Source organism: Amia ocellicauda, chromosome 1 (genome assembly GCF_036373705.1).
Source record: "Amia ocellicauda isolate fAmiCal2 chromosome 1, fAmiCal2.hap1, whole genome shotgun sequence".
Classification (NCBI taxonomy): Eukaryota; Metazoa; Chordata; class Actinopteri; order Amiiformes; family Amiidae; genus Amia; species Amia ocellicauda.
The window spans coordinates 61912626-62054912 of record NC_089850.1 but is presented as its reverse complement, the minus strand read 5'-3'; the positions used below and the strand labels follow the sequence as shown (position 1 = coordinate 62054912).

General features: G+C 46.3%; 4 protein-coding genes across 4 annotated transcripts in view; all 4 read left to right on the top strand.

The window, feature by feature from the left end:
• Positions 1-26904, top strand: part of ephb6 (eph receptor B6) — a 68520-nt gene extending 41616 nt beyond the window's left edge. Inside the window, exons 6-19 of the mRNA XM_066712402.1 lie at positions 568-723; positions 1002-1258; positions 1758-1839; positions 4623-4747; positions 4897-5059; positions 5163-5277; positions 8000-8055; positions 11237-11356; positions 16837-17117; positions 17568-17786; positions 18317-18466; positions 20159-20346; positions 23651-23806; positions 25688-26904. Of these exons, the coding sequence (XP_066568499.1) occupies positions 568-723; positions 1002-1258; positions 1758-1839; positions 4623-4747; positions 4897-5059; positions 5163-5277; positions 8000-8055; positions 11237-11356; positions 16837-17117; positions 17568-17786; positions 18317-18466; positions 20159-20346; positions 23651-23806; positions 25688-25793 (2174 nt within the window). The 3' untranslated portion in view covers positions 25794-26904. The remainder of the gene's footprint in view (positions 1-567; positions 724-1001; positions 1259-1757; positions 1840-4622; positions 4748-4896; positions 5060-5162; positions 5278-7999; positions 8056-11236; positions 11357-16836; positions 17118-17567; positions 17787-18316; positions 18467-20158; positions 20347-23650; positions 23807-25687) is intronic.
• Positions 26905-35435: 8531 nt separating this feature from the next.
• Positions 35436-60196, top strand: LOC136757505 (transient receptor potential cation channel subfamily V member 6-like). The gene is made up of 16 exons (XM_066712401.1): positions 35436-35595; positions 39601-39698; positions 39858-39980; positions 40949-41089; positions 43521-43619; positions 43765-43991; positions 48452-48598; positions 48758-48976; positions 49306-49392; positions 49733-49809; positions 53025-53190; positions 55263-55329; positions 57375-57643; positions 57766-57872; positions 58155-58259; positions 58350-60196. The coding sequence occupies exons 1-16, from the start codon at positions 35465-35467 to the stop codon at positions 58471-58473; spliced, it is 2187 nt and encodes a 728-aa protein (XP_066568498.1). The 5' UTR covers positions 35436-35464; the 3' UTR covers positions 58474-60196.
• Positions 60197-62601: 2405 nt separating this feature from the next.
• On the top strand, positions 62602-107662 carry LOC136757489 (transient receptor potential cation channel subfamily V member 5). Its single transcript, XM_066712400.1, has 16 exons — positions 62602-62760; positions 64729-64902; positions 66612-66709; positions 68720-68842; positions 87851-87991; positions 88455-88553; positions 93103-93329; positions 93993-94139; positions 94232-94450; positions 94644-94730; positions 104350-104426; positions 104732-104903; positions 105391-105457; positions 105909-106177; positions 106257-106363; positions 106595-107662. Exons 2-16 carry the CDS (start codon positions 64778-64780, stop codon positions 106893-106895), a joined length of 2259 nt encoding a protein of 752 aa, XP_066568497.1. The 5' UTR covers positions 62602-62760; positions 64729-64777; the 3' UTR covers positions 106896-107662.
• Positions 107663-115765: 8103 nt separating this feature from the next.
• LOC136757473 (transient receptor potential cation channel subfamily V member 5) overlaps positions 115766-142287 on the top strand; it is a 40498-nt gene continuing 13976 nt past the window's right edge. The window contains exons 1-10 of the mRNA XM_066712398.1: positions 115766-115909; positions 117928-118101; positions 119239-119336; positions 126162-126284; positions 128691-128831; positions 129091-129189; positions 140805-141031; positions 141336-141482; positions 141567-141785; positions 141963-142049. Coding sequence (XP_066568495.1) covers positions 117977-118101; positions 119239-119336; positions 126162-126284; positions 128691-128831; positions 129091-129189; positions 140805-141031; positions 141336-141482; positions 141567-141785; positions 141963-142049 — 1266 coding nt within the window. The 5' untranslated portion in view covers positions 115766-115909; positions 117928-117976. The remainder of the gene's footprint in view (positions 115910-117927; positions 118102-119238; positions 119337-126161; positions 126285-128690; positions 128832-129090; positions 129190-140804; positions 141032-141335; positions 141483-141566; positions 141786-141962; positions 142050-142287) is intronic.

The following is a 142287-nucleotide window of genomic DNA, read 5'->3' as shown; positions in this document are numbered from 1 at the left end:
GACAAGTTTGCTAACTATCCCAGAGTCCAGATCATTAATATAGATTAGAAAAAGCACAGGCCCTAGTACTGATCCCTGTGGAACTCCACTAACAACCTCACTCCAGTTAGAAGCGACTCCTCTAATCGACACCCTCTGTTTCCTAGACAACGTTCACAAATGAAGCCTTCTTGGATGAGAAGCACACTCACACACACACACACACACACACACACACACACACACAAACTCAAGCACACACACTCATGCACACACACACACAGTGTCAGAGTCCTGCTGTATCTTTAGTGTAAAGTTCTGTTTTATGTTGCATTTGACAGCAGAACAAGCTGTGGAGGAGGAGACTAATAAATGATGGATTGAGAACTCTCTCGCTCTTTCTCTCCCTCATCTCTATCCCTCCATCTCCCTTCTCCTTCTGAACTCCCTCCCTTCCTCCTCTCTCTCTCTAAATCACTCTGCACACTTGTCCTCCCCACAGATTCTCACCTCTGGGAAACAAGTGTGTGACAGAGGAAGGCTCAGTATATGTATACCTCTCTCTCTCTCTCTCTCTCTCTCTCTCAGCGTGTCCAGTTGGTCAGTATAAGTCATCCGTGGGCTTGATCCCTTGCTCCCCGTGTCCAGCACACAGCCGGTCAGTGACCACGGGCTCCAGGCTGTGCGAGTGTGACAGTGGCTACTACAGAGCGCCCTCTGACCCCGAAATCAGTGCCTGCACAGGTTGTAGGACTACATTACCCACAAGCCCCTACTCTGCCTACTGTGTGTTATTGGGTTGGTTCCTTTCCTGGGAATTATGGGATATGTACAGTTTGCTGTGGTGATTATGCCTGTAGTGGACGGCACTTCCCAGTGCATTGTAGGATTGCTGTGATTCTCATAATGCTGTCAGAGAAATGTGTTTTCTCCTTTCTAATATATTCTTTCTCTTCCTCCCAATAACCCTCTCGCCTCTCCTTACTTCCTTCTATGCTCTCTCTCCCTGTCTCCTGCCCCAGCCCCTCCCTCTGCCCCGCTCTCTCTGTCCTGGGAGTACGAGGGCTCAGGTGTGGTTCTGCGTTGGCGACCGCCCTCGGACAGTGGGGGCCGGGGGGACGTGTGGTATGCGGTGCAGTGCCGCGTCTGCCCCCCCGCCCCCCCAGCTGTGTGCGTGCGCTGCGGCGACTCGATCTCCTACAGCCCCGCCCCCTCGCCCCTGACCGCCACCCGTGTCACACTGGGCAACCTGCTCACCAGGGTCACCTACATCATTCAGGTATGCCATTGCTACACTTCCCATGAGCCTCCGGGGCTGTCTGGGTGTGGTTTCCTGTCCAGTTGCATCATGGGATATGGATTTATTACAGTAACTGCTACTGCTGCACTACACTTCCCATGATCTCTGGGGTACTGTGTGGATATACATATGGCCCGGGCTATGTAGTTGATTTCCTACCTGTGTTTCATATAGCCTTGTTAGCTACTGCACTGGTTCATGACTGTATTTCCCATGAGCACTTGGGGCATTTCCTTTGTGTTAGTTGGTGGAGGGGTATTAAAATGCTTTCTAGAATATGAAGTTTAGTATGTAGTTTTCAATTAGTGTCTAGTTTCTACAAAGATAAGGATACAGAGAGGAATAGAGAGGTAGCGAGTGTGTGTGTGTGTGCGAGAGAGAGAGAGAGAGAGAGAGAGAGAGAGAGGGAAGGTGTACAGAGGAGGCAGTGTCCAGGAGACTGGGTTGGAGTTGATTGGTGCTGGTGCTCTATTGACAGGTGCAAGCGATGAATGGGGTGTCATCTCTGAGCTCCATCCCGCCTCAATATGCCAGCGTCAACTTCAGCACCAGCCAATCAGGTGAGAGAGTGTGTGTGTGAAGGTGTGTGTCTCTGTGTGTGTGTCTCCATGTGTGTGCGTGTGTGTATGCATGCATATCTCTGTGTGTCTGTATGTGTGTGTGTATCTGTGTGTGTGTGCCTGTGTGTGTGTACGTGTCTGTGTGTGTATGTCTGTATACGTCTCTTTCTATTCGTGTCCCTCTGTGTCTCTCTTTCTGTTTCTCTGTCTTTTTACTCCACTTCTCTCTCTCTCTCTCTCTCTCTCTCTCTTCCTCTGTTATTTAGGACACAGGTGGCTTTTGGCTATACTGTCAACTTGATCATTTTCTAAACAGAGAGGGAGAAAGAGGCAGAAAGAGAGAGAGAAAAAGGGAGGGATTACACATGAAAATAAGATAGGTAGACAGACACATTAGGACACACACACACAGCAGTAAGTGACTCAATGACTGTGTCTTGTGTCTCACTGCCTTCTGGTGTTGGGAGTGAGAAATGCAAGTGACTGTACAGTATTGTGTATAGAGCTCTATCTATGTCTTTATCCATCAACCCATCTGTCTGTCTGCCTATCTGTCTGTATTTTCACAATAGGTATACCTCTCTCTCTGTGATTTATTGCCATAACCATCGTAAGCAGTATTACCAAAGCAGTTTATATCATAGTAAATATTGGTACAAAATTGTGTGTGTGTATATATACATATACATACAGCAGGGAAACCATAAGACTGTAGGAATCACAGGAGCCACAGACAGCGAACAGGGGAGAGACTGATAGTGATAGAGGAGGAATAGTAGAAAGAAACTGATGAGTAATAATAATAACAAAACATGAATTCAATGGAAAAGTTAAAGAAAGAAACATATTTACACCAATTCATAACAATTAACTATAATATCACATTAACATTTATGTCAGCAGAATAAAGAAGCAGAAATGTGTCACAATCTGGAGTGTTAACTGTGACCCCCCAGTGCTCCCTGCCTGCCCCTCAGGCTGGGACTCGGCGCCTCACGCTGGGCTGCCGGCTGCGCTGTGTCTCCCTCGCCAGGAGGAGGTTCATTCTTTCAGAGATGTTTATATCTGGGAGATGATGGATGGGGGTTGCACATTCTTTAAAGCAGTTTGATCTTTAATTTTTATATTTATTGTATCTGTCCACCTCTTTTGTCTCAGCGACCGCAGCGCCGCTCCTCTCTGTGTCCACCTCTCTTGTCTCTCAGTGACCGCAGCGCTGCTCCTCTCTGTGTCCACCTCTCGTCTCTCAGTGACTGCAGCGCCGCTATTCTGTGTGTCCACCTCTCCTGTCTCTCAGTGGCCACAGCGCCGCTATTCTCTGTGTCCACCTCTCTCGTCTCTCATTGACCACAGTGCCACTCCTCTCTGTGTCCACCTATCCTGTCTCTCAGTGACCGCAGTGCCACTCCTCTCTGTGTCCACCTCTCCTGTCTCTCAGTGACCGCAGCGCCGCTATTCTCTGTGTCCACCTCTCCTGTCTCTCAGTGGCCACAGCGCCGGTCCTCTCTGTGTCCACCTCTCCTGTCTCTCAGTGACCGCAGTGCCACTCCTCTCTGTGTCCACCTCTCCTGTCTCTCAGTGACCACACTGTCCTCTCTGTGTCCACCTCTCCTGTCTCTCAGTGTCCACAGCGCTGCTCCTCTCAATTTCTATTTCAATTTCAATTTAAAGTGCTTTATTGGCATGACAAACAGTTCTGTAGTGTTGCCAAAGCAGTTAATATTACATGCATACATTGAAAAATAAGAAAAGAAAAATAATAAATAAGTCAGTGTTTTTCATAAAATATATTATGGTTAAAAAAAATAAAAATAAAAATGAAAAAGTACAATATAATATATAAATAAAATCTTAATAGACATATACTTTTACTCTACTTATAACTAACAAGTTTACAGCTGGTGCTCATGTATGTTTTCACAGTGAGCCCCTCAGGCTGTGGCAGGGGCTGTGTGTCCCTCCCCCAGGAGGATAGCTATTTTTTTTCATTTATCAATTCTGAGAAAGTTGTTATAATATTTATAAGTTTATTTCCCTAATTTGGCTATATTTACTGCAGTGCAGGAGGAAGTGCATCTCTGTGTCCACCTCTCCTGTTTCTCAGTGACCACACTGTCCTCTCTGTGTCCACCTCTCCTGTCTTGCAGTGACCACAGCGCCGCTCCTCTCTTTGCAGTCAGCTCTGCCTGTGTCGGCCCGTCTCTATGGCCAGGCTGTGGTCACTGAGCTGGTACTTGGTCAGGATCTATCTCTGCTTCGTGTCTCTGACAGTGGACTCTGTTTAAGGCCTGATAGTGATCCAGTTTACTTTGGGATTTAGTCTTGTTGTTCCTATGTTCCAGACATTAGGTTTTATCTTTATAATTTTGTTGACTCTGACTGGGGGCAGGTCAGCAGTGCTCACGTAAAGCTGGCCAGTGTTGGTGGTATTAGTGACGGTCAGAGCCATGAGCTTCAGGGCCAGCTGACTTGGACTCTTTTCAGGGCTGAGCTCTTGGGTTTGGAGGGCCTTGTACTGGAGTGAGTCTGACTCACTCACCCTTAGGTGCAGCCTAATTTTCAGTGCTCTTTTCTTTATGTTTATTTGCTAACAACCTAATTCTGCCCTGCATGCATGGTTGATGTGTTCCTTTGCACCTACAGTATGTCTTTATAGAGTTCAGTGTGCAGGGTTTCGATTGGGTGTATCTCTAATTTGGTGTAGTTCTGTTGATTATCTCTCTCTCTCTCTCTCTCTCTCTCTCTCTCTCTCTCTCTCTCTCTCTCTCTCTCTCTCCTCTCAGTACCATCCCCAGTTCCCATGATGCACCAGGTCAGTCGTACCCCTGTCTCGGTGACCCTGTCTTGGCCGCAGCCTGAGAGACCAAACGGAGAAATCATGGAGTATCAGATCCGCTACTACGACAAGGTGTGTGTGTGTGTGTGTGTGTGTGTGTGTGTGTGTGTGTGTGTGTGTGTGTCTGTGTCTGTGTCTGTGTCTGTGTCTGTGTGTTTGTAATATGTTCTCTATTAACACCCCTCCCTCCCTCGCTCTCTTACTCTCTTGCTGTCTCTCAGAGTTCAGATGAAGACAGCGCAGTTTCAGTGCTCAGTCAGACCAACATGGCCATAGTGGGGGGTCTGTCTCCAGGCTCCATCTACGCCTTCCAGATCCGCGCCAGGAACGCCCGCGGCTATGGCCCCTATAGTGGCACTGCGTACTTCACCACACTGGGGCAAGGTCAGTGTGTCACTCGGTGTGTCAGTGTCTCAGACTAAGTTTTAGTCAGTCAGTGTGTTTTTATACTAACTTCGCTCTCTCTCTCTCTCTCTCTCTCTCTCAGAGGAACATTCTCAGGCTGTCCACAATCGACTGCCCCTATTGGTTGGCTCTGTGATGGGCGGGGCTGCCTTCCTACTGGTCGCTGCGGCGCTCATTGTTGTGTTTGTGTTCCGAAGGTTAGAGGTCAAACAGAGACACACACACTGAAGGCTGATTTATACTTCTGCGTCTGCATGTCTGCGTGCATGCAGAGGTGTCGTACACAGACGTTCGCACAGCTGTCTGCCAACATACTTGACCGTAACGTTGACGCGTCCAGGGGGCAGTGTCACATTAACATCACAATCTACAGAAAACAAAACCTGTTCTCTATGGTGCACCTAGGGTTGTATGCATGTAAATCAACACATACTGTTAATGACATACAGGAACTACACACACACACACAAATTGCCATATTGCATCCTGTATGTACAGATCTATATTGTCTTGCTATAGTTTTTCAATTCAAAAGTAAATCTCTTGTGTGAATGTGAATTTGTCCCGCATATCCGTTCTTATACAGTGAGGGAAAAAAGTATTTGATCCCCTGCTGATTTTGTACGTTTGCCCACTGACAAAGAAATGATCAGTCTATAATTGTAATGGTAGGTGTATTTTAACAGTGAGAGACAGAATAACAGCAAAAAAATCCCAAAAAACGCATTTCAAAAAAGTTATAAATTGATTTGCATGTTAATGAGGGAAATAAGTATTTGATCCCCTATCAATCAGCAAGATTTCTGTCTCCCAGGTGTCTTTTATACAGGTAACGAGCTGAGATTAGGAGACTCTCTTAAAGGGAGTGCTCCTAATCTCAGCTCGTTACCTGTATAAAAGACACCTGTCCACAGAAGCAATCAATCAATCAGATTCCAAACTCTCCACCATGGCCAAGACCAAAGAGCTGTCCAAGGATATCAGGGACAAGATTGTAGACCTACACAAGGCTGGAATGGGCTACAAGACCATCGCCAAGCAGCTTGGTGAGAAGGTGACAACAGTTGGTGCGATTATTCGCAAATGGAAGAAACACAAAATAACTATCAGTCTCCCTCGGTCTGGGGCTCCATGCAAGATCTCACCTCGTGGAGTTTCAATGATCATGAGAACGGTGAGGAATCAGCCCAGAACTACACGGGAGGATCTTGTTAATGATCTCAAGGCAGCTGGGACCATAGTCACCAAGAAAACAATTGGTAACACACTACGCCGTGAAGGACTGAAATCCTGCAGTGCCCGCAAGGTCCCCCTGCTCAAGAAAGCACATGTACAGGCCCGTCTGAAGTTTGCCAATGAACATCTGAATGATTCAGAGGAGAACTGGGTGAAAGTGTTGTGGTCAGATGAGACCAAAATCGAGCTCTTTGGCATCAACTCAACTCGCCGTGTTTGGAGGAGGAGGAATGACCCCAAGAACACCATCCCCACTGTCAAACATGGAGGTGGAAACATTATGCTTTGGGGTGTTTTTCTGCTAAGGGGACAGGACAACTGCACCGCATCAAAGGGACGATGGACGGGGCCATGTACCGTCAAATCTTGGGTGAGAACCTCCTTCCCTCAGCCAGGGCATTGAAAATGGGTCGTGGATGGGTATTCCAGCATGACAATGACCCAAAACACACAGCCAAGGCAACAAAGGAGTGGCTCAAGAAGAAGCACATTAAGGTCCTGGAGTGGCCTAGCCAGTCTCCAGACCTTAATCCCATAGAAAATCTGTGGAGGGAGCTGAAGGTTCGAGTTGCCAAACGTCAGCCTCGAAACCTTAATGACTTGGAGAGGATCTGCAAAGAGGAGTGGGACAAAATCCCTCCTGAGATGTGTGCAAACCTGGTGGCCAATTACAAGAAACGTCTGACCTCTGTGATTGCCAACAAGGGTTTTGCCACCAAGTACTAAGTCGAAGGGGTCAAATACTTATTTCCCTCATTAACATGCAAATCAATTCATAACTTTTTTGAAATGCGTTTTTCTGGATTTTTTTGTTGTTATTCTGTCTCTCACTGTTAAAATACACCAACCATTAAAATTATAGACTGATAATTTCTTTGTCAGTGGGCAAACGTACAAAATCAGCAGGGGATCAAATACTTTTTTCCCCCACTGTACTAAATATTTGAATTAAATACATATACAGTGTTTCAGCTGTAAATTCCTCAAACTTAAGATGTAAATACTCCAACCGCCGACCTGCAATTTATTCATTAGGCTATACTGAATATTATATAGCCCACAATCTGGTCTTTGCAATACAATTAGTAATTGTGAAAGATTTACATGATTTTCATAAATCAAAGTACGTTTTACTTTTCATCCACAAAATTGCCAAGCACGGAATAAGTGGGCATTGCGAGGGACAAAACATGAATTATGTTCACGAAATGTGCATTTGAGGCACAAAATACTCATTGTGTGCATGAAATTATGAATGACACAAACGGCGCCCCATAGATTTGTGAGACCTCTGCACATGTCCAGGCTGTTAGTGCGACAAATGCGTTATGTGGGTTAGATGCATTTTAAATACTTTCATATGTCACCATGTCGTTTCTCTGCCCTGCTGCAGTGCTTACAGACAGACATTGTACACCAGTCGTCCCATCACTGCACAATTGGCCGCGGCTCTCAGAATCTCCTGCTCAACCAATCGGCGCTGGCTGACACACAGGACCGCAGAGACGCGCGTTGAGATTTCGGAGGAGTGCGCATGGGCTCTGTGGGCTACACTTCCCCAGAAACCCCTGCTCTGCGCAGAAACACATATGCATGTCTATGCAGAAGTATAAATCGGCCTTAAAACACACATTTTTACATTCATGAATATAATGCAAAATTGCCCTTCTTTTTTATTTTCAGTAAACGAAGGGAGAGTCCATACAGTGACCGACTGCAGAGGTACATTACCAACAGAGGTGAGTCAGTCTCTGTGCGTGTGGATCTGTCTGTGTCAGGAGTGTCTGTGGGGTCTGTATTAGGGTCTGTGTGTCAGGAGTGTCTGGGGTCTGTATTAGGGTCTGTGTGTCAGGAGTGTCTGTGGGGTCTGTATTAGGGTCTGTGTGTCAGGAGTGTCTGTGGGGTCTGTATTAGGGTCTCTGTGTCAGGAGTGTCTGTGGGGTCTGTATTAGGGTCTCTGTGTCAGGAGTGTCAGGAGTGTCTGTGGGGTCTGTATTAGGGTCTGTGTGTCAGGAGTGTCTGTGGGGTCTGTATTAGGGTCTGTATGTCAGGAGTGTCTGTGGGGTCTGTATTAGGGTCTGTGTGTCAGGAGTGTCTGTGGGGTCTGTATTAGGGTCTGTGTGTCTCTGTGTCAGGAGTGTCTGTGGGGTCTGTATTAGGGTCTGTGTGTCAGGAGTGTCTGTGGGGTCTGTATTAGGGTCTGTATGTCAGGAGTGTCTGTGGGGTCTGTATTAGGGTCTCTGTGTCAGGAGTGTCTGTGGGGTCTGTATTAGGGTCTGTGTGTCAGGAGTGTCTGTGGGGTCTGTATTAGGGTCTGTGTGTCAGGAGTGTCTGTGGGGTCTGTATTAGGGTCTGTGTGTCAGGAGTGTCTGTGGGGTCTGTATTAGGGTCTGTGTGTCAGGAGTGTCTGTGGGGTCTGTATTAGGGTCTCTGTGTCAGGAGTGTCTGTGGGGTCTGTATTAGGGTCTGTGTGTCAGGAGTGTCTGTGGGGTCTGTATTAGGGTCTGTGTGTCAGGAGTGTCTGTGGGGTCTGTATTAGGGTCTGTGTGTCAGGAGTGTCTGTGGGGTCTGTATTAGGGTCTGTGTGTCAGGAGTGTCTGTGGGGTCTGTATTAGGGCCTGTGTCTCTGTGTCAGGAGTGTCTTTGGGGTCTGTATTAGGGTCTGTGTGTCAGGAGTGTCTGTGGGGTCTGTATTAGGGTCTCTGTGTCAGGAGTGTCAGGAGTGTCTGTGGGGTCTGTATTAGGGTCTGTGTGTCAGGAGTGTCTGTGGGGTCTGTATTAGGGTCTGTATGTCAGGAGTGTCTGTGGGGTCTGTATTAGGGTCTGTGTGTCAGGAGTGTCTGTGGGGTCTGTATTAGGGTCTGTATGTCAGGAGTGTCTGTGGGGTCTGTATTAGGGTCTGTGTGTCAGGAGTGTCTGTGGGGTCTGTATTAGGGTCTCTGTGTCAGGAGTGTCTGTGGGGTCTGTATTAGGGTCTGTGTGTCAGGAGTGTCTGTGGGGTCTGTATTAGGGTCTGTGTGTCAGGAGTGTCTGTGGGGTCTGTATTAGGGTCTGTGTGTCTGTGTGTCAGGAGTGTCTGTGGGGTCTGTATTAGGGTCTGTGTGTCAGGAGTGTCTGTGGGGTCTGTATTAGGGTCTGTGTGTCAGGAGTGTCTGTGGGGTCTGTATTAGGGTCTGTGTGTCAGGAGTGTCTGTGGGGTCTGTATTAGGGTCTCTGTGTCAGGAGTGTCAGGAGTGTCTGTGGGGTCTGTATTAGGGTCTGTGTGTCAGGAGTGTCTGTGGGGTCTGTATTAGGGTCTGTGTGTCAGGAGTGTCTGTGGGGTCTGTATTAGGGTCTGTGTGTCAGGAGTGTCTGTGGGGTCTGTATTAGGGTCTGTGTGTCAGGAGTGTCTGTGGGGTCTGTATTAGGGTCTCTGTGTCAGGAGTGTCAGGAGTGTCTGTGGGGTCTGTATTAGGGTCTGTGTGTCAGGAGTGTCTGTGGGGTCTGTATTAGGGTCTGTGTGTCAGGAGTGTCTGTGGGGTCTGTTTTAGGGTCTGTGTGTCAGGAGTGTCTGTGGGGTCTGTATTAGGGTCTGTGTGTCAGGAGTGTCTGTGGGGTCTGTATTAGGGTCTGTGTGTCTCTGTGTCAGGAGTGTCTGTGGGGTCTGTATTAGGGTCTGTATGTCAGGAGTGTCTGTGGGGTCTGTATTAGGGTCTGTGTGTCAGGAGTGTCTGTGGGGTCTGTATTAGGGTCTGTGTGTCTCTGTGTCAGGAGTGTCTGTGGGGTCTGTATTAGGGTCTCTGTGTCAGGAGTGTCTGTGGGGTCTGTATTAGGGTCTGTGTGTCAGGAGTGTCTGTGGGGTCTGTATTAGGGTCTGTGTGTCAGGAGTGACTGTGGGGTCTGTATTAGGGTCTGTGTGTCAGGAGTGTCTGTGGGGTCTGTATTAGGGTCTCTGTGTCAGGAGTGTCTGTGGGGTCTGTATTAGGGTCTGTGTGTCAGGAGTGTCTGTGGGGTCTGTATTAGGGTCTGTGTGTCAGGAGTGTCTGTGGGGTCTGTATTAGGGTCTGTGTGTCTGTGTGTCAGGAGTGTCTGTGGGGTCTGTATTAGGGTCTGTGTGTCAGGAGTGTCTGTGGGGTCTGTATTAGGGTCTGTGTGTCAGGAGTGTCTGTGGGGTCTGTATTAGGGTCTGTGTGTCAGGAGTGTCTGTGGGGTCTGTATTAGGGTCTGTATTAGGGTCTGTGTGTCAGGAGTGTCTGTGGGGTCTGTATTAGGGTCTGTGTGTCAGGAGTGTCTGTGGGGTCTGTATTAGGGTCTGTGTGTCAGGAGTGTCTGTGGGGTCTGTATTAGGGTCTCTGTGTCAGGAGTGTCTGTGGGGTCTGTATTAGGGTCTGTGTGTCAGGAGTGTCTGTGGGGTCTGTATTAGGGTCTGTGTGTCTCTGTGTCAGGAGTGTCTGTGGGGTCTGTATTAGGGTCTGTGTGTCAGGTGTGTCTGTGGGGTCTGTATTAGGGTCTGTGTGTCTCTGTGTCAGGAGTGTCTGTGGGGTCTGTATTAGGACTAACAGTGTAGATGTCTGTCGTCAAGCTGTTATGATGGGAATGCAAGTTGTGTTATATGGAATGTCTTCATTCATAATAATAGGCTTTGCGCTCCCAATATGGTCACTGCATTCATAACACTTTTTTTGCTGGCTAGATGGCAGATATGGCGGTCTGTGCAGATGCAGTGTGAGCAGCTGTGGTACAGGAACTGCAGAGCAGACGAATCAAATATGGAGACAGTGTCATGAACATAGCTGATGTCTGGACATCATCAAAGTGCATCCTGGGAGTCTAAGTTTCTTATCAGCCCAAATGACACTCTCCCTCTTTCTGTCCCCTTCTCCATCTCCCTCCCTCACTCTCTCATCCCTCTGTCTTTCACTCTCTGCCTCTCTCTATAAGGAGCAGGGGTGAAGTACTATGTCGACCCCTCCACCTACGAGGACCCCAACGAGGCTGTCCGTGAATTTGCCCGAGAGATCGACTCCGCCCACCTGAAGGTCGAAGAGGTGATTGGCACAGGTAAGGGCACCGCTGTGCTGTGATTGGATAGTTTGCTGAATATAGAACTGCAACAATGAACAACTGTCTCTGTCAGTGTTGATGTACCTTAGTGTTCTGCTACACTAAACTCTCTCTCTCACTCTCTCTCTCTAACTCTCCACACACTCCCTCTCTCTCTCTCAAATTCAAATTCAAATTCAAAAAGAGCTTTATTGGCATGACAATGTTACACCCGTTTTGCCAAAGCAAGTACAGGGGGTTCTACTGCAAAACATAGACCAGTGCAGTGGCAATAATACTACATACATACGATACACACAAGTTTACAGACATTACATACATTAATATACATCGAACACAACATTTACAAAACTATTCTGCATGAATTGGTACTGTATATGTATACATAGTATACAGTGTCTTTTACAATGTCTCTCTCAGTTTGTGGCAGGTAAGCACATAGTCGGCAGCCAGCTCTGCTGTATGTTCATCCTCTCCTAACAGGATTTTTATTTTGCCTTCATCACTGAGCTCTTGGCAGCCTGTGACCTGGGCTGAGAGTTTCGGGAGGCGCGTGTCCCTGGCTGTGGAGTATTTGGTTCAGTGCAGCAGGAAGTGCGTCTCGTCCTCCATCTCCCCCTGCTCGCACTGTCCACACAGTCTCTTCTCTCTGGGCTTCCAGGTCTGCCTGTGTCGCCCTGTTTCTATTTCCAAGCTGTGGGCACTGAGTCTGTACTGGCTCAGGGTTTGTCTCTGTTTGGGGTCCTTCACTCTCACCAGGTACGGTGCCAGGCTGTAGTCCCTCTGTAGAGAGCGGTAACACTGCTGCTGTTCAGTTTCTGTGTGCCAGCGCTCCAGGTATTGTGCTCTTATGTTCTTGGTGATGATGTTGGTCCTGGTGCCCGCTGTCTGCCCACTGGGGCTGGTGTGGCTCTGCTCAGTGAGGGGCCTTGCCAGGGTACTAATGGCGCACTGTTTAGGGCCATGCTCCTGGCTCCGCAGTGCTGTGTGGCAGTAGGAGTGAGGGTGGCTGTTGTTGAGATGCACCCAGTACTTCAGTGCCCTCTTGTGCACAGTGAGCAGCAGGGGGAGGCGGCCCAGTTCAGCTCTGCATGCGTTGTTGGCTGCGCTCCTGTGCAGCTGGAGCAGGTGTCTGCAGAAGTCCAGGTGCAGGCTCTCACTTGGTTGTACAGTCGTTTTTTTATTGCATAAAAAGCCCTGCGTGCCTTTTCTTTCAGTGCGCTTATAGCTGCATTGAAGCTCCCTGATGCACTAATGTCCAGACGTGTGTGTGTAATTGGTTGTCTGCTGTACCGTGTTGCCATTTAGAAAGAATTGAAATTTCTGTGCCTGGTTCTTGGCTTTTTTCTGGAACACCATGATTCTGGTCTTGTCCAGGTTGGCTTCCAGGTGCCCAATCCTGGCAGGACTGCTCTAGTATGGTCAGGCTCTGCTGCAGCCCCTGCTGTGTGGGTTAGAGCAGGACCAGGTCATCAGCGTACAGCAGTAGTTTGACAGTGGAGTGGTGCAGAGTGAGACCTGTGTATTGCAGAGTGCTTTCCCATACTCTGAGAGGCTCTGCTGTGTCCACTTGTAGGAGGCAGTGAGGTTGAGGAGGCTGGAGGCCGTCTGCTGGCTGAGCTGTGGCTGGTCTGTCCTCTATGTACAGCACTGTTTGACAGTGGTCAGACAGGAAGCTTTGCTGCTTGACTGTAAATGCATTAAAAGTGTTTGGGTCCATGTCAGTAATTGCGTAGTCCACTACGCTAGTGCCAAATGCTGAGTTGTAAGTGCATCTTCCTAAGGAGTCCCCCCTGATCCAGCCATTGATGATGTACAGCCCCAGGCCTCGACACAGGCTCAGCAGCTCTTTGCCACTCTTATTGACCACGCTGTCGTAGCTGTTTCTCTGGCGGGTCACACTGCTGTGGTACCATGGGGCATTTCCAAAGCCATGGTTGTTTCCCTCTGTGGAGATGAAGTCAATCTCTCTGCCTGTTCTGGCATTGAGATCTCCACAGATCAGCACACTGCCCAGTGTCTGGAAAGTATGCTGCCTGTGACTGCAGAATGGGGAAGCTCTCAGGGTTGTAGTAGGGGGAGTCCGAGGGGGGGAGGTATGTGTCACATTGGGCTGAGAACAATGACCCTTTAATTTGTATCCACAAGTGCGTTTCTCCTCTTTTTACCGGGGTAATGAAGTGAACGAGCTCTTCTTTATACCATATGATGATCCCGCTGGAGTCTCGGCCCCGCTTCACTTCAGGGTTTTTGCGGGACGGCACTATGAGCTGCCTGTAGCCCACAGGACTGAGATTGGACTCATCTGCTCTGGTCCAGGTTTCATGCAGAATCATAATATCTACATTACTACATAACTATTTACAAAGTTTACGTTTACTATTTACGTAGCTGTGCTGCTGTGCTGGGAACTGCTGGGCGGCTCTTTCTGCCACCTGTGTCAGTGCCTTGGCCTCCACTCCCTGCAGGGTGTGCAGGTTGTTAGTTCCTGTGTGGATGAGGATGTGCTGGGGCTGGGTGGAGCTGGGCCTGTTGAGGATGTCCAGGGCTCGCTCTGTTGTAGGGCAGCGGATCTTGGTCACACGTTGCCCAGGGAACAGTCGTCTGCCATCCAGACACTTCCCATTGGAGTCAATGAGGATGACGATGTCCGCGCTGTGCTGAGCCTTGCTGGGTCACCTGGGGGCTGAAGCTGGTGGTGAAACTGTGTCCCTGTCTGTGTCAGGGCTGGTTGGCTGGTCTGCAGGCTGTGAGTTGGATTCCTCTCTTTCCAGTTCCTGAGTGGGTGTGCGCTCTCCGTCTCGCCTGTAGAGGGCTGGGTTGAGAGCTGGGTCCCTCTGTTGTGTGAGGGCTGGGCTGGGGGGCTGTGTCTCTTTCAGGCTGTCCAAGCTCTTTGCTCAGGTTCTTCACTTCACTGAGCGAGGCTCTCTTCTTCATCTCCTGTCTCAGTCTTCAGCTCTCCTTTCAGCTGCTCTCTGTCCTGCTGCAGCTCCTGTACACTCGCCCTGTGCTCATTCCTGAGCTGCACCAGCTCATCTCTCATCTGATGCTCGCTCCCCTCCTCCCTCCGGCTGCTCATTGTCAGTTCCCTGAACTCTGAAGTCCCTCTCTAGCTGGGACAGGCACGCTTTGATGGTGAGAGTGCTGGGGGAGGTTGGTGTTGTGGGGCTGTGGTGGGTCTCCCGTCTGGCTGGGGCTGTGTGAGCAGGGAGCTGCACTGATGTCATCTCATCGCTCTTCTCACTGGGAGGGGGGTCTTGGAACTTTGATTTGGCTAAAGTTTGAAGAGACTGGAAGCTCAGCTCAAATCTGTCCAGACTGCTCTCACTGCCTTGTATCAGCACAGAGCCATTGTTGTAGACACTTATACCCCGTTTCCACTAGCCACGTACAGTGATGGCGGCAGCTCTGATGCGAGAGATGCGCTAGAATCTTTTCACAAGAAGGACTATGTGTGAGTTTATCTTGGAAAGAGATTCATCTGGAGCAGTTATTATTTCACGGTGGAAAAGTGACACACAGGATGAATTGCTTGGCACAGAAAGGCATTTAAGAGTGTTTGAAGTATTAGTTTTCACAGGTAAAACAGAGACTGTGAAACAATTCACAATTGGTATTTTTTTAAATAATAGTATCTTTTAAGCCTGTATCTGCTGTGGTTAGGGAGACACATATTTTTTGCAAAGATTCCGGGAGTTTGGTTGCATATATGTGATGTTATAGATTTTCACAAATTATTCTGATGATTCACAAGTAAAACAAAGGCTGTGATAGAATTCACAATTGGTCCTCTTCATGTGAAAGTTGGTTTGAAAACGCTAGCTGTTGTGGTTTGGGAGATACAGACATTTATAGGCAATGTGCGTTGTGCTATTGATTTTCACAAATTATTCTGATGATTTACAAGTAAAACAAAGGCTGTGCAAGAATTCACAATTGGTCTTCTTTACATTGCAGTTGATTTGAAAACGCTAGCTATTATGGTTGGGGAGATACAGCCATTTTACGCATGGCTATGTGCACATGTGCGGTATGTTATTGATTTTCACAAATCACTCTTATGATTCACAGGTAAAACAAAGGTTGTGAAAGAATTCACAATTGGTCTGCTCCATGTGAAGGCGCTAGCTGTGGTGGTTGGGGAGATACAGCTCTTTTCATTCATGTCAGGTAGCGGGAGTCGAAAATCAAACTAGTATCAAATGTCAAGCTGACTTTACCATGGTGGAGAACCTCTGGATAATTAAATTAAGCTATATTGTCAGTGTTAATCGGATCATGGTACAGGGAGAAGTAACACTGTTATTTACGATGCGCTGGTAAACAAAATAAACTAGATGAAATTTTAAGTGATGTAATTTGTTTTATATATTATTTAAATGTGTCCCGGTTTCTACTTTTGAATATCTTGTATAATTTATACTATAAGACTGTGTTAGATAGCGTAAAAACATTTCAGCTCAAAGGTTACTGCACTTTAATGTTAGCGGTATTTCAGCCTCCAGTTTAAAACACTAAATCCCAGAGTGCCGAGCGTCCCAGATGTGGTTTGACTTCTGTGTCTCAGTCTCTTCCTGGGGCAGCTGGACCCACGACAGTGAGTGGAGACGCTGCGGCTGTAGTGTAGGTGCACAGATACGGCCCGGCCACGCTGAGGGGCAGTTGAACGTGGCCAGTGGAAACGGGGTATTATAGTCAGTATGATGTTGTCTGGGTCCTCCTCATCCAATACAGACAGCTTTCTCCCAGGGCCGATGCCTCTCCTGCACACGTGTGTAGTGCTGCAGGAATGCATCATGCCAGGCATCACACTGTGTGGTGTAGAAGATCAGGTTTGTCTTCACTTTGTTTTCTGTTGAGCTGAAATCAGCTACAAGAGTCTCTGGAAATTTTCTCAGCACATTTTCCTTGAAGTGTTTTCTGTCCTTTCCAGTCTTGGCCTCCTCAGGGTACAGGATTTCAAAGGTGTGTGAGCCCCAGGATGTGAGAGCTCCCTGCCATGTCTCCGTGCCGTCTGGAACACTGGTCTGACTGCATTCCTCAGCTGGGAAACTGCCGCTCTCCATTTAGTACTGTAGTTTGATTAGCCTTTTCTTTTTTTTTTTTTTTTTCCACACAGAGCTTTAACGATATAAATTGTAATTCGAATGTGTCCTGTATCAGGTTATTCTTAAGCTTTTTATATGTATATATCTATACTGTACATTTATTAAGGAAGAAGCTTCTCTGTTTGTTTTCCTTAGTTCCCTTTAATCCTTGTGTTCCAGTTACTTCCTTGTTTTTCTTTTTTCCATTTTAGAATTTCCTTTTTTTTTTTTTTTTTTAGGAATTTATCTTCATTGATGCAGCATGTCTTGTGTTCACTGCATATGTAATAATTTTTCACAAATTAGCTAATTTAGTAAGTAAAAAAGTTGAAAAATTAGGAGCTCATCTTAATAGATGTTGCTCCTCTCTCTCTCCCTCTCTCTGTACAGATCAATTTGGGGAGATACAGAGGGGCCGCCTCAGAGCTCCGGGCCGAGGTAGCGGGGCCGGGGGTACAGGGGTGGGGCCGTCGGATGTGTGTGTGTGTGTGCGGACCCTGGGGGGCGCGGCCTCAGAGGGGGCAAGGCGGGCCTTCCTGGCAGAGGCGGGGCTCCTGGGGCAGTTCGACCACCCCAACGTCCTGCGGCTGGAGGGGGTGGTCACCCGCTGCCCACCCCCCCGGATCATTACTGAAATCATGGACAACGGGCCCCTGGACGCCTTCCTCAGGGTGAGTGACTAACAGACTCATGACACTCACACAATCAGCTAGTCAGTGTGTCAGTCAGTGTGTCTGTCAGTCAGAGTTTCAGTCATTCAGTGTGTCAGTCAGTCAGTGTGTCAGTCAGTCAGTGTGTCAGTCAGTGTGTCTGTCAGTCAGTCAGTCAGAGTTTCAGTCATTCAGTGTGTCAGTCAGTCAGTGTGTCAGTCAGTGTGTCTGTCAGTCAGTCAGTCAGAGTGTCAGTCATTCAGTGTGTCCGTCAGTCAGAGTGTCAGTCAGCCATTCAGAGTGTCAGTCAGTCAGTCAGTCAGCCATTCAGAGTGTCAGTCAGTCAGTGTGTCAGTCAGTGTGTCTGTCAGTCAGAGTTTCAGTCATTCAGTATGTAAGTCAGTCAGTGTCAGTCAGTCAGTCAGTCAGTCAGATTGGTCAGTTCACCCCTCACCTCTCTCTCCCCCGCAGGAGAACGAGGGCCAGTTCAGCGTTCTGCAGCTGGTGGGTATGCTGCGGGGGGTGGGGGCGGGCATGCGCTACCTGTCCGAGCGCAACTTCGTGCACCGCGACCTGGCGGCGCGCAACGTGCAGGTCAACGCCAACCTGGTGTGCAAGATCAGCGACTTCGGCCTGTCCCGGCTGATGAGGAACCAGGAGAAGAGCATCCCCACATACACCGCGTCGCTGGTGAGCCGGAGAGGAGCTGTGCATGTGTTGTAAATGTAATGAATCTGGAAAGATGCTGATTGTCTTGAGAGGTGTGTAATTAGCGTTGCTCACTACTAAAACCAATAACAGTGTTTTCAATGGCTTAGGACCATAAACTGGAGTGTGGCTTGTTTGCCTTGTTATTAATATCTTAGGAGTTCACCTGATGCATCATGGGTAGGTCCCAGATAATATATACTTTTTTTTTCAAAACTCACGTCAGTTTTACAGGTGAAGTATAATTTTGTGTTCATTTTGTGTACACTTATTCTTGTGAGTTTGGCAGCAGTCCCTCAAGCGCCTGATTGTACGCTTTGGACATGTAGGACATCAAATCAATGCACTGATTTCATCACAGTTCAGTTCAAACTTATTCAGACACTGTACTGTGATTTACAGCCTGTAGATAAAGTGTGGGGACCGCTGTAGGTTCTGAGTCAGATTTAGTTCTGGCAAAGCAAACATCATGGGAACAGTACTCTCTCTCTCTCTCTCTCTCTCTCTCTCAGGGCACTAAGATCCCGGTGCGCTGGACGGCCCCGGAGGCCATCCAGCACAGGAAGTTCAGCTCGGCCAGCGACGTGTGGAGCTTCGGTGTAGTCATGTGGGAGGTGATGTCATACGGCGAGCGGCCATACTGGGACATGAGCAACCAGGAGGTACAGAGAGAGAGACAGAGAGGAAGGTGTTAATGTAGTATTGTGTCCAGTCAGTCAGTCAGTGTTAATGTGCTGTAGTGTCCAGTCAGTCAGTGTTAATGTACTGTAGTGTCCAGTCAGTCAGTGTTAATGTGCTGTAGTGTCCAGTGAGTCAGTGTTAATGTGCTGTAGTGTCCAGTCAGTCAGTGTTAATGTACTGTAGTGTCCAGTCAGTCAGTCAATGTTAATGTGCTGTAGTGTCCAGTCAGTCAGTGTTAATGTGCTGTAGTGTCCAGTCAGTCAGTGTTAATGTGCTGTAGTGTCCAGTCAGTCAGTCAGTGTTAATGTACTGTAGTGTCCAGTCAGTCAGTCAGTGTTAATGTGCTGTAGTGTCCAGTCAGTCAGTCAGTGTTAATGTGCTGTAGTGTCCAGTCAGTCAGTGTTAATGTGCTGTAGTGTCCAGTCAGTCAGTCAGTGTTAATGTGCTGTAGTGTCCATTCAGTCAGTCAGTGTTAATGTGCTGTAGTGTCCAGTCAGTGTTAATGTGCTGTAGTGTCCAGTCAGTCAGTCAGTGTTAATGTGCTGTAGTGTCCAATCAGTCAGTGTTAATGTGCTGTAGTGTCCAGTCAGTCGGTGTTAATGTGCTGTAGTGTCCAGTCAGTCAGTGTTAATGTGCTGTAGTGTCCAGTCAGTCGGTGTTAATGTGCTGTAGTGTCCAGTCAGTCAGTCAGTGTTAATGTGCTGTAGTGTCCAGTCAGTCAGTGTTAATGTGCTGTAGTGTCCAGTCAGTCAGTCAGTGTTAATGTACTGTAGTGTCCAGTCAGTCAGTGTTAATGTGCTGTAGTGTCCAGTGAGTCAGTCAATGTTAATGTGCTGTAGTGTCCAGTCAGTCAGTGTTAATGTGCTGTAGTGTCCAGTCAGTCAGTCAGTGTTAATGTGCTGTAGTGTCCAGTCAGTCAGTGTTAATGTACTGTAGTGTCCAGTCAGTCAGTCAGTGTTAATGTGCTGTAGTGTCCAGTCAGTCAGTCAGTGTTAATGTGCTGTAGTGTCCAGTCAGTCAGTCAGTGTTAATATGCTGTAGTGTCCAGTCAGTGTTAATGTGCTGTAGTGTCCAGTCAATCAGTCAGTGTTAATGTGCTGTAGTGTCCAGTCAGTCAGTCAGTGTTAATATGCTGTAGTGTCCAGTCAGTGTTAATGTGCTGTAGTGTCCAGTCAGTCAGTCAGTGTTAATGTGCTGTAGTGTCCAATCAGTCAGTGTTAATGTGCTGTAGTGTCCAGTCAGTCAGTCAGTGTTAATGTACTGTAGTGTCCAGTCAGTCAGTCAGTGTTAATGTGCTGTAGTGTCCAGTCAGTCAGTCAGTGTTAATGTGCTGTAGTGTCCAGTCAGTCAGTGTTAATGTGCTGTATTGTCCAGTCAGTCAGTGTTAATGTGCTGTAGTGTCCAGTCAGTCAGTCAGTGTTAATGTGCTGTAGTGTCCAGTCAGACAGTGTTAATGTGCTGTAGTGTCCAGTCAGTCAGACAGTGTTAATGTGCTGTAGTGTCCAGTCAGTCAGTCAGTGTTAATGTGCTGTAGTGTCCAGTCAGTCAGTCAGTGTTAATGTGCTGTAGTGTCCAGTCAGTCAGTCAGTGTTAATGTGCTGTAGTGTCCAGTCAGTCAGTCTGTAATGTCACTCTATCAATCAGTGATACAGCCCCCCATCTCTGTCTCTCAGGTGATGAACGCAGTGGCTGACCAGTACCGGCTGCCGGCCCCCCCCGGCTGCCCATCCCCGCTGCATGCACTCATGCTGGACTGCTGGTCTCAGGAGCGGCGGGAGCGGCCGGGGTTCGACAGCGTTGTGTCCACGCTGGACCGGCTCATCCGCCACCCGTCCACTCTGAAGACCGTCACCACCACCAGGTCAGGCAGCCGGGGGGGTGGGGGAGTACAGCTCATGTGGTACAGTGGGACAGCTGGGCCCATTAGAAACAATGGGCACCAGTGAGCCTCTATTAGCGCTTTTCCACTGACAAAGAGCCAGTGCTGGAGCCGGAAGCGGGGCTCAGCCTGGTATCCAGCTGATCTTTTTGGGAACGAACGCTGACGTCACTGGAAGTGGGCGTTCCCAAGCACGGAGTAGAAGAGAAACACAGCGATAATAATCAGCACCGAGGCGACTGCGTCTTTAAACCCTGTTTAACATCACAATCAAACTCATTCCGCGTCTACACAGCACAGATACACTGTAAAAAACTAAACAAAAAAACGCGGGATCACACATGTAGCAGAAACGAAAACTATACGAATATGCTAAGATAACTCAGCCTTTTATTTGTATTGATTTTTATTGATGCATTAAGGGATTTACACCGATTCGCTATTTCAGACACTTCTACTGTATTGAATAAAATACATGCATTCGTCACCGCGCACACAGTTCATTATGAATATACTTGTATGAGTGGATACATTTTCATTCATTTTGTGGCATATTTTTACTTTTATTCTTGTTTAATAAACAATGACTATAGGCTATCCTATTGATTATGGATGCGGCTGTTTTGGGGGTGTTTGCGGCGCAGTCGTGGCAGATCAATAACCTGTCGGATTATCTCAGGTGATGTTAATTTTTTTGATGGGAAATTGTGCTGATTGATGAAGTCTGGGATGATGGTCCAAATCACTGTTGCATTGTCCCTGTTGCCAGACACACAGCGATGCGCTTATGTGTTGAAAGTCGCCCTGGATAAGAGCGTCTGCTAACAAATACATAATAATAATAATAATAATAATAATAATAATAATAGTAATCCATTGTCAGCACTGCTGACAGCGCATGACTGTAACAGATCTTACTGTGTATTTGATCTTCTCTTACTGTACAATATGTATGTTTTGTGTAATTCGCCCTGTGCTAAGAAAATTAATTTATTCATAAATTATTAATCATGCGCAAACCAACCCGGGACACGTGACTCGTAGAGGCGCTGGATTTGGTGTCACAGCGGAGCAGTTCATTAACTAACAACATTTCTGTTCAATCTGTATCCGCATTAACTCTCCATCATTATAATAATCTCGCTGTAACACGTCTTTCCTTTCACGGAAGCTGCGCTCAGTCGTCTCTCATTGCTGCCATTTGCCAACTCCTAACTAGTTACTGACCTGTGAGACATATTGTCTCTGTAGTGTCTCTGACAGGCCGCTGTTCGCTGCTGATTTCGCTCATTTTTAATAAACTCTCCTGACTGCTCGTCTCTGCCGGCATTTTAAACATGGCGGCTGAACTCCAGCCAATCACTTTGTGTGGAGACGACTTTACCCGCCCCGGCCGTGACGTCACTGCGTCGTAGGTTCCAGAAAAAGCGGCTCCGTGCGGCCGGGAGACGCGTCTCCTGCGGGGAAAAGCAACAAATGGTTCCAAATTAGGCACCGGCTCCGAACTGGCACCGGCTCCTTGTCGGTGGAAAAGCGCTATATGATCACCGAACTGCAGTTAACATGACCGGGGGACTCTGAGAGCCACCGGCCGCTGAGACGTACCATAATCATTGTTGACAAGATGGCTGCCATTTCATTAGACTCAATACACCTGAACTATATACACTGGTCAAAGTATCAGCCCAGCATGGCGGCCAGCACATATTACACACTAATGTAATTACAGTATGAAAATAATAAAATAAACTACTACTACTGCTACTACTACTCCTCCATCTTTTACTTCCTCCTACTTACTTTGTCTCTTCCCATTCTTATTACTGTCTCCAACCTGGGAGACTGTGAAGGTACAAAATAAGTATTTTACACTAAATCTTAATATCATAACTGCTGCTACTCTCCCTTTGTCTCACAGTGTCGTGTGTTCCCAGCCTGTGCACAGTGACCTCTTAATGGTTACACATTTATTTTGATGCAAAACAATCGTTGTAATGACTTATAAGAGTGGTTTATGGAGATTGAAAGACATTTGGGTGGGTACATTTGTTTATTTTGGGGTGTTGGAACTCATCTAGGGCTATTCCCATTATTTCTTATGGATATCAATTCCCTTATTTAGTTGTTTTGAAAATTCGTTGCAATCTTCAAGAACACATCCCTGGCGGTTTTCAAGGACCCCCTGTATTTTCAAAGTATTCAGGTTTAAGAACATAAGAACATAAGAAAGTGTCCAATCAAGAGGAGCCCATTCGGCCCATCGTGCTCGTTTGGTGTCCATTAATAACTAAGTGATCAAGGATCCTATCCAGTCTGTTTTTGAATGTTCCCAAATTGTCTCTTCAGCCGCATCACTGGGGAGTTTGTTCAGATTGTGACACCTCTGTGTGAAGAAGTGTCTCCTGTTTTCTGTCTTGAATGCCTTGAAGCCCAATTTCCATTTGTGTCCCGGGTGCGTGTGTCCCTGCTGATCTGGAAAAGCTCCTCTGGTTTGATGTGGTCGATGCCTTTCATGATTTGGACTTTTAAATGTTTAAACTATTACATCATTTGAGAAATCTGCAGTTAAAAAAACAATGAGGGTAATTTTGTTTTCCGATTTGGATTATTCTTCGCAAATTGTGGATTACCCTGCTACGGTGAGTGCTACTTTTAGTCTGTGCATGATTTAGTTTGTATGATTGTGTACTTAATCATTTGTATCCTGCTTTGCAAATTTTTCAGTTTTATGTTATACTGTAGTTAGTATTTTTAAAATCCAATACCTGATAAAAAGGTCTGGACTGACTGTGACAGCTAATCAGGGTTAGCCGGTGTGGAATTAAGCATTGGCACTGATCATTTTAATGTTATTGTCCTGGGCATCATCCCCAAACACTTCTCCTCGCGAAAAGGTTCACAAAAATCTGTCATGCAGAAATATTTACGTGTAGGTGGGACTGATGCACCTCATGTCTCTAGCGCTGCGTCTGTCCAGGCTGGAGGACTCGGAATGGGTGGCCATGTCGTCTGCAGTGTTTATGTTGAGTCTCAGCAGCTCTTTCTCTCGGTGAGTCTTGTGACCCATCCAGAGGATTAACTGCAGTTCTCTGAGCGCCACCTGGTGACTTTAACCACAGTGCACTGATCACAGGGGCTCACCGGTGGATCCAAAGGTGGATGACACAACGTCCCCTTTGTGGACAACAGGATTGGAGAAGCAGTGGCTTATGGCAAATGTAGTTGTTCTGGTGATTGGTTCTTACAACTCCCCCTCTCTCTCCGCCTCCCCCCATCGCTCTCTCAGGCCCTCCCAGCCCTTGCTCAGCCACGCCCCCCCGGATTTCTCAGGCGTGACGACGGTCTATGATTGGCTGGAGGCGATCAAGATGGGCCGTTACAGGGAGGAGTTTAACAGGGCGGAGATCCACAGCCTGGAGGCTGTGGCCAGATTGACCCTGGAGTGAGTGTGTCTGTGTGTATGCATGTGTGTCAGTGTCTGTGCATATGTGTGTGTCTGTGTCTGTGTGTATCTGTGCGTGTGTGTCTGTGTGCATGTGTGTCTGTGCGTGTGCATCTCTGTGCGTGTGTCTGTGTGTGTGTGTGTGTGTGTGTGTGTCTGTGTGTGGGTCAGTTTTGTGTTTTTGTCAGTCAGTCAGTGTTAATGTGCTGTAGTGTCCAGTCAGTCAGTCAGTGTTAATGTACTGTAGTGTCCAGTCAGTCAGTCAGTGTTAATGTGCTGTAGTGTCCAGTCAGTCAGTGTTAATGTACTGTAGTGTCCAGTCAGTCAGTCAGTGTTAATGTGCTGTAGTGTCCAGTCAGTCAGTGTTAATGTACTGTAGTGTCCAGTCAGTCAGTGTTAATGTGCTGTAGTGTCCAGTCAGTCAGTGTTAATGTACTGTAGTGTCCAGTCAGTCAGTCAGTGTTAATGTACTGTAGTGTCCAGTCAGTAAGTGTTAATGTACTGTAGTGTCCAGTCAGTCAGTGTTAATGTACTGTAGTGTCCAGTCAGTCAGTGTTAATGTGCTGTAGTGTCCAGTCAGTCAGTGTTAATGTACTGTAGTGTCCAGTCAGTCAGTCAGTGTTAATGTGCTGTAGTGTCCAGTCAGTCAGTGTTAATGTACTGTAGTGTCCAGTCAGTCAGTGTTAATGTACTGTAGTGTCCAGTCAGTCAGTCAGTGTTAATGTGCTGTAGTGTCCAGTCAGTCAGTGTTAATGTACTGTAGTGTCCAGTCAGTCAGTGTTAATGTACTGTAGTGTCCAGTCAGTCAGTGTTAATGTGCTGTAGTGTCCAGTCAGTCAGTGTTAATGTACTGTAGTGTCCAGTCAGTCAGTCAGTGTTAATGTGCTGTAGTGTCCAGTCAGTCAGTGTTAATGTACTGTAGTGTCCAGTCAGTCAGTGTTAATGTACTGTAGTGTCCAGTCAGTCAGTCAGTGTTAATGTACTGTAGTGTCCAGTCAGTCAGTCAGTGTTAATGTGCTGTAGTGTCCAGTCAGTCAGTGTTAATGTACTGTAGTGTCCAGTCAGTCAGTGTTAATGTACTGTAGTGTCCAGTCAGTCAGTGTTAATGTGCTGTAGTGTCCAGTCAGTCAGTGTTAATGTACTGTAGTGTCCAGTCAGTCAGTCAGTGTTAATGTGCTGTAGTGTCCAGTCAGTCAGTGTTAATGTGCTGTAGTGTCCAGTCAGTCAGTGTTAATGTACTGTAGTGTCCAGTCAGTCAGTCAGTGTTAATGTGCTGTAGTGTCCAGTCAGTCAGTGTTAATGTACTGTAGTGTCCAGTCAGTCAGTGTTAATGTGCTGTAGTGTCCAGTCAGTCAGTGTTAATGTACTGTAGTGTCCAGTCAGTCAGTGTTAATGTGCTGTAGTGTCCAGTCAGTCAGTGTTAATGTACTGTAGTGTCCAGTCAGTCAGTCAGTGTTAATGTGCTGTAGTGTCCAGTCAGTCAGTGTTAATGTGCTGTAGTGTCCAGTCAGTCAGTGTTAATGTGCTGTAGTGTCCAGTCAGTCAGTCAGTGTTAATGTGCTGTAGTGTCCAGTCAGTCAGTGTTAATGTGCTGTAGTGTCCAGTCAGTCAGTGTTAATGTACTGTAGTGTCCAGTCAGTCAGTCAGTGTTAATGTACTGTAGTGTCCAGTCAGTCAGTGTTAATGTGCTGTAGTGTCCAGTCAGTCAGTGTTAATGTGCTGTAGTGTCCAGTCAGTCAGTGTTAATGTACTGTAGTGTCCAGTCAGTCAGTCAGTGTTAATGTACTGTAGTGTCCAGTCAGTCAGTGTTAATGTGCTGTAGTGTCCAGTCAGTGAGGTTATACTGTATTTATTACCCTCCTCTCTCTCGCTCTCTCTCAGGGAGATCCAGACAGTGGGTGTGACTCTGCTGGGTCACCAAAAGAAGATCCTGAATGGAGCCCAGCAGCTACAGCTGCACCTGAGCCAGGGACAGATAGAGGTGTAGAGAGGGAGAGCGATAGGGGAAGGAAGAGGGCAAGAGAGAGGGAAGTGTATTGGGGGGTCAGAGAGAGGATGACTAGTCCAGTGGAATAAAATATACATATTCCTGTAAAAGGCTCAGACTGTGCCGAGATGGGTGTGACTGCAGCGCGTCATCCTCTGCTCCGGCGGCATTTCGCACTGTGACTCTCTCCCTCTCTCCCTCTGTCAGGCACACACTCACTAAAAGTGCAGTGCTCATGTTTACTGTCACTTATATGGCGTCCCACTTTATTCTGTCAGTCAGCAGAAATCACATTTCCACTGCAAAGGAACCTGTTCTCAGCACAGTGGTGCATTGTGGGTAATGTATTCCATTAATGCCACACAGAAACAGGAAACAAAGACTACATTTCCCATCTCCCCTTTGGTACATCTGTGGGTCATGTAACTTGTGTTAAGCAAGTTTTTCTAAAAAAAAATCGGAGAGAGAAGGAAAACTAATGTACCATCATCCTCTCTGCCATGTAGCCTCTTCCTAACTCAGTGATGCATTGTGGATAATGTAGTTTTCCTTTGAGAGGGCTATACCAGCCAGGCTGTATAGAAATCAGGGAAGATAAAGAGTACATTTTTCATCATCCCTTGGCACACAAAAGCACTTGTTCACACAGTGATGCATTGTGGGAAATGTAGTTCTCTTTGGGGGTGCCACTGTCAGCCCCTACAACCATAATCTCCATTGGAAAAGAGACAAGGGGATAAAGACTACATTTCCCATCACGACTTGGCACACAAACGTACTTGTTAGCACAGCGATGCATTGTGGGAAATGTATTGTTTCCCCTTGACCAATATGAAGCGGAGGGGCAAGTGACAGTTACAAAACAAGTCAATTCTATTATCCGCTACAATTGTAAAGACAATCAGCTTGTTTATATTTGATTTTTATGATCAATATTATTATTATGATTATGTTTATTATTGTTATTATCGTTATTATGACTCACGTTGTAAGTTTTTGTGGGAGTGGTGGGAGACACTGTGTATCGCTGCAGGCTGTCCAACTTTGTACAAAAAATAATAAATACAAAATTTTAATAAAAAAAATAAATAAATAAAAATGTCAACAGAGATACAGCCTTGACTCAATGTCTGTGCCTCTGTGTTTTTGTATGTCTCTCTGTGTGTGTCTGTCTCCGTGTCTCTCCGTGTGTCTGTCTCTCTGTATGTCTGTCTCTGTGTCTCTCTGCATCTCTCCGTGTGTCTCGCTGTGTGTCTGTCTCCGTGTCTCTCCGTGTGTCTGTGTCTCTCTGTGTGTGTCTGTCTGTGTCTGTGTGTCTGTCTCTGTGTACGTCTGTCTGTGTCTCTCTGTATCTCTCCGTGTGTCTCGCTGTTTGTCTGTGTCTCTGTCTGTTTCTGTCTCTGTGTGTCTGTCTCTCTGTATGTCTGTCCCTGTGTCTCTCTGTATCTCTCAGTGTCTCACTGTGTGTCTATGTGTCTGTCTCTGTGTCTCTCTGTGTGTCTGTGTGTTTGTCTCAGTCTGTGTGTCTGTCTGTGTTTCTCCGTGTGTCTGTCTTTCTGTATGTCTGTCTCTGTGTCTCTCTGCATCTCTCTGTGAGTCTCGCTTTGTGTCTGTCTCCGTGTCTCTCTGTGTGTCTGTCTCTGTGTCTCTCTTTATCTCTCTGTGTCTCTATGTGTCTGTCTCCGTGTCTCTCTGTGTGTCTGTGTCTCATTCTGTGTGTCTTTTTGTGTCTCTCTGTGTGTCTGTCTCTCTGTATGTCTGTCTCTGTGTCTCTCTATCTCTCCGTGTGTCTCACTGTGTCTGTGTCTCTCTGTGTGTCCGTGTGTCTGTCTCTCTGTATGTCTGTCTCTGTGTCTCTGCATCTCTCCGTGTCTCGCTGTGTGTCTGTCTCTGTGTCTCTCTGTGTGTTTGTCTCTCTGTATCTCTGTCTCTGTGTCTCTCTTTATCTCTCCATGTGTCTCACTGTGTGTCTGTGTCTCTCTGTGTGTCTGTCTCTCTGTATGTCTGTCTCTGTGTCTCTCTGCATCTCTCCGTGTGTCTCGCTGTATATCTGTCTCCATGTCTCTCTGTGTGTCTGTCTCTCTGTATGTCTGTCTCTGTGTCTCTCTGCATCTCTCCGTGTCTCGCTGTGTGTCTGTCTCTGTGTCTTTCTGTGTGTCTGTCTCTCTGTATGTCTGTCTCTGTGTCTCTCTTTATCTCTCCGTGTGTCTCACTGTGTGTCTGTGTCTCACTGTGTCTGTGTCTCTCTGTATGTCTCTCTGTGTGTCTGTCCGTGTGTCTGTGTCTCTCTGTCTCTCTGTGTGTCTGTGTCTCTCAGTCTGTGTGTCTGTGTCTCACTGTCTGTGTCTCTCTGTGTGTCTCTGTAAGTCTGTGTCTCACTGTCTGTTTCTCTGTGTCTCTCTGTGTGTCTGTGTCTCACTGTCTGTGTGTCTCTGTGTGTCTGGGTCTCTCAGTTTGTGTGTCTGTGTCACTGTCTGTGTCTCTCTGTGTGTCTGTGTCTCTCTCACTGTCTGTGTATGTGAGTCCATATTCAAAACCGCATACTACTCTACTACATACTGCATAATACAGAAGTTGCCTCTTTAAAACTCCAATGGTGTAGCTTCAGCAAATGCAAATGTGAGGGGGGATGCATTGTGCCTTAAAATCTACAAAATGCGACAAATAGCAGATCTTGTAATACTGTACTGTAGACTTTCGTTTAGTATTAAGGAGATATTGACAATTTTAGCACATGGTCATGGTGTTATTATAAGTTACAGAATTTTGAAGAGAGTTTGAAGAAAACTTCACAGGAGAAAACAGTATTTGAACTTGGTTCATGTGATGACATTTATACAAAATGAAACCAGATGCAGGGTTATCGGTGGCTACATCTACGTGCAATTCTAAGAGTGTTTTTGTGACCCAGGATACGATAAGACAGATTGTAATTGTTCCATAGGGTGCACAACTCAGGCGAGCCCCCCGTTTACGAAGACAGCAATACCGCAGTGGAGGTCCAAATGGTATCTGGCATATTCATGAAGAACTCCAAGTAGGTCTTCTTCAACTCCCCAATCCTGGAGAAAATCAGCCATTATCACTATTAGTCATATAATTTCCCCATCATGAGCCATACATATGCAATCCACGGTATTGCTTCCTTACACTTGCCTGTCTTTCCTCTCTAGAAAGGGGCTGTGTTTATGTCGCACTATCGAGTTTTTAACTCAAAAGTTCAAGTTTATACGTCGAAATTTCAGTTTACATTTTTTTTTTTTTAACATTCTTTCTATGTATTTTTGTACATACTGCAGCTATATACTGATTTTCTGACTAGTAATTAGTACAGTATGCAGTATGAAGATTAATGATTCAGTGTACTATATATGTCATGTGACCAAAGTGAAGCATGCTGGGATGCAGTATTCATTGCAGTGAGCTCTGGTCGTATACTGCATATTTTGGCGAATGTAGCACGCCATCCAGGTACTTTTACCATACGACAAATTAATTTACTATGTCTAGTATGGATACTGCATAGTACTGAAATGTTGGAATGTAGTATGTGTAGAATGGTAGTGTGTGGTTTCGAATACACCCATTTTTATATGTGGTCCCCCAATTTTAGGGTCTCAAAAGTAATTGGACAAACTAATATAATCATGAATTAAATTGTGAGTTTCAATACTTGGTTGCAAATCCTTTGCAGTCAATGACTGCCTGAAGTCTGAACCCATAGACATCACCAGATGCTGGGTTTCTTCCCTGGTGATGCTCTGCCAGGCCTGCACTGCAGCTGTCTTTAGTTCCCACTTGTTCTTGGGGCGTTTTGCCTTAGAAATCAAATCAAACCATTCAGAGAGAGCAAAAACATTACGTGTGGCCAAATTTATTACATTCTTAAAAAGAAAGAACGCACTGGTGAGCTCAGGAACACCAAAAGGCCCGGACAACCATGGGAAACAACTGTGGTGGATGACAGAAGAATTCCTTCCCTGGTGAAGAAACACCCCTTCACAACAGCTGGCCAGATCAAGAACACCCTCCAGGAGGCAGACGTATCTGTGACAAAGTCAACGATCAAAAGAAGACGCCACCAGAGTAAATACAGAGGGTTTACCGCAAGATGGAAACCATTGGTAAGCCCCAAAAACACGAAGACCAGATTAGAGTTTGCCAAAAAATATCTAAAGAACCCTGTACAGTTCTGGACCAACATCCTATGGACAGATGAGACAAAGATCAGAATGATGTACCAGAATGATGGGAAGAGAAGAGTATGGAGAAGGGAAGGAACTGCTCATGATCTGAAGCAGACCACCTCATCTGTGAAGCATGTTATGGCATGCTTTAAAACTCATTGGACGGCGCTTCACAGTGCAGATGGACAATGACCCGAAGCATACTGCGAAAGCAACCCAATACTTTTTTAAGGTGAAGAAGTGGAATGATCTGCATAGAGCAGCATTTCACTTGCTGAAGGGAAAACTGAAGGCAAAACGCCCAAGAACCAGCAGGAACTAAAGACAGCTGCAGTGCAGGCCTGGCAGAGCATCACCAGGGAAGAAACCCAGCATCTGGTGATGTCTATGGGTTCAGACTTCAGACAGTCATTGACGGCAAAGGATTTGGAACCAAGTATTGAAACTCACAATTTAATTAATGATTATGTTAGTTTGTCCAAATACTTTTGAACCCCTAAAACTGGGGGGAACAAATATAAAAATGGGTGTAATTCCTACACCGTTCACCCAATTTGGATGTAACTGCCCTCAAATGAAAGATGACAGTCTACACTTAAAGCACTTCTTGATTGTTTCCTTTCAAATCCATTGTGGAGGCGTACAGAGCCAAAATGATGACAATTGTGTCACTGTCCAAATATTTATGGACCTAACTGTACATTCTAGCTTGATAAAGGCAGAGCGGGCAGTGGAAAGAACTGAAAAACTGCATGAGAAATGTTGGGGCTATTCAGAGCTGGGTTATTGTAACACGGGGGAAAACCAAATTTGAAACAGACATGCAAGAAAAATTATGGATCCCAGAGTGCTGTAGGCATATTCATAATACTATATACATGTTTTAACTGTCATTAAGAGTAAGTTCTGCCACGTTAGCTACAATCAGTTCGCAACAAAGCCCGCAGGCTGCGACAGTGTATTTCACCCTGCTAATACACATGGCACACAGGGCAGATGTAAGCAACACAAATGGGCACTTTTAATTACGAAACTGCAAGTTTAAATTTCCCCCAGAGAAATGACAGTGGAAAAGATCTGGGGTACTTACTTACTGTCAATGTAATCGGGATCATGAGGGAGAAGTCATACACATCTGTCATTTTTGTAAACGTTGTTAGAAAAAGGACAGAAACTAGATGTAAGGGCAGCAGATATCTGGAAATTAACACTTTTAATTTTAATATTGGAAATCCGGTCAGTCTATCAAGTGGAAATCTTCCAGACATTTTGTAGAAACTTTAACTAAAAACAAAATGGAATAATTACATAAATACATAAAAGACTAGTCATCACAAAAAAATTAATAATTATTTTTTAATTGGATGCATACAAATGATTACATCAACTATTAAATGTCTACTGTAAAATACAGTGCAGGTATTTTGCAGTTAACATGGTGTTATAATCTTTATACATCCAATTTAAAATGATTTTGTTTGTGTTTGTTATTTTTTTTACAATATTCCAACAACAATCCACGATCTCGGCCTGTGACCTGTGTGACGTATTTGTGACTGATTTAATGCTCTATCCAACTCACAAATATACGAGTGCTAACTCGCAAATATGCAATTAGTGATTTGTACCTGCATTAACAAGTACAAATAATTTTTACACATATTCATCTTTTTGACAGTGATCTCCCTCCATACTAATCACCTGTGTATCGCTCTCTTATTCTTCATTTTTGTGACATTCTGTCTTCACAGCACTCTGAAGACAAGTTTACAATATTATTATCATCATCATCATCATCATCATCATCATTATCATTATCATTATGATTCTAAGTGTGCCAGTGAGCTGCAGTTCCTCTGCTCTCTTTGTTTCTCAATTTATCATCATCATCATCATCTTTATTATTATGATTCTTGCCCTTCACATAGAATGAAGGGCTGCCCGAGCTCATGTCCTTCTATCATTCCCGTTCTTCTCCTCTTTTTCCCACAGAGAATGAATAGATTGCACACAACTCCCCAACCTCCCCACTCCACAATCCACTAAGCCCTCCCCATCAAAATGGGATGGGGGTTCCCTTTTTCTTTTTTGAGCCACTGATCCCCACATTGTCTCTGCATGTCCCTGGTCCAGTACATTACAGTCCAGTCCAGTCCAATACAGTCCAGTCTAATACAGCACAGTCCAGTACATTACAGTACTGTCTGGTACAATACAGTACAGTGTAATACAGTCCAATATTGTCCAGTACATTACAGTCCAGTCCAGTGTAATGCAGCCCAGTTCAGTGTAATACAGACCAGTTCAGTATAATACAGTCCAGTGTAATACAGTCCAACATTGTCCAGTACATTACAGTCCAGTCTAATACAGTCCAGTCCAGTCTAATACAATATTGTCCAGTATATCGAGGCCCAGTCTAATACAGTGCAGTCCAGTGACAGTAAGCAGGACAGTCACCATTATGTCATAGCTACACAGAAATAACTATGAGGTCTTTGGTAAATGATGGTGTAAGTGCCCTCCTGCCTAATCCACTAATGAGAGGGTGAGATCTGTGTCACTGACCCCAAAGACACAGAGTGACACAATACCCGTGTGTGTGGGGGTGGGGGGGGGGGAGAGAGGGAGGTGTGAGTGTCCAAAGTAGATATTTACAGATTCAATATTCAAGAAACACTAAAGGAGAGAGAGCATACACTGAGTACATTAACACTACTACACACAACAGCACATTCACACTGACTGACTGGACACTACAGCACTTTAACACTGACTGACTGACTGGACACTACAGCACATTAACACTGACTGACTGGACACTACAGCACATTAACACTGACTGACTGGACACTACAGCACATTAACACTGACTGACTGACTGGACACTACAGTACATTAACACTGACTGACTGACTGGACACTACAGCACATTATCACTGACTGACTGGACACTACAGTACATTAACACTGACTGACTGGACACTACAGCACATTAACACTGACTGACTGGACACTACAGCACATTAACACTGACTGACTGGACACTACAGCACATTAACACTGACTGACTGGACACTACAGTACATTAACACTGACTGACTGACTGGACACTACAGCACATTAACACTGACTGACTCACTGGACACTACAGCACATTAACACTGACTGACTGGACACTACAGCACATTAACACTGACTGACTGGACACTACAGCACATTAACACTGACTCGTTTACTCAGTAGTACACACACCCACAGAAGCATCATTCCAGCTCATCTCGTTGTCACGGTCGGTGTCGTGTTGAGGGGATGTTGGGTGTCCATTAAAAAGGTCGCAGTCAGAGTCAGGACAGACTTGCGGCAGCCCCGGACCCAGTGCTACACAATGACACAACGCAAATACATGCACTGCAACAAATATACACAAAATAATAAAGATTGTGTATTGTGTGTAGTAGTAGTACTTATAATAATAATAATAATAATAATAATAATAATAATAATAATAATAGTGCATTGTATTCGTATTATTATTAGAATTATTATTATTGTTTATGTATTTATTTTCGTTCAGGGAACTTTTACGAAACTTAATTAAATTGAATTCATGAAAGTCGACATTTATATACTTGTATTATTATTATTATTATTATTATTATTATTATTATTATTATTATTATTATTATTATTATCCTATTATTCTTTACAAATATATGCAATTTCAATATAATTTCTTCATCCTACCAAAACCACAGATAACTCTCCCCCGCGTCCCTGCTGCCCCTCCGTCCCGGAGCCCCTAATCCCGGAGAGCGTCAGCGCCGGCCGGGCTGTCATTATGGGCTGCGGAGCGGCGCTGCGCCGGGCGGCGGTTTTACTGCTGTTGCGCCACTTATTATTACTGTCGTGCGGTTTGTTACGAGAGAGCAGAGAGATGACTCGACACGGCAGGACACTGTCCACCTCTCTCTCTCTCTCTCTCTCTCTCTCTCTCTCTCTCTCTCCTTTCCACCCCTCCATACTGCTCTGTTTCAAATTCAAATTCAAATTCAAAACAAGCTTCATTGGAAGATATGTTTACACACAAGTATTGCCAAAGCAATTGGGAACATTGAAATTATATACAATAACATTAACAACTTTACAAATATAAAATAAAATATCACGTTAGTTTCTCTGTCTCCTTCTGTTCTGTTTTACCCATCTCTCTTTCTCCTCTTCTATCTCTCTTTCCTCCCTGTTCATCTTCTCCCTTCCTCTCTCTGCACTTTGTCTTCCCTTCCATCGCTCCCCCTCATCCTTTTTCTCCCCCTATCTCCATCTCACCTATCTCTCACTCCCTCTCTTCCTCACACTGCCCCTCCTCCCCTCCCTCTCCCTCTCTCTTGCTTTCTCTGACTATATACCTCTCTCTCTTTCTCTCTGACTGTATTTTGTTGTCACCTGCACTGCACTGATGTGCTCATACTGGTCTATGGGAAACAACTCTCATAAATGAATTAATATATCCCTGTAAATATATATATATATGTGTGTGTGTGTGTGTGTGTGTCTGTGGATACATTTTATACTGCTGCAACTGCCATCACAATTTAAGGTAAGCTTTATCTTTGTACTAATATGTATTATTATTATTATTATTACTATCATTATTATAATTCATGGTGCTGTCTTATTATAACAACTACTTTTGCTACTACTATTCCTAGGGCCGGAGTAGATCATAGCTTTGACCCAAAATACAATATTGTAGTTTTCTATCGGAAGGTTTGTCAAAGTTTTGATTTAATCCCAGACCTAGTACTACTCCTGCTCCTGCTGCTACTACTGCTAATACTGCTACTCCTGCTCCTGCTGCTACTCTTGCTGCTACTGCTGCTACTCCTGCTGCTACTATTACTGACACTACTACTACTACTGCTAAACTACTACTGCTGCTCTATCCTTCCTCTTCTGTCTCTCAGTGTCCCTCTCCCTTCATTTCTCTCTCCCCTATAGTAAATATTCATTAGTCAGCTTTAGTCAACTCTCCCCTCTCTCTCTCTCTCTCTCTCTCTCTCTCTCTCTCTCTCTCTCTCTCTCTCTCTCTCTGTGTAATGTTAATGTACCGCAGTGTCTAGGAGTGTCTCTCTCTGAGAGACTCAGGGGCCCCTGTGGCCCTCAGGCTGTGGCAGGCAGCCGGACACTGGGCTGCCGGTGATATGCAGCTGGTCTCCTCCCTCAGGAGGACTGGGACTATGTCAGACTCTCAAGGCTGGGAGACTCCTGTGGAACTTGGTCATTTTGGGGACAATATTTTCATCTTATGTTTTTATATTTTTCACATTTTGCTATGAGGTGCAGCTCTCTCTCCTTCTCTCTCTCTCTTCTCACACTCTCTCTCTCTGAGTCAGACAATGGAAATCATGACTCTCTGTCTCTCTCTGGCTCAGTCTGTCACTCAAAACAAAGGCCAGCCAATCAAGGCTCTGGGTTACCACCATGCCCCTGCCCCTCGCCCTGACAGCACCAGGGCAGCTTGGTCATTGGTGGAGCTGGCTGAGGTTCCACCTCCAAGCCAAGAAGGACTGGAGCCAAGTACTGGATGAGACTTTCCTACTGCAAGGAAAGAGGTAATGATAGCGACTGACTGGACACTACAGCACATTAACACTGACTGACTGACTGGACACTACAGTTCATTAACACTGACTGACTGGACACTACAGCACATTAACACTGACTGACTGACTGGACACTATAGTACATTAACACTGACTGACTGACTGGACACTACAGCACATTATCACTGACTGACTGACTGGACACTACAGCACATTAACACTGACTGACTGGACACTACAGCACATTAACAACGACTGACTGACTGGACACTACAGCACATTAACACTGACTGACTGGACACTACAGCACATTAACACTGACTGACTGACTGGACACAACAGCACATTAACACCGACTGACTGACTGGACACTACAGTACATTAACACTGACTGACTGGACACTACAGTACATTAACACTGACTGACTGGACACTACAGCACATTAACACTGACTGACTGACTGGACACAACAGCACATTAACACTGACTGACTGACTGGACACTACAGCACATTAACACTGACTGACTGGACACTACAGCACATTAACACTGACTGGACACTACAGTACATTAACACTGACTGACTGGACACTACAGCACATTAACACTGACTGACTGACTCGACACTACAGCACATTAACACTGACTGACTCACTGGACACTACAGTACATTAACACTGACTGACTGGACACTACAGTACATTAACACTGACTGACTGGACACTACAGTACATTAACACTGACTGACTGGACACTACAGCACATTAACACTGACTGACTGGACACTACAGTACATTAACACTGACTGACTGGACACTACAGCACATTAACACTGACTGACTGACTGGACACTACAGCACATTAACACTGACTGACTGACTGGACACAACAGCACATTAACACTGACTGACTGACTGGACACTACAGCACATTAACACTGACTGACTGACTGGACACTACAGCACATTAACACTGACTGACTCACTGGACACTACAGCACATTAACACTGACTGACTGGACACTACAGCACATTAACACTGACTGGACACTACAGTACATTAACACTGACTGACTGGACACTACAGCACATTAACACTGACTGACTGACTGGACACTACAGCACATTAACACTGACTGACTGACTGGACACTACAGCACATTAACACTGACTGACTCACTGGACACTACAGTACATTAACACTGACTGACTGGACACTACAGCACATTAACACTGAGTGACTCACTGGACACTACAGCACATTAACACTGACTGACTGGACACAACAGCACATTAACACTGACTGACTGACTGGACACTACAAAGCATTAACACTGACTGAATGACTGGACACTACAGCAAATTAACACTGACTGACTGGACACTACAGCACACTAACACTGACTGACTGGACACTACAGCACATTAACACTGACTGACTGACTGGACACTACAGTACATTAACACTGACTGACTGACTGGACACCACAGCACATTAACACTGACTGACTGACTGGACACTACAGTACATTAACACTGACTGACTGGACACTACAGTACATTAACACTGACTGACTAGACACTACAGCACATTAACACTGACTGACTGACTGGACACAACAGCACATTAACACTGACTGACTGGACACTATAGTACATTAACACTGACTGACTGACTGGACACTACAGTACATTAACACTGACTGACTGACTGGACACTACAGCACATTAACACTGACTGACTGGACACTACAGCACATTAACAACGACTGACTGACTGGACACTACAGCACATTAACACTGACTGACTGACTGGACACAACAGCACATTAACACCGACTGACTGACTGGACACTACAGTACATTAACACTGACTGACTGGACACTACAGCACATTAACACTGACTGACTGACTGGACACTACAGCACATTAACACTGACTGACTCACTGGACACTACAGCACATTAACACTGACTGGACACTACAGTACATTAACACTGACTGACTGGACACTACAGCACATTAACACTGACTGACTGACTGGACACTACAGCACATTAACACTGACTGACTGACTGGACACAACAGCACATTAACACTGACTGACTGACTGGACACTACAGCACATTAACACTGACTGACTGACTGGACACTACAGCACATTAACACTGACTGACTCACTGGACACTACAGCACATTAACACTGACTGACTGGACACTACAGCACATTAACACTGACTGACTGACTGGACACTACAGTACATTAACACTGACTGACTGACTGGACACTACAGTACATTAACACTGACTGACTGACTGGACACTACAGCACATTAACACTGACTGGACACTACAGTACATTAACACTGACTGACTGGACACTACAGCACATTAACACTGACTGACTGACTGGACACTACAGCACATTAACACTGACTGACTGACTGGACACTACAGCACATTAACACTGACTGACTCACTGGACACTACAGTACATTAACACTGACTGACTGGACACTACAGCACATTAACACTGAGTGACTCACTGGACACTACAGCACATTAACACTGACTGACTGGACACAACAGCACATTAACACTGACTGACTGACTGGACACTACAAAGCATTAACACTGACTGAATGACTGGACACTACAGCAAATTAACACTGACTGACTGGACACTACAGCACACTAACACTGACTGACTGGACACTACAGCACATTAACACTGACTGACTGGACACTACAGTACATTAACACTGACTGACTGACTGGACACTACAGTACATTAACACTGACTGACTGACTGGACACTACAGTACATTAACACTGACTGACTGGACACTACAGTACATTACCACTGACTGACTGACTGGACACTACAGTACATTAACACTGACTGACTGGACACTACAGCACATTAACACTGACTGACTGGACACTACAGTACATTAACACTGACTGACTGGACACTACAGCACATTAACACTGACTGACTGACTGGACACTACAGCACATTAACACTGACTGATTGGACACTACAGCACATTAACACTGACTGACTGACTGGACACTACAGCACATTAACACTGACTGACTGACTGGACACTACAGCACATTAACACTGACTGACTGGACACTACAGCACATTAACACTGACTGACTGACTGGACACTACAGCACATTAACACTGACTGACTGACTGGACACTACAGCACATTAACACTGACTGACTGACTGGACACTACAGCACATTAACACTGACTGACTGACTGGACACTACAGCACATTAACACTGACTGACTGACTGGACACTACAGTACATTAACACTGACTGACTGACTGGACACTACAGTACATTAACACTGACTGACTGGACACTACAGCAAATTAACACTGACTGACTGGACACTACAGCACACTAACACTGACTGACTGGACACTACAGCACATTAACACTGACTGACTGGACACTACAGTACATTAACACTGACTGACTGACTGAACACTACAGTACATTAACACTGACTGACTGAACACTACAGCATATTAACACTGACTGACTGACTGGACACTACAGCACATTAACACTGACTGACTGACTGGACACTACAGCACATTAACACAGACTGACTGGACACTACAGCACATTAACACTGACTGACTGACTGGACACTACAGCACATTAACACTGACTGACTGGACACTACAGCACATTAACACTGACTGATTGGACACTACAGCACAATAACATTTATAAAAACGTAATGTTGTTAGAACTTAGGACTAATTTTCATGTGCTCACATTATTATTTTTTGACTCAGCTGATTAACCCTTTATAATACGAAAGGCCATATTTTTTCTGTCATTTCGTATGAGATGAATGGATTTGTCACAGACAGTGAAGGAGCTACACACAAATAAATCAACAGGAACATGGCCGGAGTGTAAAGGTTTAAAGTTGACTGATTCACTCACTCCTACTTTCTGTCCCTCTCTCTCTTTTCAGGATTGATGACATCCCTCTCTTTTTCGCAGCGAAGGAGAATGACGTTCCCTCCATCCGCAAGCTACTGCAGTGTCCCTCTACTGACATGTTCCAGAGAGGTGCGTCTCTGTGTGTCTCCTCATGTGTGAATGTGTGTGTCTGTGTGTTCCTGTCCTTCACTTTCCTCTACATTTAGAAAGAACTACACCTCTGTGAGTGCAGGCGCAGTGCACCCTGGGAGATGCAGTTCTGTAACTCCTCTATTCCCTCTCTCTCAGGGGCCCTGGGGGAGACTGCCCTGCACGTGGCTGTGCTGTTTGACAATCTGGAGGCATCTGTAACCCTCATGGAGGGGGTCCCCGACCTCATCAATGAGCCCATGACCTCCGACCTCTATGAAGGTACTGTTGACAGTAAAGAGTTAATGAAGCTCTGTCCATCTGTAATGCTTTCACATCCAGTCCCTGCTGTCTGACGTGGTAATATGTTGCCACCTGGTGCTGACTTGCTGACCAGTATTGCAGTTGTGCAATAATTATGATTCAGTTTCTGCCACCTACTGGTCACACAGTGCTATCACACCTAATCTGCTTCCTATAGTGCTATTGTGATTTGCTGCCATCTAGTGGTCAGTCATTGCAGACTGCAGAGATGGCAGGTGAATGAACAGTATTGTGACTCAAATGCAACCATTCAATTCTTACTGGAGAGACAACCTCTCCAGCTCCCTCCCTCTTTCACCCTCTAAGTGTTAATTTGCTGTAGTGTCCAGTCAGTCAGTGTTAATGTACTGTAGTGTCCAGTCAGTCAGTGTTAATGTGCTGTAGTGTCCAGTCAGTCAGTGTTAATGTGCTGTAGTGTCCAGTCAGTCAGTGTTAATGTACTGTAGTGTCCAGTCAGTCAGTCAGTGTTAATGTACTGTAGTGTCCAGTCAGTCAGTGTTAATGTACTGTAGTGTCCAGTCAGTCAGTGTTAATGTGCTGAAGTGTCCAGTCAGTCAGTGTTAATGTGCTGAAGTGTCCAGTCAGTCAGTCAGTGTTAATGTGCTGTAGTGTCCAGTCAGTCAGTCAGTCAGTGTTAATGTGCTGTAGTGTCCAGTATGTCAGTGTTAATGTACTGTAGTGTCCAGTCAGTCAGTGTTAATGTGCTGTAGTGTCCAGTCAGTCAGTGTTAATGTGCTGTAGTGTCCAGTCAGTCAGTCAGTGTTAATGTACTGTAGTGTCCAGTCAGTCAGTGTTAATGTACTGTAGTGTTCAGTCAGTCAGTCAGTGTTAATGTGCTGTAGTGTCCAGTCAGTCAGCCAGTGTTAATGTGCTGTAGTGTTCAGTGTGTCTTTGCTGTGTTGAGTCTCTCTGTGTTGTGTTGGCAGGGGTCACAGCGCTGCACGTTGCTGTGTTGAACCAGAATGTGAACCTGGTCCATGAGCTGATTGTCCGAGGGTCAGACGTGTCGTTGACGAGGGCAATGGGCTGGTACTTCAAGAAGAAGAGAGGGGGACTCTTTTACTTTGGTGAGAAACTCTGTGTATATTTGTGTGTGTGCTGTGTGAAAGCGCTCATTGTTTTATTCACCGGATGCCCCACCAGTGAGCCTCTGTGATCAGTGCACTGTGGTTAAAGTCAACAAGTGTTGACCGGAAATGGTTTGGTCAGGTGGCGGTTCACAAGGACCCTGCTGCTTAGGCCGCTGTAGATGATCTTAACCCACTTCCTCAGGCCAAGAGCGAGACCCATCCCCTCCATAACAAGCTGCAGGTATTCGTGGCCCACTCTTTAGAAGGCTCTCTCCTGGTCCAGGCTGATTAGGACCAGGGGAAGCCCTCTCTCGTTCGAGTAGGCCACGACATCCCTGAGCAGCATGGTGTTGTCGGCCGCCGATCTCCCCCGGGCACCGCAGACCTGGTCGGGACCCACGACTTGAGGGAGTGGCCGCTGCAGACGGAGCGTCAGTGCTTTGGCCAGTATCTTGTAGTCGGTGCACAGGAGGCTGACCGGCCGCCAGTTCCTCAGATCCTTTGGATCTCCCTTCTTATGAAGAAGAGAGAGGATACTCCTCTTCATAGAAGGGGCCAGTCTACTTGATCCTCTAGGAAGACTATGTGGGGGGCTCGGCTCCCGCCACCCGGTAAGGCTGGCGAAACTCCACTGGGCTCAGGGCCCACGGTGCTGGAGGTTCTCCCTGGTTCTCATGTAGCCGAGGCCCGACGAGCAGATGGCAGGGCAGAGGCCTTGTGTGCAACTGAGGAGAGGACTGGATAGACCCCGCTAGTCGTTCTTTTAACTAATGGTGGGGGAGGGGGTGGTTTCTCCCTTCCCGGCTGTCTGTTGCCGCAGGCCTCCTCCCTCAGCACCAGTGACTCTGCCATTGCGGCCCTGAGGTCTTCTTGGCAGAAGACACTGGTGCTGACTCTCCTCTCCTGAGGACCTGCGGCTCTCCCACTACTGCCGGGAGGGCATACCTGTCCCCTCCCCTGAGAGAGTCTCGGTCGTGGGGCTGGAGGGATGTTACTATTATGGGGCCTGTCCTCCACCAGGCTGCCCACTGGGGGGAGTGGAGAAGGCCCACAACTCTCCGCTCCGGACTCGGAGTGGGGTGTATAAAACTGAGAGGGAGAGGTCTCTGCAGCGGGGGGGGAGCTGGTGGGGGGGGGGGAGCTAGCAGAATTAATCCTCTTGCATCCTCGTCATTGAGTCTCTTGCTTTCAGACAGGATCTCACAGAGTCTCCTCAGCCATACCTCTACATCATACTCTGCCACTGCTTCGTTATAAAACTGGATGGTAACAATTTTTATTTCTCTATCGGTCAGGGCGTCGACCACAAAGTCACTCATGGGCATACATTACTTTTTTTCTCTATAAATGTTCCAAAAACACTCCAGCACTTGAGGGTTCTTAAAACTCACCTCAAACACGTCCCTAGGTCCAGGCAGTTTTACCACGCAGTTCAGCTCAGAAGGGGCAAAGCCCAGGCCCCTCTGCAGCACGGACCTGCTGAACTCCAGCCGGGTGAGGGCCGCGGTCTCGGCTCCAGCCTCACGGCTGAAGCGCACCGCATTGTGGCGCCTCACACCGGCGGTTCGCTGGGCCATGCTGCACTTTCCTACCTGGGAAAGGGTCCAGAGGCTCTCAATCCGGAGGTCGGGGCAAGTCCACCTGGCTGGGGAGCAGCTTCCACCTCCGGGGCTCTTGCAGGGAGCGGGCCTTGCGGGGAGAAGTCCGGGCCCTGGCTGCAGGAGGCCTCCCTCAGGGACGTTCGCCGATCGGCCTGGTCGGTCCCTGGGATCCGAGGGCTCTCCTGGATCCTGGCTGGTGACGTCAGCGGGGAGCAGTCCTGGTCAGGCCGGGCTCTGGGTAAATGGTCGGCCGGGCTTCTGGGTGGGACCCACTCCGTGAGGTGTCCGCCAACTCCTCTGGCTAGGTCCCCTGTCGCTCCCGGTCCGTCCCAATCTCCACTTGCCTCGGCCTCCGGACCGCTCCAAGGACCCAGGACTCTGCAGCTCTGTCAACCGGCACCTCCCCGTCTCGTCTGGTCTGGCCTGATGGATCAGCTCCCTGCAAGGAAAAAAAAAAGACAGTTCAAATACAGTTCGATGCCCCCTGCTGGACAAAGGTTTCTCTCACAATTGGAGGGAAACCCGAGTCCAAGATAAAAGTCAGTTAAAAGTAGAAGTTAAAAACATGACTGCCATGTTATAAGGTTAGAAACTGTGACCCTTAGAGGAGAGAGACATTCTGAAGGAGTATTGAGTAGAGCCGCATTCTCAGAGGGGGTCTGTTCAGGGGTCTCAGTGAGTCTGTGTACGAGGCTCTGATGTGAGGGGTCTGTTCAGGGGTCTCAGGGAGCTCTCCTCGCCCAGTGGCCCCAGATAGGTGATTGGGCCAGTGCATCATGGGAGCCGTCGTCCGGTCCTGATCGCTGTCCCTCTTCTCTGTGTCTCAGGGGAGCACGTGCTGTCGTTCGCTGCATCCATGGGCAACGAGGAGATTGTTTCCATGGTGATCGAGGCGGGAGCTGACATCAGAGCCCAGGACAGTCTGGGTAAACCCCCCCCCCCCGTCTGTCTCTCTCAAATTCACATTGAGCTTTATTGGCATGGCCTCTTTCTTTGGCAATGACAAAGCATGTTCTTTCTCCATCTTCCTCTTCCTCCGCATCCATCTCTCTCTCCACCTCTATCTCCCAGGTAACACTGTCCTCCACATCCTGACTCTGCAACCCAGTAAGACCATCAGCTGTCAGATCTTCGACTTGCTGATGCAGCTGGCAGACAGACAGGTGGCCACGGGCCACAGACAGGTGGACAAGGGGAGGAAGGGCAGCCAGGAGCAAGTGGGCGTATCCCTGGACCTCTTGCCCAATCACCGTGGACTCACCCCCCTCAAACTGGCAGCCAAGGAGGGCAACCTTGTGGTGAGAGAGAGAAAGAGAGAGACAAATTGAGGGGATGAAAGTGCAAATCCCCTGCTCCATGCTCCCTTGCCTTCCCCTTCCAAGGGCCCTCCGTGCCCCAGGGCACCATGGGATTTAAACTGTTTATTAGGTATTTTACATTTTCATACATTTTAAAACATACATATTTGAGTGCTCATGATTAAAATATTTTAAAATTCAGTACTATCATAAACTTTTCAAACATTACAATCCTAAAACTAATCATAATCAAAACAACAAAACAAACAAAAAGAAGCAAGTGCCTTAGTAAGGCAAAACTAAGGTTGCATCATGTATGTCCCGCCTCCTAAAGGAAAATTTCCAATCAGACGGATCATATACATTGTGCCCCCGGAGCAGTTCTGTCCTAACAGAGTTGGTTTCCAAAACCTCCCTTCACTGATTGGTTAATTTACTTCTGCATGAAGGCGGGACTAAGCAGAGTGACAGTCCAGAGAGCCTTTGACAGGTTAGAATTTTTTTTTTTAAAGCTGTGAGAAAGTAAAGCTGAAGTTTGTAAATGGAAGTAGTGATCGGATGTAAGATCTTCATTGCGAAACTGTGAAATATAGGTAAAATATACAGTTTTATATATTTTAATTTTGCACAGAATAAATAATGGCATTAACAACCGTACTTATTGCATTTCCATTGTGTTTACGTTGTTCCAATGCACAACATTAATTATGAACAGTGAACATCAACACGTACAGTACAGGTTCACCGAGCATGGCTGAGGGAGTCAGTGACGTCAGAGCCGTCTCAGTGGAGTGAGCTGTGCGGAAGCCGGATTGCAGAGGATCAAGGAGTGAGTGTTGGGACAGAAAGTCAGAGAGCTGACGGTGGACCGCCCGCTCGTCTTTGAGAGGAAGGGGAGTAGGGAGACAGGGCGGTAGTTCTGAGGAGAGGTGGGGTCAAGGGTTGGTTTCTTGAGCAGTGGGATGACAGCAGTTTGTTTAAATGCAGAGTGGAAACAGCCAGAGAGGAGGGAGGCGTTGAGGAGGGAGGAGTTGAAGGGGAGAAGATCAGGAGCGGTCGCTTGGAAGAGGCGAGAAGGGAGAGGGTCCAGGGCACACGTTGTAGGTTTGTGACGTAGGAGGAGAGTGGAAACTTCAGCATCTGAGAGATGTGAGAATGAAGAAAAGAAAGCTTGATCGGTGGGAGGTTTGGATATGATGGGAGAGGAGGGGGGACTGTTGAAGAGCCTGCGGATGTCTGCAATCTTGGAGGAGAAGAAGGAGGCGAAATCATCAGCAGTGAGAGATGGGGGAGGAGGAGGGGGCAAGGAGGGAGGAGAAGGTGGAGAAGAGTTTGCGAGGGTTGTTGACAGTGGATTCGAAGAGAGATTGGAAGTAAGACTCCTTGGCTGAGGTGAGAGAGGAGGAGAATGTGGACAGTAGAGAGCGGTAGACTTCGAGGGCAGCTGGGAGTTTGATCCTTTTCCACTTCTGTTCGGAGGAAACGCAGACTAGTTCGGGTTGTGTGGAGAACAGCAGAGAGCCAAGGCCGAGGAGGGGAGGGACGGGCAGGACGAGACGTGAGAGGACAGAGAGAGTCAAGGGAGGAGGTGAGGGAGAAGAACAAAGAGAAGGTAGCACAGTTGACAGATAGATGGGAAAAACAGTCAATGCAAGGTAAGAGGGTGAGGGCAGTGGAGGCAAGGGTGGAGGGGGAGACAGAGCGGAGATTACGGCGGAAGGTGACAGAGGGAGTGGGTGGAGTGTGGAGGGAGGGGAGGGAAAGGGAGAAGGAGATTAAGTGGTGGTCCGAGATGTCCATGGGTGTCACGGAAGGTGTTGAAGGGGAGCAGCCTCTAGAGAAGATGAGGTCTAGCTGGCGGCCAGCCCTGTGAGTGAGGGGAGACAGGGAAATCCGGCACAGTGGGAGGGGTTGGAGAGGTGGATGTTGAAGTCTCCCAGGAGGATGGTAGGTGAGGACAGCGAGGGGAGGGAAGAGAGAAGAAAGTCGAGTTCATCCAGGAAGGAGGTGAGTGGACCAGGTGGACGGTAGAGAACTAGAAGGAAGAGGTGAGAGGGAGAGGTGATTTCTACTGCATGGAATTCAAAGCTGTGGGTTGAGATAGAGGAGAGAGAGGGGGGGACAGAGAAGAGGAGAGAAGGGGAGAGCAGGAGCCGTGTTCCTCCTCCCCGCCCAGTAAGACGAGTGGAGTGGGACAGGACGAACAGAGAGGATAAGGCAGCAGGGGTGGTTGAGTTGCCTGGGGAGATCCACGTCTCAGTGAGAGCGAGGAAATCCAGAGACTGGTGGGAGGCGAAGGCGGAGATGAAGTCGGCCTTGTTGGAAGCTGAGTGGCAGTTCCACAGGCCCCCAGAGAGTGGAGTAATGGGGAGGGAGGAGGAGGGGAGAGGCAGAGGCAGAGAGATGAGGTTGGAGGGATTAGGGAAGCAGTGGCTCCGAGAAGACGGAGAGAGCAGGACGGGAATTGGAGAGATCGTCATGGTTGCCTGTTGTGGCTGTGCAGCGTCTCCTCGCTGGAGTCCCACAGCTAGAGTCCCTGCCCTTTGGAGACGGGGCCCTTCGGAAGTGGGGCACTGAGGCTGCTGGCGCTGACTGCTGGCGCAGGGGTCCAGGGGGCTGTTAAATACGTCACCTGTAACTAATGAGGACAGTGCACACCTGCGTTGCGTTGAATGACACAAGGCTGGTCAGGATGGCCCTCCCTCCCACGCAGGACTGCTAATAGCACAATTGAAGGCCGCTTAATATCTGAATACAGACAAAGACAGTGCCAGATACACGCAGTTACACTGAACAATAGCGCGTAGCAATGTTAAACAAATGCTAAATAATCACAGCCTACACAGTGTAACGCTTCTGATTTACAGAAAGGGTGTGTCGAATGTGCTAAGTAAGTTGCTAAATTAACTAACAAACAGTCGCTGCTCTTACTAGAAGTTGAATAGATGGGAATAGATACAGGTACAAGATATATAATTCGTTGCTAAACAACCAACCATGTAAACAATAATGTAACTTTTAAATAAACTAGGAAACGCGAGAGAAAAAAGCGATACTTAACTGCGGTGACTTGAGCGACTTCTCAGCTGGCTTGCCCAAGTGTCCAGTGGACAGGTATTGCAGATATTCGTGACCTACTCTATTGAAGACTTTCTCCTGGTCTAAGCTGATAAGAGCCAAGGGAAGCACTCTCTCATTCGAGTAGGCCCCCGACATTCCTGAGCAGCATGGTGTTGTCGGCCGCCGATCTCCCCCAGGCACCACAGATCTGGTCACGTCCCACGATTAGAGGGAGTGGCAGCTGTAGCCAGAAAGTAAATTATTATTATTATTATTATTATTATTATTATTATTATTATTATTATTATTATTTGTATTTCTTGGCAGACGTTCTTATCCAGGGTGACTTACAACAAAGTGCAAAAATACAGTTAAGTAAAAGGCATCAATCATTACAAATTCAATTTACATAAAACATAGCAATTCAAAATATAATACATTTTACAACTTCCAATTTACAATTTACAATTTACACAGGCAAGTACAGTAAGTGAGGTCCTACATCCTGGACAGTAAAAGCTAAGTGCTGTCAAGATGTAGGGTCACAGTCAAGGGCTACGGGAAAGGGAGCAAATGCTTTTGCCAGGATCTTGTAGTCGGTGCACAGGCTGACCAGCCTCCAGTTGTTTAGATCATTTGGATTTCATTTCTTGTAAAGAAGAGTAAGAATGCTAAGAATGCTCCTCTCCATAGAAGGCACCAGCCTTCCTTCTCTGTATACTGACTCAAAGACCTGTTCCAGGTCCTCTTTTAGCACCTCCCAAAATGTTTTATAAAATTCAGCAGGGATCACGTCAGGCCCTGGCATCTTACTGGAGCTGAGACATTTCATCACCTGGGAGAGTTCCGTAGTTGTGACCTCTGGATCCTCCTCATCCCCCGCCAGGGGACAAAAAGTGGTGGGAGTTTGATCCACAACCTTCTGAACTTACAGCTCCCTGTTGAAGTCCCGCACCACTGTATTCCTGCCCTGTACCTCCTGTCCTGAGGAGTTGAGTATGGAGGACATCGTGGGCCACCATTCCTTTATCGAAGAAGTGGCTACACTTCTCATTGTCCTCCATGATGGACCCTTGAAAGGACCTTGATGTTTTTTTTGTTCCTCCCTATAGAGAAGGCTATGCTTTGTCCAGGCCACCTCATCAGCTGGGTTGAAGCCTCTGAGCTGTAGTAGGCTCAGGCATTGGATGTGGGCATTCAGATGAGCATCTTCTGTTTCCCTAGCTGCATGAATTAGCCCTTTGTTCTTTCCTTCAACATCTCCCAGCACTCATTGGGAGAATGAATTAGGTTCTTCAGGGTCCTCCACTCCTCGAATCACGTGTGGGTCTTTATAGTCCAGAAAGCAGTCCCAATCAAACCTCACCACAACCCCTCTTGCGTCTCTCTCTCTCTGCCAGATGTTCCAGCACATGGTGGGCCGGCGGCGCAGAGTGCAGTGGAGTCTGGGTCCTGTGACTTCCACCCTGTACGACCTGACAGAGATCGACTCCTGGAGCGACCGCCGCTCAGTGCTGGAGCTCATAGTGAGCAGCTCCAACAGAGAGGTGAGTGTGTGTGTGTGTGTGTGTGTCTGTCTGTACAAGGGTCTGCAATTAAGTCAGCCAGTGTGTTGGTCAGACAGTCAGTCAGTCAGTGTATCGGTCAGTGTGTCAGTCAGTCAGTCTGTGTATCAGTCAGTCACATGTGCCTCTCTGCCCTCCCAGGCTCGGCGGGTGCTAGAGGTGACCCCAGTGCGCCAGTTGGCCAGTCTGAAGTGGCAGCTGTACGGCCAGCTGTACTTCCGCTGCCTCCTGCTGCTCTACTTGCTGTACCTGGGCTGCTTCACACTGTGCTGCTTCTACCGCCCCCTGCAGCCTGTGCCCAGCAACTACACCTTGGAGTACCCAGGCTCCAGCACCATCTACATACAGAAGCCACTGCAGGTGAGGGTGGGGATGGGGGGAGAGGGAGAGGGAAGGGTGGAGGTGGGGTGAAGTAAGGGAGGCAGATATTTATTCACCAGACTGGGGTTTCAATCCCGTCAGAGCTAATTTACTTCAGACACATCGAGGAGTAAAACAACATGCCCATATTTACTCACCTCTCTCCCTCATTGTGGATGTTGTGAGTACAATGGACATCAATGGGAAAGGTGTCAGTGCATCTTGGGAAATGTAGATCTCATTGTCACTAGTGTACTATTTTATAATATTTTATAATATTTACTCTCTCTCTCTCTCTCTCTCTCTCTTTCTCTCTCTCTCTCTCTCAGGAGAGCTATATCTCCCATGAGGATCACTTGCGTCTGATAGGCGAGATCTTCAGCGTGGTGGGAGCTCTGGTCATCCTTTTGCTGGAGGTCAGGAACTTCAACTCCCTTCAGCTGTGTCTATGGCACAGCCCTCCCAGTACATCATGGGCCTTGAAGTTCTCAAGCGCCTCCCCGGGCTAGCCAGCAGTCCATTCTGTCATTGTCAGTGTTGTGACTACAATGGAAGTAAATGGGATAGGTGTCTCAGTGCATCATGGGAACTGTAATTCTCATCAACACCAGTCCCCGCCATGAATCAATCTGTGCACTGAAATTCAGTGCAACATAAGTTTCTGTAAGATATATTTAATAATAATAATAATAATAATAATAATAATAATAATAATAATAATAATAATAATAATAATTTATGTATCTTTTTCCCCAGATCCCTAACATTTTGCACGTTGGAGCAAAAAGATATTTCGGTCAGACTGTTCTTGGGGGACCATTCCATGTAATACTGTGAGTGTCACTGAGAGCACTACATTACCCATCAGCACCCTGTGTGCACAGCTGCCCTTTCTCATAATGGGGCATAATGTAGTTTTGTACTGTAGTGTCTATTGATCCCAGACTGCCTGTTATGTCCTAATTATGTCCTTAATGAATATTAGTTTCTTTACAATGGTCTTGATATTTACAAACTGAAAATATACATAGGGGTCTGTGTGTCTCTGTGTCAGGAGTGTCTGTGGGGTCTGTATTAGGGTCTGTGTGTCTCTGTGTCAGGAGTGTCTGTGGGGTCTGTATTAGGGTCTGTGTGTCAGGAGTGTCTGTGGGGTCTGTATTAGGGTCTGTGTGTCTCTGTGTCAGGAGTGTCTGTGGGGTCTGTATTAGGGTCTGTGTGTCAGGAGTGACTGTGGGGTCTGTATTAGGGTCTGTGTGTCAGGAGTGTCTGTGGGGTCTGTATTAGGGTCTTTGTGTCTCTGTGTAAGGAGTGTCTGTGGGGTCTGTATTAGGGTCTGTGTGTCAGGAGTGTCTGTGGGGGTCTGTATTAGGGTCTCTGTGTCAGGAGTGTCTGTGGGGTCTGTATTAGGGTCTTTGTGTCTCTGTGTAAGGAGTGTCTGTGGGGTCTGTATTAGGGTCTGTGTGTCAGGAGTGTCTGTGGGGTCTGTATTAGGGTCTCTGTGTCAGGAGTGTCTGTGGGGTCTGTATTAGGGTCTGTGTCAGGAGTGTCTGTGGGGTCTGTATTAGGGTCTCTGTGTCAGGAGTGTCTGTGGGGTCTGTATTAGGGTCTCTGTGTCAGGAGTGTCTGTGGGGTCTGTATTAGGGTCTCTGTGTCTCTGTGTCAGGAGTGTCTGTGGGGTCTGTATTAGGGTCTGTGTGTCTCTGGGTCAGGAGTGACTGTGGGGTCTGTATTAGGGTCTCTGTGTCAGGAGTGTCTGTGGGGTCTGTATTAGGGTCTGTGTGTCAGGAGTGTCTGTGGGGTCTGTATTAGGGTCTGTGTGTCAGGAGTGTCTGTGGGGTCTGTATTAGGGTCTGTGTGTCAGGTGTGTCTGTGGGGTCTGTATTAGGGTCTTTGTGTCTCTGTGTAAGGAGTGTCTGTGGGGTCTGTATTAGGGTCTGTGTGTCAGGAGTGTCTGTGGGGTCTGTATTAGGGTCTCTGTGTCAGGAGTGTCTGTGGGGTCTGTATTAGGGTCTGTGTCAGGAGTGTCTGTGGGGTCTGTATTAGGGTCTCTGTGTCAGGAGTGTCTGTGGGGTCTGTATTAGGGTCTGTGTGTCAGGAGTGTCTGTGGGGTCTGTATTAGGGTCTGTGTGTCAGGAGTGTCTGTGGGGTCTGTATTAGGGTCTCTGTGTCAGGAGTGTCAGGAGTGTCTGTGGGGTCTGTATTAGGGTCTGTATTAGGGTCTGTGTGTCAGGAGTGTCTGTGGGGTCTGTATTAGGGTCTGTGTGTCTCTGTGTCAGGAGTGTCTGTGGGGTCTGTATTAGGGTCTGTGTGTCAGGAGTGTCTGTGGGGTCTGTATTAGGGTCTGTGTGTCTCTGTGTCAGGAGTGTCTGTGGGGTCTGTATTAGGGTCTGTGTGTCAGGAGTGACTGTGGGGTCTGTATTAGGGTCTGTGTGTCAGGAGTGTCTGTGGGGTCTGTATTAGGGTCTTTGTGTCTCTGTGTAAGGAGTGTCTGTGGGGTCTGTATTAGGGTCTGTGTGTCAGGAGTGTCTGTGGGGGTCTGTATTAGGGTCTCTGTGTCAGGAGTGTCTGTGGGGTCTGTATTAGGGTCTTTGTGTCTCTGTGTAAGGAGTGTCTGTGGGGTCTGTATTAGGGTCTGTGTGTCAGGAGTGTCTGTGGGGTCTGTATTAGGGTCTCTGTGTCAGGAGTGTCTGTGGGGTCTGTATTAGGGTCTCTGTGTCAGGAGTGTCTGTGGGGTCTGTATTAGGGTCTGTGTGTCTCTGGGTCAGGAGTGACTGTGGGGTCTGTATTAGGGTCTCTGTGTCAGGAGTGTCTGTGGGGTCTGTATTAGGGTCTGTGTGTCAGGAGTGTCTGTGGGGTCTGTATTAGGGTCTGTGTGTCAGGAGTGTCTGTGGGGTCTGTATTAGGGTCTGTGTGTCAGGTGTGTCTGTGGGGTCTGTATTAGGGTCTTTGTGTCTCTGTGTAAGGAGTGTCTGTGGGGTCTGTATTAGGGTCTGTGTGTCAGGAGTGTCTGTGGGGTCTGTATTAGGGTCTGTGTGTCAGGAGTGTCTGTGGGGTCTGTATTAGGGTCTGTGTCAGGAGTGTCTGTGGGGTCTGTATTAGGGTCTGTGTGTCAGGAGTGTCTGTGGGGTCTGTATTAGGGTCTCTGTGTCAGGAGTGTCAGGAGTGTCTGTGGGGTCTGTATTAGGGTCTGTATTAGGGTCTGTGTGTCAGGAGTGTCTGTGGGGTCTGTATTAGGGTCTGTGTGTCTCTGTGTCAGGAGTGACTGTGGGGTCTGTATTAGGGTCTGTGTGTCTCTGTGTCAGGAGTGTCTGTGGGTTCTGTATTTGGGTCTGTGTGTCAGGAGTGTCTGTGGGGTCTGTATTAGGGTCTGTGTGTCAGGAGTGTCTGTGGGGTCTGTATTAGGGTCTGTGTGTCAGGAGTGTCTGTGGGGTCTGTATTAGGGTCTGTGTGTCTCTGTGTCAGGAGTGTCTGTGGGGTCTGTATTAGGGTCTGTGTGTCTCTGTGTCAGGAGTGTCTGTGGGGTCTGTATTAGGGTCTGTGTGTCAGGAGTGTCTGTGGGGTCTGTATTAGGGTCTGTGTGTCAGGAGTGGCTGTGGGGTCTGTATTAGGGTCTCTGTGTCAGGAGTGTCAGGAGTGTCTGTGGGGTCTGTATTAGGGTCTGTGTGTCTCTTTGTAAGGAGTGTCTGTGGGGTCTGTATTAGGGTCTGTGTGTCAGGAGTGGCTGTGGGGTCTGTATTAGGGTCTCTGTGTCAGGAGTGTCAGGAGTGTCTGTGGGGTCTGTATTAGGGTCTGTGTGTCTCTTTGTAAGGAGTGTCTGTGGGGTCTGTATTAGGGTCTGTGTGTCAGGAGTGTCTGTGGGGTCTGTATTAGGGTCTCTGTGTCAGGAGTGTCTGTGGGGTCAGTATTAGGGTCTTTGTGTCTCTGTGTCAGGAGTGTCTGTGGGGTCTGTATTAGGGTCTGTGTGTCTCTGGGTCAGGAGTGTCTGTGGGGCCTCTGTTAGGGTCCTTGTCAATCTCTCTCTGTCTCTCTTTCTCTTCCTCCCTCCCAGTATTGGCTATGCCTGCCTGGTACTGGTGATATTGGTTTTGCGGCTGACCAGTTCGGATGGGGAGATGGTCGTCATGGCCATAGCATTAGTTCTCGGTTGGTGCAACGTCATGTACTTTGCCCGTGGCTTTGAGATGCTAGGCCCCTACATGATAATGATCCAGAAGGTGAGTGAGGACTACAGTTCTCAATATTCTCTGCCCCCCCTCTCTTTGAGATTAATTCAAATTACGGTTGGCAATTCAGATATTCAGAAAGATGCTGCATTGTACAGTGTAATCAGGACTGCAAGTAGCAAGGATGTGGCTGTTATAATGGGGGATTTCAATTTCCCAAACATAGACTGGGAAAGCCCAGTTGGGACTACAGAAGAGAAATAGAAATGGTTGGGATGGTAAATGACTGCTTTCTAACTCAATTTGTCAGGGAACCAACCAGAGAGAGAGCATGCATTGACCTGATCTTTTCAAATGACCAAGACAGAGTCAGAGGGACACTAGTTAGAGAACCAATGGCAAATTGTGATCACAACATGGTTAGCTTTGAGGCATTCTTTAAAAAAACAAGGACCAAGTCTAAAACAATGGTCTACAATTTCAGAAAAGCAAACCTTGAAGGTATGAGGCGGCACTTAGAAGAGGTAGACTGGAGCACAATGGATACAGAGTCAGTTGAAAATGGATGGGTATGTTTTAAGAATATACTACTTGAGGCTCAGGATCAATTTGTACCAAAACTTAGCAAATTGAGGACCAAAAAACAGTGGCCAAATGGTTTAATAGAGGTATGCAAAAAAATATCAAGAGGAAGAAAATGTTGTATAGCGCATACAAAAAGGATGGAGACAAAACAAAATACAGAGAATATGTCGAGCTGAATCAGTCCAGTCAAACCCTAAGACAGATCAGGATAAATGAGGAGGAGGTACTAAAGGGACTAGCAGAATTAAAAACAAACAAATATTCAGAGGAGAGCAACCAGACTTATTCCAGGTCTGAAGGGAATGTCCTACCGAGAGACTGAGGAACTGAACCTTTTCACCCTGGAACAGAGGAGACTACGTGGGGACTTGATTCAAGTCCTCAAAATCATGGAAGGCATCGACCACATCAAACCAGAGGAGCTTTTCCAGATCAGCAGGGACACACGCACCCGGGGACACAAATGGAAATTGGGCTTCAAGGCATTCAAGACAGAAAACAGGAGACACTTCTTCACACAGAGAGGCGTCACAATCTGAACAAACTCCCCAGTGATGCGGCTGAAGAGACAATTTGGGATCATTCAAAAACAGACTGGATAGGATCCTTGATCACTTAGGTATTAATGGACACCAAACGAGCACGATGGGGCAAATGGGCTCCTCTCGATTGGACGCTTTCTTATATTCTTATGTTCTATTGCAGTTCAGGCATAATACATTTTACAATTTTTAGAATTTACACAAGTGTATACGAGATACAGTAAGCAATATATAAGGTCTTACATCCTAGATTGTAAAAGCTTGTAAGTGCAGACAAGAAGAGAGGGAGCATAGAAGAAATCAAAATAAACAATACAAGTGCAATTCATGACAAAACATTGTATAAGTACAATCTTACAGGAGAATAAAAGAGTGGCTCCAAAGGTTCCAAAGGAGACCCTAGTGGCAATCAAGGTGCAGAGGGCATGACTCCAGCATGTTACCTTAACTTCCCGGCAACCAACTTTTGGATGATCTAAAGTCAGGACATTTCAGATAACAGATCGCTGTAAAATGAGGTGAATTTGGAGATACTTAAAACTGGACAAAATAAAAAATTGACTGTCCTTCTTTTGCCAGTGGTTTACAAGAGATGTGCCCTGAGATTATATAATCACTTCTTGAACTGAGTGAGAAAGTGAAGGTGTCATATAATTACAATTAATATATATATATATTTTTTTAATTGTATATATACATAATATATATTGTATTATGTACTGGTAGCTGGAGTGAGAACTCATCTTATTTTATAACACACAGCAATACCTATGGAGTTACATATTTTGTTAATTCAAGAAAACTGGACATAATATCTGGGAGAGTTTAATAGAGAGGGGGTAAAGTAGGGCAGCTCTGTGACCTCAGCTATGGCTACAGGCGCTCTGATGAGCCCGAGTCCAGCTCCGCTCTGGCTCCAGGTCTTTGAGCTGCCTCCGGGCTCCCGAGCTGGTGCACAGCCAACCCTAACTCAGCTGTATGTCATTTGTTTCCCAGATTATATTTGGCGACCTGACCAAGTTCATCTGGCTGAGTATCCTGGTGTTAATGGGGTTCAGCACTGGTGAGTCACACCTCCTTACACTGTGCCATTAACAAATCAATATCAGGTTATAATTACTAATATGATGATGTTATTATTATTATTAGCAGGTATATAGAAAGAAACAACTGCAGCTCCCACAATGCTTTGGTTTCAGCCACTAGAGAAGTCAAGGCCCAGCTGCCCCAGTGCAACATGGATTTTTATTTTGTTATAGTCAGTTATAAGGAGGGTCTCGGAAAATTCATAGCATTTTGCAGTGAAATACGTAAACGGTCAATGAGAAACTCAACAAACTGCATGCAGAGTCAGAGCGACATTTATTTTAAATCAGAATGAGTAAAAACACATTTTCATGTAAGTCATATTTAGTCTCAAACATTATCACCCCAATACCAGATTCACGTTCCAAACTGAAACACTTTAACATGAAAGCCTGCTAGTTCCAGACATTGTAATTTTGGAAGTGCAATTAAAACGAAAAAGAAAAAGAAAAAGAAAGACAGCCATTACCGAATGGGAAAAGTCTTCTGACCTGTCAATCAGTGAAACTATGTACCAAAGCTGCCCAATAGGGGCCCTGCTGGCAGGAGGAAGACCCGCCCCGGCGTCTGTGAAAAGTCTCCTCCTGACGCAGCTCTCTGCCATTTCTTCATCAGGAAGGTCGTCTGGTCGAGTGACACCTGAAGAGTAATGGCTTTCTTTCTTTTTCAGGGAACCGGGGTTATGATAATAACCCATTGTTCCCTTTCAAATTGAAAGACAGCCATTACCGAATGGGAAGACTATACCAGAGCTGATGCGAGTCCGGACACCTCACTAAGTCTAAACCCACAATGACAAGGATAGCAGAGCCTCACGGCGCATGAGGGCTAGCAGTTTGAAGTACCTGGGAGCCCAGGCTTGACTGCAGCCGGTCCGCCACGTTGAGGCCGTAGAACCTTGTGAAGGTCTGTTGGCCAGACCAGGTCGCAGCATTGCACAGTTCTTCTAGTGTGGCACCGTGAAAAAGAGCCCACGATGTGGCTTGTCCCCTCGTTGAGTGCGCCAAAATGTGTTCAGGCATGGGAACATTAGCAGTCTAATAGGTGAGCCGGATCACTTCCCCACCCAGTGCGCCAGTCGCTGTTTTGAAACTGCCCACCCTCTGGTGGTGGAACCGTAACAGACAAACAGCTGGTCGGATTTGCGGCTCTGTGCAGTCCTCCGCATATAGCACCTCAAAGCCCAGACAGGGCAGAGTGTGTGTAGTCTGTGGTCCTCATCCGATTTGTGTGGAGGGGGATGGAAAGACTCCAGGACAACAGGCTGGTTTATGTGCAACGCCGACACAACCTTGGGCAGGAAGGCCGGGTTCCAAAGGAGCTTTTCCAGATCAGCAGGGACACACGCACCCGGGGACACAACTGGAAATTGGGCTTCAAGGCATTCAAAACGGAAAACAGGAGACACTTCTTCACACAGAGAGACGTCACAATCTGAACAAACTCCACAGCGATGTGGTAGAAGCTGAAAGTCTAGGAACATTCAAAAACAGACTGGATAGGATCCTTGATCACTTAGTTATTAATGGACACCAAACGAGCACGATGGGTCAAATGGCCTCCTCTGGATTGTAAACTTTCTTATGTTTTTAAATGCACAGGACGACTCCAGGAAACACTCCCTGGAAATTCCACTTCTACCCTACACCACCCACCACCCCCTAAAGTCCCTGCTAGATATAAACTACATCTCCCATGAGACATTGCTCTGAGGTGGCCATACTCATCAAAGGGGAAGCACTCCCTGGGGAACCATGGTGATTGTTGATCAAAAACAATGAAATAAACTTTGTCTCTCGGAATGAACTCCACTTTCTCTCCCATCATCCTTCACTCCCTCTCTCTCTCTTTCTCTCTCTCTCATCTTTCCCCTCACACTTGAAACATACATCTTCCATGACACCTTGCTCCTTGACTGAGGAGTCAATGGGGAACTGCTGGTGCACCATGGGAATTGTAGCCATAAGATATACAGTTACAATACAGCCTCAGAATAAACCCTCTCCCTCCCTCCCTCTCCAGCCCTGTGGATGGTGTACATGACACAGGACCCCTCCGCCATGCCCCCCTACTCCTCCTTCCCCGTCTCCCTGTTCTCCCAGTTCGAGCTCTCGGTGGGGCTGGTCGACCTGCCGGTGGACCACACCCTGCGCACCCCCGCCGTGGTGCATGTGCTGCACGTGTGCTTCTCCGTGGTGTCCTACCTGCTGCTGCTCAACCTGCTGATTGCCATGATGAGCGACACACACTGGAGAGTGGCCCAGGAGAGGGACGAGGTGTGGAGGGCCCAGGTCAGAGCGATACACCGACACACGGACTCACTGACACACTGACACATCGACACACCGACACACTGACACACTCAGACAGTCAGTGTATGATTTAGTCAATTGTTTCCCCCTCTTTCTCTCAGGTTGTGGCCACCACTATCATGCTGGAGCGACGGCTGCCCCGCTGGCTGTGGCCCCGGCTGGGGGTCAGTGGGCGGAGCTACGGCCTCGGTGACAACTGGTACCTGAGGTAAGCAGGGCCCTGCTGATGTCACAGACAGTACTGCTGCCCATACTGATTTTGATTTAGGGCCGGGGGGAGACACAGGACAGCTGAAGGGAGAGTATTTGTAAAAGTTTGAGTGACAGGTGTGTAGAGACAGTTATAGGCTGTGTTGTGTTCAGGGCTGCACAGATACACAGTATGACAACAAGGGTAACAGAAACACAATAATACAGTGCAACTACACAATAAGGCTAATTGAGAAGGTTAGACAGGTATATTCTAATTCTTGCTATTATTGTTGTTCAGGGTTGAGGAGAGGAATGACCAGGCTGTGCAGAAGATCCGTCGCTATGCCAAAGTCTTCCGCGACAAGAGGGAGGGGCTTGTCACCCAGGAGGCGGTCAAAGAGAAGCCAGACCCCACCGCCTCCAGCACCCTCACGTCTGGCCCTGGCTCTGGCCACACCCCCTCTGGAATGCCTCTCTTCCAATCCCTGTGCAGGGGGCGGGGCCAGGAGCTAGACATCACCAGGAAGTCCCTGAGGGGCTGGCAGCTGATTCGCCGGAGTGCCCTGGGGTCAGAGGTCATGGAGGGGGAGGGGCCAGAGGTGGAGTTTAGTGTTTGATTGTGAGATAGAGAGGGAGTCTATGCGTGTGTCTCCCTGTTTGTCTCTGTCTCTCTCCATCTGTGTTTCAATGTCTTTCTGTCCCAATCTCTCCCTTTCTCTCTCTGTCTACCTGTGTCTCTGTGTGTGTTTGTCTCCATCTCTCTCTGTCTCTCTCTCTCTTTCACTTTGAGTCTGACTGAATCTCTGTTATTATTATTATTATTATTATTATTATTATTTATTTCTTGGTAGATGCCCTTATCCAGGGTGACTTACAAAAGCAATACAAAGTGCACAAATACAGTACAGTTCAAAGCATAATGCAATTTACAAATTCCAATTTACACAAGTGTATAGGAAATATACAGTAAACAATACAAGTCCTACATCCTAGATAGTAAAAGCTAGTAGTACATTGTTAAGAGCGAAGGGAAAGGAGGCATAGGGGAAATCAAAATAAACAATACGAGTGCTAGTAATGTAGAGCAAGGGGTATGCCAAAACGTTACGTTGAATCAGTGCAATTTTACAGGATAATAAACGACTAGATTACAAGTAGAATCTGAGTAATCGCCGGAAGGAGGTCAGAGACTCTGCTGTTTTGACTTCAATGTTAGTCTGTGTGTGTCTATTTGTGAGAGACAGAGAGAGAGAGGAACACAGAATAAAGACACTGTATTTTAATAGTTCTAAGTGTTGGTTATGTTCAAGTTTCATGTTGAAGAAAGTCTTTTTTATTATTACTCAGGAGGAATTAAATAATGACAATGAAAATGACTTCTCTGTTTGTATTGTAGTTCAGTGAGCTGCAGTTCCCTTGCTGTGCCTGTACACAGTGAGGGGGCGCTGTCTCTCTCTCTGTCTCTCACTCTGTCTCTCTCTCTGTCTCTCTCTCTGTCTGACACCTAGCCACTAAGGGCCAGGGCTATAGCAACTCACAACCTGAGAATAATAACCTATGCGCACAAGTTCTCTGTATGTGTCATGCCCAATCCAGCCCAGACTGTCAGATAGCAGGTTGGATGTCACAATATCCCCTCAATGAAACTCAGGATGCAGGTTTTTATAGAAATGCTGTAAAGCCCAAACTCAGCCCAATAATAAGGTCACTATTCTAAATGAGAAGCAGAGTCCCATTACCAATACATAAAACTGGAATTGGCAGGCACGCAATTACAGTCCCTGCCCCCACCACAAGGATGTGGGACAATCCTTAAACTAAAGCTGTAATGAATTAGGTGGAATGTATTTTCATACTAGCATGTAATCTATATCGGTTAAAAATCTACAATATTTCATAAACTGATAACAGTTAAAAGAAAACAAAAATGTCTAATACAGTACTGCACCAAATACATCAATAATCACAGATGGTCAGGGAGGGGGGTGAGGAATCTTGATCACTCACGGGCGCATCTAAATCCTTGCTGCAGAACTTCCAGTATGTTCACGGCTCTGCAGCCAGGGTGCTGATGAGGGGGTCTCACACCGGGGGTCACATAACCCCTACACTAAAATCCCTACCCTGGTTACTGGTCAAATATCGCAATGATTATAGAGTGCTGTTGTTGGCATTCAGAGCCATTGGGGGGAATCTTTCCCACTCACATCTCTAAACACCTGATGCCAGCTTTTTATCAACCTATCAGTTTTTATTTAGTAATCTGTGAAGCTCTGTGTGTTGTTGATGAAAGGCACTATACAAAATAAAGATTATATTGGAATCACAGGGAGAGCCCTTATCTTCAGTTACACGGATCACACACCACCGACTTGGCTGCCCGCCAGATTTTCAACTAATCTCTCTGTAAAAAGGAATTTAAACAGATGGTCACACTACTGCCACCCCCCGTTTCCCTGCCAAACAAAGAGTCCAAATTCTCACTTCCTGTCCATATACTTTGATGCAGCTGCAGTCAGCCTGTCCTTGACCTCACACCCCCCCACAAATACATATTGCAATGTCTCCCCTACAACATTTATATAACAGAAACAAAACCGGGGGAAATTAGGTGCCAGTTGTCTAAATGGAGTGGAATGTACCCGTGGAAAGCATTTGTTTATGTGTCAATTAAAACACATCGCAAATTGAAAGATTGAGCCCTTGATTATTAAACGACAACGACTTCTGACTCTTCTACAAATAACGTACTGGCAGAATGGTAAAGAAAAATATCAACCATAACAAGGAACACATTCATTCCCTCTGTGGTTATTGACCTTCAGAAGTGACGTTGCCACGTTCTCCACTCTCTCCCACAGAGAACGGATAGATCAGCACTTTCCACGGCTCCTCTATCTGGGAGAGATCAGGTCTTGTCAGTGGAAACAGACTGACAGAGACAGGCCAAGAGAGTCGAGTTTCAGGAAACAACTGAGGCAAACATGGCCCGCGTCTTGGCCAGCTTTTCACATCTTGACTTTATTATGATTAATTATTTGGCAGATGCCCTTCTCCAGCTCCGACTCTACTCACTGCTTGCCAAGTTCACCCCAATAGTGTCATATAACTTGGCCTATGGGACTGATATCTTCTCTTCAGATGGCTGGGCCTTTTTGAATATCTGTGTGTGTGTGTGTGTGTGTGTGTGTGTGTGTGTGTGTGTGTGTTTGTGTGTGTGTGTATATATATACACTGCAGTATTAAAGTCATGGTTGTTTTACTATTTGAACTCTAGTACACAAGGAAGCAAGGCTGTCAATGTCAAGGCAGCTGAGAAATATCCTAATTGAAATACCAGTTTGAGACTCAGTAAGATACTTCCATTTAAACTAACAGAGAGTGTTTCCACCACTTTCATCAAAAGCAAAGCAATTCATCTTGGGACACATTCCAATGAATCTGATATAAAGCCTTGTGGACTGGAGTTGACTGGCTCTTAGTTTTCAATGGTCCCAACATCTCCACATGGCCCCAGTGTCATTGAGATCTGGGTATGAAGGAGCCCCTTCTGACAGAGTACTGTGTTGTTTGAAACATCATTGAGGATATCGAGTTTGCTACAACCACGTCCATTGGGCCTGGCTTTCCAGCACCGCCAGTGGTTGTGTTACTCTCATTGGGAGTTCAGCCTCTTTCCTTGTGGGCCTCTGACCATCCACAGCCCCTTAGAGCAAGGGCCTCCGGTCTAGTGTCTTTGTCCTAGAGCACAGTTTAGCCATTTATTCCTCCTCTTTTTATCAAATGGAGCTGTGATGCTTGATGCAATATGGAGTCCAGATTTCAAGCACTAGCGGAGCTCAGAGTACATTGTTGATGCTCACAGCACTGACATTGGATCTCCTGAACGTGTCTAAGACTTCTGTGCACAGAATATATGAAGCATGGAGTATGCGTTTCTGTGTGCACTGTTTTACTGCAGACCGCAATGGAAAAGTCCAGTGCGAACAGTTTCTCCTCATGATGAGTCAGCTGGACCAAACGAGCATGATGGGTCGAATGGCCTCCTCTCATTTGTAAACTTGTTTCTTATGGACTGTGTGATTGTCTCGTTTCCTAGCCCTCACCAACAATCTCTGCCTGTGAGTTTGAACATCAAAAGCTCTGACCCTGTGCATGTGGCCGAGGAGTCAAGTGCAGGTGTGTGGGTCTAGCAACAAAGAGAACACAAGGGCCAAACCAATAACAAGCAATCTTTGACTACTGTGACTGCGCTCCTTGCTTTTACATATATATAGCAGTATATAGGGTGAGCCCGTGTTCCTCTTGATAAGATGTGTGGACCCGCTGCCCGGTCACAGCAGCGCCACTCAGTGTGTTTAAAGCCGGTTTCTTATCGTTGTTGTTATTATCATTAGTATTGAAGTTGCTCGTGTTACTGTTGTTATTGTGTGTGTTGTTCTGGGAGAGAGAGTGCGCAAGATGAGTCGACACCACGACATGCACCGACTCTCCTGCACAACCGGGACAGCACATTCCACCCCACCCCTCTCTCTCTCACTCCACCCATCACTCCCTCGTCTGTTTTACCCTTCTCTCTCTCTGTCCTCCCCCTTTCATCTCCTCCCTCCCCCTCTCTCGACTTTCTCTTCCCTTCTATCTCTCCCCCTCCTCCCCCTATCTCCGTCTCACCTATGTCACTCCCTCTCCTTCTCACGTATCCCCTCCCCTCCTCTCCTCCCTCTCCCTCTCTCTGCTTTCTCTCACTATAAACTTCTGTCTCTCTGTGCTCTGTTGTCAGCTGCACAGCACTGCACTGCTCTATGGGACGTAACTAGATATATTGAAATACATTCAAATAACACTGTAAATATATATATTTGTGGATACATTTGATACTGTTGCAACTGCCATATAGATTTACGGTAAGTTGTATCTTTGTTATAATATGTATTATTATTATTATTATTATTATTTATGATTGTGTTGCTGTTATCATAATATTACTATTGCTGATTAGTAGTTTAAGGAGCCACAACAGGAAAGATTAGAAGTGTTTATTACTGAAGCTGAGTGGGTGACGGTCACACTGTGTGGATCTGGGCTCTGAGACGAACGCCCGTTGTCTCTGAAAAGGTGTCTGAGAGATGAGTGGGTCTCGGGTCACCTGGGTCTGTCTACTGCTGCATGCCTGTTCACTGGCGCTTCAGCTGACCTGTACACTTATACAGGGCCGGAGTGGGACCCATTTTCAGCCCGGGAGTCTAATGCCCAAGACCAGCACACCCCCCGTCCCACCGTGGTGGAACCTGGATAAATGAAGTGACAGATCTGTTCTTACTATCCTGTTATATTTATTTCTGACATGTTTCAACAAAAAATATGAATAATATAAATATGGCCATAAATATGAATAACAAATCACATACTGAGTTTTCTGCTACAAACAGTCCAGCTGTTACATTATGAAAAATGAAGTATTGCAGTAAGAAATATACTTTTTGCACTATTGTTTTTATATTATTATTATTATTATTATTATTATTATTATTATTATATCAATATCAATTTCATAAATAAAACAATTAAACAAATTATATGAAACATTTCTGCTTCAAAACATACAACTGTAACATTATGAAAAAAAATGTTTGCATTCAAAAATGAAAACTGCAAAGCCGTCATCCATAACTAAATGGAAAACCTCCTACCAGCATCTCACTACCTGTCCTTACTAAGTAACCCTCCAGAGGGGACTTCTTCAGTCTCTCCTACTGGAATGCCAAGCCAGACAGCTCAGCATGCAATGTGCCAACAGTGGCTCTGTCATCAAATTTAAGCAGACACTTGCTGATTTCTTGGAGAGCTGAGCTAGGGAGCCCATTTGCCAAAGTTTTTAGGGTCAAGACAAGCAAAATCTGATAAAAGTTCTGCATTTGCTGAAAACCTTGTATGTATGCTACCTGCCACACTCTTTTAGTACTAGCCCTGGGTCTTTTTATCCAATTCCAAAATAATATTTGTACTCCGATTATTTACCATAACAGCATTAACCCCCCCTCCCCCATTCGGGGCTTTAGCTCCCCTAAACCTGAATTTGTAATGATTGATGCCTTGTACTTCACTGTATTTTTGCACTTTGTTTGCACTGGATAAGGGCGTCTGCCAAGAAATAATAATAATAATAATAATAATAATAATAATAATAATAATAATAATTGTCAAAAGTGTAGAATTGAGCACAAGGGCAGTGATGTTCAGACTGTACAATGCACTAGTTAGAGCTCATCTGGATACTGTGGACAGTTCTGGGCTCCACACTTCAAGAAAGATATCGCTGCTCTAGAGGCAGTTCAGAGCAGAGCAACCAGACTTATTCCAGGTCTGAAGGGAATGTCCTACTGAGAGACTGAGGACCTGAACCTTTTCACCCTGGAACAGAGGAGACTACGTGGGGACTTGATCCAAGTCTTCAAAATCATGAAAGGCATCGGCCACATCAAACCAGAGGAGCTTTTCCAGATCAGCAGGGACACACGCACCCGGGACACAAATGGAAATTGGGCTTCAAGGCATTCAAGACAGAAAACAGGAGACACTTCTTCACACAGAGAGGCGTCACAATCTGAACAAACTCCCCAGCGATGTGGCTGAAGACACAATTTGGGAACATTCAACAACAGACTGGATAGGATCCTTGATCACTTAGTTATTAATGGACACCAAACGAGCACAATGGGGCGAATGGGCTCCTCTCGATTGGACACTGTCTTATGTTCTGATGTTCTTATATGTTCTTATTGCCATTACTACTACTGCTACTAACTACTACTGCTCTCTTCTCCTCCCACTGTTCCTCTCTCACTCTATCTCTTTCTCTCTCTCTGGCTCAGTCTGTGACTCTAAACAAGCACCTGTCAATCAGGGCTCTCGGTTGGCACCATGCACCCGCCCCTCGCCCTGACAGGGAAGTTCGGTCATTGGTGGAGCCAGGTGAAGTTCCGCCTCCAAAACAAGAAGGACTGGAGCCAAGTAGTGGATGAGACTTTCCTACTGCAAGGAAAGAGGTAACGATAGCGACTGACTGACTGGACACTACAGCACATTAACACTGACTGACTGACTGGACACTACAGCACATTAACACTGACTGACTGACTGGACAATACAGCACATTAACACTGACTGACTGAACACTACAGCACATTAACACTGACTGACTGACTGGACACTACAGCACATTAACACTGACTGACTGACTGGACACTACAGCACATTAACACTGACTGCCTGGACACTACAGTACATTAACACTGACTGACTGGACACTACAGCACATTAACACTGACTGACTGACTGGACACTACAGCACATTAACACTGACTGACTGACTGGACACTACAGCACATTAACACTGACTGACTGAACACTACAGCACATTAACACTGACTGACTGACTGGACACTACAGCACATTAACACTGACTGACTGACTGGACACTACAGCACATTAACACTGACTGACTGGACACTACAGCACATGAACACTGACTGACTGACTGGACACTACAGCACATTAACACTGACTGACTGGACACTACAGCACATTAACACTGACTGACTGGACACTTACAGCACATTAACACTGACTGACTGGACACTACAGCACATTAACACTGTCTTACTGACTGGACACTACAGCACATTAACACTGACTGACTGGACACTTACAGCAAATTAACACTGACTGACTGGACACTACAGCACATTAACACTGACTGCCTGGACACTACAGTACATTAACACTGACTGACTGGACACTACAGCACATTAACACTGACTGACTGGACACTACAGCACATTAACACTGTCTTACTGACTGGACACTACAGCACATTAACACTGACTGACTGGACACTACAGCACATTAACACTGACTGACTGACTGGACACTACAGCACATTAACACTGACTGACTGGACACTACAGCACATTAACACTGACTGACTGGACACTACAGCACATTAACACTGACTGCCTGGACACTACAGTACATTAACACTGACTGACTGGACACTACAGCACATTAACACTGACTGACTGACTGGACACTACAGCACATTAACACTGACTGACTGACTGGACACTACAGCACATTAACACTGACTGACTGAACACTACAGCACATTAACACTGACTGACTGACTGGACACTACAGCACATTAACACTGACTGACTGACTGGACACTACAGCACATTAACACTGACTGACTGGACACTACAGCACATGAACACTGACTGACTGACTGGACACTACAGCACATTAACACTGACTGACTGGACACTACAGCACATTAACACTGACTGACTGGACACTTACAGCACATTAACACTGACTGACTGGACACTACAGCACATTAACACTGTCTTACTGACTGGACACTACAGCACATTAACACTGACTGACTGGACACTACAGCACATTAACACTGTCTTACTGACTGGACACTACAGCACATTAACACTGACTGACTGGACACTACAGCACATTAACACTGACTGACTGACTGGACACTACAGCACATTAACACTGACTGACTGGACACTACAGCACATTAACACTGACTGACTGGACACTACAGTACATTAACACTGACTGACTGGACACTTACAGCACATTAACACTGACTGACTGGACACTTACAGCACATTAACACTGACTGACTGACTGGACACTCCAGCACATTAACACTGACTGACTCATTCTCTCTCTCCAGGATCGATGACATCCCTCTGTTTCTGGCAGCACGGCAGAATGATGTTCGCTCCATCCGCAAGTTACTGCAGTATGACTCCTCTGAGATCTTCCAGAGAGGTGTGTGTGTGTAAGAGAGAGGGAGAGATAATTTTGTGTGCAGTAGCAGACTGGCCATCTGGAGCACCGGGAGAATTCCAGGTGGGCCGGTGGCCCGTGGGCACGACAGACACACACACACACACACACACAAAAGTGTGGCTGAAAAGTTAACGAAGAAAGAGCAAAGTGCCTTGAGCCAGATGCAGCCACATGTAGGAAGCTAACCGACTTATTCAGTAGTAGTGCTGCAATGCCAGCAATGCCGAAGAGGAGCCACAGCCCCGGGCCGGGTCAAACTAGAGAATACTGCCTCGTTTCCACTGGCGAAGAGGCCGTATCTGGCCGGCCCCGGCCGCCTTCCAGAGCTTTTTGTAAAACCTGGCCATCGTGGGATGTTCATCACCTGTTGTGGAAGGAGCCAGAGCGATTGTGGGATAGTGTTGTGTTTCCTTTTGTGGCTGTTTTATTCTTTCTGCTACCCTTGGGGGCTCTCTTGGTGTGGGGGGAGGTTGTGGGTGTGGGTGTGGGTCTCCCCCCTGTTCCCGCACAGGCTCCAGGTCTGAGTTGGTATGACCAGCAGGGGGAGAGCGTGCTCTATTTGCGTATTGATGGGGGCAGTTCTTAAACTTATGGCCATCCCATCCACACAGGTTGCAGAGAATCTTGTCTTGGCAGGCCTTTGTCATGTGTTGACCCTTACAGTTACACCTGAGTACTCTGCAACAACGTGGTCTATTGCTTGACCAGCCCCCTGATTCCCCCTATCTGTATAGTACTGGAGAGGTGGCAGACCTTCTCCAGATCTCGGGGCTCATTCTCAATCGGATACTGAACTGCCACAGCCCGCATACCCTGTCCACCACCTTCCACATGTGAGGCGAGAGCTCACAGAACCTCAAGAGCCAGACTTCTACGTCCTTGTAGTAACTGCACAGTAACTGACATCAAAGACATATTTTTCTTTATGTGGCAGCTTCACCAGACAGTTCAAGTCTTTAGGAGCAAAGCCTTTACCTTTCTGTAATATATCCCTGCTGAACTGCAGTCTTGACATGCGCTGGTCTCCTCTGTCCTTCCTGGTGAACTGCACTGCGTCGACTGTGTCTCCATGGAGCAGGTGAAGCACAAATGGAGTTTATCAAACAGGACTGGTTGGCTTCTTCTGCTTCCTAGCCTCTCCCAGCCAGCTCCTCTGGTGTAGGACTCCTGTAGAGAGGCAGGATTAAGGCAGAGAAACATAGGACAAAACAAAAGAAAGAAGAGCTCGTGATCCGAGGAGAGTCTCTCTAGGAGCACCTCCTTGGGTCACCTCCAGCCGGTGCAAGGCTGGTGTTCTCTGAGTCCCAGGTTGAGTGCCACTCCTTGCTAGGCCAGCCAGTTTAGATTGAGTGGATCTCCTGCTGGTGGTGGAGATGCCAGTGGGCTGGTATCATGAAGAGGCCTGCTCAGCGTCATTGCTCCAGTCGGCCGCGCTGCTGCAGCTGAGGAGAGCATAGTCCAGCAGATCCGGATCTCACTGGGCCAGGGCTCCCATGGTGTGCTGTTTCTGAAGCCCGCTCGCCGATTTACATTACATTATTTGTCATTTAGCTGACGCTCTTATCCAGGGCGACTTACATTTGTACCCATTTATACAGCTGGGGATTTTACTGGAGCAATCTAAGTGAAGTACCTTGCTCAAGGGTACAACAGCACTGCCCTACCCGTTATGAGTCCAGAGCCCTAACCACTACTCCACAGTGCTGCCGATCAAACTCCTCCTCGGTTTGCAACCCCACTGGTCCAGGCAGGTATCCATCCTTCTGGTGATGGTCCCCGACTGACCCTGTGTGTCTGTGTGAGTCGCTGTGTGTGTGTGTCTGTGTCTGTGTCTGTGTCTGTGTGAGTTGCTCTGTGTGTGTGAGTGAGTGTGTCTGTCCATGTGTGTCTCTGTGTCTGTCCTACACTCTGTAAGGCAAAACACAGTGAACCCTGGGAGATCCTTGACCCCTCTCTCTCTGTCCCTCACCTCCCCCTTCTCTCTCTCAGGGGCCCTGGGGGAGACTGCCCTGCACGTGGCCGTGCTGTTCGACAATCTGGAGGCGTCGGTCGCCCTGATGGAGGGGGTCCCCGACCTCATCAACAAGCCCATGACCTCTGACCTCTTCGAAGGTCTGATCCCCTCCCCCCACTGTTGAAAGTGTCCAGTAAATTAGTCAGTTATTCGGTGTGTCAACAGTGTACTGGTATTGCCAAAGCTTTACAAAAATTATACAAGAAACAGGCTGTGATAGATGGACACATGGGATAGATGGCCTTTTCCACAGGCATACCTGACCCAACCCGGAACCAGGTTGGTTCAGTTTGGCACGTAACCCACTGGCAATTGTGTTGAGCCGACCCTGAACACAGCTTTTGAAACAGGTGAGCCTGTGATGCCAGTGTCCTCGACTCGGGTCGTGCCGTGGATAAACACTCGACATGCACCAGGCCAGCGCAGCTAGGTTCCAGGTCGGGTCAGGTCGGATGTGCCTGAGGAAAAGGAGCAATAGTGGGCAGGCAGTGGGGTCTCCGGTGGTCATACCCTGTCATTGCACACTGACAGCAGACAGCTGGTGAATGAACAGTTCTGTGGTTCGCAGTGTTGTGTGGGGGGGTCTGCATGCTGTGTTAATGTGCTGTAGTGTCCAGTCAGTCAGTGTTAATGTACTGTAGTGTCCAGTCAGTCAGTGTTAATGTGCTGTAGTGTCCAGTCAGTCAGTCAGTGTTAATGTGCTGTAGTGTCCAGTCAGTCAGTGTTAATGTACTGTAGTGTCCAGTCAGTCAGTGTTAATGTGCTGTAGTGTCCAGTCAGTCAGTCAGTGTTAATGTACTGTAGTGTCCAGTCAGTCAGTCAGTGTTAATGTGCTGTAGTGTCCAGTCAGTCAGTCAGTGTTAATGTGCTGTAGTGTCCAGTCAGTCAGTGTTAATGTGCTGTAGTGTCCAGTCAGTCAGTCAGTGTTAATGTGCTGTAGTGTCCAGTCAGTCAGTCAGTGTTAATGTGCTGTAGTGTCCAGTCAGTCAGTCAGTGTTAATGTGCTGTAGTGTCCAGTCAGTCAGTCAGTGTTAATGTACTGTAGTGTCCAGTCAGTCAGTCAGTGTTAATGTACTGTAGTGTCCAGTCAGTCAGTCAGTCAGTGTTAATGTGCTGTAGTGTCCAGTCAGTCAGTCAGTGTTAATGTGCTGTAGAGTCCAGTCAGTCAGTCAGTGTTAATGTGCTGTAGTGTCCAGTCAGTCAGTGTTAATGTACTGTAGTGTCCAGTCAGTCAGTCAGTGTTAATGTACTGTAGTGTCCAGTCAGTCAGTCAGTGTTAATGTACTGTAGTGTCCAGTCAGTCAGTCAGTGTTAATGTGCTGTAGTGTCCAGTCAGTCAGTCAGTGTTAATGTACTGTAGTGTCCAGTCAGTCAGTCAGTCAGTGTTAATGTGCTGTAGTGTCCAGTCAGTCAGTCAGTGTTAATGTGCTGTAGTGTCCAGTCAGTCAGTGTTAATGTGCTGTAGTGTCCAGTCAGTCAGTGTTAATGTACTGTAGTGTCCAGTCAGTCAGTCAGTGTTAATGTACTGAAGTGTCCAGTCAGTCAGTCAGTCAGTGTTAATGTACTGAAGTGTCCAGTCAGTCAGTCAGTCAGTGTTAATGTGCTGTAGTGTCCAGTCAGTCAGTCAGTGTTAATGTACTGTAGTGTCCAGTCAGTCAGTCAGTGTTAATGTACTGTAGTGTCCAGTCAGTCAGTCAGTGTTAATGTACTGTAGTGTCCAGTCAGTCAGTCAGTGTTAATGTGCTGTAGTGTCCAGTCAGTCAGTCAGTGTTAATGTACTGTAGTGTCCAGTCAGTCAGTCAGTCAGTGTTAATGTGCTGTAGTGTCCAGTCAGTCAGTCAGTGTTAATGTGCTGTAGTGTCCAGTCAGTCAGTCAGTGTTAATGTACTGTAGTGTCCAGTCAGTCAGTCAGTGTTAATGTGCTGTAGTGTCCAGTCAGTCAGTGTTAATGTGCTGTAGTGTCCAGTCAGTCAGTCAGTGTTAATGTACTGTAGTGTCCAGTCAGTCAGTGTTAATGTACTGTAGTGTTCAGTCAGTCAGTCAGTGTTAATGTGCTGTAGTGTCCAGTCAGTCAGTGTTAATGTACTGTAGTGTCCAGTCAGTCAGTCAGTGTTAATCTGCTGTAGTGTCCAGTCAGTCAGTCAGTGTTAATGTACTGTAGTGTCCAGTCAGTCAGTCAGTGTTAATGTACTGTAGTGTCCAGTCAGTCAGTCAGTGTTAATGTACTGTAGTGTCCAGTCAGTCAGTCAGTGTTAATGTGCTGTAGTGTCCAGTCAGTCAGTCAGTGTTAATGTACTGTAGTGTCCAGTCAGTCAGTCAGTCAGTGTTAATGTGCTGTAGTGTCCAGTCAGTCAGTCAGTGTTAATGTGCTGTAGTGTCCAGTCAGTCAGTCAGTGTTAATGTGCTGTAGTGTCCAGTCAGTCAGTCAGTGTTAATGTGCTGTAGTGTCAAGTCAGTCAGTCAGTGTTAATGTACTGAAGTGTCCAGTCAGTCAGTCAGTCAGTGTTAATGTGCTGTAGTGTCCAGTCAGTCAGTCAGTGTTAATGTGCTGTAGTGTCCAGTCAGTCAGTGTTAATGTGCTGTAGTGTCCAGTCAGTCAGTCAGTGTTAATGTACTGTAGTGTCCAGTCAGTCAGTCAGTGTTAATGTACTGTAGTGTCCAGTCAGTCAGTCAGTGTTAATGTACTGTAGTGTCCAGTCAGTCAGTCAGTGTTAATGTACTGTAGTGTCCAGTCAGTCAGTCAGTGTTAATGTGCTGTAGTGTCCAGTCAGTCAGTCAGTGTTAATGTACTGTAGTGTCCAGTCAGTCAGTCAGTCAGTGTTAATGTGCTGTAGTGTCCAGTCAGTGTTAATGTACTGTAGTGTCCAGTCAGTCAGTGTTAATGTGCTGTAGTGTCCAGTCAGTCAGTCAGTGTTAATGTGCTGTAGTGTCCAGTCAGTCAGTCAGTGTTAATGTACTGTAGTGTCCAGTCAGTCAGTCAGTGTTAATGTGCTGTAGTGTCCAGTCAGTCAGTGTTAATGTGCTGTAGTGTCCAGTCAGTCAGTCAGTGTTAATGTACTGTAGTGTCCAGTCAGTCAGTCAGTGTTAATGTACTGTAGTGTCCAGTCAGTCAGTCAGTGTTAATGTGCTGTAGTGTCCAGTCAGTCAGTCAGTGTTAATGTACTGAAGTGTCCAGTCAGTCAGTCAGTCAGTGTTAATGTGCTGTAGTGTCCAGTCAGTCAGTCAGTGTTAATGTACTGAAGTGTCCAGTCAGTCAGTCAGTCAGTGTTAATGTGCTGTAGTGTCCAGTCAGTCAGTCAGTGTTAATGTACTGTAGTGTCCAGTCAGTCAGTGTTAATGTACTGTAGTGTCCAGTCAGTCAGTCAGTGTTAATGTACTGAAGTGTCCAGTCAGTCAGTCAGTCAGTGTTAATGTACTGAAGTGTCCAGTCAGTCAGTCAGTCAGTGTTAATGTGCTGTAGTGTCCAGTCAGTCAGTCAGTGTTAATGTACTGTAGTGTCCAGTCAGTCAGTCAGTGTTAATGTACTGTAGTGTCCAGTCAGTCAGTCAGTGTTAATGTACTGTAGTGTCCAGTCAGTCAGTCAGTGTTAATGTGCTGTAGTGTCCAGTCAGTCAGTCAGTGTTAATGTACTGTAGTGTCCAGTCAGTCAGTCAGTCAGTGTTAATGTGCTGTAGTGTCCAGTCAGTCAGTCAGTGTTAATGTGCTGTAGTGTCCAGTCAGTCAGTCAGTGTTAATGTACTGTAGTGTCCAGTCAGTCAGTCAGTGTTAATGTGCTGTAGTGTCCAGTCAGTCAGTGTTAATGTGCTGTAGTGTCCAGTCAGTCAGTCAGTGTTAATGTACTGTAGTGTCCAGTCAGTCAGTGTTAATGTACTGTAGTGTCCAGTCAGTCAGTCAGTGTTAATGTGCTGTAGTGTCCAGTCAGTCAGTGTTAATGTACTGTAGTGTCCAGTCAGTCAGTCAGTGTTAATCTGCTGTAGTGTCCAGTCAGTCAGTCAGTGTTAATGTACTGTAGTGTCCAGTCAGTCAGTCAGTGTTAATGTACTGTAGTGTCCAGTCAGTCAGTCAGTGTTAATGTACTGTAGTGTCCAGTCAGTCAGTCAGTGTTAATGTGCTGTAGTGTCCAGTCAGTCAGTCAGTGTTAATGTACTGTAGTGTCCAGTCAGTCAGTCAGTCAGTGTTAATGTGCTGTAGTGTCCAGTCAGTCAGTCAGTGTTAATGTGCTGTAGTGTCCAGTCAGTCAGTCAGTGTTAATGTGCTGTAGTGTCCAGTCAGTCAGTCAGTGTTAATGTACTGTAGTGTCCAGTCAGTCAGTCAGTGTTAATGTACTGTAGTGTCCAGTCAGTCAGTCAGTGTTAATGTGCTGTAGTGTCCAGTCAGTCAGTCAGTGTTAATGTACTGAAGTGTCCAGTCAGTCAGTCAGTCAGTGTTAATGTGCTGTAGTGTCCAGTCAGTCAGTCAGTGTTAATGTGCTGTAGTGTCCAGTCAGTCAGTGTTAATGTGCTGTAGTGTCCAGTCAGTCAGTCAGTGTTAATGTACTGTAGTGTCCAGTCAGTCAGTCAGTGCTAATGTACTGTAGTGTCCAGTCAGTCAGTCAGTGTTAATGTACTGTAGTGTCCAGTCAGTCAGTCAGTGTTAATGTGCTGTAGTGTCCAGTCAGTCAGTCAGTGTTAATGTACTGTAGTGTCCAGTCAGTCAGTCAGTCAGTGTTAATGTGCTGTAGTGTCCAGTCAGTCAGTCAGTGTTAATGTGCTGTAGTGTCCAGTCAGTCAGTCAGTGTTAATGTACTGTAGTGTCCAGTCAGTCAGTCAGTGTTAATGTGCTGTAGTGTCCAGTCAGTCAGTGTTAATGTGCTGTAGTGTCCAGTCAGTCAGTCAGTGTTAATGTACTGTAGTGTCCAGTCAGTCAGTCAGTGTTAATGTACTGTAGTGTCCAGTCAGTCAGTCAGTGTTAATGTGCTGTAGTGTCCAGTCAGTCAGTCAGTGTTAATGTACTGAAGTGTCCAGTCAGTCAGTCAGTCAGTGTTAATGTGCTGTAGTGTCCAGTCAGTCAGTCAGTGTTAATGTACTGAAGTGTCCAGTCAGTCAGTCAGTCAGTGTTAATGTGCTGTAGTGTCCAGTCAGTCAGTCAGTGTTAATGTACTGTAGTGTCCAGTCAGTCAGTCAGTGTTAATGTACTGTAGTGTCCAGTCAGTCAGTCAGTGTTAATGTACTGTAGTGTCCAGTCAGTCAGTCAGTGTTAATGTACTGTAGTGTCCAGTCAGTCAGTCAGTGTTAATGTGCTGTAGTGTCCAGTCAGTCAGTCAGTGTTAATGTACTGTAGTGTCCAGTCAGTCAGTCAGTCAGTGTTAATGTGCTGTAGTGTCCAGTCAGTCAGTCAGTGTTAATGTGCTGTAGTGTCCAGTCAGTCAGTCAGTGTTTATGTACTGTAGTGTCCAGTCAGTCAGTCAGTGTTAATGTGCTGTAGTGTCCAGTCAGTCAGTGTTAATGTGCTGTAGTGTCCAGTCAGTCAGTCAGTGTTAATGTACTGTAGTGTCCAGTCAGTCAGTCAGTGTTAATGTACTGTAGTGTCCAGTCAGTCAGTCAGTGTTAATGTGCTGTAGTGACCAGTCAGTCAGTGTTAATGTGCTGTAGTGTCCAGTCAGTCAGTCAGTGTTAATGTACTGTAGTGTCCAGTCAGTCAGTCAGTGTTAATGTACTGTAGTGTCCAGTCAGTCAGTCAGTGTTAATGTGCTGTAGTGTCCAGTCAGTCAGTCAGTGTTAATGTGCTGTAGTGTCCAGTCAGTCAGTGTTAATGTGCTGTAGTGTCCAGTCAGTCAGTCAGTGTTAATGTACTGTAGTGTCCAGTCAGTCAGTCAGTGTTAATGTACTGTAGTGTCCAGTCAGTCAGTCAGTGTTAATGTGCTGTAGTGTCCAGTCAGTCAGTCAGTGTTAATGTACTGTAGTGTCCAGTCAGTCAGTCAGTCAGTGTTAATGTGCTGTAGTGTCCAGTCAGTCAGTCAGTGTTAATGTACTGAAGTGTCCAGTCAGTCAGTCAGTCAGTGTTAATGTGCTGTAGTGTCCAGTCAGTCAGTCAGTGTTAATGTACTGAAGTGTCCAGTCAGTCAGTCAGTGTTAATGTGCTGTAGTGTCCAGTCAGTCAGTCAGTGTTAATGTACTGTAGTGTCCAGTCAGTCAGTCAGTGTTAATGTGCTGTAGTGTCCAGTCAGTCAGTCAGTGTTAATGTACTGTAGTGTCCAGTCAGTCAGTCAGTCAGTGTTAATGTGCTGTAGTGTCCAGTCAGTCAGTGTTAATGTGCTGTAGTGTCCAGTCAGTCAGTCAGTGTTAATGTACTGTAGTGTCCAGTCAGTCAGTCAGTGTTAATGTACTGTAGTGTCCAGTCAGTCAGTCAGTGTTAATGTGCTGTAGTGTCCAGTCAGTCAGTGTTAATGTGCTGTAGTGTCCAGTCAGTCAGTCAGTGTTAATGTACTGTAGTGTCCAGTCAGTCAGTCAGTGTTAATGTACTGTAGTGTCCAGTCAGTCAGTCAGTGTTAATGTGCTGTAGTGTCCAGTCAGTCAGTCAGTGTTAATGTACTGTAGTGTCCAGTCAGTCAGTCAGTCAGTGTTAATGTGCTGTAGTGTCCAGTCAGTCAGTCAGTGTTAATGTGCTGTAGTGTCCAGTCAGTCAGTGTTAATGTACTGTAGTGTCCAGTCAGTCAGTCAGTGTTAATGTAATGTAGTGTCCAGTCAGTCAGTCAGTGTTAATGTGCTGTAGTGTCCAGTCAGTCAGTCAGTGTTAATGTACTGTAGTGTCCAGTCAGTCAGTCAGTGTTAATGTACTGTAGTGTCCAGTCAGTCAGTCAGTGTTAATGTGCTGTAGTGTCCAGTCAGTCAGTCAGTGTTAATGTACTGAAGTGTCCAGTCAGTCAGTCAGTCAGTGTTAATGTGCTGTAGTGTCCAGTCAGTCAGTCAGTGTTAATGTACTGAAGTGTCCAGTCAGTCAGTCAGTCAGTGTTAATGTGCTGTAGTGTCCAGTCAGTCAGTCAGTGTTAATGTACTGAAGTGTCCAGTCAGTCAGTCAGTGTTAATGTGCTGTAGTGTCCAGTCAGTCAGTCAGTGTTAATGTACTGTAGTGTCCAGTCAGTCAGTCAGTGTTAATGTACTGTAGTGTCCAGTCAGTCAGTCAGTGTTAATGTGCTGTAGTGTCCAGTCAGTCAGTGTTAATGTGCTGTAGTGTCCAGTCAGTCAGTCAGTGTTAATGTACTGTAGTGTCCAGTCAGTCAGTCAGTGTTAATGTACTGTAGTGTCCAGTCAGTCAGTCAGTGTTAATGTGCTGTAGTGTCCAGTCAGTCAGTCAGTGTTAATGTACTGTAGTGTCCAGTCAGTCAGTCAGTCAGTGTTAATGTGCTGTAGTGTCCAGTCAGTCAGTCAGTGTTAATGTACTGTAGTGTCCAGTCAGTCAGTCAGTGTTAATGTGCTGTAGTGTCCAGTCAGTCAGTGTTAATGTACTGTAGTGTCCAGTCAGTCAGTCAGTGTTAATGTACTGTAGTGTCCAGTCAGTCAGTCAGTGTTAATGTGCTGTAGTGTCCAGTCAGTAAGTCAGTGTTAATGTGCTGTAGTGTCCAGTCAGTCAGTCAGTGTTAATGTACTGTAGTGTCCAGTCAGTCAGTCAGTGTTAATGTACTGTAGTGTCCAGTCAGTCAGTCAGTGTTAATGTGCTGTAGTGTCCAGTCAGTCAGTCAGTGTTAATGTACTGAAGTGTCCAGTCAGTCAGTCAGTCAGTGTTAATGTGCTGTAGTGTCCAGTCAGTCAGTCAGTGTTAATGTACTGAAGTGTCCAGTCAGTCAGTCAGTCAGTGTTAATGTGCTGTAGTGTCCAGTCAGTCAGTCAGTGTTAATGTACTGTAGTGTCCAGTCAGTCAGTCAGTGTTAATGTACTGTAGTGTCCAGTCAGTCAGTCAGTGTTAATGTACTGTAGTGTCCAGTCAGTCAGTCAGTGTTAATGTACTGTAGTGTCCAGTCAGTCAGTCAGTGTTAATGTGCTGTAGTGTCCAGTCAGTCAGTCAGTGTTAATGTACTGTAGTGTCCAGTCAGTCAGTCAGTCAGTGTTAATGTGCTGTAGTATCCAGTCAGTCAGTCAGTGTTAATGTGCTGTAGTGTCCAGTCAGTCAGTGTTAATGTACTGTAGTGTCCAGTCAGTCAGTCAGTGTTAATGTGCTGTAGTGTCCAGTCAGTCAGTGTTAATGTGCTGTAGTGTCCAGTCAGTCAGTCAGTGTTAATGTGGTGTAGTGTCCAGTCAATCAGTCAGTGTTAATGTGCTGTAGTGTCCAGTCAGTCAGTGTTAATGTACTGTAGTGTCCAGTCAGTCAGTGTTAATGTGCTGTAGTGTCCAGTCAGTCAGTCAGTGTTAATGTACTGTAGTGTCCAGTCAGTCAGTCAGTGTTAATGTGCTGTAGTGTCCAGTCAGTGTTAATGTACTGTAGTGTCCAGTCAGTCAGTCAGTGTTAATGTGGTGTAGTGTCCAGTCAGTCAGTGTTAATGTGCTGTAGTGTCCAGTCAGTCAGTCAGTGTTAATGTACTGTAGTGTCCAGTCAGTCAGTGTTAATGTACTGTAGTGTCCAGTCAGTCAGTGTTAATGTGCTGTAGTGTCCAGTCAGTCAGTCAGTGTTAATGTGCTGTATTGTCCAGTCAGTCACTGTTAATGTGCTGTAGTGTCCAGTCAGTCAGTCAGTGTTAATGTGCTGTAGTGTCCAGTCAGTCAGTGTTAATGTGTTGTAGTGTCCAGTCAGTCAGTCAGTGTTAATGTGCTGTAGTGTCCAGTCAGTCAGTCAGTGTTAATGTACTGTAGTGTCCAGTCAGTCAGTCAGTGTTAATGTGCTGTAGTGTCCAGTCAGTGTTAATGTACTGTAGTGTCCAGTCAGTCAGTCAGTGTTAATGTGCTGTAGTGTCCAGTCAGTCAATCAGTGTTAATGTACTGTAGTGTCCAGTCAGTCAGTGTTAATGTGCTGTAGTGTCCAGTCAGTCAGTCAGTGTTAATGTGCTGTAGTGTCCAGTCAGTCAGTGTTAATGTGCTGTAGTGTCCAGTCAGTCAGTCAGTGTTAATGTGCTGTAGTATCCAGTCAGTCAGTCAGTGTTAATGTCCTGTAGTGTCCAGTCAGTCAGTGTTAATGTGCTGTAGTGTCCAGTCAGTCAGTCAGTGTTAATGTGCTGTAGTGTCCAGTCAGTCAGTGTTAATGTGCTGTAGTGTCCAGTCAGTCAGTGTTAATGTGCTGTAGTGTCCAGTCAGTCAGTCAGTGTTAATGTGCTGTAGTGTCCAGTCAGTCAGTGTTAATGTGCTGTAGTGTCCAGTCAGTCAGTCAGTGTTAATGTGCTGTAGTGTCCAGTCAGTCAGTCAGTGCTAATGTGCTGTAGTGTCCAGTCAGTCAGTCAGTGTTAATGTACTGTAGTGTCCAGTCAGTCAGTCAGTGTTAATGTACTGTAGTGTCCAGTCAGTCAGTCAGTGTTAATGTGCTGTAGTGTCCAGTCAGTCAGTGTTAATGTGCTGTAGTGTCCAGTCAGTAAGACAGTGTTAATGTGCTGTAGTGTCCAGTCAGTCAGTGTTAATGTGCTGTAGTGTCCAGTCAGTCAGTCAGTGTTAATGTGCTGTAGTGTCCAGTCAGTCAGTGTTAATGTGCTGTAGTGTCCAGTCAGTCAGTCAGTGTTAATGTGCTGTAGTGTCCAGTCAGTCAGTCAGTGTTAATGTGCTGTAGTGTCCAGTCAGTCAGTCAGTGTTAATGTACTGTAGTGTCCAGTCAGTCAGTCAGTGTTAATGTGCTGTAGTGTCCAGTCAGTCAGTCAGTGTTAATGTACTGTAGTGTCCAGTCAGTCAGTGTTAATGTACTGTAGTGTCCAGTCAGTCAGTGTTAATGTGCTGTAGTGTCCAGTCAGTCAGTCAGTGTTAATGTGCTGTAGTGTCCAGTCAGTCAGTGTTAATGTGCTGTAGTGTCCAGTCAGTCAGTCAGTGTTAATGTGCTGTAGTGTCCAGTCAGTCAGTCAGTGTTAATGTGCTGTAGTGTCCAGTCAGTCAGTCAGTGTTAATGTACTGTAGTGTCCAGTCAGTCAGTCAGTGTTAATGTGCTGTAGTGTCCAGTCAGTGTTAATGTACTGTAGTGTCCAGTCAGTCAGTCAGTGTTAATGTGCTGTAGTGTCCAGTCAGTCAGTCAGTGTTAATGTACTGTAGTGTCCAGTCAGTCAGTGTTAATGTACTGTAGTGTCCAGTCAGTCAGTGTTAATGTGCTGTAGTGTCCAGTCAGTCAGTCAGTGTTAATGTGCTGTAGTGTCCAGTCAGTCAGTCAGTGTTAATGTACTGTAGTGTCCAGTCAGTCAGTCAGTGTTAATGTGCTGTAGTGTCCAGTCAGTGTTAATGTACTGTAGTGTCCAGTCAGTCAGTCAGTGTTAATGTGCTGTAGTGTCCAGTCAGTCAATCAGTGTTAATGTACTGTAGTGTCCAGTCAGTCAGTGTTAATGTACTGTAGTGTCCAGTCAGTCAGTGTTAATGTGCTGTAGTGTCCAGTCAGTCAGTCAGTGTTAATGTGCTGTAGTGTCCAGTCAGTCAGTGTTAATGTGCTGTAGTGTCCAGTCAGTCAGTCAGTGTTAATGTGCTGTAGTATCCAGTCAGTCAGTCAGTGTTAATGTCCTGTAGTGTCCAGTCAGTCAGTGTTAATGTGCTGTAGTGTCCAGTCAGTCAGTCAGTGTTAATGTGCTGTAGTGTCCAGTCAGTCAGTGTTAATGTGCTGTAGTGTCCAGTCAGTCAGTGTTAATGTGCTGTAGTGTCCAGTCAGTCAGTCAGTGTTAATGTGCTGTAGTGTCCAGTCAGTCAGTGTTAATGTGCTGTAGTGTCCAGTCAGTCAGTGTTAATGTGCTGTAGTGTCCAGTCAGTCAGTCAGTGTTAATGTGCTGTAGTGTCCAGTCAGTCAGTCAGTGTTAATGTGCTGTAGTGTCCAGTCAGTCAGTGTTAATGTACTGTAGTGTCCAGTCAGTCAGTCAGTGTTAATGTGCTGTAGTGTCCAGTCAGTCAGTCAGTGTTAATGTACTGTAGTGTCCAGTCAGTCAGTCAGTGTTAATGTGCTGTAGTGTCCAGTCAGTGTTAATGTACTGTAGTGTCCAGTCAGTCAGTCAGTGTTAATGTGGTGTAGTGTCCAGTCAGTCAGTGTTAATGTGCTGTAGTGTCCAGTCAGTCAGTCAGTGTTAATGTACTGTAGTGTCCAGTCAGTCAGTGTTAATGTACTGTAGTGTCCAGTCAGTCAGTGTTAATGTGCTGTAGTGTCCAGTCAGTCAGTCAGTGTTAATGTGCTGTAGTGTCCAGTCAGTCAGTGTTAATGTGCTGTAGTGTCCAGTCAGTCAGTCAGTGTTAATGTGCTGTAGTGTCCAGTCAGTCAGTCAGTGTTAATGTGCTGTAGTGTCCAGTCAGTCAGTCAGTGTTAATGTACTGTAGTGTCCAGTCAGTCAGTCAGTGTTAATGTGCTGTAGTGTCCAGTCAGTGTTAATGTACTGTAGTGTCCAGTCAGTCAGTCAGTGTTAATGTGCTGTAGTGTCCAGTCAGTCAGTCAGTGTTAATGTACTGTAGTGTCCAGTCAGTCAGTGTTAATGTACTGTAGTGTCCAGTCAGTCAGTGTTAATGTGCTGTAGTGTCCAGTCAGTCAGTCAGTGTTAATGTGCTGTAGTGTCCAGTCAGTCAGTGTTAATGTGCTGTAGTGTCCAGTCAGTCAGTCAGTGTTAATGTGCTGTAGTATCCAGTCAGTCAGTCAGTGTTAATGTGCTGTAGTGTCCAGTCAGTCAGTGTTAATGTGCTGTAGTGTCCAGTCAGTCAGTCAGTGTTAATGTGCTGTAGTGTCCAGTCAGTCAGTGTTAATGTGCTGTAGTGTCCAGTCAGTCAGTCAGTGTTAATGTGCTGTAGTGTCCAGTCAGTCAGTCAGTGTTAATGTGCTGTAGTGTCCAGTCAGTCAGTCAGTGTTAATGTACTGTAGTGTCCAGTCAGTCAGTCAGTGTTAATGTGCTGTAGTGTCCAGTCAGTCAGTCAGTGTTAATGTGCTGTAGTGTCCAGTCAGTCAGTGTTAATGTGCTGTAGTGTCCAGTCAGTAAGACAGTGTTAATGTGCTGTAGTGTCCAGTCAGTCAGTGTTAATGTGCTGTAGTGTCCAGTCAGTCAGTGTTAATGTGCTGTAGTGTCCAGTCAGTCAGTCAGTGTTAATGTGCTGTAGTGTCCAGTCAGTCAGTCAGTGTTAATGTGCTGTAGTGTCCAGTCAGTCAGTCAGTGTTAATGTGCTGTAGTGTCCAGTCAGTCAGTGTTAATGTGCTGTAGTGTCCAGTCAGTCAGTCAGTGTTAATGTGCTGTAGTGTCCAGTCAGTCAGTGTTAATGTGCTGTAGTGTCCAGTCAGTCAGTCAGTGTCAATGTGCTGTAGTGTCCAGTCAGTCAGTGTTAATGTGCTGTAGTGTCCAGTCAGTCAGTCAGTCAGTGTTAATGTGCTGTAGTGTCCAGTCAGTCAGTGTTAATGTGCTGTAGTGTCCAGTCAGTCAGTGTTAATGTGCTGTAGTGTCCAGTCAGTCAGTCAGTGTTAGTGTACTGTAGTGTCCAGTCAGTCAGTGTTAATGTGCTGCAGTGTCCAGTCAGTCAGTCAGTCAGTGTTAATGTGCTGTAGTGTCCAGTCAGTCAGTGTTAATGTGCTGTAGTGTCCAGTCAGTCAGTCAGTGTTAATGTGCTGTAGTGTCCAGTCAGTCAGTGTTAATGTGCTGTAGTGTCCAGTCAGTCAGTCAGTGTTAATGTGCTGTAGTGTCCAGTCAGTCAGTCAGTGTTAATGTGCTGTAGTGTCCAGTCAGTCAGTCAGTGTTAATGTACTGTAGTGTCCAGTCAGTCAGTCAGTGTTAATGTGCTGTAGTGTCCAGTCAGTCAGTCAGTGTTAATGTGCTGTAGTGTCCAGTCAGTCAGTCAGTGTTAATGTGCTGTAGTGTCCAGTCAATCAGTGTTAATGTACTGTAGTGTCCAGTCAGTCAGTGTTAATGTGCTGTAGTGTCCAGTCAGTGTTAATGTGCTGTAGTGTCCAGTCAGTCAGTCAGTGTTAATGTACTGTAGTGTCCAGTCAGTCAGTGTTAATGTGCTGTAGTGTCCAGTCAGTCAGTCAGTGTTAATGTACTGTAGTGTCCAGTCAGTCAGTCAGTGTTAATGTACTGTAGTGTCCAGTCAGTCAGTCAGTGTTAATGTGCTGTAGTGTCCAGTCAGTCAGTGTTAATGTGCTGTAGTGTCCAGTCAGTCAGTGTTAATGTGCTGTAGTGTCCAGTCAGTCAGTCAGTGTTAATGTGCTGTAGTGTCCAGTCAGTCAGTCAGTGTTAATGTGCTGTAGTGTCCAGTCAGTCAGTGTTAATGTGCTGTAGTGTCCAGTCAGTCAGTCAGTGTTAATGTGCTGTAGTGTCCAGTCAGTCAGTCAGTGTTAATGTGCTGTAGTGTCCAGTCAGTCAGTCAGTGTTAATGTGCTGTAGTGTCCAGTCAGTCAGTGTTAATGTGCTGTAGTGTCCAGTCAGTCAGTCAGTGTTAATGTGCTGTAGTGTCCAGTCAGTCAGTGTTAATGTACTGTAGTGTCCAGTCAGTCAGTGTTAATGTGCTGTAGTGTCCAGTCAGTCAGTGTTAATGTACTGAAGTGTCCAGTCAGTCAGTGTTACTGTACTGTAGTGTCCAGTCAGTCAGTCAGTGTCAATGTGCTGTAGTGTCCAGTCAGTCAGTGTTAATGTGCTGTAGTGTCCAGTCAGTCAGTCAGTCAGTGTTAATGTGCTGTAGTGTCCAGTCAGTCAGTCAGTGTCAATGTGCTGTAGTGTCCAGTCAGTCAGTGTTAATGTGCTGTAGTGTCCAGTCAGTCAGTGTTAATGTACTGTAGTGTCCAGTCAGTCAGTGTTAATGTACTGTAGTGTCCAGTCAGTCAGTGTTAATGTGCTGTAGTGTCCAGTCAGTCAGTGTTAATGTGCTGTAGTGTCCAGTCAGTCAGTGTTAATGTGCTGTAGTGTCCAGTCAGTCAGTCAGTGGTAATGTGCTGTAGTGTCCAGTCAGTCAGTGTTAATGTGCTGTAGTGTCCAGTCAGTCAGTGTTAATGTGCTGTAGTGTCCAGTCAGTCAGTCAGTGTTAATGTGCTGTAGTGTCCAGTCAGTCAGTGTTAATGTGCTGTAGTGTCCAGTCAGTCAGTCAGTGGTAATGTGCTGTAGTGTCCAGTCAGTCAGTGTTAATGTGCTGTAGTGTCCAGTCAGTCAGTGTTAATGTGCTGTAGTGTCCAGTCAGTCAGTGTTAATGTGCTGTAGTGTCCAGTCAGTCAGTCAGTGTTAATGTGCTGTAGTGTCCAGTCAGTCAGTCAGTGTTAGTGTACTGTAGTGTCCAGTCAGTCAGTGTTAATGTGCTGCAGTGTCCAGTCAGTCAGTCAGTCAGTGTTAATGTGCTGTAGTGTCCAGTCAGTCAGTGTTAATGTGCTGTATTGTCCAGTCAGTCAGTCAGTGTTAATGTGCTGTAGTGTCCAGTCAGTCAGTGTTAATGTACTGTAGTGTCCAGTCAGTCAGTGTTAATGTACTGTAGTGTCCAGTCAGTCAGTGTTAATGTGCTGTAGTGTCCAGTCAGTCAGTCAGTGTTAATGTGCTGTAGTGTCCAGTCAGTCAGTGTTAATGTGCTGTAGTGTCCAGTCAGTCAGTGTTAATGTGCTGTAGTGTCCAGTCAGTCAGTCAGTGTCAACGTGCTGTAGTGTCCAGTCAGTCAGTGTTAATGTGCTGTAGTGTCCAGTCAGTCAGTGTTAATGTGCTGTAGTGTCCAGTCAGTCAGTCAGTGTTAATGTGCTGTAGTGTCCAGTCAGTCAGTGTTAATGTGCTGTAGTGTCCAGTCAGTCAGTCAGTGTTAATGTGCTGTAGTGTCCAGTCAGTCAGTGTTAATGTGCTGTAGTGTCCAGTCAGTCAGTCAGTGTTAATGTGCTGTAGTGTCCAGTCAGTCAGTCAGTGTTAGTGTACTGTAGTGTCCAGTCAGTCAGTGTTAATGTGCTGCAGTGTCCAGTCAGTCAGTCAGTCAGTGTTAATGTGCTGTAGTGTCCAGTCAGTCAGTGTTAATGTGCTGTATTGTCCAGTCAGTCAGTCAGTGTTAATGTGCTGTAGTGTCCAGTCAGTCAGTGTTAATGTACTGTAGTGTCCAGTCAGTCAGTGTTAATGTACTGTAGTGTCCAGTCAGTCAGTGTTAATGTGCTGTAGTGTCCAGTCAGTCAGTGTTAATGTGCTGTAGTGTCCAGTCAGTCAGTCAGTGTTAATGTGCTGTAGTGTCCAGTCAGTCAGTGTTAATGTGCTGTAGTGTCCAGTCAGTCAGTCAGTGTTAATGTGCTGTAGTGTCCAGTCAGTCAGTCAGTGTTAATGTGCTGTAGTGTCCAGTCAGTCAGTCAGTGTTAATGTACTGTAGTGTCCAGTCAGTCAGTCAGTGTTAATGTGCTGTAGTGTCCAGTCAGTCAGTCAGTGTTAATGTGCTGTAGTGTCCAGTCAGTCAGTGTTAATGTGCTGTAGTGTCCAGTCAGTAAGACAGTGTTAATGTGCTGTAGTGTCCAGTCAGTCAGTGTTAATGTGCTGTAGTGTCCAGTCAGTCAGTGTTAATGTGCTGTAGTGTCCAGTCAGTCAGTCAGTGTTAATGTGCTGTAGTGTCCAGTCAGTCAGTCAGTGTTAATGTGCTGTAGTGTCCAGTCAGTCAGTCAGTGTTAATGTGCTGTAGTGTCCAGTCAGTCAGTGTTAATGTGCTGTAGTGTCCAGTCAGTCAGTCAGTGTTAATGTGCTGTAGTGTCCAGTCAGTCAGTGTTAATGTGCTGTAGTGTCCAGTCAGTCAGTCAGTGTCAATGTGCTGTAGTGTCCAGTCAGTCAGTGTTAATGTGCTGTAGTGTCCAGTCAGTCAGTCAGTCAGTGTTAATGTGCTGTAGTGTCCAGTCAGTCAGTGTTAATGTGCTGTAGTGTCCAGTCAGTCAGTGTTAATGTGCTGTAGTGTCCAGTCAGTCAGTCAGTGTTAGTGTACTGTAGTGTCCAGTCAGTCAGTGTTAATGTGCTGCAGTGTCCAGTCAGTCAGTCAGTCAGTGTTAATGTGCTGTAGTGTCCAGTCAGTCAGTGTTAATGTGCTGTAGTGTCCAGTCAGTCAGTCAGTGTTAATGTGCTGTAGTGTCCAGTCAGTCAGTGTTAATGTGCTGTAGTGTCCAGTCAGTCAGTCAGTGTTAATGTGCTGTAGTGTCCAGTCAGTCAGTCAGTGTTAATGTGCTGTAGTGTCCAGTCAGTCAGTCAGTGTTAATGTACTGTAGTGTCCAGTCAGTCAGTCAGTGTTAATGTGCTGTAGTGTCCAGTCAGTCAGTCAGTGTTAATGTGCTGTAGTGTCCAGTCAGTCAGTCAGTGTTAATGTGCTGTAGTGTCCAGTCAATCAGTGTTAATGTACTGTAGTGTCCAGTCAGTCAGTGTTAATGTGCTGTAGTGTCCAGTCAGTGTTAATGTGCTGTAGTGTCCAGTCAGTCAGTCAGTGTTAATGTACTGTAGTGTCCAGTCAGTCAGTGTTAATGTGCTGTAGTGTCCAGTCAGTCAGTCAGTGTTAATGTACTGTAGTGTCCAGTCAGTCAGTCAGTGTTAATGTACTGTAGTGTCCAGTCAGTCAGTCAGTGTTAATGTGCTGTAGTGTCCAGTCAGTCAGTGTTAATGTGCTGTAGTGTCCAGTCAGTCAGTGTTAATGTGCTGTAGTGTCCAGTCAGTCAGTCAGTGTTAATGTGCTGTAGTGTCCAGTCAGTCAGTCAGTGTTAATGTGCTGTAGTGTCCAGTCAGTCAGTGTTAATGTGCTGTAGTGTCCAGTCAGTCAGTCAGTGTTAATGTGCTGTAGTGTCCAGTCAGTCAGTCAGTGTTAATGTGCTGTAGTGTCCAGTCAGTCAGTCAGTGTTAATGTGCTGTAGTGTCCAGTCAGTCAGTGTTAATGTGCTGTAGTGTCCAGTCAGTCAGTCAGTGTTAATGTGCTGTAGTGTCCAGTCAGTCAGTGTTAATGTACTGTAGTGTCCAGTCAGTCAGTGTTAATGTGCTGTAGTGTCCAGTCAGTCAGTGTTAATGTACTGAAGTGTCCAGTCAGTCAGTGTTACTGTACTGTAGTGTCCAGTCAGTCAGTCAGTGTCAATGTGCTGTAGTGTCCAGTCAGTCAGTGTTAATGTGCTGTAGTGTCCAGTCAGTCAGTCAGTCAGTGTTAATGTGCTGTAGTGTCCAGTCAGTCAGTCAGTGTCAATGTGCTGTAGTGTCCAGTCAGTCAGTGTTAATGTGCTGTAGTGTCCAGTCAGTCAGTGTTAATGTACTGTAGTGTCCAGTCAGTCAGTGTTAATGTACTGTAGTGTCCAGTCAGTCAGTGTTAATGTGCTGTAGTGTCCAGTCAGTCAGTGTTAATGTGCTGTAGTGTCCAGTCAGTCAGTGTTAATGTGCTGTAGTGTCCAGTCAGTCAGTCAGTGGTAATGTGCTGTAGTGTCCAGTCAGTCAGTGTTAATGTGCTGTAGTGTCCAGTCAGTCAGTGTTAATGTGCTGTAGTGTCCAGTCAGTCAGTCAGTGTTAATGTGCTGTAGTGTCCAGTCAGTCAGTGTTAATGTGCTGTAGTGTCCAGTCAGTCAGTCAGTGGTAATGTGCTGTAGTGTCCAGTCAGTCAGTGTTAATGTGCTGTAGTGTCCAGTCAGTCAGTGTTAATGTGCTGTAGTGTCCAGTCAGTCAGTGTTAATGTGCTGTAGTGTCCAGTCAGTCAGTCAGTGTTAATGTGCTGTAGTGTCCAGTCAGTCAGTCAGTGTTAGTGTACTGTAGTGTCCAGTCAGTCAGTGTTAATGTGCTGCAGTGTCCAGTCAGTCAGTCAGTCAGTGTTAATGTGCTGTAGTGTCCAGTCAGTCAGTGTTAATGTGCTGTATTGTCCAGTCAGTCAGTCAGTGTTAATGTGCTGTAGTGTCCAGTCAGTCAGTGTTAATGTACTGTAGTGTCCAGTCAGTCAGTGTTAATGTACTGTAGTGTCCAGTCAGTCAGTGTTAATGTGCTGTAGTGTCCAGTCAGTCAGTCAGTGTTAATGTGCTGTAGTGTCCAGTCAGTCAGTGTTAATGTGCTGTAGTGTCCAGTCAGTCAGTGTTAATGTGCTGTAGTGTCCAGTCAGTCAGTCAGTGTCAACGTGCTGTAGTGTCCAGTCAGTCAGTGTTAATGTGCTGTAGTGTCCAGTCAGTCAGTGTTAATGTGCTGTAGTGTCCAGTCAGTCAGTCAGTGTTAATGTGCTGTAGTGTCCAGTCAGTCAGTGTTAATGTGCTGTAGTGTCCAGTCAGTCAGTCAGTGTTAATGTGCTGTAGTGTCCAGTCAGTCAGTGTTAATGTGCTGTAGTGTCCAGTCAGTCAGTCAGTGTTAATGTGCTGTAGTGTCCAGTCAGTCAGTCAGTGTTAGTGTACTGTAGTGTCCAGTCAGTCAGTGTTAATGTGCTGCAGTGTCCAGTCAGTCAGTCAGTCAGTGTTAATGTGCTGTAGTGTCCAGTCAGTCAGTGTTAATGTGCTGTATTGTCCAGTCAGTCAGTCAGTGTTAATGTGCTGTAGTGTCCAGTCAGTCAGTGTTAATGTACTGTAGTGTCCAGTCAGTCAGTGTTAATGTACTGTAGTGTCCAGTCAGTCAGTGTTAATGTGCTGTAGTGTCCAGTCAGTCAGTGTTAATGTGCTGTAGTGTCCAGTCAGTCAGTCAGTGTCAACGTGCTGTAGTGTCCAGTCAGTCAGTGTTAATGTGCTGTAGTGTCCAGTCAGTCAGTGTTAATGTGCTGTAGTGTCCAGTCAGTCAGTCAGTGTTAATGTGCTGTAGTGTCCAGTCAGTCAGTGTTAATGTGCTGTAGTGTCCAGTCAGTCAGTCAGTGTTAATGTGCTGTAGTGTCCAGTCAGTCAGTGTTAATGTGCTGTAGTGTCCAGTCAGTCAGTCAGTGTTAATGTGCTGTAGTGTCCAGTCAGTCAGTGTTAATGTACTGTAGTGTCCAGTCAGTCAGTGTTAATGTGCTGTAGTGTCCAGTCAGTCAGTGTTAATGTACTGTAGTGTCCAGTCAGTCAGTCAGTGTGTCTTTGCTGTGTTGAGTCTCTCTGTGGTGTGTTGGCAGGGCTGACAGCGCTGCACATTGCTGTGTTGAAGCAGAACATGCTCCTGGTCCGTGAGCTGATTGTCCGAGGAGCAGATGTGTCATCGCCGAGGGCAACGGGCTGGTACTTCAAGAAGAAGAGAAAAGGGCTGTTTTACTTCGGTGAGAGACTGTGCATCTGTGTGTCTCTATTTGTGCGTGCGTGTGTGTGTGTGTGTGTTTGTGTGTTTTTGTGAAGGAGCACATTGTTTTATTCACCGGATGCCCCACCGATGAGCCTCTGTGGTCATCAGGTGACTTTGAGAGTGTTTGTTTGTGTGTGTGACTGTGAGAGTGTGTGTGTCTCATCCTGCCCTTCACTCTCTTTGCTCTCTCCCATCCCCCTTGTTCTCTGGGCGAATATGATGTACTTTAAGTCCCTTGAGCCTTTGCTATTCTTGCCCAGAAACCTAGAATTACAAAGCTAGTGCAGTGCATCGTGGGCAGTAGTTGATCTCCTCTATCTGTTCTCTCATAAAAAGCTGTACACAACTCCCATAAACCTTTGCTATCCTCAGACAGGCAGTCAGTGCAGAGCATCATGGGAGATGTAGTCCTGTACTGATCCTGACCTTCTGTGCCTCAGGGGAGCACGTGCTGTCGTTCGCTGCGGCTGTGGGCAACGCGGAGATCCTTTCCATGGTGATCGAGGCGGGAGCTGACATCAGAGCCCAGGACAGTCTGGGTAAAACTACCAAGCGTTTCTCTCCCCGCCTCTCTCTCACTCCCTACAGCCCCCCCCAATTCAAATTCAATATCAAATTCAAAACAAGTTTTATTGGCATGACAGGCTTGACATGTTTGTGTTGTTCTTGGCCCTGTGGGGGCTGTGCTGTCCTCTGATGCGATCGCAGCGCAGTCTCTGTGCCCCCAGCCCCGCTCTGAGCCTGTGCTAAGGTAGGGGGTCGGGGGCTGAGCTGTGAATGTGGGGATGAAGGCATCTCTGACCAGTGTGTATCTGGCGCAGGGCAGAGCAAAGTGTCTCTCCCTCACCAGACACACACTGTCCACACGGGTGTCTGTCTCTGGGATCCAGGTCTGTCTGTGTTGTCCAGCCTCCACCTCTAGGCTGTGATCGCTGAGTCTGTGTCTAGTCACAGTCTGTCTCAATGTAGGGAGTGTGACCTGTGTCAGGTTTGTCTGCACAGTCTGCACAGTGCTGTGTGGGGGGGTCTGCAGGCTGCGCAGTGCTGTGTGGGGGGGTCTGCAGGCTGTGCAGTGCTGTGTGGGGGGGTCTGCAGTCTGCGCAGTGCTGTGTGGGGGGGTCTGCAGGCTGCGCAGTGCTGTGTGGGGGGGTCTGCAGGCTGCGCAGTGCTGTGTGGGGGGGTCTGCAGGCTGTGCAGTGCTGTGCCTGGTATGTCTGCACAGTCTGCGCAGTGCTGTGTGGGGGGGTCTGCAGTCTGCGCAGTGCTGTGTGGGGGGGGTCTGCAGGCTGCGCAGTGCTGTGTGGGGGGGTCTGCAGGCTGCGCAGTGCTGTGTGTGGGGTGCCATCAGGCGCGAATGAGTGGTCTTATTGATTTATGTTGATTGTGATCTAACAATTTCATAATAAAGGTTATATTTTTAAAGAGTGAATCATGCAATTCATTATTGCAGACGTTTTTCATATGTTAAATTGTAGACATTTAGCAGGTTCCTCTATCCAATATACACTGAGCTCAAATATTTAATGTATTTAACTTGTATTTTGTGCAAATTAATACATGTTCGAATTTTGTAATGTTATACTGTTTGTAATAGGCCTATATTTTATTAATTGTTTCCAACATTTATGGTCTGTATTTTATAGTAAGTCCACATATCACGGCATAGGTATTTTGACAGAATATTATCTTTATTCTTAATATTCGATTTATATTAATTAAATTCATCATCCGTGAGCCGCTGGAAAATGTACTTGATTGTTTGATATATTGTTAAGGATAGAGGTTGACAGATTACAGTGGGACAATTAATCGGGGCAGATAACAGCTTTTTGAAACTATTGGCAATTAATAATATAATTTAATAAGATAATTTCTCATACCATTGGCTAATTTTTTATTTAAAATTACCATAAAATCCTTCGTCAGACTTCAGACAAAAAATAAATACATATTTATTTGGTTTTACAGTTGTTATTATATTTATTTACCATTGTTGTTTAATATAGTTATGGTACTTTAGTTTTCACTGGAAGCTTCCAACTCACGCACTGAGCACTGTGCAGAAACAAGCACACACCCACTGAGAAACACAGGGCTCATAAACCAATAAAACTGTGTTTTACTAAAACCCTCATAACCAATAGAAAGTGTTTTTGAAAGCTGTGCTGCATTTTATGGTTTTATTTAGTGTTTATTCTCGTCATAACTGAAGATTACTATATACTATGGTATTTTTAGTAAAAAGTAAAATAAATCTCTTTTCAAAATTAATGGGAACTAAAATAAAGCAATTACAGTAATGTTTGCTGAAGATGTATCATCTGTATCAGATGTATTATCTGTATCAGTATCAGACCCCAAAAAACAATATCGGTTGATCTGTAATTTAAGGACCATACAAAAGTATGAAAATACATTTTCCACTGGGAAACTAACTTAATAATAATAAAAATAATGAAAATAACTTATATAGCACTTATCAAGCTCAAAGCACAAAGTGCTGCACAACAATTTGTCATCTATTTTGATGTGTAAATATTTATTTAACATACAATTATTATAGCAGTTTCCTTTGAACTATTCCAATGGATTCCCGGAGTTTTGAGTTCAATGCCCGGCATTGCATAGATACCTAAGAGACGGAACTGGAAATGGGGCTGTGAACTTTTTATGACAAAAATTATAGACGAGCGGTCTTGACCCTGCGGTTGTCCACTGTGCTGTAGTCCGCTATGAGGGTCTCTGTGCAGGACCTCCGCACACGGAATTTGTAGTCCTTCCAGGCCTTCGCATTGTGTAGCCCCTCTGGGTAGTTAATCTCAGAGTTGCTGCTGCTGCTGCTCACAGGCTCAATGTCTCAATGTCTCAGTGTACTCTGAAATTAAAGCATAGCACAAATAAACAATTGGAGATTGCATTCTGAAATGGGGCGGTGGGGGGATACTTGGTCTGAGTAGGAATATAAAATCTCAGAAAATATTGACAATTATGATACATTCTGGAACCAGACAGTCTATTGATCAAAACAAGACCATCCACGTTTGGGTTGAGGCAACACACACCCGTAGAGAGCTCGAAATGTCAAGATGGAAAACTCTGTTTTCGATTTTACATAATTGGATTTGAACTTCTCTGTGTTTGATAGAACATCAAATATATACTGTTATTCTGAATAAAACAAGCCTATTTGCAAAGATATCCAATCAAAACTGAGTGATCTGTGACCATCTGAATAGACCACTAGACTTGAACTGCTTAAAAATGGGGTGTTCTAAAACTTTTGACCGGTAGTGTAGATATACACACAATGTAATGTCATGCTTTTTTCTCATTTATTTTAGTCATTAGTTCTGACTGGTCAAGACAATCAGCAATATATATACAAATATCTGTGCTGAATTGGATTGGATGTACATTAATGAATAATACCAAAATTAAACAAATATTTTCTCACTTTTTCTCAAGTGAAAGTACCCTATAATTGTGTCAGACACCACATGAAAGGAAATTTGGTGGGATTTAAATTCATATGGAGGCCACATAATGTATTTGCACATGTAAGTAACACAGAATGTATGTTTTCATTTTTTTACTGTATGACACTGGATTAACCGATACAGTCCTGTACTGTTTTGACATGGGATGAAAATTAAAAAACAAAACAATGGTAAAAATGGGAGACTAGGCAGATGCATTATGCATGCACACATACACTCTTCGATGCTCATATTAATTAGCGTGCAGCTTTCCATATTGTTGAATGTACAGTTTAACACTACCTTACACTGACATCTTCCCTCTGGTCGATTTCTGCTGATTTTTGCAGATCTGCGCAAATCTGTGCAGAATCTGACAATTGAACCTATGAATTCACAGTATCTGTGTTGATTCTGGTACACTGACGCTTGTTGACGTTATGATCACAGAACTGTGCTATAAGCTGGAAAAGTATTTCCTTAGCAGTGGTATTGCCAATCACTGCAGAAGCCTGTTCTGTTTATACGACAAGATGACTGCATGTACAGTAGAAGACAATGACTTGAGTCAGATGGAGACTTTTGTGTTTTGACATGAGTCGAGTCACATATTTTGAGCACTCTTTTTTGCAGGGACTTGAGGCAAGTCGAATAATTTGATATCAATGACTCAAGTCATCAAACAATGCAACTTGAGTCTGACTCAATTCGAGTCATTGACTTGAGTCATTACAACTCTGTCTGTGACTGTTGGGTACACACAACCATACAGCTGGATGAACTGGTAATAGCACAGATACGCACCTAGATTGATGTATCGTTTGCGTTTCCCTCTTGACTATTTGTTCTTGGTAATGAGTCCAAGCCGAACCGGCGTCCTGGTCAGAACCAAGTAAACACAGTGGAAAGAAACTGACAAAACGGGGATTGAACGTCCAGAATATCGGTCTGTGTCTCCTCTCCCGAATCCAAAGGCGTCTGTAGCATCTTGATCCCAAGGCTACAACGTTCTTGCTGGCATTCTCTGTTTTTTGCCAGCATTCAAAGCTAGTGTGAATGGGGGTGCAATAGGAAGAAAGCAGGCAAACACTTATTGCAGTATGAATGGGACTTAAGTGTATTAATCTGTCTCTCTCTCTCTCCCTATCTCCCTCAGTCAGTGTTGGTGTATTGCCAATCTTTACTCCACATTTATTTTCTGAATACATCGATTTGATGATGTCATTTTCTTTACCCCCTACACCACTTTGGAGAAGTTTGAGAAATCTGACTCTTACTCAGGACACCAGGCACGTGCACAGATAGACCCCAGGGGGGGCTTGAGCCCCTGCCCTTTATCCCTGCGACTCTATAAGTGCCCCCATCAGTGCCCCCTCGGAGGTATAGGGTGAACCTTTTTTTTTTGCTTGAGCCCCTGCCCCCCAAATTATCTGTGCACGGCCCTGCAGGACAGTGTGCTCGGTCAGTTCGTGTTAGTGTATTAACCCCTCTCTCTCTCTATCTCTCTCCCTCCCTCTTTCCCTATCTCTGTCAGTCAGTGTTTGTGTATTAACCTCTCTCTCTCTCTCTCTCTCTCTCTCTCTCTCTCTCTCTCTCTCTCTCTTTCTCTCAGGTAACACTGTCCTGCACATCCTGATTCTCCAGCCCAGTAATACTGTAAGCTGTCAGATCTTCAACCTGCTGATGCAGCTGGCGGACAGACAGGAGGATGGGGGGAGGATGGGAGGCCAGGGGGAAGGGAAGGGGGAGACAGGGCAGGGGGGCGTCTCCCTGGACTTCTTGCCCAATCACCGTGGACTCACCCCCCTCAAACTGGCTGCAAAGAAGGGCAACGTGACGGTGAGAGAGACAGATAGAAAGGGAGACTGGACTACAGCTCCCATGGTGCCCTGGGGCATCGGGGCTATTGATTAGTACAGGGAGTGGAGCGCTAAGTCTCATGGGAGATACAGATTGTTTTTTAGTTAACTGAGTGCTAAGTGTCATGTTTACTCCCCCCAATTACTACATATCCCATAAGAACATAAGAAAGTTTACAAAGGAGGCCATTTGCCCCATCGTGCTCGTTTGGTGTCCATTAATAATAAGTGATCAAGGATCCTATCCAGTCTGTTGTTGAATGTTCCCAAATTGTCTCTTCAGCCGCATCGCTGGGGAGTTTGTTCAGATTGTGACGCCTCTCTGTGTGAAGAAGTGTCTCCTGTTTTCTGTCTTGAATGCCTTGAAGCCCAATTTCCATTTGTGTCCCGGGTGCGTGTGTCCCTGCTGATCTGGAAAAGCTCCTCTGGTTTCATGTGGTCGATGCCTTTCATGAATTTGAAGATTTGAATCAAGTCCCCATGTAGTCTCCTCTGTTCCAGGGTGAAAAGGTCCATGATTCCCTGCCTTTCCCATCCTGTGCCTGTCAATGGTCCAGCCTGCCCAGAGCACCATGGGAATCATAGTCCAGAAAGCAGTCCCAATCAAACCTCACCACAATCCCTCTCACTCTCTCTCTGCCAGATGTTCCAGCAGATGGTGGACCGGCGGCGCAGAGTGCAGTGCAGTCTGGGCCCTGTGACCTCCACCCTGTATGACCTGACAGAGATCGACTCCTGGAGCGACCTGTGCTCAGTGCTGGAGCTCATAGTGAGCAGCTCCAACAGAAAGGTGAGTGTGTGTGTGTGTGTCTATGAGAGTGTCAGGGGTCTGGAACTCAGTCAGTGTGTCAGTCAGTCACATGTACCTCTCTGCCCCTCCAGGCTCGGCAGGTGCTGGAGGTGACCCCTGTGCGCCAGCTGACCAGGCTGAAGTGGCAGCTCTATGGCCGGCTGTACTTCCGCTGCCTCCTGCTGCTCTACGTGCTGTATCTGAGCTGCTTCACACTGTGCTGCTTCTACCGCCCCCTGCAGCCCGTGCCCAGCAATTACACCCTGCAGTACGCAGACTCCAGCACCATCTACATACAGAAGCCACTGCAGGTGAGGGTGGGGGGAGGACAGTGGGAGAGAGGGAGAGGGGGTCAGGGTTTGTGTGGAAGAGGGAGACGAGAGAGGAGGGGGAGAGGAGAGGGAAGGAGGGAGGATGTTAATACAGTGCAGTGAGTCAGAGTTAATGTTCTGTGCTATATATCCTTTGTCTCTCTCTCTCTCTCTCTCTCTCTCTCTCTCTCAGGACTGCTATGTCTCCTCTCAGGATCTTCTGCGTCTGGTGGGCGAGATCATCAGTGTGATAGGAGCTCTGGTCATCCTCATGATGGAGGTCAGGAACAGCAACTCCCAAGAGCCCTTGCTCTCACACTATGGAGGATAATTTGTGCCAAAATGAATAAATAAATAAATAAAATATGACAAAAAATAAATACATAGATAAATAAAAATGGAAATAAATGGAAATAAAAAAAAAATATATATATATATATATATATATATATATATGTATCTATCTTTTTATTTACATATTTATTTTGTTATTTATTTATTTATTTAGTCCCTTTTATAATTGTGGCACAATCTTTTCATGCTTGTATTTCCTCCTAGCAACAAACATTCTGGAAGGCGGGACAAGAAGTGATTCCCTTTCAAATTGAAAGACAGCCATTACCAAATGGGAAGAGCCTTCTGACCTTCCAATCAGTGAAAACATGTACCAATAGGGGCTCTGCTGGCAGGAGGAAGACCCGCCCCCAGTGTCTGTGAAAAGTCTCCTCCTGACTGCAGCTGCCTGCCATTTCTTCTTTCACCTTGCCAGTGATAGAGATTAGTTTAGTTTTGCTTTGCGTGAGCATGAGTGCTAAGTGGAGAAGTGTGCTCACCGGCTCTGCGGAGTTTAGATTTGCTTGGATTGCTTGGATTGTCTTTGGAGTATTAATATTATTTCTACAGTCTTCGGAGTTTCTCATCTGACTTCGGTCCAAAAAATGGCTTATCTTCGGAGGTAAGTGTGTGGCAGGAGTCTCGCTCAGAGATGACCGGTTCCTCCATTGAGATCTGTTGTACAAAACTACTTGCTGTACCACTTCTTTTTAACAGATTTGAGTGACGGAAGGTGACTACAAGAATGTGATGCTACTCCGGCTGGAGCAGCCTCCTGCGAGTTCGGTTGGCTTAACGTCCTCATTCACCTCTCATCCATCTCCTGGTTGGGGAAATCCCCCACGCTGACTCACATCAATATCCGACCCTCCTTGACATCAACATATGTCGAACTTGTCGACTTCTCGACTTTCTGTTGACCTTCGACCACCGCTGTCGACCTTTGACCACATCTGCCGACCTCGTCCACCTCCGTCAACCTCTCGATCACCTTCGTCGATCTCGACCACATCTGTCAACCTCTTGTTCCCCCTTTCGACACCTCAAACTTCGACGTCCCCAACTCCATCAACGTCGACATTCGTCGATCGACATCGAGGATCAAGACATCCCATCGACAACCCTTGACCAACATCGACGCAAACATCGACCTAGACAGCATATTATTATTATTATTATTTATTTTTTCTTAGCAGACGCCCTTATCCAGGGCGACTTACAAAATAAGCGTAATACAAAGTACAAAAATACAGTGCAGTTCAAGGCATAACACATTACAAATTCCAATTTACAGAATACAGTGCAATTCAAAGCATAATACATTTTACAAATTCCAATTTACACAAGTGTATACAATATATGAGGTCTTACATCCTGGATTGTAAAAGCTGATGAGTGCAGACAAGATGTAGGTCACAGTCAAGGCCCAAGAGAAAGGGAGCACAGGGGAATCAAAATAAACAATACAAGTACTAGTAATGCAAGGCAAGTAGTATGATAAAACGTTGTTATAAAAAGTGTTATCTTACAGGAGAGTAAATGGCTAAATTAGAGTCTGAAAAGATGTGTCTTGCGTAAGTGCCGGACGGTGGTCAGGGACTCTGCTGTCTTCAGTGGGAAGGTCGTTCCACCACTTAGGGGCCAGGGATGAGAAGGAGTGGCTCTGGAGGAAGGAGAGTGGAGAGGAGGCAGAGTTAGTTTTCTAGCACTGGAGGAGTGCAGTGGTCTGGAGGGGATGTATGGAGAGACGAGTGACTGAAGGTAGCTTGGTGCAGTGTGGTTGAGACAGCGGTAGGTGAGGGTCAATGTCTTGAACTGAATGATTGCCGTTATCGGGAGCCAGTGGAGGGAGCGGAGCAGTGGAGTAGCGTGTGTGAATCGGGGCAGAGAGAATACCAGACGAGCCACAGAGTTCTGGATGAGCTGGAGTGGGCGGGAGACTGCACACACTGTTCAGCCCCTCTTTGAGGACTATGTGGATATCATCCAGTCCACTTGGAATCCACCAGCATCTGCTCCTGTAACTTCCAGACAGGCAGACGCGATGTGCACAACGGGGTGGGGTGGACCAAAAAAGCCTGTGATCCTTTCCACCAATAGGAGACTCAGTGGCCAGACTTATGCATTGTAAATAACCCATTTGTCCTAACAAACAGAGCAGTATCACCAATGCTATGCTTAAGAAGGCATACTCTGCTGAAACGTCAGAGGTCCAAGCCATCCTAGTTCTTTACATGGGACACCTGGCTGGATGGATGAGGGACCGACAGTCTGCTGGAGATGCGGAAGAGCTGGAGCTTGTGTCTGCATATATGATGGACCTGCTGCCTGAGGCAGGGAAAGCCATGGGGAGATCCCTCACAGCCATGGTAGCAGCCCGATGCCATCTTTGGCTCATGCAGGCCAGTTGCAGGCGAGGGGCAAGAACAGGGGCATTTCTAGGATTTGAGGACTTCCAGGGCTTAGCCTGGATTTCTGTAGGGGGGTCCGGGGGGATCCTCCCCCGTATTTTTTCTATATAACAGCTCTATTTTGATGTTTTTTTATGCACTCTGGCACCTTACTTACATTCAAGTTCAGTGTAACTTTAAAAAGTACACTGTGACATTGACCAGTCTATACTGACATTGCAATTGCAATATGAATTCCAATGTACAGGCATGATGAGTAGCATTAGCATTTTAGCTAATCAAAATTGCTTCACTCATTAATGTCTCTCTCTGACACACAAATACACAAAGTAACACCAAACAGTTGTACCAGTTTCTATGCCTGACTCTGACTCAGCTGCTGATCCTGGCTCTTCAGTTTGTAGCTCATCTTTGCTACCCTCTGCAAAACCATGAAATAAACTTAAATTAGACTCATAATAAGATATCCTACGTACCTAATATATCATATACACTCACCTAAAGGATTATTAGGAACACCATACTAATACTGTGTTTGACCCCCTTTCGCCTTCAGAACTGCCTTAATTCTACGTGGCATTGATTCAACAAGGTGCTGAAAGCATTCTTTAGAAATGTTGGCCCATATTGATAGGATAGCATCTTGCAGTTGATGGAGATTTGTGGGATGCACATCCAGGGCACGAAGCTCCCGTTCCACCACATCCCAAAGATGCTCTATTGGGTTGAGATCTGGTGACTGTGGGGGCCAGTTTAGTACAGTGAACTCATTGTCATGTTCAAGAAACCAATTTGAAATGATTGGACCTTTGTGACATGGTGCATTATCCTGCTGGAAGTAGCCATCAGAGGATGGGTACATGGTGGTCATAAAGGGATGGACATGGTCAGAAACAATGCTCAGGTAGGCCGTGGCATTTAAACGATGCCCAATTGGCACTAAGGGGCCTAAAGTGTGCCAAGAAAACATCCCCCACACCATTACACCACCACCACCAGCCTGCACAGTGGTAACAAGGCATGATGGATCCATGTTCTCATTCTGTTTACGCCAAATTCTGACTCTACCATCTGAATGTCTCAACAGAAATGGAGACTCATCAGACCAGGCAACATTTTTCCAGTCTTCAACTGTCCAATTTTGGTGAGCTTGTGCAAATTGTAGCCTCTTTTTCCTATTTGTAGTGGAGATGAGTGGTACCCGGTGGGGTCTTCTGCTGTTGTAGCCCATCCGCCTCAAGGTTGTACGTGTTGTGGCTTCACAAATGCTTTGCTGCATACCTCGGTTGTAACGAGTGGTTATTTCAGTCAAAGTTGCTCTTCTATCAGCTTGAATCAGTCGGCCCATTCTCCTCTGACCTCTAGCATCAACAAGGCATTTTCGCCCACAGGACTGCCGCATACTGGATGTTTTTCCCTTTTCACACCATTCTTTGTAAAGCCTAGAAATGGTTGTGCGTGAAAATCCCAGTAACTGAGCAGATTGTGAAATACTCAGACCGGCCCGTCTGGCACCAACAACCATGCCACGCTCAAAATTGCTTAAATCACCTTTCTTTCCCATTCAGACATTCAGTTTGGAGTTCAGGAGATTGTCTTGACCAGGACCACACCCCTAAATGCATTGAAGCAACTGCCATGTGATTGGTTGGTTAGATAATTGCATTAATGAGAAATTGAACAGGTGTTCCTAGTAATCCTTTAGGTGAGTGTATGCCTACACTATGTTTTTTACCTACATATTAAAGTACAATGCTGTGTAAAGTTAAGTTTAGCCCATTACAGTAGCTAGCTACAGTAGTCTAGCTACAATTACAACGGTGGCAATCATGATGAGCTATGTACATTTCTCTTCATCATGATTGTAGGTGCCGAATCCAATTCATATCATAAATCAACAGGCAATTTCAAAAGTTTATACATAAGCTAGATTCTTACCCTTACTCCTCTTTTGGAAAAATCAAAAAATACCCAGTTGTTTTTGTCTATGTTCTGTCATTTCTCCTCTAGTCTCTTCCCGCTGACTCTCTCTTCCCGCTGTTTGACTAGTGTCACTCAGCACGGCCCATCAGATCCACACCCCCTCAGACAGAGTTAGAGTTAGAGATGTTCACTGACATGCTAGAGACACTGCATTTATTTTGACAGACTGTTACAGCATGTTACGAAAACTATCACACATTCACACACATTACGATTTTTTTGTCGAGATATTAAAATTATGTTCAGGGCAACACCCAAAAGGTTCCCGGCAAAAATGGCTGGCGACGCCGCTGATAATCGCGCAGCAATGCCGTTATGGTAAATAATCGGAGTATATATTATATATTATATATATTGTATATATTGTATATATATATATATATATATATATTATTGGAATTGGATCAAAAGAACCGGGGCTAGTACAAAAAGACCTGGGGCTTAAGCCCCGGAAGCCCAGGCCTAACGATGCCACTGGGCAAGAATAGGCTTTCCGGCTGGAGACCTAAGGGCCGGGGAGACCCCCGAAGGCCCCCTGCGAAGCCACAGGAGCGTCCCTGAAGGGACCCGGCCGTCATCACCACCCCCACCACCACCCAACAGACTGACCAGACCCAATGGCAAGCCTACACCCAGGACTCCTGGGTGCGAACGATGATGACCCATGGATACGCCCTCCATTTCCACTCTGCCCCCCCCAGAAAGCTCTGTCACAGGACATCTTTATGATGCAGGAGAAATGAGCAATAGACTAGTGGCTGCAGAGGACTCTCAAGCAGGGTTCTACTTGGGATACTTCCTAGTGCCAAAGAAGGACGGAGGCTTCAGGCCCATTCTCGACCTGAGGGGCCTCAGCATGTTTCTGAAGAAAATAAACTTCAGCATGTTGACTGCACAGCATATCCTCCAGTCTGTCTGGCCGGCACGACTGGTTCACATAAATAGACCTCAGGGACGCCTACTTCCACATCGCCATCCTCACCGGCACACAGGAAATAATGCCTTCCAAGGCCAGGTGTTCGAGTTCAGTGTGCTGCCATTTGGCCTCTTGCTGGCGCCCCACACATGTGCATGGATGCAGTCTTGGCCCCCCACAGGACAAAGGGGATAAGGATCCTGAATTTTCTGGACAACTGGCTGGTGTGCACAGACTCCATGCTTCAGGCAGAGGACCATAAAGCAGAGGTCATACGTCACGTGACTAAACTGGGTCTCTCAGTTCACACAGAGAAAATCTCTCTTGAACCCGCACAGACAGGGAATGAGGCTAGACTCTCAGAACATGCTTGCCTACCTGTCCAGAGACAGAATCGAGTTATTGGAGAGGAGAAGTGCCTTGCATCATTCAAAAGGGCATCGACTCTCCAACTGGTCAAATTTCAAAAACTGTTGGGGCTGATGGAGGCCACCTCAAATATTCTTCCCCTGGGTCTCATGCAGATGTGTCCATTACAACACTGGGTAAACGCCCACAGGTGAAACTCAGTGAGAGACAAACACCACCCACTAACAGTGACCTTAACATGCTGGCAGGCACTGTCCTGGTGGAGAAATCAAGACAATCTGCGCCTCGGCTCTCCCCTCGGCTGCCGGCACAGAAGGGAAGTCATCATCCCAGGGGATGGGGCACTGTCTGGAATGGGATGGGAGCTCACATCAACGTACGGGTCTACCTATTTGCTTTGTGGGCAACGTCCCACTGCCCTCTATGGTTCTCCATGGAAACAGGAGGCGGTCCCCTGGGCGTGGACACCTTTGCTGACCCATGGCCGCAGGAACTGCTGTACGCTTTCCCTCCACTTCTTCCACTGAGACTGGAGAGGATTCGACAGGATGGGGCCCAAGTCCTCTTGATCGCCCCCCGGTGGCCCCCCAATTGTGGTTCATGACGCAGGCACAGATGCTGGCACAGACCCAGCACAGGTACAGTTGTGGGTTTGGCCCCTGAAAGGCACCGCCTAATGTCTCTGGGACTGCCTGACAATGTCTTTGTGACGCTACAATCGGCCAGGGCCCCCTCCACTAGGGCCCAATACATTTAGAAATGGTCAGCCTTCCAGAACTGGTGTCTAGCCAGACAAGTGGACCTGATGTTGTGCCCCATGTCGACTATCCTGTGCTTCCTGCAACAACTGCTAGAAGACGGGAAATCGGCTTCCACACTGAAGGTGTATCTGGCTGATACCTCCGCATGCCATGATAAGATTGACAATGTCTCCCCAGGAGCCCATTTCCTGGCAACCCAGTTTCTGAAGGGTGCGAGACGTCTGAGACCACCAGTAAAGGACACAATTCCAGCCTGGGACTTGGAATTAGTTCTGCAAGGACTTAGTGGTGCTCCCTTTGAGCCCTTCTCCACAATGGAACTCCACTTTCTCTCGCTCAAGGTCTTAAGGCTTACATCAACCACCAAGGGGGCCTGCGCTTCAATTATTATTATTGTTTTCTTGTTTTAAGAACATAAGAACATAAGAAAGTTTACAAATGAGAGGAGGCCATTCGACCCATCGTGCTTGTTTGGTGTCCATTAATATCTAAGTGATCCAAGGGTCCTATCCAGTCTATTTTTAAATGTTCCCAATATTCATGTATGTTCTCATTTTATTCATGTATTTGAGACTAAATCCAATAGGACAGTTGTTTGCGGCCGTAGGCTACTTAAAGCAGGTTTCACATCAAAGCTGGTATCTGTGCTGGTGTAACAGAACAGTGCTGCGAGCCAGGCAGTGTGGGATTGAGGCGGTTTCTTCTTATGTACAGTGAGGGAAAAAAGTATTTGATCCCCTGCTGATTTTGTACGTTTGCCCACTGACAAAGAAATGATCAGTCTATAATTTTAATGGTAGGTGTATTTTAACAGTGAGAGACAGAATAACAACAAAAAAATCCAGAAAAATGCATTTCAAAAAAGTTATAAATTGATTTGCATGTTAATGAGGGAAATAAGTATTTGACCCCTTCGACTTAGTACTTGGTGGCAAAACCCTTGTTGGCAATCACAGAGGTCAGATGTTTCTTGTAGTTGGCCACCAGGTTTGCCCACATCTCAGGAGGGATTTTGTCCCACTCCTCTTTGCAGATCCTCTCCAAGTCATTAAGGTTTCGAGGCTGACGTTTGGCAACTCGAACCTTCAGCTCCCTCCACAGATTTTCTATGGGATTAAGGTCTGGAGACTGGCTAGGCCACTCCAGGACCTTAATGTGCTTCTTCTTGAGCCACTCCTTTGTTGCCTTGGCTGTGTGTTTTGGGTCATTGTCATGCTGGAATACCCATCCACGACCCATTTTCAATGCCCTGGCTGAGGGAAGGAGGTTCTCACCCAAGATTTGACGGTACATGGCCCCGTCCATCGTCCCTGTGATGCGGTGCAGTTGTCCTGTCCCCTTAGCAGAAACCCCCCCCCAAACCCCCAATGTTTCCACCTCCATGTTTGACGGTGGGGATGGTGTTCTTGGGGTCATTCCTCCTCCTCCAAACACGGCGAGTTGAGTTGATGCCAAAGAGCTCGATTTTGGTCTCATCTGACCACAACACTTTCACCCAGTTCTCCTCTAAATCATTCAGATGTTCATTGGCAAACTTCAGACGGGCCTGTACATGTGCTTTCTTGAGCAGGGGGACCTTGCAGGCGCTGCAGGATTTCAGTCCTTCACGGCGTAGTGTGTTACCAATTGTGTTCTTGGTGACTATGGTCCCAGCTGCCTTGAGATCATTAACAAGATCCTCCCATGTAGTTCTGTGCTGATTCCTCACCGTTCTCATGATCATTGAAACTCCACGAGGTGAGATCTTGCATGGAGCCCCAGACCGAGGGAGACTGACAGTTATTTTGTGTTTCTTCCATTTGCGAATAATCGCACCAACTGTTGTCACCTTCTCACCAAGCTGCTTGGTGATGGTCTTGTAGCCCATTCCAGCCTTGTGTAGGTCTACAATCTTGTCCCTGATATCCTTGGACAGCTCTTTGGTCTTGGCCATGGTGGAGAGTTTGGAATCTGATTGATTGCTTCTGTGGACAGGTGTCTTTTATACAGGTAACGAGCTGAGATTAGGAGCACTCCCTTTAAGAGAGTCTCCTAATCTCAGCTCGTTACCTGTATAAAAGACACCTGGGAGCCAGAAATCTTGCTGATTGATAGGGGATCAAATACTTATTTCCCTCATTAACATGCAAATCAATGTATAACTTTTTTGAAATGCATTTTTCTGGATTTTGTTGTTGTTATTCTGTCTCTCACTGTTAAAATACACCTACCATTAAAATTATAGACTGATCATTTCTTTGTCAGTGGGCAAACGTACAAAATCAGCAGGGGATCAAATACTTTTTTCCCCCACTGTAGGTGTAGGTTAAGTTTATTTTTTTTAATAAACACTACCATTCAAAAGTTTGGGGTCACTTTGAAATGTCCTTGTTTTCCATGAAAACATACATGAAATTAGTTTGAATAGGAGATATAGCAAAATGAATAGAAAATATAGTCATTGACAAGGTTAGAAATAATGATTTTTAATTGAAATAATAATTGTGTCCTTCAAACTTTGCTTTTTGAACTTTACATTTAATATACAACCACTTCTGCATAATGGTGTTCATGTAGACTATTTTTGATTGAATAGCTTACTCACGTAAATCGCCAAGGACATGTCTAAATGGTATGGCTAAATTACTATTATTAGTATTATTATTATTATTATTAGTAGTAGTAGTAGTTGCGACGAAGCATCGTGGACGAGAGGAACCCAGGTGCGGAGAAATGGTAGTCCAGGGACAGGCGAGGGGGAAAACCAGTAATCAACAATGTCAAGGATAATCTGAAGATGAGGTCGATGAGGCAAGCAGGGGGTCAATGATGAGGCAAACAGGCTGGTAGGGAGAATCCAGGAATCGTTGGTCAGGGTCCACACAGAGGTCGTAAACAGGCAATCAATAGCAATAGAGAATAACTTCACACGCCAAGTTCATTGCAATGGGTATTAACAACTTGACTTGTGACTACAATGCACGTCAATGGGAAAGGTGTATCGGTGCATTGTGGGAAATGTCATTCTCATCACCACCAGTCCTGCCATCAATCAAGCAACGCACTAAAATGAAATGCAACTGAATTGTCTATAAGAAAGATGATTAAAACAACAATAGTAACAATGTATTAATCATTTTTCCCCAGATCCCTAGTCTTTGGCATTTTGGACCGAAAAGACATTTTGGTCAGACTGTTCTTGGGGGACCATTCCATGTATTACTGTGAGTGTCACTGAGAGCACTACATTACCCATCAGCACCCTGTGTGCACAGCTGCTGCTTATTATTTCATTCCTTAGCAGACACTGTTATCCAGGGCGACTTACAATTGTTACAATATATTCACATTATTTTTACATACAATTACCCATTTATGCCGCTGTCTTTTTCTGGTGCATTCTGGGTACAGTAGTTTTCATGGTTCATTTATGCAGGAGGGTCTGAGTGTCTTTCTGTGTCAGGAGTGTCTCTGGGGTTGGTATTAGGGTCTGTGGATCTATTTCTATTTCTCTCTCTCTCTCCCCAAGTATCAGCTATGCCTGCATGGTACTGGTCATACTGGTTTTGCGGCTGACCAATATGAGCGGAAACGGGGAGATTGATGTCATGGCACTTGCGCTGACCCTCAGTTGGTGCAACACCATGTACTTTGCCCGCGGCTTTGAGTTTCTGGGCCCCATCGTCGTCTCAATCCAGAAGGTGAGCAAACTCCCACCATCCTCTGCTCCCCCTCTCTGTGGAAGTCAATGGCTCCTTTGCAGCATGGGACTATGTGTGTTCTCATCTCTCTTTCTCTCTCTTTTTCCGTCTCTGTCTCTATCTCCATCTGTCTTTTTCCGTCTCTGTCTCTCTAGCACTCTCTCTTTTCCATCTCTCTCCTAGTCTCTCTCTCTCCCCCAGTCAAATTCAAATTCAAGTATTTTACTGGACTGGACTGGACTGCACTATGCTGGACTGCACTGTCCTGGATTGGACTGCACTGTAATGGACAGGACAGTTCTGCACTGTACTGGACGGGACTGTACTGGACTATCCTGCACAATACTGGACTGGACTGTACTCGCCTGGGCTGGTTCTTCACTGTTCCAATATTGGACTATGACTGCTCTATACTGGACTGTACTGAGGTGAATTCTGTGTAACCCTGTTAAATGATTAATTCAGATGTATGTAATTATTTCCCAAGGCCATATGTGGTGATTTTCACAAGTACTTCTGGCTGAGTGTCGTGGTGCTAATGGGGTTCAGCTCTGGTGAGTCACACCTCTTGACAATGTGTCATTAACAATCAACTACAGATTTGTATAACTATCATTATTATTTGCACATATATAGAGTCTCTCTCTCTCTCTCTCTCTCTCTCTCTCTCTCTCTCTCTCTCCCCCTCTGTTTTGTTAGTACAGCTCCTAAGATACTGTGTTTTCAGCCACAACACATGTCAAGTGCACCATGGCAATTGCAGTTTTTTGTGTCACTATTTAAAATGCTCTGACCACAGCTCCCGTGATGCTTTGCTTTCCCACCACCATTACAAAGAGCGTATTGTTTCACTTACTGGATACCCTACTGATGAGCCTCTGTAATCACCCGACTGTAGTTAAAGTCATCAGGTGGTGCTCAGCGAACTGAAAAAATAAAATAATCAATCTCCATTGTCTCTCCTTCCCTGCCTCTTTCCCTCCCTCTCTCTCTCTGTCCCTCCAGGCATATGGGTGGTATACATGACTCAGAATCCCAATGCCATTCCCGCGTTCAACTCCTTCCCCTCCACCCTGTTCTACGAGTTCCAGGTGTCCGTGGCCATGGTCAACATGCTCGTGGACCCCACCCAGGCCACCCCCGTGGTGGTGTTCGTGCTGCATGTCATCTTCTCCTTGCTGTATTTCATGCTCATAAACAACCTGCTGATCGCCATGGTGTCCGACACAACGTGCAGAGTGGCCAATGAGAAGGAGGAGGTGTGGAGAGCACAGGTCAGACCGACACACCGACCCACTGACACAATGACACTCTGACACACCGACCCACTGACACACAGTCTCTCTCTCTCAGGTCGTTGCCGCCACTCTCATGCTGGAGCGCTGGCTGCCCCGCAGGCTGTGGCCCCGGATGGGGATCAGTGGGCGGGTCTACGGTCTCGGAGACAACTGGTACCTGAGGTAAGCTGGGCCCTGCGGTGACTGTGAGAGAGAGAGACACTGAGAGAGTGACAGTGTGAGTGACAGGTGTGTAGTGGCAGTTATGCATTGCGGTTGTTTCATGCTTACACAGATGCATACTATGACAACAGCAACACAATTAAACACAACTGCACAATGCAGTGATGCACAATACAGCTCCATCAGACATTCAGTATTGTTGTTATTATTATTATCATCATTATTATTCAGGGTTGATGAGAGGAATGACCAGAATGCACAGAAGATAGGTTGCTCTGCCAACACCAACAATGAGGAGGAGGATGAGGTCAAAGAGAAGCCAGACCCCACCCCCTCCGGGGCCTATGTGTTTGGCCCTGGCATTGACCACACCCCCTCCGAAGTGTCTCTCTTTCAACCCATGTGCAGGGGGCGTGGCCAGGAACCGGACATCACCAGGAAGTCCCTGAGGGGCTGGCACCTGATTCGTCGGAGCACCCTGGGGTCAAAGGTCACAGATGAGAAGGGGCTGGAGGTGGAGATTAGTGTCTGATTGTGAGAGAGAGGAAGAAAGAGAGATATGCTATACAGTACTGTTTATGAAAATAATTAATTCATTTCAACATTTAAATAACAATATCCCAAATTAGTGAAACTTGCACTCATAGATGGTGTAGTGGTTTAAAAAAACAGCACAGCTCATTAACTGCTGTCAGACTGACCCCCCCACCCACCTCCCCCCAATAAAGTGTAGACATTAGCAGATCTGTTTAGCGAGTGAACACATTCAAAATTAATACAAAATAATGGTGATAACGATATGGGGTCCAAAACAAGCCGGAAGAAAAAGTTTTGAGGGAGAATCTAAAATGCAGCGATAGATCGTCAGTCAGGAACAGGAACTTTGGTTGATTAAAGTAAACATTCCAACAGATTAATGCTTTGGTTCCACTGGCTTAAGCGTCCGTGCCATGCTGTGCCGGACGCATCCCAGAGCTTTTTGTAAAACCAGGCCATTGTAGCAAGTCTGTCCCCTGTTGCAGGAGGAGCAGAGCGATTGTGGGTTTGGTTTGTTTAGTTTTAAAAACAGGCAGAAAACAACACTACGAGTGATAGAGCCTGATGTGGAAAGGACTTTTGTGTCTATTTTATTATTGATGCTTTACATGATTGGAGACAACGTAATACATACACTTTTCTGTTAAGAGATATTAGGAATAGCTAAACGTGTATAGACAACTTTATATTTAGACAAGCATTATGTTACCGTAAGAAAATGTTTCCATGTGCAATAATAAAAATAAATATTTGCTATTGTTATTATTGTTATTGTTATTATTGTGATCATCATCAAGATATGTGCTAGTATATATGTATTTTAAATGGCACAACTTAACTTATTACTCTTTCTACAGATTTGTAACTGCAAATGACACTTTTTGCCATATTATTTTTAATTTACTTAAAAGACGTCCTTAACCAGGGCAAGTTACAGTTTAAACAAAAAACACACATTTCACGATTAATCGTATAGTAACAGCAGCTACAATATAGCAGGTTATAATTTAATTTAATTTAATTAAAGTTTCAGTCATGGCATTTATGGACTTATGGGCGCATTTATTAATCCAGTCCTTAATGTTTTATAGGGAAACCCAGATCTGCTGTATTTATTTATTCATTCATTTAACTTGTAAATGGGCACACGTTAACTAAATCGTGTTCACCTTCATATTGATTGTCTCCATTCACAAAATGACAGCCTGAAACAGTATCTAGTTCATAAAATATTTATAAAATCGGCTGCTACCGATCCGATTATTATCCTTCAGTTTATTTTTAACGAGTCACGGTCCTGTGAAATCCATGTTTGGCAAGTTATTAATATACTCGGACATTAACTGTGAGCAGTAATTGTTTCTGTACATATTTCACTCCATGCTGCTAATAAAACTGTAATTTCTTTGTTATCGCACATGGCACTTGAGATTATATCTTCCGACACAATGTATCTGATCTCTTCCCTGTCTGTCTACAAGTCAAGCATAAATCTCTACTTCTGAAAGCGAAGTATTTCCTTGGTGGGCGTGACGGACACTTACGGCCACGTCTGGCAGCAGATAGTTAACCGGCCACAAAACCTGGACGCGTCCAGACATGTCCGCCAGTGGAAACGGGGCAATAGTGAGTTTATGATGTTATTATTATTGGTATGATTGTTAATTTATCAAATTTTCTGATGAACAGCACATTTGTATCAGTACTCACTCATTTTCATGCTCATTGTCATGTTTCTGAAACCTGCCCCCATTCATGCAGGGTTGCTCTGCCCCCGTTGAGCGCAGATTGTTCTGGACCCTCTGCCTTGTGCAGAGCGAGGTGTTCCCGCACTCCTCACAAAGTCCTCTAGAGCACAGAGCTTTAACAGCAACTCATTCCCCACACGGCAACACGTAGCACCTTTTCTGGGCAATCCGTAAGTGTCGCACATTCAATATTCGTCATTATATGAACTCGAGAAACAAGCGTGAAATAAGAGGACATACAGGTTTAAGAGGGATAGTCTGTGAAGATATTATTCTCCTTCCTTTCATGTTGGAGTTGCATGAGAATTACCATTCATGCTCCTGGTGATGATTAATTAACTACCAGTGGGCTCTTAAAGATATTCACTCTTCCGCTGTTCGCTGTCTTGAATCTAAACATCACAGGGGTTTGATACGCGTCTGCAGACCCTGTCTATGTCTAAAGTCATAACAACCTAATTCATGAATTAGTGGGATGGCCAGGGACATCCCAACCCAGGTGGAACTGTAACTCTCTTTCTGGAGACTGATGTAATGATTTTCTGTACACAAAATATGAACGCAATTAGATATTTGCATCAGACTAACAATATTAACATGCATATTTACTTTTGTTTTAATGACTTATTGTAGTCTCTAAAGCCCAGAGTACAGGCTTATATACCCATAATGTCTCTGACTTATTACTGTACCTCCTCTTGTATTGCTGGTTTAGTTGTCGCTTTAATAAAATCTGTAATTTTGACTTTCTGTGAACCTGAGTCTGTGTTCATTCTTTCTGATCAATTTGGCTCGACTGACCAAGGAACTCCCATTTGCAAAGAGATTTAGTTTGTTGCCACTTTGTGGTCACTGACACTGCACTGTGTCTCTGTAGGTCTGTGTGCGTCTGTGAGAGAGACAGACTAAGACACAGAGACTGTACTGTGTGTATTGTACCACACTACTACACACTAGACATAGATAGATATGTACATTTTGTGACATTGTACAGGGTGTGGTGCGGAACGGGAGGTATATTATTATTAGGACCTATTGGATTCCCCTATATGAGCTGTTGCCCAGAACACACTGACAGCATGCAGGGCGTGCAGCCGGATACTGAACGCAGTGGCTGACGCAACAGTGACAGGCTGTGGGGCGGAAGACATGGACAGCTGCCGATAATGAGAGTACCTGAGGGGAAAAGTAAGGAGGGTGTTTGGTTTGTTGTAGAGTGAGAAGGAGAGAAAGAGAAGTAATAGCGAACTGACCTACTGGATTTTGACTGCCTGCGAGACCCCAATTTGTAAATCTGACCTGGACTGGCTTATGCTGTCGTGACTATAAGACTCTCTCTCCCTTCACTTGTTTGTTTTCTAACCGGGTAACCGAGTAGTAGCCCAGGAGTAGTTATGGATGCTACAATAGTGTCAGTTAGCGCCCTAACCCCAGGCTAGGTGTTTTTTTCTTTGTACAGTATATGTAAAGGCTTCCCTGTGCTATATCGCTTCTTTGCTGCAAGCTTTAACCGAGATTCCCGCACATGAAGACACCTCGCACTGTGTCACAATATATATGTGTGGGAACCTGGGGAGGCTGAGGAGATCAGAGCTGCCTGGTCCTGTGTCCGCACTCCATAGGACACAAACAACTGGTCCGGGCGCCGAATGTCCTTCCAATGTGTGTTCCAAGTTCCAAAGCCATCAACTTAATAGGCCTGCTGACATGGATTGGAGACAGCACTTTCAGGAGGAACACAGGGTTAGGCTGGAGCATGACCCTGGAGCCATCTCCCGCAAAACAGACACACAAAGGGTGTACGGACAGGGCGTGTAACTCACTCACGCTTTTAGCAGACGTGATTGCAAGCAAAAACGCAGTCTTCAGCGACACTAGCTTAAGGTCAGTTGAATGCAGGGGTTCAAATGGGGCTTGGCTCCATGCGGGCAGTTCCATAGTTGCTGGATCACTAGCAAGTGTAGTCACCATACTGAACCTGGGGGGCCTCCCCGAGAGAGGAGGTCCGCCGCCATGTTGTAGAGGCTGGGGAGGTAAACTGCTCTGATGGAGTGAAGCCGAAGCTGTGCCCACAGAAGCAGATGTTGTGCTAGACGGTATAATCTGTGTGACCAGACGCAACCACTGTTGTGTTGTCCATCTGAACCGACACGTGTCTGTACTGTAGTACTGACAGGAAGTGATGAAGTCTGAGGAGCACTACTTGTAGCTGCAGAGCATTGATGTGGGGGCACCATTCATCTGCCTCGGACTACGCATCCATTGCAGACAGCTCCCCAACTCTGTTTGGAGGGGTCTGTTGTCATAACCAGGTTTGAAGCACTTCACCACCAAAGGAGCACCTTCCAAGCATGCCTGAGTGACCATCACGATCAGGATGCATCTTGAGGGAACTGAACCACCACTGCAGAGGCCTCAACTGAAGTAGGCCAAGTAGAAGGGTTTGTGATGCAGCCACTAGGAGGCCCAGCAGCCTCTGGCAAAGGACAACCTGACACAGGCTCTCAACCGGAAGAGGGAGAGACACGCAGGTATGGGGACATACGTGGCGAACTTGGCAATGGAGTCAAGACGCAGTCCGTGGAAATGCGCCCGCTGAGTTGGCGTTAGGTGGCTCTTCTTTCGATTGACCCGAAGGCCCAACTCAGAGAGGCGGTCAAGGATCAGGCTCGTGTGGCTCTGAACCTGCTCCCTGGAGTGAGAACAGACCAGCCAGTCATCTAGTGAGCATGGCATCCATGTGCAAGGGGCTACAGACAGGCCAAAGGGAAGAACAGCAAAGTTGTATGCTCTGCCTTCGAATGCGAAGCGGGGAAACTTCCTGAGCGTCTGCGCAATGGGGATGTGAAAATAGGCATCTTTCAGATCTACCATGGTGAACCAGTCACCAGGCTTGAGAGCCTGCAACATGATGCGCAGTATGAGCATTTTGTGCTAACAGACAGAATGGCATTACAGGTACAAAATACAAAAAAATGGCACATAAGCGTTTACAGATCTGCAAACAGCATTTACTGTTCGGAGCGTCTGAATTTCAAAGGCAAAGTGCCAACAAGCTGCAACCAATCCTGCTGCTCAAAAACAAAAAGGAGTAGAATTTCTAGATGGACCAATGAGATTGGTAATGTGTGGATGATTTTCGGTTGTCATCTAAGGGAATTAAAACCCCCGAAGTCCTGGCAGGGAAAATTCATTCTACCTTTGTTGTATCTGCCAACTGATTCACCAGAGTGCCCTGGATTCAGAGCTCATGGATGGGGAGGAGCCAGAGATGGCTGATTAGAGGGAGAGTTTCTGTTGTTGTCTCTCTCCATCTGTATTTCCATGTTTGTCTGTCTCTGTGTGTGTCTGTCTGTGAGAGACAAAAAGAGAGGGAGAGAGATGGGGAAAGGAATAGTGTTAGTTATGTTCCAGTCTCATGTTGAAGAAAAGTTTTTTTTATTGTTACTCGGGAGGAAATAAATAATGACAATGAAAATGACTGCTCTGTGTGTATTGTAGTTCAGTGAGCTGTAGTTCCCCCACTGTGCCTTTACAGAGTGAGGGGGCGCTGTCTCTCTCTCTGTCTCTCTCTCTCTCTGTCTGACACCTAGCCACTAATGCCACACGCCAGTACAGACTCTGTCAGATAGATAGGTTGGAATATCCCCTTTATGGAAATGTAGGTAAGCCTGGGTTTGATTTCGATCCTCAGCTTAAACTCAGATAAACTTTAAACTAGAGCTGTAATAAATTAGGTGCAAGATGGCCCCTATATTTTAATACTAGCATGTAATCTATATCAGTTAAAAATACAATATAATAAGCTGACAACAGTTAAAAAAATATTTTAATAAAATACTGCACCAAATACATTCAGTAGTTTCACAATACCGATTAGCATTGGGGCGGAGGGAATGCGATTTTATTTGATTTTGGCTTATTCTCTTGGCTACGGGAATGACGGTCTGTAGCTGGTCCGGACCGTCAAACCCCACCATTACAGGGACTGAGCCAAGGAACTGCTGCAGAGGCGATTGGTGACAGGGGAGGTGGTGGGATGCAAGAGAATTAAGCGCTGGGGGTGTGTGTTGGCGATGGAGTATTTATACGCTTTGACTGGAAGCGAGTGTGATGACATTGGAGTTGTTCAATCCCAAAATTAATTTATAAATTCCAATAATCACAGATGGTCAGGGAGGGGGGATGGTGTCTTGATCACTTCCGGGCGCATCTAAAACCACTCTCCTGAAACCCCAGTATGTTCACGACTCTGCAGCCAGGGTGCTGATAAGGTCTCGCACTGGGGGTCACATAACCCCTACACTGGAATCCCTACACTGGTTACCGGTCAAATACTGAACTCACTGAAGTGATGTTGTTGGCATTCAAAGCCATTGGGAGAATCTCTCCCTCTCACATATCTAACCTCCTCACCAGCTGTACTCCTGGACGTGCTTTGGTCCTCTGACAATGGCCTTTTATCAATCCATCCATCAGTTTTTATTTAGTAATCTGTGAAGCGTTTTGTGTTATTGATAAAAAAAGGTGCTATATAAAAAAAAATATATAGTATTCAAATAAATGGTAAGAAACTAATCTCTTGTGCAAAATGGCATTTAAACAGATGGTCACACTGCTGCCACCCCCATTTCCACACACCCCATCAAACAAAGAGTCCATATTCTCACTTCCTGTCCATATACTTTGATGCAGCTACAGTCAGCCCATCCTTGACCTCACACCCCCCCACAAGCAGATTGCAATGTTCCCTCCCCGACAAAATGTATAAAACAGAAACAAAGCAAGGAAATTAGCTGCCAGTTGTCTAAATGGAGTGGAATGTGCCAGTGGAAAGCATTTGCAAACAAAGCATCACAAAGCAGATGCGTCAAAGGTAAAGAATGGTAAAGAAAAATATCAACCATAACAAGGAACACATTAATTCCCTCTGTGGTTATTGACCTTCAGAAGTGACGTTGCCACGTTCTCCACTCTCTCCCATAGAGAATGGACAGATCAGCACTTTCCACGGCTCCTCTATCTGGGAGAGATCAGGCCGTGTCAGTGGAAACAGACTGACAGAGACAGGCCAAGAGAGTCGAGTTTCAGGAAACAATTGATGCAAACATGGCCCGCGTCTTGGCTTTGTGTATGTGTGTGTGTATATGTAGGTATATGTGAATATACAACAGTGCTAAAGTCTTGGATGTTTTGCTATTTGAACTCTAGTACACAAAGAAACAAGTCTGTCAATGTTAAGGCAGCTTTATGAGAAATATCCTAATTGAAATACCAGTTTGAGACTTTGAGATACTTCCATTTAAACTAACAGAGAGTGTTTCCACCACTCATCAATTCATCTTGGGACACATTACAATGAATCTTATATAAAGCCTTGTGGACTGGAGTTGACTGGCTCTTAGTTTTCAATGGTCCCAACATCTCCACACGGCCCCGGTGTCATTGAGATCTGGACCATGACCATGTCATTTGAAACAAGAGGTCATGCACCATTGAGGAAATCAAGAAATTAGTTTGCCACGACCATGTCCATCAGGCCTGGCTTTCCCGAACTGCCGGCTTTCGGGTTACTCTCAGCAGGAGTTCAGCCTCTTTCCTTGTGGGCCTTTGTCCATCCACGGCCCCTTTGAGCATTATTATTATTAATGGACAGCAGTGTGGAGTAGTGCTTAGGGCTCTGGACTCTGGAGGATTGTGGGTTTAATCCCCAGGTGGGGGCACTGCTGTTGAGCAAGTTCTTTACCTAGATTGCTCCAGTAAATGCCCAGCTGTATAAATGAGTACAAATGTAAAACAATAATGTCATATGTTGTAACAATTGTAAGTCACCCTGGATAAGGGTGTCTGCTAAGAAACTGGATAATAATAATAATAATAATAATAATAATAATAATAATAATAATACATTATTTACTTATTAGCAGACACCCTTATCCAGGGCGACTTACAAAACATAAGAGCATGATAAAAGTGCAGTACAGTCTAGAATTACAGATCATTACAGATACAAATTACAAGTTCAAAATTACACAGGTGCATAAGAGAAATATACCATTAATACAATTGGCAAGGTCGCCTGGTCCAGTGTCTGTGTCCTAGAGCACAGTTTAGCCATTTATTCCTCCTCTTTTTATCAAATGGAGCTGTGATGCTTGATGCAATATGGAGTCCAGATTTCAAGCACTAGCGGAGCTCAGAGTACATTGTTGATGCTCACAGCACTGACATTGGATCTCCTGAACGTGTCTAAGACTTCTGTGCACAGAATATATGAAGCATGGAGTATGCGTTTCTGTGTGCACTGTTTTACTGCAGACCGCAATGGAAAAGTCCAGTGCGAACAGTTTCTCCTCATGATGAGTCAGCTGGACCAAACGAGCATGATGGGTCGAATGGCCTCCTCTCATTTGTAAACTTGTTTCTTATGGACTGTGTGATTGTCTCGTTTCCTAGCCCTCACCAACAATCTCTGCCTGTGAGTTTGAACATCAAAAGCTCTGACCCTGTGCATGTGGCCGAGGAGTCAAGTGCAGGTGTGTGGGTCTAGCAACAAAGAGAACACAAGGGCCAAACCAATAACAAGCAATCTTTGACTACTGTGACTGCGCTCCTTGCTTTTACATATATATAGCAGTATATAGGGTGAGCCCGTGTTCCTCTTGATAAGATGTGTGGACCCGCTGCCCGGTCACAGCAGCGCCACTCAGTGTGTTTAAAGCCGGTTTCTTATCGTTGTTGTTATTATCATTAGTATTGAAGTTGCTCGTGTTACTGTTGTTATTGTGTGTGTTGTTCTGGGAGAGAGAGTGCGCAAGATGAGTCGACACCACGACATGCACCGACTCTCCTGCACAACCGGGACAGCACATTCCACCCCACCCCTCTCTCTCTCACTCCACCCATCACTCCCTCGTCTGTTTTACCCTTCTCTCTCTCTGTCCTCCCCCTTTCATCTCCTCCCTCCCCCTCTCTCGACTTTCTCTTCCCTTCTATCTCTCCCCCTCCTCCCCCTATCTCCGTCTCACCTATGTCACTCCCTCTCCTTCTCACGTATCCCCTCCCCTCCTCTCCTCCCTCTCCCTCTCTCTGCTTTCTCTCACTATAAACTTCTGTCTCTCTGTGCTCTGTTGTCAGCTGCACAGCACTGCACTGCTCTATGGGACGTAACTAGATATATTGAAATACATTCAAATAACACTGTAAATATATATATTTGTGGATACATTTGATACTGTTGCAACTGCCATATAGATTTACGGTAAGTTGTATCTTTGTTATAATATGTATTATTATTATTATTATTATTATTTATGATTGTGTTGCTGTTATCATAATATTACTATTGCTGATTAGTAGTTTAAGGAGCCACAACAGGAAAGATTAGAAGTGTTTATTACTGAAGCTGAGTGGGTGACGGTCACACTGTGTGGATCTGGGCTCTGAGACGAACGCCCGTTGTCTCTGAAAAGGTGTCTGAGAGATGAGTGGGTCTCGGGTCACCTGGGTCTGTCTACTGCTGCATGCCTGTTCACTGGCGCTTCAGCTGACCTGTACACTTATACAGGGCCGGAGTGGGACCCATTTTCAGCCCGGGAGTCTAATGCCCAAGACCAGCACACCCCCCGTCCCACCGTGGTGGAACCTGGATAAATGAAGTGACAGATCTGTTCTTACTATCCTGTTATATTTATTTCTGACATGTTTCAACAAAAAATATGAATAATATAAATATGGCCATAAATATGAATAACAAATCACATACTGAGTTTTCTGCTACAAACAGTCCAGCTGTTACATTATGAAAAATGAAGTATTGCAGTAAGAAATATACTTTTTGCACTATTGTTTTTATATTATTATTATTATTATTATTATTATTATTATTATTATTATTATTATTATTATTATTATATCAATATCAATTTCATAAATAAAACAATTAAACAAATTATATGAAACATTTCTGCTTCAAAACATACAACTGTAACATTATGAAAAAAAATGTTTGCATTCAAAAATGAAAACTGCAAAGCCGTCATCCATAACTAAATGGAAAACCTCCTACCAGCATCTCACTACCTGTCCTTACTAAGTAACCCTCCAGAGGGGACTTCTTCAGTCTCTCCTACTGGAATGCCAAGCCAGACAGCTCAGCATGCAATGTGCCAACAGTGGCTCTGTCATCAAATTTAAGCAGACACTTGCTGATTTCTTGGAGAGCTGAGCTAGGGAGCCCATTTGCCAAAGTTTTTAGGGTCAAGACAAGCAAAATCTGATAAAAGTTCTGCATTTGCAGAAAACCTTGTATGTATGCTACCTGCCACACTCTTTTAGTACTAGCCCTGGGTCTTTTTATCCAATTCCAAAATAATATTTGTACTCCGATTATTTACCATAACAGCATTAACCCCCCCTCCCCCATTCGGGGCTTTAGCTCCCCTAAACCTGAATTTGTAATGATTGATGCCTTGTACTTCACTGTATTTTTGCACTTTGTTTGCACTGGATAAGGGCGTCTGCCAAGAAATAATAATAATAATAATAATAATAATAATAATAATAATAATAATAATAATAAAAATAATAATAATAATAATAATAATTGTCAAAAGTGTAGAATTGAGCACAAGGGCAGTGATGTTCAGACTGTACAATGCACTAGTTAGACTCATCTGGATACTGTGGACAGTTCTGGGCTCCACACTTCAAGAAAGATATCGCTGCTCTAGAGGCAGTTCAGAGGAGAGCAACCAGACTTATTCCAGGTCTGAAGGGAATGTCCTACTGAGAGACTGAGGACCTGAACCTTTTCACCCTGGAACAGAGGAGACTACGTGGGGACTTGATCCAAGTCTTCAAAATCATGAAAGGCATCGGCCACATCAAACCAGAGGAGCTTTTCCAGATCAGCAGGGACACACGCACCCGGGACACAAATGGAAATTGGGCTTCAAGGCATTCAAGACAGAAAACAGGAGACACTTCTTCACACAGAGAGGCGTCACAATCTGAACAAACTCCCCAGCGATGTGGCTGAAGACACAATTTGGGATCATTCAACAACAGACTGGATAGGATCCTTGATCACTTAGTTATTAATGGACACCAAACGAGCACAATGGGGCGAATGGGCTCCTCTCGATTGTAAACTTTCTTATGTTCTTATGTTCTTATATGTTCTTATTGCCATTACTACTACTGCTACTAACTACTACTGCTCTCTTCTCCTCCCACTGTTCCTCTCTCACTCTATCTCTTTCTCTCTCTCTGGCTCAGTCTGTGACTCTAAACAAGCACCTGTCAATCAGGGCTCTCGGTTGGCGCCATGCACCCGCCCCTCGCCCTGACAGGGAAGTTCGGTCATTGGTGGAGCCAGGTGAAGTTCCGCCTCCAAAACAAGAAGGACTGGAGCCAAGTAGTGGATGAGACTTTCCTACTGCAAGGAAAGAGGTAACGATAGCGACTGACTGAACACTACAGCACATTAACACTGACTGACTGACTGGACACTACAGTACATTAACACTGACTGACTGGACACTACAGCACATTAACATTGACTGACTGACTGGACACTACAGTACATTAACACTGACTGACTGGACACTACAGTACATTAACACTGACTGACTGGACACTACAGTACATTAACACTGACTGACTGGACACTACAGCACATTAACACTGACTGACTGACTGGACACTACAGCACATTAACACTGACTGACTGGACACTACAGCACATGAACACTGACTGACTGACTGGACACTACAGCACATTAACACTGACTGACTGGACACTACAGTATATTCACACTGACTGACTGGACACTACAGTACATTAACACTGACTGACTGGACACTACAGCACATTAACACTGACTGACTGACTGGACACTACAGTACATTAACACTGACTGACTGGACACTACAGTACATTAACACTGACTGACTGACTGGACACTACAGCACATTAACACTGACTGACTGGACACTACAGTACATTAACACTGACTGACTGGACACTACAGTATATTAACACTGACTGACTGGACACTACAGCACATTAACACTGACTGACTGACTGGACACTACAGCACATTAACACTGACTGACTGACTGGACACTACAGCACATTAACACTGACTGACTGGACACTACAGCACATTAACACTGACTGACTGGACACTACAGCACATTAACACTGACTGACTGGACACTACAGCACATTAACACTGACTGACTGGACATTACAGCACATTAACACTGACTGACTGACTGGACACTACAGTACATTAACACTGACTGACTGACTGGACACTACAGCACATTAACACTGACTGACTGACTGGACACTACAGCACATTAACACTGACTGACTGACTGGACACTACAGTACATTAACACTAACTGACTGACTGGACACTACAGCACATTAACACTGACTGACTGGACACTACAGCACATTAACACTGACTGGACACTACAGCACATTAACACTGACTGGACACTACAGCACATTAACACTGACTGACTGACTGGACACTACAGCACATTAACACTGACTGACTCATTCTCTCTCTCCAGGATCGATGACATCCCTCTGTTTCTGGCAGCACGGCAGAATGATGTTCGCTCCATCCGCAAGTTACTGCAGTATCACTCTACTGACGTCTTCCAGAGAGGTGCGTGTGTGAGAGTGTGTGTGAGTGTGTTGTGTGTGTGCAGTAGCGGACTGGCCATCTGGAGCACTGGTGGACCGCAGGCACGACACACACACATATTTATTATTTGAGCCGGCCTACTCAATGTATGATGTAGTGGCTTCGTAATAAAAACTCAAAATCAGTTCACGCAATTCACACTCTGTTCCTACAAAATTGGTGACGTTGTCAGAACTCAGTGATTTGTCTTCTAGAGATGAGTGGTTGACATGCATTCATACAGGACTTTGATCACTTTCAATCTTTTGGATTTCCTCTCTTAGTTATTTCCTTTCCCTGCTCAACTGGAGAAGTGCTTGTCACATCTTGAGAATCCATGCTACTGCTTTCTTCAGAGAAACCCATCTCGAGAAGTGATTAATCAGCTTGTTCACAGGATCAATATTGTAATTTTTGATTTGCAAATTTACTAGGACTTTCTTCTTAACTTCGGGATCGTCAGCTGGAATTTGCTTTGATTCATTTGGATGAATCGGCCACTTCCAGAGAAAATCTCTGTATTTTCAAGAAGGCTTACACATTTAGTTCTCTACAGGCCTTGTGTGCAGGATTCTTTGCAGTGCTTACATATTTCCACTGACATGCTTTCCCGTATGACAGATATCTTGTTGGCTATGAAGGTGCGATTCCTAGTACTGAATCTTCAAGATGAAACTGCAATTCCTTCCGCATCATGTTGTCTAGGAGAACTGCAACCACTGCTGCTGTAAGCTCCAATCTCAAAATTGTGATCAGCTTCGGTGTGGTGGCCCTTGCCTTTCCCATCACAAAAGCACAATGTGTCAGATCCTTTTAATTCTTCAACAGGAGACAGGTTGCAACACCATAACCATCCTCACTTGCAGCTGTGCTACCTTTGTTTTGACAAAATCTGTTGATTTCATACATCTGCTTACTTTGAAGTTAGTCATCTGGTGAAGGTCTGATAGACATCATTGCCATTGTTGCAAATACTTCTCTGGAATATCTTCATCCCAACCACACTTTATCCTACGCAGGTCTTGTAAGATCAGCTTTGCAGGAAGACTGAATGGAGCTAGAAATCCAAGAGGGTCATAGACTGACCTGACCACTAAAATAATTCCTCTTCTTGGTCGAGCGTTGACTTATCCTGAACTTGAAGGTGTCTGTTTCAATGCACCATTGCATTCCTAGAGCACTCTCTGTGGTAAGACTGTCTTGGTTCAAATAATAACATAAGCAGGGGATAAAATTTACTTTTCTGGTCCTAGCCACTGTGTCTGGTAGAAGGAAAAAACGTACCAGCCACTTGATATTTTTTTTACTTTGATCACTTTCAATCTGTTATGTTATGTATGCAATGTTTTGGTCAAAGACCTTATAACACTTGCAAGTAGAAACTGTGTGGGAGCATGTTGTTTCTGTCCAGATCCTTTTCCCTCATACACATCTGTGTAAGAGTCTATACAGGTGTGCGATTAGCTTCTGTTATTGTGATTGATTAATTACCTGAATAAATATCATGTTTTAACATGTTCATGACACATTTACACACCCTCATGCATTTGTATCTGGTAGAAGGAAAAAACGTACCAGCCACTTGGTATTTTTACCAGCCACAAATGCACGAGGGTGCGTACATGTGTGGTGAACATGTTAAAACGTGGCATTTATTCAGGTAATTAAACAAATGCTATAACAGAAGCTAATCGCACACCTGTATAGACTCTTACACAGATGTGTATGAGGGAAAAGGATCTGGACAGAAACAACATGCTCCCACACAGTTTCTACTTGCAAGTGTTATAAGGTCTTTGACCAAAACATTGCATTCTACTGAATTATAACACTTGCAAGTAGAGACCGTGTGCGGGAGCATCGTTTTCAAATTAATCAATCACACAGGAAATAACATGGCAGCTAATGGGGATCTGTATCAACACACTAAACTAACACATCAGAAGGGGTGTTATATGGTGACACACTGTCGCTCTTCATACTCCTCTTCCTCTTGCATAATCTGACACCTGCTTTATCAACTGAGAATTCCAGGGCTGAGAGAGATCTGTGGTTGGGTAAAAAATATATCATCTCTAGGAATGATGACAGACCGTAACATCCTTTTCAGTGGTCAATACCATGCCTAAATTCTGCCAGCAACGGCACAATGTAAACAAAGTGCACGTTTCTCTTCAGCAGAATGAATACGTTGTAATTGATGCACTTGATGTACACTTATCTAACATAACAACTTTGATAAATACAGTGAGGGAAAAAAGTATTTGATCCCCTGCTGATTTTGTACGTTTGCCCACTGACAAAGAAATGATCAGTCTATAATTTTAATGGTTGGTGTATTTTAACAGTGAGAGACAGAATAACAACAAAAAAATCCAGAATAACGCATTTCAAAAAAGTTATAAATTCATTTGCGTGTTAATGAAGGAAATAAGTATTTGACCCCTTCGACTTAGTACTTGGTGGCAAAACCCTTGTTGGCAATCACAGAGGTCAGATGTTTCTTGTAGTTGGCCACCAGGTTTGCACACATCTCAGGAGGGATTTTGTCCCACTCCTCTTTGCAGATCCTCTCCAAGTCATGAAGGTTTCGAGGCTGACGTTTGGCAACTCGAACCTTCAGCTCCCTCCACAGATTTTCTATGGGATTAAGGTCTGGAGACTGGCTAGGCCACTCCAGGACCTTAATGTGCTTCTTCTTGAGCCACTCCTTTGTTGCCTTGGCTGTGTGTTTTGGGTCATTGTCATGCTGGAATACCCATCCACGACCCATTTTCAATGCCCTGGCTGAGGGAAGGAGGTTCTCACCCAAGATTTGATGGTACATGGCCCCGTCCATCGTCCCTTTGATGCGGTGCAGTTGTCCTGTCCCCTTAGCAGAAAAACACCCCCAAAGCATAATGTTTCCACCTCCATGTTTGACGGTGGGGATGGTGTTCTTGGGGTCATTCCTCCTCCTCCAAACACGGCGAGTTGAGTTGATGCCAAAGAGCTCGATTTTGGTCTCATCTGACCACAACACTTTCACCCAGTTCTCCTCTGAATCATTCAGATGTTCATTGGCAAACTTCAGACGGGCCTGTACATGTGCTTTCTTGAGCAGGGGGACCTTGCGGGCGCTGCAGGATTTCAGTCCTTCACGGCGTAGTGTGTTACCAATTGTTTTCTTGGTGACTATGGTCCCAGCTGCCTTGAGATCATTAACAAGATCCTCCCGTGTAGTTCTGGGCTGATTCCTCACCGTTCTCATGATCATTGAAACTCCACGAGGTGAGATCTTGCATGGAGCCCCAGACCGAGGGAGACTGATAGTTATTTTGTGTTTCTTCCATTTGCGAATAATCGCACCAACTGTTGTCACCTTCTCACCAAGCTGCTTGGTGATGGTCTTGTAGCCCATTCCAGCCTTGTGTAGGTCTACAATCTTGTCCCTGATATCCTTGGACAGCTCTTTGGTCTTGGCCATGGTGGAGAGTTTGGAATCTGATTGATTGATTGCTTCTGTGGACAGGTGTCTTTTATACAGGTAACGAGCTGAGATTAGGAGCACTCCCTTTAAGAGAGTCTCCTAATCTCAGCTCGTTACCTGTATAAAAGACACCTGGGAGCCAGAAATCTTGCTGATTGATAGGGGATCAAATACTTATTTCCCTCATTAACATGCAAATCAATGTATAACCTTTTTGAAATGCATTTTTCTGGATTTTGTTGTTGTTATTCTGTCTCTCACTGTTAAAATACACCTACCATTAAAATTATAGACTGATCATTTCTTTGTCAGTGGGCAAACGTACAAAATCAGCAGGGGATCAAATACTTTTTTCCCTCACTGTAAATATCTGATAAAATACATTATTAGAAGCCATATGGAAATGGCATAATAACAGCAGACCTGTCAGGTCTCACGCATCGTGTCAGACTCTTGTATTATTGTCCCGACATCAGCACAACTGTTTATTGTCACAATTTCAAATTAACTATACAGGTTGTGACTATCTGTTTTATAAAGGAATATTTAGCAGTTACAGCTGTAACTGACCGACCAATATGTTTTTCTTTCATTTTTTATACATTTTCATTCATTTGCCAGTTTAGCAATGCGAGCTGCAATGAAAATGCCTTAACATTAGCGTCTTTGTGGCAATGTTCTCCGGTCACAACAGCGAAATACAAAATGTATAAGACCTATCTAGCAATCTAATTTATACAGTCTAATTGACTAAACAATTGACTGTTCCTGTCCACACGACACTCAGACTCCGCTCTGCGTTCGGAAACACACCTGTGTGTTCCAGTTCCAGGGAATACAAAATAATATTACACACACAACCAGCTATTGCTGATTAATGTGTTTGTTGCTCCTCTTTCCTTTTCTGTCATATTATAATTCTGAATCACTTTGATCCAGGTAATTAAAAAGTCAGTAATTATGACTATGAAAAGTGATTAAAAGTAATTATATTTCCACATCCTTAACCTACAGGAACATTGCTTCTGCTTCATTTTTTGACTAAATGTAGTGGCTTCTTAATAAAAACTTAAAATATATTTACCACTCGTAAGTGGGGAAATAATCGCACTTGCAGCAGACACAGGTATTTGTCTCTGCAGGCTCCTGCTTAATGGCGATGGTGCAATACTCTGGATCTGCTTATGGGCTCAAATTAGCGCCATAAGTATTGCATTAAAAAAAACGAATGCAAAATGTATAGAATTGTAAACCAAAAAATGTATCGAAAGCAAAAAAAAAAAAACGATAGCAAACCTCGCTGCAGGCCTGCGATCTTTGTTTCGCCGCCAGTTTCTTTGCTTTCGATTTATTTATTTTCGTTACGAGTTTTGGCACGGTTTTGGCATGAGGCCAAAACGGCGCCAAAACTCATAAACGAAAATAAATAAATCGAAAGCAAAGAAACTGGCGGCGAAACAAAGATCGCAGCATCGCAAGCAAAGACAGGGCTGCAGCGAGGTTTGCTATCGTTTTTTTTTTGCTTTCGATACTTTTTTTGGTTTACAATTCTATACATTTTGCATTTGATTTTTTTATTTTTGATCTCAACATCAATTTTTTTTGTTTACAATATTTTTTTTTTAATGCGATTTTTTTTTTTTCGGAATGCGATACTTATGGCGCTAATTTGAGCCCATACCTGCTGTTCCCGCTGCACAAGCACTGCAACACAAAACCACCATAGGCAACAGCGCCACACAGCGTGCGCTCACCAGTATCACACATCGTCATCACCGCCGACCTGAGCGGAAGTTCATGAGCAGTTGTGCGGAGGCCCAGAGGCATTGTGGGATAGTGTTGCCTCTGTATGTGGCTGTTTTATTCCTCGTGTTTTGCACGATTGTAGACACCGTAATGAATACCCAGGTTTAAATATTAGGAAGATCTCCATGTGTAGATAACATTGTATTCAGGCAAGCATTACATTACCGTAAGAAAACTCTTAAAACTTCTCCAGTGCTGAACTATTGTGCTTCAGTTATGTTTCTGTACAACTTGTTTTTTCACGCCTTCTTCTAGAACCTGATAATAATAATAATAATAATAATAATAATAATAATAATAATAATAATAATGCCCCATGTAATCATCATCAAGATATGTGCTAGTAGATATGCCTTCCTGTAATTGAATAAGAAGACACATTGTGGTTTTAAAACGGCGCAACTTGAATACCTTAACGTATTACTTTTACTGACACTTTGTGACATATTATTATTAATTTAATTAGCAAACGCCCTTGATTACCCCATAAAAATTAATACATTTTAATACTACTAAGTGCAAGTTTGTCTAAAATATACTAAGTTCAATAATCTCATTACAGTAAACACTATAATAATAATAATAATAATAATAATAATAATAATAATAAAATAATAATAATTGTTGATGTTGCACCCTTTCTTTGCACACATACTCACAGAATTATAGCGCCCTACTATTAATGTATTCTGTCAATGAATGCTTCTCTGTTGAAGTACCCAATGTCATATTGTTAAAATGTTGCTAAGTTTCAATGTTTTATCAATATTTATTTAAAACAATGACAAGAGCACTTTTCAAGCACGTGGGTGTGTGTGTGTGGGGGGGGGGGGGTTATTGATATTGATGAACCTCAGTTATTGATAATGTTTAAACATTTACTAAATTAAGCAACATTTAGCATCCCTTGTAGCTAACTAGGCTGACTAACTGTACCAGTAAGGTGATGCCAGACAGTTTATTGTTTAATGTACATGCCAGACATATCTGTCATTTCAAGCCCTATTCCTCAACATTTGTTAAACAGGAGCTACACCATATATTTAATATATTTTCATATTTCCACTATGTACTTGAGCTTGTGTTCTGAAAGTAAGCACACCTGAGAAAATTATAACTATTTTTACCATAAAAATGAGATTTTAATATTTCTTGTCATATGCAGCATAATAGAAGTTGTGTATGGCCCTCTCATGATAAATCATTTATTTTGGATGTGTCTATTTAGGCAGAAATCTGCATCTTCACATTAAATTCAGCAGGTTAATGTTGAGCTCTTCATTTTCAGCGGGACGGTTGTGGTAGGCAGTCTGGGTCATTTTTTATTCCCAGTCAATCCCTTTGTGTGTGAGTTGCTCTGTGTGTGTGTGTGTGTGTGTGTGTGTGTGTGTGTGTGTGTGTGTGTGAGTGAGCATGTCTATCTCTGTGTGTCTCTGTGTCTGTCCTACACTCTGGTCTGCAAAACGCAGTGAACCCTGGGAGATCCTTGACCCCTCTCTCTCTGTCCCTCACCTCCCTCTTCTCTCTCTCAGGGGCCCTGGGGGAGACTGCCCTGCACGTGGCCGTGCTGTTCGACAATCTGGAGGCGTCGGTCGCCCTGATGGAGGGGGTCCCCGACCTCATCAACGAGCCCATGACCTCTGACCTCTTCGAAGGTCAGATCCCCTTCCCCCACTGTTGAAACTGGTCAGTCAGTCAGTGTGTCAGTCAGTCTATCAATCTTTAATGCTTTGGTGCCACTTAGTGTTCACATCCTGTCACTGAAGTCTGACATGGGAATGTATTGCCACCAGGTGGTGACTTACAAGTACTGCAGTTTCATATGATTGTGCTTGTCTGAGTTACTGCCACCTAATGTGCTTTCTATCAATTTCAATTCAGATCAATTCAATTTGCTTTATGAGCATGACAGCACTGTACTGGTATTGCCAAAGCTTTACAAAAAATATACAAGAAACAATATGTTGATAAACAATATCTACGATACAGAACAGGTCCCCTCCCTCCAGCAGGCATGGTGTCACACACTGTCCTTCAGGCTGTGACAGACGGACACAGATACCCCTTTTCCACGGGCATACCTGACCCGACCCGGAACCAGGCTGGTGCAGCTCGGCACGTAACCCACTGGCAATTGTGTTCTCTCGCCTCTCGATACATACAATTATTCATTACAACAGTAAAAGCTCATATCTATTTAATTACACATTAAACCATGGTCACAAGGATCAATCCAAACATTTGCATGTTGCAACACAGCTTTTGAAACAGGTGAGCCTGTGATGCCAGTGACCTCAGCTCGGGTCGTGCCGTGGAAAAACACCCGACCCGCACCAGGCCAGCGCAGCTAGGTTCCAGGTCGGGTCAGGTAGGATGTGCCTGAGGAAAAGGAACAATAGTGGGCAGCCAGTGGGGTCTCTATCTCTCTCATTTCTGGGAATTATGGAATAGAGATAGTATTTTATTTTATTTTTATTTTTTATTTTTTTTTGTATTGTACCTTGTTTGGGAATATGTTTCACAGTTTACTCTCACTCTCAAGCGTTTTGCTTGTCATTGCAGACTGACAGCAGACAGCTGGTGAATGAACAGTACTGTGGTTCACATGAAACAGAGACAGCAATTTAAATTCTCATGGGACAGACATTGTCAGTCAGTCAGTGTTAATGTGCTGTAGTGTCCAGTCAGTCAGTCAGTGTTAATGTACTGTAGTGTCCAGTCAGTCAGTGTTAATGTGCTGTAGTGTCCAGTCAGTCAGTGTTAATGTGCTGTAGTGTCCAGTCAGTCAGTCAGTGTCAATGTGCTGTAGTGTCCAGTCAGTCAGTGTTAATGTGCTGTAGTGTCCAGTCAGTCAGTCAGTCAGTGTTAATGTGCTGTAGTGTCCAGTCAGTCAGTGTTAATGTGCTGTAGTGTCCAGTCAGTGTTAATGTGCTGTAGTGTCCAGTCAGTCAGTGTTAATGTGCTGTAGTGTCCAGTCAGTCAGTCAGTGTTAATGTGCTGTAGTGTCCAGTCAGTCAGTGTTAATGTGCTGTAGTGTCCAGTCAGTCAGTGTTAATGTGCTGTAGTGTCCAGTCAGTGTTAATGTGCTGTAGTGTCCAGTCAGTCAGTGTTAATGTGCTGTAGTGTCCAGTCAGTCAGTGTTAATGTACTGTAGTGTCCAGTCAGTCAGTGTTAATGTGCTGTAGTGTCCAGTCAGTCAGTGTTAATGTGCTGTAGTGTCCAGTCAGTCAGTGTTAATGTACTGTAGTGTCCAGTCAGTCAGTCAGTGTTAATGTGCTGTAGTGTCCAGTCAGTCAGTGTTAATGTACTGTAGTGTCCAGTCAGTCAGTCAGTGTTAATGTGCTGTAGTGTCCAGTCAGTCAGTGTTAATGTGCTGTAGTGTCCAGTCAGTGTTAATGTGCTGTAGTGTCCAGTCAGTCAGTGTTAATGTGCTGTAGTGTCCAGTCAGTCAGTGTTAATGTGCTGTAGTGTCCAGTCAGTCAGTCAGTGTTAATGTGCTGTAGTGTCCAGTCAGTCAGTCAGTGTTAATGTGCTGTAGTGTCCAGTCAGTCAGTCAGTGTTAATGTACTGTAGTGTCCAGTCAGTCAGTGTTAATGTGCTGTAGTGTCCAGTCAGTCAGTCAGTGTTAATGTGCTGTAGTGTCCAGTCAGTCAGTGTTAATGTGCTGTAGTGTCCAGTCAGTCAGTCAGTGTTAATGTACTGTAGTGTCCAGTCAGTCAGTGTTAATGTGCTGTAGTGTCCAGTCAGTCAGTCAGTGTTAATGTACTGTAGTGTCCAGTCAGTCAGTGTTAATGTGCTGTAGTGTCCAGTCAGTCAGTCAGTGTTAATGTACTGTAGTGTCCAGTCAGTCAGTGTTAATGTGCTGTAGTGTCCAGTCAGTCAGTCAGTGTTAATGTACTGTAGTGTCCAGTCAGTCAGTGTTAATGTGCTGTAGTGTCCAGTCAGTCAGTCAGTGTTAATGTACTGTAGTGTCCAGTCAGTCAGTCAGTGTTAATGTACTGTAGTGTTCAGTCAGTCAGTGTGTCTTTGCTGTGTTGAGTCTCTCTGTGTTGTGTTGGCAGGGGTCACAGCGCTGCATGTTGCTGTGTTGAACCAGAACGTGAACCTGGTCCGTGAGCTGATTGCCCGAGGGGCGGATGCGTCATCGCCGATGGCAACGGGCTGGTACTTCAGGAAGAAGAGAGGGGGGCAATTTTTCTTTGGTGAGAAACTGTGCATCTGTGTGTCTCTGTGTTTCTGTCTGTGTGTGTGTTGTGTGACAGAGCACATTGTTTTATTCAATGGATGCCCCACCTGTGAGCCTCTGTGATCACAGGACTGTGTTTAAAGTCATCAGTGATGCTCAGCAAACTGTAGATAAACTACTGGATGAGTGCGTTTTGTGTGTGTGTGTCTGACTGTGAGTGTGTTAGTTTGTGTGTTTGATTTTTTTGTTCCTGATCCTGCCCTTCTGTGCCTCAGGGGAGCACGTGCTGTCGTTCGCTGCGGCTGTGGGCAACGCGGAGATCCTTTCCATGGTGATCGAGGCGGGAGCTGACATCAGAGCCCAGGACAGTCTGGGTAAAACCCCCCGCCGCTCCTCTCTGTGTCCACCTCTCCTGTCTCTCACTGACCACAGCGCCGGTCCTCTCTGTGTCCACCTCTCCTGTCTCACTGTGTCGGCCTGCTTCTCTGTCCAGGCTGTGGTGACTGGGCCGGTACGGGGTCAGGATTTGTCTCTGCAGGGGTGTTTAGGGCCCGATTTTGATTGAGTTTGTTTTGGGCTCTAGTTTTGTTAATCCAATATTCCAAATAAGAGTTAATTATTTGTTTCACAGTGTGGTCAGCTCTGATTGGCTGTGTGTGAGCAGTGCTGGTTGGAAGCGGGTCAGTACTAGCTGAGGTTAGTTCAGTGAGCTTCAGCACCACAGAGGGGGAGGGGACTCCTCTCTGGTCTGAGCTCTTGGGTTCGCAGGGCCTTGCGAGGGAATTAATCTGGGTCTCTATTTTTCAGACAGAACCAGATTTGTAGTGCTCTGTTTTGGGTTTTCAGTAGCAGTGGGTAACGACTTAATTCAGCCTTACACCCATTGTTTGGTGTTTTGTGTACGTGTAATATATTTCTGCAGCACTCAACTTGTTGGGATATTAATTTTGAACAGCCTTATTTTAATGGCATAAGCAGCTACGTGGGTTTTTTCTGTTAGTGCATTCACTGCCAATTAAAGCTTCCTGATGCACTGATGGTCAGGCCCAGGTATGGGTAGCAGGGTTTCCCACAGCACTATTCAGGCCAGGCTGCCCACCTGGCCAAAAATCAGTGCCTCCTGACCAAACATATGCGTGATCCATTAAAAAAACCAGGGCCCAGGTCCAGCTGTAGTAGCAGCAGGTCATCTGTGTAGAGCAGGAACTTGATCTCTGTATCATATAGGGTGAAGCCAGGGATTGCAGACTGCTACAGCCCTTCCCCGCCTGCGCCCCTGACTGAAGAATTCTGTCCTTTTGTCACCATTTTTTATCCCACACTTGTTTTCTGAATACATGGTTTTAATGATGTCATACAATTTACCCCCTACACCACTTTGGAGTAATCTATAGTATAGTATTGATGCCAAACAGAATCAAATGCCTTTTGGAAGTCAATAACAGGCAAAACAATTTACTTTTTGTTTCTTGTGGACATGTGTGTCTATGAGGGTGTGTAGGGTGTAAATATGATCAGAGGTGCAGTGTTTTGGGAGGAAGCCAATCTGACTCTGACTCTGACACTGTGTGGAGAGGAAGGCCAGTGTCCAGGCATTAATGATGATGCAGAACACCTTCCCCAGGCTGCTGTTCTCAGACGCACCAGTACTGGTTCCACATGTCAGGGGAGCAGCCTGAACGCAGCACCAGGGTGAATCATTTAACGATCACCTCTCACATTAGGGCTGTGTTTGAGCATCCCGTCACTGATGCTGTCAGGGCCGCAGGCCTTTCTGGGTTTGAGTGCCTGGAGCTTTTCAGTTAGCTCTTGCAGGGTGATGGAAAGGCAGTTGGATTTTGGTTATCTTTAACTGATTGTTCTAGTAGTTTTTGTTTTCAGAAATTACCTTTTTATCTTTTGTTAGATCCTCTTGTGGGATCTCTGTAGAGAGGCTTTCAAAATATTTTTTCCCACTTATTCCATTTTGAAATACTGGCTCTTGTTTTTCTGTTTAGATTATTCCACATTTCCCAGAACTGGTTTTGTTGATTGAGTTTTCTATGTCTGTAAAGGAATGTTTTTATTTGTTCTGTCTGATGGTGTATTTGTAGTGTTTATAATGTTTCACAGTACCTTATTTGTAGATCTGGATTTAGTGGTTGATGGTGTTTTTGCATGTAATAATTGTCTTAGATGTTTTTAGGAGCTCATCTTATCAGTGACCTCTCCCTCAGTCAGTGTTATTAGGTGCGTTTACACGTCCATTTCTGATCTTAATCAAATGCATTGGTACATTTGATCAGGATCAGTGGTGTTGTGTCATTTGACCAGGATCAGCTTTCACCACAGGGGTCTCGCACTTTGCATATTTGTTCACAACCAAAATATTGTAAAATACAAATATGTTTTGCTAACATAGAATAACAAGTTACTTTTCGCATCCAAAGTATTTAAAATAAAAATACAATTATATATTTTTGCTAAAAAAAAATAACAAGCCATTTAGTGTTAATTTTAACAATATTTTAATTATAATACAGGATGTGTATCGGCTCCACTGCCGCTGGCTAGCCCTTGTGTCAAATGAGAAAGCAGCATGTATGCATGTCTCCCTGCCGCTGCACAGCCTCTCTGTCTCCAAGACTTCTGCTGGGCCTCCGCATGGCAACACAGGGTACCAGGGCATCTTCACAAGCCCAGACTAATCTGTCAGAGGATCTTGGAGCTGCAGTTGTCCCTAGAGGTACATTGTACAGGCCCACTTGGTGTGGACATGCCGCTTCCCCACTGCCTTGTGGGTAAACTCAGAAAGACAAGGGCTAGGGGAGCACACTTTGAGAAAAAAGCAAGCATTGGTGGCGCACTACAGGCGGTCCTCCGATGGACTGGAGTTCTGGCAGCCGCCTGCAATGGAGGGAGGTGCTGGACATCCCGGATTTACTCCTTGTCATCTGAATCCATCTCCCCTCAGCAAAGCGGTGATGTGGGGGCTGACGAAACCCGCTCGTCACTTTAAATCATATCATTGCATAGGTATCCACTGCCGTCCTTGTGAGATCCATCTGAATTTAACCTGCACCATTTAACCCTTTGCAGTCCAATTATTTTGCAGCTGTCAGGCTGCTCAGGTCCAATTTCATTTTGTGAAGAAAATAACATTTCAGTCCATGTGTTGTTCAAGTTGAAATAACTTTTTTTTTTTGCAAAAAACATTGCACAAAGCAGTATTACTCCGGAGGACATCCTCAAATTTGAAAATAGTGCAAAATGGTTGAAAAAAAAAAAGGTTTTCTGGTAATAAATTAACTTTAGAACTTTAGAAAAGCTACAAAACTGTTTACAGCACTAAAAGGTAAGCAGCAATAAAAAAAAACATTAAAACAAGTTTTATATCAATGTTTAATACTATTTACATGTGGCGAGGTTTGAAAACAAAAAATAAAGAGGAATATGTAAAATGCAGAGAAATATGAAAAAACAAACAATCACCTGAAAGCTTTATACAATGTGCAATTGTGCTGCAATGCTCAATGGTCTCTCTGTGTTTTTGCAGTGTGTGATTCTTCTTGAAGCATTCATCTGGGTGTAAGCCAGGCTTTCTGCTACAGGTTTTGCTTAAGCAGTATAGTCTAATTTCTTCCTCTATCTAAATAACTATTTACTTCACTGTCTGCTTATTCTAACATTTGTAACAGTTATGCAGATGTGTGTGCTGTTTTCTGACTCCATGATGCTGATGTGGCGATGTTTAGCCTGCAGTGAGAGCCTGAATCTCTCTCTCTATCACTTCCTGACTCCAGACTCTCGCAGGGGGGCTCAGCCCACACGTTTAGAGTGTTTTCCAACTTATCGCGATGTTTCCAAGGCTGCTGAAGCCTGTGCTCAGCCTTTTTAAAGAAGATAATCGGCTTTTTCTATGCAAAAGACGTGTTTAAAGAGATGTCAGACTGCGTCCGACACAGGACTGCAACTACATTTTTACAATGTTGGATCCAGTCTGACATAGGACCACAAAAGTTTAAAGCCTGCCGGCGATGCGATACCTGTGATGGGGGCAGGGCTGAATGACCTGGAAGCTCCTAGCCAGGGCCCTGCAGGTTAGCAGCACTGGGCTATTGTTCATCAGCAGCTGGGATTTGGGTGGCAGCTGGTCCCGCCAGACCCCTGTGTGTCTGAGCATTCCTATTTAGGAGCCACACTACTCACCCCAACAGGGGAAGGGCCTAGAAAAGGTGGACTAGACATTGTCCACTCTGTCCCTCCTGGTTAGGCTACTACATTCCTTCCAGCAGTTGAAATATTCAAAGAACAGATATTTCCTTACAGATTGCTACAAGGAACATAAGTATTCTCGTGGACACCAGACGGGACACCAACAGGCCTGATATAACATCGACATCCCTGCTCTGAACAAGACTAGGCTCTTTGATGAAGGGTCACTTAGAGAGCAAGGAGGGGCCAGACCTTCTTCTGGAATGAGATATAATTATAATTATATCCCCCAAGAGGGTTTTGCTATAAAAACCTCCTGGTTGCAGCCACGGTCCAAGCATTGGCACCTGATAGATTACATAATCTCCAGACGCACTGATGTCAGGGATGCCCTCAACACGAAAGCTATGAGAGGAGGTGAGTGTTGGACAGATCGTTGCATGATATTGGCCAAGATCAGAATTAATGTTCATCCATCTGCCTAAAGAGGTCAACTAAGAAAAGGCTGAACTGCACTTGACTTCATGATGCTGAGGCTTACCGGAGTCTATAGCAAAAAACCTACAGAATATTGATCTGCTCCTGGATTCAGAGGGATCCACTTATGACAAATGGATGTTAGTTAGTGCGTCACTCTATGAGGCAGTAGCCGCTTCAGTAGGCCATAACAACAAGAAACACCGGGACTGGTTTGATGACTCTCAAAACATCTCCATCCTACTTGACTGTATGCACAGAGCGCACAAAGACAAACTAAACAACCCCACATCTGAGGCATTTTAAAGACAGGAACAGAGAAGGAAGGTGCAAAATACCTTGCAGCACTTGCAGAATGAGTGGTGGACCTCTAAAGCACAGTCTTATTCAGACAAATATCACATGAACAACTTCTATAATGCTGTTAAAACCATACATGGACCAAGAAGTTGCTCACTCTGCCCCCTCGGAAGTGTTGCTGGATTCACCCTCTGCACCAGAGCTCTCTATCTTTTCATCTTGGAGGTATGGAGGACAGAGAGCATTCCCCAACAATGGAGGGGTGCCAACATCATCACCATCTATAAAAACAAAGGTGATAAGTCTGTCTGCAGCAACAGCCGGGGCATATCCCTGCTTGCTGTTACTGGTAAAGTCCTGGCAATGATCATGCTCCGCAGACTGACTGATAACATCACTGAAGACGTGCTACCTGAGTCACAGTGTGGCTTCAGGAAGAACAGGAGTGTAGTGGACATGATTTTCCCTGCTTGCCAACTGCAGGAAAAATGCAGAGAGCAAAAACTAAATCTATTTGTTGCTTCTGTGGACATCTCCATCTCCAAAGCCTTTGACACAGTTAATTGAGAACTCCTATGGAACGTTCTCCTGTGTTCTCCTGAAGTTTGTGAAAATTCTGTGCTTCTTCCATGAGGAGATGATGGCCAAGGTGAGTGTTGGCTGGCAAAAATCCTAATGAATGTCTTTCTCCTGTGCGTCACAACACTTCTGCACAAGGATATAGAAACAGAGAGTGGAGTTTTCCTGGATTTCATCTATTTAACATCAGGAGGTTCCAAGCTGTCACAAAACTCACATCTCAGTGTGTCCATGAGCTTCAATATGCCAATGACTGCACTTTTGTGGCACATACCCCAACTGCACTGCAAGCCACCTACAATCTTGCAGAGAGCCGAGCACAGGGGCACTGAGGGCACCGTCACTCTCCACCAGCTGCAATGGCTCGGTCATGTGATCAGAATTCCAGTGGATCGCCTTCCAAAGCAGATTTCTGAAGCAAATTGTATGGCCAACTGCATACGGGGCGCCACTCCACAGGAGGGCAGAGAAAATATCTAAAATACCATCTGAAGGTGTCACTAAAGTAGTGCGGGATTAACAGTCACTCCCTGGAGGGTGCTGCTGCGAATCGCTCTGCCTGCAGACAACAGTGCCATGAAGGGGTCCAGCTGTCTGAGGAGCGAAGGGCCGAGAAACAACTGGTGAAACGTCAGAGGAGACACATGGCCAGGGCTGCACCCGCCCAAACAGCTCAGCTCTTTGGGTGCCCAGTCTGTAGCAGACAGTGTGCATCCCGCTCGGATTATACAGTCATCAGAAAACTCACCAGCAGTAGTGGCAGTCATCTTCAGTCACGAAAGTCATCCTGAGAGAGATTAACCTCTCTCTCTCTCTGTCTCTACCCCCTTTCTCCCTCTATCAGTTCCATTCAATTCATTTTGCTTTATTTCAATAGTACATTAGTATTGCCAAAGCATTATACAAATTATGACAAACAATATAACAATATTTAAACAATACATATATATACCACCCCCCACGCTCATACAACACAGAATATAAACAGAACAGGATCCCCCCCCTGCTTCTAGTAGGCACGGTGTCTATATACTGTACTCTGTCCCTCAGGCCGGTGTCACGCATTGTCCCTCAGGCTGTGACAGCTGGACGCATATTGGGCAGCCAGTGAGGCTGTTTCTGTCTCTGTCATTTGTGGGAATTGTGGGATGGAGATCTTCAATTTATTAACAAAATCAGGAGAAAGTGCATCTCTGTCTTGACCTCTCCTGTTCTCTCTGGCCAGTCAGCTCTGCCTGTGTCGGCCCGTCTCTATGGCCAGGCTGTGGTCACTGAGCCGGTATTTGGTCAGGATCTGCCTCTGCTTTTTGTTTCTGACAGTCACCAGGTATTCTGCCAGGCTGTAGTTTCTATTGAGGGTCCGATAGCACTCCAGTGTGTTCCGTGTTTTAGTGTTGGTTTCCCAATGGGCCAGATAAGAGTGTTTGAGGTGTGTAATTTGGTTCAGTTGAATTGCCGTTGTTTGTGCAGTGCTGTCCTGCAGCTGACTGAGCGCAGTGTGGCTCTGACTGGGCGCAGCGTGGCTCTGACTGGGCGCAGCGTGAGTCTGATTGAGCGCAGTGTGGCTCTGACTGGGCGCAGTGTGGCTCTGATTGAGCGCAGCGTGAGTCTGATTGAGCGCAGTGTGGCTCTGACTGGGCGCAACGTGGCTCTGACTTGGCACAGCGTGGCTCTGACTGGGCACAATGTGGCTCTGACTGGGCACAGCGTGGCTCTGACTGTGCACAGCGTGAGTCTGATTGAGCGCAGTGTGGCTCTGATTGAGCGCAGTGTGGCTCTGACTGGGCGCAGCGTGAGTCTGATTGAGCGCAGTGTGGCTCTGACTGGGCGCAGCGTGAGTCTGATTGAGCGCAGTGTGGCTCTGACTGGGCACAATGTGGCTCTGACTGGGCACAGCGTGGCTCTGACTGGGCACAGCGTGAGTCTCACTGGGCACAATGTGGCTCTGACTGGGCACAATGTGGCTCTGACTGGGCACAGCGTGGCTCTGACTGGGCACAATGTGGCTCTGACTGGGCACAGCGTGGCTCTGACTGGGGCACAGCGTGAGTCTGATTGAGCGCAGTGTGGCTCTGACTGAGCGCAGTGTGGCTCTGACTGGGCGCAGTGTGGCTCTGACTGGGCGCAGCGTGAGTCTGATTGAGCGCAGTGTGGCTCTGACTGGGCACAGCGTGAGTCTGATTGAGCGCAGTGTGGCTCTGATTGGGCGCAGTGTGGCTCTGACTGGGCGCAGTCTGGCTCTGACTGGGCGCAGTCTGGCTCTGACTGGGCGCAGTTTGGCTCTGACTGGGCGCAGCGTGAGTCTGATTGAGCGCAGTGTGGCTCTGACTGGGCGCAGCGTGAGTCTGATTGAGCGCAGTGTGGCTCTGACTGGGCGCAGCGTGGCTCTGACTGGGCGCAGCGTGGCTCTGACTGGGCGCAGTGTGGCTCTGACTGGGCGCAGCGTGAGTCTGATTCAGCGCAGTGTGGCTCTGACTGGGCGCAGCGTGGCTCTGACTGGGCGCAGCGTGAGTCTGATTGAGCGCAGTGTGGCTCTGACTGGGCGCAGTGTGGCTCTGACTGGGCGCAGCGTGAGTCTGATTCAGCGCAGTGTGGCTCTGACTGGGCACAGCGTGAGTCTGATTGAGCGCAGTGTGGCTCTGACTGGGCGCAGTGTGGCTCTGACATGGCGTAGCGTGGCTCTGACTGGGCGCAGCGTGGCTCTGACTGGGCGCAGCGTGGCTCTGACTGGGCGCAGTGTGGCTCTGACTGGGCGCAGCGTGAGTCTGATTCAGCGCAGTGTGGCTCTGACTGGGTGCAGCGTGAGTCTGATTGAGCGCAGTGTGGCTCTGACTGGGCACAGCGTGAGTCTGATTGAGCGCAGTGTGGCTCTGACTGGGCGCAGTGTGGCTCTGACTGGGCACAGCGTGAGTCTGATTGAGCGCAGCGTGGCTCTGACTGGGCGCAGCGTGGCTCTGATTGAGCGCAGTGTGGCTCTGACTGGGCGCAGCGTGAGTCTGATTGAGCGCAGTGTGGCTCTGACTGGGCGCAGCGTGGCTCTGACTGGGCGCAGTGTGGCTCTGATTGAGCGCAGTGTGGCTCTGACTGGGCGCAGTGGGGCTCTGACTGGGCGCAGCGTGAGTCTGATTGAGCGCAGCGTGGCTCTGACTGGGTGCAGCGTGGCTCTGACTGGGCGCAGCGTGAGTCTGATTGAGCGCAGTGTGGCTCTGATTGAGCGCAGTGTGGCTCTGACTGGGCGCAGTGTGGCTCTGACTGGGCATAGCGTGAGTCTGATTGAGCGCAGTGTGGCTCTGACTGGGCGCAGCGTGGCTCTGACTGGGCGCAGTGTGGCTCTGACTGGGCGCAGCGTGAGTCTGATTCAGCACAGTGTGGCTCTGACTGGGCACAGCGTGAGTCTGATTGAGCGCAGTGTGGCTCTGACTGGGCGCAGTGTGGCTCTGACATGGCGTAGCGTGGCTCTGACTGGGCGCAGCGTGAGTCTGATTGAGCGCAGTGTGGCTCTCACTGGGCGCAGTGTGGCTCTGACTGGGCGCAGTGTGGCTCTGACTGGGCGCAGCGTGGCTCTGACTGGGCGCAGCGTGAGTCTGATTGAGCGCAGTGTGGCTCTGACTGGGCGCAGCGTGGCTCTGACTGGGCGCAGCGTGGCTGTGACTGGGCGCAGTGTGAGTCTGATTGAGTGCAGTGTGGCTCTGACTGGGCGCAGTGTGGCTCTGACTGGGCGCAGCGTGGCTCTGACTGGGCGCAGCGTGGCTCTGACTGGGCGCAGCGTGAGTCTGATTGAGCGCAGTGTGGCTCTGACTGGGCGCAGCGTGAGTCTGATTGAGCGCAGTGTGGCTCTGACTGGGCGCAGCGTGAGTCTGATTGAGCGCAGTGTGGCTCTGACTGGGCGCAGTGTGGCTCTGACATGGCGTAGCGTGGCTCTGACTGGGCGCAGCGTGAGTCTGATTGAGCGCAGTGTGGCTCTCACTGGGCGCAGCGTGGCTCTGACTGGGCGCAGCGTGGCTCTGACTGGGCGCAGCGTGAGTCTGACTGGGCGCAGTGTGGCTCTGACTGGGCGCAGCGTGAGTCTGATTGAGCGCAGTGTGGCTCTGACTGGGCGCAGCGTGAGTCTGATTGAGCGCAGTGTGGCTCTGACTGGGCGCAGTGTGGCTCTGATTGAGCGCAGTGTGGCTCTGACTGGGCGCAGCGTGGCTCTGACTGGGCGCAGCGTGAGTCTGATTGAGCGCAGCGTGGCTCTGACTGGGCGCAGCGTGGCTCTGACTGGGCGCAGCGTGGCTCTGATTGAGCGCAGTGTGGCTCTGACTGGGCCCAGTGTGGCTCTGACTGGGCGCAGCGTGAGTCTGATTGAGCGCAGTGTGGCTCTGACTGGGCGCAGTGTGGCTCTGACTGGGCGCAGTGTGGCTCTGACTGGGCGCAGCGTGGCTCTGACTGGGCGCAGCGTGGCTCTGACTGGGCGCAGCGTGGCTCTGACTGGGCGCAGCGTGGCTCTGACTGGGCGCAGTGTGGCTCTGACTGGGCGCAGCGTGAGTCTGATTCAGCGCAGTGTGGCTCTGACTGGGCGCAGCGTGAGTCTGATTGAGCGCAGCGTGGCTCTGACTGGGCGCAGCGTGGCTCTGACTGGGCGCAGCGTGGCTCTGACTGGGCGCAGTGTGGCTCTGACTGGGCGCAGCGTGAGTCTGATTCAGCGCAGTGTGGCTCTGACTGGGCGCAGCGTGGCTCTGACTGGGCGCAGTGTGGCTCTGACTGGGCGCAGCGTGAGTCTGATTGAGCGCAGTGTTGCTCTGACTGGGCGCAGTGTGGCTCTGACTGGGCGCAGTGTGGCTCTGACTGGGCGCAGCGTGAGTCTGATTGAGCGCAGTATTGCTCTGACTGGGCGCAGTGTGGCTCTGACTGGGCGCAGCGTGGCTCTGACTGGGCACAGTGTGAGTCTGATTGAGTGCAGTGTGGCTCTGACTGGGCGCAGTGTGGCTCTGACTGGGCGCAGTGTGGCTCTGACTGGGCGCAGCGTGAGTCTGATTCAGCGCAGTGTGGCTCTGACTGGGCGCAGCGTGAGTCTGATTGAGCGCAGTGTGGCTTTGACTGGGCGCAGTCTGGCTCTGATTGAGCGCAGTGTGGCACTGACTGGGCGCAGCGTGAGTCTGATTGAGCGCAGTGTGGCTCTGATTGAGCGCAGTGTGGCTCTGACTGGGCGCAGTGGGGCTCTGACTGGGCGCAGCGTGGCTCTGACTGGGCGCAGCGTGAGTCTGATTGAGCGCAGCGTGGCTCTGACTGGGCGCAGCGTGGCTCTGACTGGGCGCAGCGTGGCTCTGATTGAACGCAGTGTGGCTCTGACTGGGCGCAGCGTGAGTCTGATTGAGCGCAGTGTGGCTCTGACTGGGCGCAGTGGGGCTCTGACTGGGCGCAGTGTGGCTCTGACTGGGCGCAGCGTGAGTCTGATTGAGCGCAGTGTTGCTCTGACTGGGCGCAGCGTGAGTCTGATTGAGCGCAGTGTGGCTCTGACTGGGCGCAGTGTGGCTCTGACTGGGCGCAGTGTGGCTCTGACTGGGCGCAGTGTGGCTCTGACTGGGCGCAGCGTGAGTCTGATTGAGCGCAGTGTTGCTCTGACTGGGCGCAGTGTGGCTCTGACTGGGCGCAGTGTGGCTCTGACTGGGCGCAGCGTGGCTCTGACTGGGCGCAGCGTGAGTCTGATTGAGCGCAGTGTGGCTCTGACTGGGCGCAGTGTGGCTCTGACTCGGCGCAGCGTGAGTCTGATTGAGCGCAGTGTGGCTCTGATTGGGCGCAGCGTGAGTCTGATTGAGCGCAGTGTGGCTCTGACTGGGCGCAGTTTGGCTCTGACTGGGCGCAGTGTGGCTCTGATTGAGCGCAGCGTGGCTCTGACTGGGCGCAGCGTGGCTCTGACTGGGCGCAGCGTGAGTCTGATTGAGTGCAGTGTGGCTCTGACTGGGCGCAGTGTGGCTCTGATTGAGCGCAGTGTGAGTCTGATTGAGCGCAGCGTGGCTCTGACTGGGCGCAGCGTGAGTCTGATTGAGCGCAGTGTGGCTCTGACTGGGCGCAGCGTGGCTCTGACTGGGCGCCCTACACCACTTTGGAGATGTTTGAGAAATCTGACTCTTACTCAGGACACCAGGCACGTGCACAGATAGACCCCAGGGGGGGCTTGAGCCCCTGCCCTTTATCCCTGCGACTCTATAAGTGCCCCCATCAGTGCCCCCTCGGAGGTATAGGGTGAACCTTTTTTTTTTTGCTTGAGCCCCTGCCCCCCAAAATATCTGTGCACGGCCCTGCAGGACACTGTACTCGGTCAGTTCGTGTTAGTGTATTAACCCCTCTCTCTCTCTATCTCTCTCCCTCCCTCTTTCCCTATCTCTGTCAGTCAGTGTTTGTGTATTAACCTCTCTCTCTCTCTCTCTCTCTCTCTCTCTCTCTCTCTTTCTCTCAGGTAACACTGTCCTGCACATCCTGATTCTCCAGCCCAGTAATACTGTAAGCTGTCAGATCTTCAACCTGCTGATGCAGCTGGCGGACAGACAGGAGGATGGGGGGAGGATGGGAGGCCAGGGGGAAGGGAAGGGGGAGACAGGGCAGGGGGGCGTCTCCCTGGACTTCTTGCCCAATCACCGTGGACTCACCCCCCTCAAACTGGCTGCAAAGAAGGGCAACGTGACGGTGAGAGAGACAGATAGAAAGGGAGACTGGACTACAGCTCCCATGGTGCCCTGGGGCATCGGGGCTATTGATTAGTACAGGGAGTGGAGCGCTAAGTCTCATGGGAGATACAGATTGTTTTTTTAGTTAACTGAGTGCTAAGTGTCACATGCTAAGTGCCCCCCTAAATTACGACATATCCCATGATTCCCTGCCTTTCCCATCCCAGCCCAGCCTGCCCTGAGCACCATGGGTAAAACAGTCCAGAAAGCAGTCCCAATCAATCCTCACCATATCCCTCCTCTCCTCTCTCTCCCTCTGCCAGATGTTCAAGCACATGGTGGACCGGCGGCGCAGAGAGCAGTGGAGTCTGGGTCCTGTGACCTCCACCCTGTACGACCTGACAGAGATCGACTCCTGGAGCGACCGGCGCTCAGTGTTGGGGCTCATAGTGAGCAGCTCCAACAGAAAGGTGAGTGTGAGTGTGAGTTTCTGTACAGGGGTCTGCAACTCAGTCAGTCACTCAGTGTCTACATGTACCTCTCTGCCTCTCCAGGCTCGGCAGGTGCTGGAGGTGACCCCTGTGCGCCAGCTGGCCAGTCTGAAGTGGCGGCTCTATGGCCAGCTGTACTTCCAATGTCTCCTGCTGCTCTACGTGCTGTATCTGAGCTGCTTCACACTGTGCTGCTTCTACCGCCCCCTGCAGCCCGTGCCCAGCAACTACACCCTGCAGTACTCAGACTCCAACACCATCTACATACAGAAGCCACTGCAGGTGAGGGTGGGGGGAGGACAGTGGGAGAGAGGGAGAGGGGGTCAGGGTTTGTGTGGAAGAGGGAGACGAGAGAGGAGGGGGAGAGGAGAGGGAAGGAGGGAGGATGTTAATACAGTGCAGTGAGTCAGATTTAATGTTCTGTGCTATATATCCTTTGTCTCCCTCTCTCTCTCTCAGGACTGCTACGTCTCCTATCAGGATCTCCTGCGTCTGGTGGGCGAGATCATCAGTGTGATAGGAGCTCTGGTCATGCTTGTGCTGGAGGTCAGGAACAGCAACTCCCAAGAGCCCTTGCTGTGTGTCAGTGGCACAGCCCTCCCAGTGCATCTTGGGCCTTGTAGATCTCAAGAACCTCCCCATGCCAGCCAGCTATACAGACAGTCAGGGCGCGTTGTTTCATTCATTGAGCCTATGTGATCACCGGACTGTGATAAAGTCATCAGGTGGCACCCAGTTAATCCACTGGATGGGTCACCAGACTCATCGAGAGAAAGAGCCGCTG

Excerpts from the sequence above, each read along its gene's own strand:
- LOC136757505 (XM_066712401.1), top strand. The coding sequence starts at position 35,465 with ATGCCCCTGCCCCTCGCCCTGACAGCACCAGGGCAGCTTGGTCATTGG. Across the intron at positions 39,699-39,857 it reads TACTGACATGTTCCAGAGAG|GGGCCCTGGGGGAGACTGCC; the intron begins GTGCGTCTCTGT and ends CCTCTCTCTCAG. Across the intron at positions 57,873-58,154 it reads GGTGACAACTGGTACCTGAG|GGTTGAGGAGAGGAATGACC; the intron begins GTAAGCAGGGCC and ends ATTGTTGTTCAG.
- LOC136757489 (XM_066712400.1), top strand. The coding sequence starts at position 64,778 with ATGCACCCGCCCCTCGCCCTGACAGGGAAGTTCGGTCATTGGTGGAGC. Across the intron at positions 64,903-66,611 it reads TTCCTACTGCAAGGAAAGAG|GATCGATGACATCCCTCTGT; the intron begins GTAACGATAGCG and ends CTCTCTCTCCAG. Across the intron at positions 104,904-105,390 it reads TCGTCGTCTCAATCCAGAAG|GCCATATGTGGTGATTTTCA; the intron begins GTGAGCAAACTC and ends TTATTTCCCAAG.